Source organism: Motacilla alba, chromosome 2 (genome assembly GCF_015832195.1).
Source record: "Motacilla alba alba isolate MOTALB_02 chromosome 2, Motacilla_alba_V1.0_pri, whole genome shotgun sequence".
Taxonomy (NCBI): Eukaryota; Metazoa; Chordata; class Aves; order Passeriformes; family Motacillidae; genus Motacilla; species Motacilla alba.
In genome coordinates this window covers 132,330,147-132,474,325 of record NC_052017.1, presented here as the reverse complement: position 1 = coordinate 132,474,325, position 144,179 = coordinate 132,330,147, and the positions used below count along the sequence as shown (strand labels likewise).

At 39.0% G+C, this 144,179-nt stretch overlaps 2 protein-coding genes across 2 annotated transcripts; both read left to right on the top strand.

Moving 5' to 3' along the window:
• The first annotated feature begins 53,307 nt into the window (after window positions 1-53,307).
• On the top strand, window positions 53,308-103,350 carry LRP12 (LDL receptor related protein 12). The gene is made up of 7 exons (XM_038126877.1): window positions 53,308-53,730; window positions 82,448-82,504; window positions 89,392-89,527; window positions 90,875-91,077; window positions 95,694-96,795; window positions 97,626-97,758; window positions 100,127-103,350. The coding sequence occupies exons 1-7, from the start codon at window positions 53,652-53,654 to the stop codon at window positions 100,991-100,993; spliced, it is 2,577 nt and encodes an 858-aa protein (XP_037982805.1). The 5' UTR covers window positions 53,308-53,651; the 3' UTR covers window positions 100,994-103,350.
• A 7,712-nt stretch (window positions 103,351-111,062) lies between these two features.
• Window positions 111,063-139,939, top strand: DPYS (dihydropyrimidinase). The gene is made up of 9 exons (XM_038129121.1): window positions 111,063-111,457; window positions 114,672-114,830; window positions 116,965-117,144; window positions 118,006-118,195; window positions 124,908-125,064; window positions 126,047-126,188; window positions 128,532-128,674; window positions 138,123-138,330; window positions 139,834-139,939. Exons 1-9 carry the CDS (start codon window positions 111,188-111,190, stop codon window positions 139,906-139,908), a joined length of 1,524 nt encoding a protein of 507 aa, XP_037985049.1. The 5' UTR covers window positions 111,063-111,187; the 3' UTR covers window positions 139,909-139,939.
• The last annotated feature ends 4,240 nt before the right edge of the window (window positions 139,940-144,179 follow it).

The following is a 144,179-nucleotide window of genomic DNA, read 5'->3' as shown; positions in this document are numbered from 1 at the left end:
ATTAAAATTAGGAGGTTATTATTTGACATAAACTGCAAGAATCATATATATGGCAATTTTTACCTTTTTTCCTTTTACATATTAACAACAAATGAGTTATAAATTTGTCACATACACTTATTATTTGAAGTCAGTGGAAACTATGAATAATTTAATCCTTAAACTGTGTATCTCCAGGACTTATTAAGAATTTGGTATTCACAGTCTCCGATATTTATTTTTGTTTTGACTGAACACACAGATCAGTGATGGATTTCTGCTCATTAGTATGAATTTTATGTTGTTGCACATAAGATTTACTATCCCATAAATAATATCAGCAAACTCATTTGTTAGTATAGCCTGACAAAATGAACACAAAACGAGTATAAGCACAGCTGCATATAATGTAGCTAGAAACTGAATATTCACAGAATTTGACCTTTTCAAAGCCTCTTTGTACGCGTCCAGCGTTAGTATGCTGCAAAGCAGTCAAATATCTAATGGACTTGGGAGAAAACTGCATTTATGTTCCTTTACACCTTTATAAATGGTCTCAAAGGGAATTGAAAGTATATGCTGATGAGATGCTGAAAAGGTAACAGCTGGGGAAAGGTACAGACAAAGAGCTGGGCAGAAGGTGGACCTTGGGCATATGATGAGAAAATAATAAAATAAATTCAATCTGCAAATATGCTGAGAGCAGAGGGAGGCAGCACCTGCTCTGGGGCCACATGGTGAGCCAGCAGTCAAAACAGCCATGGCTGGTTAGAGAGACAATTGCGGAGGTTAGAGAGGTTAGGCATTGTCCTTTTTTCCCAGCCTCAGCCCCAAGCTCTGCCTATTTCTTGCCATGGCTCCTTTTCCTTGAGGGAATTTGTAGCAACCATGAGACCTTTCTGCTGTTGTTTCAGAGCTGGAGCATTTCTGGGGTACCCTTGCTGTCAAGCCTCACCCACAGTCTCAGGGTGATGGCCTGAACCTCCCCAAAGAGTCCATGGGGCATCATAGCTCTCTACAGGAGGCCTGTGAAAGTCTGCCAACAGGAGTATTTCACTTCTCCTGGGTCAATTTGCTTTGTCTGAAGCCTGTTATGTTTGCCCTTGAAATAACTTCTCCTGCAGTGGAAATCTCTATTTGCTCTCATTTGATACTGTTTTTCTCAGGCACTGGGTTTTTGGTACAGCATTACGCTGGTATTCAAAACAGCTATCTTGACAGCAGACAGTTTCTGTCCAAGTACTTTCAGAATTTGCTGGAATCCCACTAGCCTGAGCAGAGTAAATGTAAACAGTATAAATGTTCTGTTTTTTTCAGTATGCAACTACAAAGTGCCATGTTATTTTTTAGAATTATGGGTAAAAATCTTTCTATGTTTCTACAGAGGTTTTTCTCTTTGCTTGTGGGTTTTAGTTTGGGTTGTTTTTGGTTTTTTTTTTGTCTTTTGGCTGGTGAATGCTTTGACCTTAAGGGTTTAATCACAGAATTACAGAACAGTTTGCATTAGAAGGAATCTTTGCATGTTATCTAGTCCAAATCTCCTTGCACTGAGTAGGGACATCTTCAATGAGATCAGATTGCTTAGAGCCCCAGTCCAACCTGACCTTGAATGGGGCATCTGCTACCTCTCTGGGCAACCTGTGCCAGTGTTACACCACTCTCATAATAAAAAATGTATGCCAGATACCTAATCGAAATCGACCCTTCTTCAGTTTAAAACCATTACCTATGTAATGCTCTATTGCAACAGACCCTGCTAAAATGTCTGTCCCCATCTTTCTTAGAAACCCTTCAAGTACGGAGAGCCTGCTACAAGATCTACCTGGAGACTTCTCTTCTTCAGACTGAACAACCCCAACTATCTCAAGCTTGTCTTCATGGGAGAGGGGCTCCAGCCCTCTGATCAACTCCATATCCTTTTTCTGGACTGGTCCATGACCTTCCTCCCCAGAGCTGAACACAGTACTCCAGGGAGGCCTTACAGGAGTGGAGTAGAGGGGCAAAATCACCTCCTGGATCTGCCAGTCACGCTTCATTTGATGCAGCCCAGGATATGTTGGCTTTCTGGGCTGCAAGTGCACAATGCTGGGTCACGTCCATCTTGTCATCCACTTAGTATGTCTGCCTGCTCTCTAAAACAGAAGTGCCATAAAGCGCCATAAAGGCCAATGTAACAAATGTATTGTTACATGTAATATATGCTCAACTTATTTTAAGGGTTTCTGTTGTTCCTCCTTTTTTAATGCTTCAGACTGTTTCTTTTCCTAAATTATTTTTATTGAAAGATGAGAAGAATGCAAAGCCCCAGCTTACAATCTCAGCCGAGAAATGAGTCATACCACCACGAACACTTCCCAATAATGCTGCAAGATTTGTGTGCATGATTTGTAGTCATAGTTTGCAGGAGAAAGGAGAAACTAATTATAACTATGTGTCATGGCAATGTTTCTTAGTGGAAAAAAAAATAAATGCTGTCAGGAAAAAATGAAGCCTTAAAGGCCCTTTAGGAGGGAGGGCGTAGCTGACAAAAATAAAAATGGGGGAGGTAGGGATGCCCTGGAGAAGCTGCATCCTCTTGGACTGAGCTTGTATTTGGAATCCCTCCGAGAGGAGGCTGTTTGTGCAGCCTGCTGTCGATAAATAAAACATTCACAAACTAGGTCAAGATTAGAGCTATGAGACACTAACAAAACTGGATGATGAGAGGTTCTTTTATGTTGTTGAATAAATACACCAAGACCCATGAGCTGAAACTAATAAAAATTACTTGTTACTAACTTTAAAAGTCCCGGGGGAAAAATGATGCCCATATGAAAGAATTCTCTGGAAAAAATTCTTTGGGCAAAATAAGTATCCAGAGTATGACTGCACAACTTTGGTTGAAACTTTGCAGCTTCAGGAACTTGAACTCTGAAGAATTTTTTCAGAGACCTGTTCGGCATATCCAGCCTTCACAGTAGAAGCAAAATTGGAAATTAAATAGGAAATAAATCAAATGAACATGCTTTTTTAATTGCATTTGTTCACAGTCTTTATGATTCAGTCTATTCAGTGTACAAGATTGTCAGGAATGGCTTGGCAGAACTACTGGAAGCAAAAAAAAAACCAAAATTTGCTATCAGTCAACTTGTGACAGGCAAAGCAGATGCCAGCATACCGAAGGCATATTATTGAGTAAGACCTATGCCAGGCCACTCTTCTAGTTTCCATGAAGTTTCACTGCTATGTTTACAGAATCAGAGGATCAAAGGATCATTTAGGTTAGAAAAGACCTCTGAGATCATTGAGTACAACCTTTGACCAAGCAACATCATGTCAACTAGACCACAACACTAAATGCCACAAGTCATTTCTTGAACACGTTTAGGGATGGTGACTCCACCACTTCCCTGGGCAGCCCATTCCAATGTTTAACAACTCTTTCTGTGAAGAAATTCCTCCTCATATCCAACCTGAATCTCACCTGGTGCAACATTTAGCTGGCAGTTGACCAGCACCCCCAAGTCCTGTTCTCCTGGACAGCTCTCCAGCCCCCTGCCTCAGGTCTGTAGCACTGCCTGGGGTCATTGTGCCTGAAGTGTAGGAGTGGGAATCATGCTTTGTACACCCTCTGCCTCCGAGGCTGGCAACTGGGATGGTGCAAAAGAGGTAACAACAATCAGAGGATCTCTCAGAGATGGTGCAAAAGAGATAACAAATAGATGATCTCTCACAATACTTTAGTCTCACCAGCTGGGGCTGTCAGCTGGGGAAAAACTTTGGTTGTGGTCTAGTTCTAGATTGTGACAGTGCACGTCTGATGTAGGATTGCTATGGTAGTTCATTTAATCTGTGCACTTATTACTGTATCATTTCTACAGTCTGTGTGCCTCTGGTGTTATTATCACATGTTACTCACACTTTGATTTCAATTTCTCTACGTCTTAAGAACAAAATATCATTCTTATTGAAAGGTTATTCAATCTCCAGCGTCATGCAACCCTGCTCGCAGCTCAAATGCCACTGGATGCTACGCTAATATAGATTACCAAAGGAGTGTTTTTCTGAAATATACCTCAAGGGCTTGATCCAGAACTTGTCAGTCCATGGATTTTCATTCATATTGATGGTGTTGCTATGCTGCAGGATGTGCTTCGTCAGCTGAAGGACCCACTTCCAAGTTTACTCTAAAGGACCTTTCCTGCAGCTTGAGTTCTTCCAGAATGTGCAAATAATATTTACAGAATAGGCCAATAAATTGTAAATTAATAACTTAGAGTGTTAATTAAACACAGGGGATTCACAGATCTACGTATCAGCATTTGGTCCACACACTGAATTTGGTCAGATAAATACAAACTGAGTGAAAGAGAAAACATAGTTTTTCTCGATTTCTGGCAGAACACATACAACACGTTTTATTTATCTGTTCATTTACGTGGACATACCTGTTTGGCATCAGTGAAAGGACACTAATGTGAGCCACGAGATGAGCTGTTGGCAGATTAGCATCTGATTGATGACGCTACACTCCTCGGCAACTTTTCTTATTTTCACAGCTCTTATTTCTCTTGGTTTTACCTGTGTCAGTGAGCTCTCCCTAGCCGGACCTGCCTAAGGACCTGTACACGGCCAAGTTCTGGATGGGGAGAGCTGGGTTTTTACAGAAAATTGTTGCCTGGGACGAGAAGTTAGTAGCAGGATGGCATAAGTACCCTGAACAGGGATAGACCACTGAACAGGGCCAAAGTAGCGGCACCTTTACATCTGATGGAGACGAGTCTCTAAAGGAAGGGCCTGACGCGGGCCGCGGGCACCCGCGCCGCCGGCCTGGTTCCTTCGGCTTGGTTTCCAAGCTGCGCACCTGAGCTCGCAGCACCCGCCCAGCTGCGGATTTCACAGTCGGTGGTTCGGGCGCCAGTGGCCCACCAGGCGGCTGTAGTTCCCTGTGCCAGGAAACAAGCGCAGGAAACTGCGCCTCCAGCGCCTCCGGCCCCTGCCCCGGCCCGGCCCCTGCGCCTGTCGCAGCCCCGGTGAGGGGCGGGGCCGGCGGAGGCCGCTGTGCCGCCGGCAGAGGGCGCTGTGGCGCCGGCGCTGAGGCGCCGCCGGGCCTCGCTCGGCTGCAGGCGCAGCGCAGCGCGGCGGCCGCGGGCCGGGGCTTCGCCGGGACCTCCGGAAAACTCTGGCACTTTATGGAGCCAACCCCCGGCAGGATCAAAAATATATGGAGTACAGGTATAACCTATGGAATAGTTCTAACCAGAGGTGTTATTTAGGCAACACCATTTTTTATCAGGCCAGTGTAGGATTTATGACATCATGGTTTTAAACTGAGGGAGGGTCGATTTCCTTCGGATATAAGCGAGAAGTGTTTTGCGATGAGGGTGGTGAAACCCTGGAACAAGTTGCCCAGAGATTTCCCATGCCTGAAAACATTAAAGGCCATGTTTGATGGGGCTCTGAGCAAACTGGTATCCTTGCCCATGGCAATCCCTGCCCAAAACAATTCTGTGATTCTATTACCTATTATTATGTACAGGTCACAGGTCTTGCATACTGATACTTTTCTTCTGCGGTGACCCAAGAATCAGTGACTCCTGTTCTACAGGCCCAGTTCCGTATCCAGATATTTGCACATCTCTTGTGGACGCTTCTGTTGGGAGCACTTGCTGTAGGCTGATCGAGCAGACGTCTTCCCTCTGCAATAGAAGTCTGGCCTAGAAGTAGGCCCTGTGTGCTTGAATTCATGGTTGTGTTTTCCTTAGAGGGGTTGATTTGAGCTCTAATCTTCCAGTGAACCTTCCCAGCTCTATATTTATACTGTTGTGAAAATTGATTTTCAGACTAAAATTCTTTCAGCGCCAATTTTTCCAAGATTATTTACACATTTTGAGTGAACTCTGCACTAAAGCACCCATTAATGCTTCTGTGCATCAATGCTCCAAAATTACATTTTCTAATTTTAAAAAGCTGTATAACCCCCTTTTCTTTCTTTTTTTCATTAAAAGTTCATAAATTATTTTTGTGACACTGAATACACACACACACACACACACACACACATATATGTAAATCCATTAATTTTCAGAATTTTCATTTACAATGACATAAGTCTGTTCAGTAAATAATAATGGGGGTCATAATCTTAGCATAATGGCATCAGAATTGGTAGAAAAGGATAGTTGACTGTAACCTTCAGCCACTCTTCTATTGTTCAGCCTGTTGTTTCTTTCTGGGGTCAGGCTCTGACCATGACACTGTTTGCCCACTGAGATACCTCCTGCTGTGCTGCTGAGGGATATTCATTACTTCTAAAATTATCTCTGTTCACAACTCTGCTTTGAAAACTGCTTCTACTTTGCAATTGAAAGCTATTGTTGCTAACAGTATCTGGATGCTACGCAGCATCCTTAGTCCTTTGTAGGTGTTTAGATGTGTGTGTATCTTTTTCTGTTTTTATGTTAACACTAAGAATAACTAAATCACCCTGGGAAAACACTCTTCAAAACACTGCAAGCTGCTGTATTCTATGTCTGCTTCCAAGTTTGTTAAAAAGGAGGTCACAGGTCTGCATGTCAGCATTTGGTTTTGGAAGTCTGTAAGTTCCCTGATCCATGAAGCTTACCTAACTATGCCCCACTTGTCCTTTCCAGTATCTGTCATCATTTCTCTCACTGACCATTTTGGTTTCTAGGAGGGAGAGGTAAACAGAATCTTGTCTATGCATTGCTCTACATTCATTCAAACTGAATGAAGGGACCATGGCCTTCCTCTTCTATCTTTTCACATTGCAAATACTTCTGAGGGACTTTTGCATTTTATTCTTCATATAATCAGAGAATATCCTGGGTTGGAAGGGACCCAAGATCATCTAGTCCAGCTCCTGGCTCTGCACCCTACAACTCCAAATACCACAGCATGTGCCTGAGAGCATTGTCCAAACGTTTCTTGCCAAACCCTGGCAGGCATGGTACTGTGGCCAGTTCTCTAGGGAGCCTATTTTAATGCTTTCTCTTACAAATATGGCAACTTGAAGTAACTTTAACACTCCATACAAATCTAAAAGACTTTTAAAACTAAGTCAGAAAGCAGAAAAAAAAAAGAAATTAACTCTGGCATGGATTTGTGTGAGAGATAAAATAGTGTTATGCTTCAGCCACTGTTTCAGCCACAAGAATATGTAGTTATATCATGCAGGCAAAGATGTAGCTAGCAGGAGACCAGGCCTCCTGAATATGGAGGGGAGAAAAGGAGGAGTGAAGTGATGCTTGTTATTTCAGAGTCCTTAGTTCTGAGAGGGACAGAAAGGGGAGGGGAAAGGAGGTGTCAGTTTGAAGGTGGTAGGCAGTCCGAAAGAATGTGAATTCCTGAGTAGTCAGCCAGAGGGAAAAAGGGACAGGGACCCCACCAGCTGAGGAAGTGTCTAAAAGTTTGTGCATTATAGAGAGAGGTTTGCCTCCTCAGTGAGATGTACATGACTCAGTTTACTTGTTGCTATAAATAATAGTTTTGCTTTGATGTCTTTGTCCTCTTTCAGTTTTGTAGTCAAATGACTATTTCTCACAGCTGGAAGGATCATCATCACAGACAAAGTAAATTGAAGGGATCAGAAGCAGCAATCCACTCTTTCAAAGAAGCTGTCTTTACTCCTGAGAGTGCAGGAAAGAGAGAATCCTGTCCTGCAGGTGATTAATCCTGGTTTTCTCATTAGCCCAAGCTCAAAGGTTCATCTGCAAAACCACAGGGGAATGTTGTAGTGAGGGAGTATAAGAAGGGCGGTGATAAAAAAGAAATTTGTGTGTGTGAGAATACTAGATCTGAGCTGTCAGCTCTGGCTACTTTTGAGATAGGGAACACTTGGTGGGGATGAAATATTTTCTTCCAGATTTATTTCAGATTTCAGTTGAAGTTAATATTGATAAATGCTCTGATTTTTGTTGAATTCAGAATTGCTGTCTTGAAAATATTAAAAAAAAAGATATGAAATTCAAGAAAAAAGCCTCAAATTTTATTCCTCCAATACCAAGTTGAGTTGCAGTGTTAATCTGCTGAGGAAATGAAGGCTCTTCAGAGAGGTCAGGACAGATCAGTGGGCTAAGGACAACTGTATGAGGTTCAACAAGGCCAAGTGCTGGGTCCTGCACTCAGGTCACAACAACAGGCTGGGGACAGAGTGGCTGAAAAGCTTCCCAGTGGAAAAGGACCTGAGCGCACTGGTTGACAGCAGCTGAACATGAGCCAGCCTGTGTCCAGGTGGCCAAGAAGGCCAATGACATCCTGGTCTGCATCAGCCGTAGTGTGGCCAGCAGGACCAGGGCAGGGATTGTCCTCCTGTACTGGGCACTGGTGAGGCCTCACCTCGAATCCTCTGTCCAGTTCTGGGCCCCTCAGTTCAGGAAGGACATTGAGGCCCTGGCGTCAGTCCAGAGAAGGGCAGTGGAGCTGGTGAAGGGTCTGGAGCACAAGTCCCATGAGGAGCAGCTGAGGGAGCTTGGGGTGTTTAGCCTGGAGAAAAGGAGGCTTGGGGGTGACCTTATCATTCTCTGCAAGTACCTGAGAGATGGAAATCAGTCTCTTTTCCCAGATAAGAAGTGATAGTTTGAGAGGGACTGACCTCCTTGGTTTATATTGGGTTTTTAGAAACATTTCTTCACCAGAATGGTTGTTATGCTTTGGAACAGGCTGCCAGAGAATACCCTGGAGGCATTTAAAAGACATGTGGATGTGACACTTAAGGGCATGGTTTAGTGATAGACTTAGCAGTGCTGGGTTTATGTTTGAACTCAATCTTAGAGGTCTTTTCAAACCTAACTGGTTCTGTGACACTACAAATCTACCAGAAACAAACAAAATTGTTTTAATCAATCTCTTTATTTCTTTAAAGGAATAAGGAAATTTATCCAAATCAGTAAGTCCCTTACATATATGTATATTATATATATATATATAATTTATTAATTAGGAAGCTCGGACGGATAGCAAGTCTAGCATCTGAAAGGAGGGCAATGTTCAACTCTGCCGTAAGGCACAGAGCAAGTCAGGAATATGACACTAGTCTTAAAGAATTTGAATTGGAAAGAAAAAAATGTTGAACTGTTGATTATTCTTCAGAATGGCCAGCTTTCTGTAGCATCAGGTTCTCAACTACATTACATGGGAAATGGTCTCTTACCTGCTTTGTTTTTCAACAGGGCACTTTGATGAGAAATTATACTTACTCTTGCAATTTGGCAAATCTTAGCATAGAGTCACACCAGTGTTTAACTGAAGACTGGATCCTGTCAAACCCTGTTTTAAGTAGCTGTAATCACAAAATAACCTGTTCTGCCTATAAACAAGTCAATAGGGCCCCTTTTGATCATGAATGCTCAATGCTTCTTACTTCATCCTTGTCTCTTCTTTGCCTGATTTCCTGATTATCTGAATGTCTTCACTATGCATTATGTGAGCGCACTGAGACCTGTCACGTGTAAATCTTTCCATCTTTCTCTCATCTCTTACTCCAGGAAAAGAAAAAAATATCCAACTTGTTGATGCATGTAGTTATGAAAGGTAAGGAGCATTTGAAGCAGGGCATGCATGTTTTTGCCTTTTACCCATAAATTACTTTATGAACAGTAGGGTAGGGATTGAAAGATGAGGAATGCATTCCAAAATACAAAAATACAAAACACAATCTCCCTGATTTTTTAACATCCACAAAACCAGAATAGGGATTAAGCCATTGTAGTCATTCAATTGTTTTTCTGTTATATCAGCATATAACAGGAATCAAAGCATATTAAGCAGAACTGTATTTCTGTACTGACAAAAAATAGGACAGAAAAAAACTTTCAGAAGGGTAAAGATGTATACAGAGAAAGGACATATGCAGGAAGAGACTACAAAACTGTTTTAGGAACAATGCTAAAAAGAGTTACTCTGTATGTTGCCCCAAAGTTCTATCAAATCATCTACTCACTCTGCCCCAGCAGAATCATTAGGGAGCCCTGTGCTTCTTGACCAAGCCTCTGCTATGTTCTCTGCTTAGCACAGAGGAAAAGGATGCTGTCCTTAATGCTTAGACACTGATAGCAGTTTAAAAACACACAAATGGCAGGGAAGATCTAAGAGTGTTTTTTGAAGAAACTATGGGTTAAATGAGAGCAAATACCTTGGGATCCCATCTGACAAGGTGGATCTCAAGATGCCTATTAGCTGGCTGCTCTCCCTGCCTGGTGGGTGAGCACCTCCCTCCCAACAGAGCACTGCATTGGTCTACTTAAAATGTGTGGGTAGTGAAAGTTGGCACACCAGCACAGCACCAGGCTGCTGTGAGCCTCCTCCCACTTCGACCCAGCTGGGAATTTTCTGCTGAAGGTGAGAATATGCCTTAGGGGAATTTGAAGTTCAGCACTCTCTTGGCCTGAAACAAGCGTGCACCTTACATGATGTGGAAAAATGCTGCAACCACTGGGGTGAAATTAAGCTTTGGGAAACATATTTCTCCTCCTACTGCTGAAGAACTGCCTCTGTGGGTAATGCAAACAAAACCCACGTGGTGAAAAATGGGAATGGTGGTAATTGTTGGTGCATTTTATGCTAAACATTCATTACATTAAAAGAATAGAAGTAACCCAGGGAACAAATCCTCAGTTCCTTTCCTGTCGAGCTGACAAGTTTTTATCACTTCTGATGGTTATTTTGGAATTTGAGAAATAAATACCCCCTGTTCTTAGGCAAGGAAAAATTCAAGTGAGAAGTTGCAGGAAACTTTAATGGTCATAAAATATGCAGCTTCTCAAATCTGGCTGACAAAATCACTTCAGCTGACAGTTTCCATTGTTAGGGATGTAATGGGTTTAAAAATATATAGGAAGCAAATTATAGGCTCTCTACAAATCAAAGCCACCTAGCACATTTCTGTGGTATGCAGCAGTCATTTCTGTAAGTCTCTGCTAGGCAGACACCCGGGTGGAAGGCATGGTATACCTTCAAGAGGCTGATGTGCACTGTTGGTGAGGTGAATACAATGAATTCCAGAAATACTTTGCAGGGATGTAACATTAAACTTGTAAACTTTTATCCTTCACTCACAGTGTTTTAAATTTATTCTTTTGGACTGCATCACCTGGCACATATTTTTGAAGGACTGTTCCAGACCCTCCCAAGTTAGTCTTCTGTAGCTTTCCTAGGATCTAGCCTGAAAGACTCCCAGTTACCTTGCCTAGCTAGGACAGATTTTGTGTCACCTTATCCCTTCACCCCCTTAGAAAACCCCTTACTGGTAGAGCACACTTGTTGCTGGGGGCCAGTAGGAAGAGACCAGCGAGTAGCGAGAGGGGGTAACAGGGCAGAGTAGAAGCAGATACCAGAGGGGAGGCTCCACTGGTGCCCTCAGTGCCTGCCCCCCTCTCTCTAGATACACTGGGGATAACAGGATCTGGCCCTGCTCCCCTGCTCCCTTGGGGATAGCAAGGGGTGGAAGGTGTGTTGGCATCTGCTGCACAGATGTGAGAGTGTGAGTCCCCTCCTGACCTCTTTCCCCACTCAGTAGTGGCAAAAAGGTTGTGGCTGGCTTTGTGGCAATCATTTGCCATCACCACCTGATTTAAAGCTGCTATTATAAATGGCACACAGGACTCATTCCTTGTGCAGCTCTACTCAAAATGGCACTTAACTGTGCTGAGTGAATGCTGATGAATGGTCTTTAATTAAAGTGCTATAATAAAAAAACATAGAACATCTGTGCCAAGGTGCTAAGTAATCTGTCTAAACAGATGTCTAATTTTAAGTTCAGTCATATAATTCAAAAATTACATAAAATTTTCAAATGAGAAATAGGGGGCCGCTTTTCATATGTGCATTGTATTTCTTTTCACTCAATGCAAATCTCAGTCTGCATTTGGTTTTATTTGAAGTTCAGGAGCTTTTCTGCTCCTTCAGGCTTCCAGTTAAGCAGCAGACATGCTCTGTTGGAAGACTAAAAAAAATTTCCCTCTTTTTTAATTGTGGTTTGACATCCTAGTATTTATTGCATCTAAACTACTGGAAAGAAATAGATGTGCAGACATGAACTTCTATGATAAATTTGGTGTGCAGAAAACATTTGGGATTGCTTGTGTTTGAAACAATCCTTTTGATAAAGAGACCTTTACTTGAACAAGTTGACCTTGTTAATGAGCTCTGCAGTGCACCACAAGCCTCTGTTTTTAGTAGGGAGCCAACAGGCTCCAGCATAGCCTGACTGCTGACCTTGAACACACCAAACTGCACATAATCCTAAACTCCACATGAGAGAGTCAAGAGACACAGCTTGAGCCTTTTTAACAGGTATCTTCTACAAAACACAAGGTGGGATTTGATTCTATAAGAAGTTATCTAAAAAAACCCCAAAATTTATTTCCAGGAATGATCAAGCTGATATCCACATGCTTGCATCTTTTCACTCTGTTTATTTTATATCCTCTGTGTAGAAAGGAAGTTATAAATCAGTATAACTGCTGCTTCTCCTGTCACTAGCAGCCACTAAAAATGTAGGTGACACCTTTCACCTTCTCTTTACCTTTAAGGCTCTCTCTCCCCTTCTGCTTTAGCCTTGGTATCACAATTTGCTTTGGGATGAAGTGCCAGCACCAGTAGACTTTGGCTGAATGTCAGAGCTCTGGAAACAGTCAAAAACCACCTGGGCAGTGGGAGAGCATGGGGCACCGCAGGCAGCAAGGCACACTTGGTGCGGTTTCAGTAAAAGGTTTCTGGTATAAAGCCCCTTTCTAAAAGTAGCTTTAATTGAGGTTTGTCACATTCTGTTAAGGTTTTCCCAAAATTTGGAGAAATAAAGATGTATTTTCATCATCCTTCCTGATGGCTGAAGTTTACCCCAGCTAAAACTTGTCACTCACTATCCCACTGGGAGAAAAGCATGAAGAAGGTTATTTATTAAGGAAAAAAAAAATACAAGGAAAAATAGAAGGGGAAAGTCCTCTAAGCAGACGCATGTGAGCTTCACTTGCAAACCTAAACTATATTGAGAGGTAGAAGGGCCAAAAGACTTTTTGCCTGCCAATTTTTATGTGAAATGGGTAGCTTTTTCCAAAGGGAAGTGCAAATGGCCCTGATGCTTACCCCAAGCCAGTGGCCATTGGAGACATAAAAAAAGAAAAAGGAGAAGGAATAGAGCTTCTTACATTCTTGAGGGGAAGTGATTTTACTCCAGGGGGAGGTGGAAGATGGGGATATAAAAAGAAGTGCTGTCTGTGTACAGTGAAAAATTCAGAAAATGTTCAGTTGTCAGAAAGGGCAGAAAAGGTGTGTGTGGATGATCACAGGGAGATGATGTAGGAAATATGTGCAGAATCCTGCATACATCAGGAGGGCAAATACATGCAGGTGTGTGGAGACAAAAAAATTCAGGCACATGAACCCCAGGGTGAAGCTGGGTGCAGGGAGAGAGGCAGGAAAGAAATTAGTGGGACCAGGAAATGCAGACAAGTCTGGAAGCTGGAAGGATTTGCACTCTGCATTCCCAATAGGCTGAGTGACCCTTGGGTCCTCTGCATGGGTTAAAATGTGGAACTAGTTTTCTTCTAGACTACAGGTACATAGTTAGGTTATCTGAGAAGCATTCTTCTCCTGCCTGAAAACTGTTCTTAGGTATCCCATGTTTCCTGACATGCAGCAATCTGGCAAACTGTAATTCCAGCCTACATGCTGTGAGTTCCAAATCCTAAGCAACACCGCTCTGGAGTGAATGCCAGCACTTTTGGGAAGAAGCAACTGTGCTGTACATGAACTTTTCTGCATGAGCAGGAGGTGCGGGCTCTCCCAGCGCGTCTGTATTCACAGGGTGTGAACAGTGGGGGTCAGTATGAAGTTACTGCGGAGGCACCACACAGCCTGTGCCAGGCAGTCTTTACATATGAACCTTTAAAAAGGGCCAGTTCCCTTGTTTTACTAAGATTTACCAAGGATTTTTGCTGAGAGATGTAGAATTAACTCATGCTTCTGGCTGCCAGTCAAGTAGGTCCCTGTTACTTCCTAGGAAAGCATTGGTGAGGTACAACACAAGCAGTGTGGCCAACTTAATTCTTTTCTCCTTTGGATGCTGCTAAGACATTTTCCTGTCTTGACTGCCTGTGGGGATTGGTTATGCCCTATTTCCTGCCTTCTCTGTAGTCATGCTCTGTGACCTGCCACAAAATAACAACAGAGAAACCCCTCCAAGGAAATAACTGTTGCTCCAAGTAAGTAGCAGCTCAGAAGTTCTCTGCATTTGGTAGGAATAAAAGATGGGAGGCAGAGACTGGAGGAGCAGATGATCCAGCAGGATGGGAAGACAGATCCTGGCAGTTAGCTGGGTGGGATGTCCTGGGGGCCATCTGTTTTGCTGTCCTGATAGAGCCCTGGAGCATGAGATCTGAGTGTAATAGCTGCCTCTGATTTATGTTTTCAGTAGCAGAGGTGCTGGGCAGCAAAGAGTAAGTGTTTCTGCATGAATGGTTTCTAGAAGGAGAGGAGAGGAGAGGAGAGGAGAGGAGAGGAGAGGAGAGGAGAGGAGAGGAGAGGAGAGGAGAGGAGAGGAGAGGAGAGGAGAGGAGAGGAGAGGAGAGCCAGAAAAGCTGTGATTTGATTTAATTGTGCCACTGACCCTGTCAGGATGTGGGAGTGGGCAACCTGATGTATTGTGTTACAGTTCTACAGAAAGCAGCTTGAAATTTCCCTAATCAGTCCTGATGCTAATGGAAACCAGGTTTCTTGGGTATTGGAGTTGCAAGCTGTTCCACAAATGGGCAGCCATCCTCTCCTTCCATTACCATGTCCTAATGCTACATGCTTATGGGATCTGTAGGTTTGAATGGATCTTTGTAAATATTAATCTTCTGGTCTTTAAGCTATATCAGTCTTTATCATCTGAGGACTGATTTACAGTAATTGCATGCAATTCCTGCAAATATACTTCTGCATTTTCTGTGGTCTCCACAGACTTTCATACAGCCTTCAAAAATTTACCTCAGCTGTAGCTCCCTGATTACAGCTTGACTGCTAGTGAAGTGACTCTATTCCTTATTTATGAGAAGGACCGAAGCAAAGGAAAATACAGCAAATGCCATATTGATCTAGTCCATTAGTGTTGCAGCTTAGCATATCCAATTCTCAGAACAGCAAGCTTTCTAGAGCACGGATTTTTTTATCCTTGTTTCTGTTGCTTCTAACATAATGGAGTCCAAGTCCTTGATGTGTGCTGTATTAAAGAATAACACATTACCTTTTTTTTTTTTTTTTTGTGGTAAAGAGAATGAGGCAAACGAGAAGTAGATGAAGCTCTATTTCTAAGGGCAGTGCATGCAGAGGAAATGGCTCAGAGGAACATTCCGTGGTCCAGTGCACCTGAATTTGTAAGTAATATAAATGATCTCTTACAGATGTCTTTGTCTTCGTGCACACAAGTGCAGGACCAGCATCCAATAAAAAGAAATCATAGGCTTAGGTTAAAAAATGGTGGGCACAAAAAAAGAATAGTCTCCTGTCCCAGAAAAAATACCCTTCACACTGCTGCAAGGATTTGTGCTTGGATATCTGCCATTTCTAACCTAGGTGAAGGGACTCAGACAAATGTTCCAATGTGAACTGGTTAAAATATTAATACTAAAGTGCTTCAAAAGCAGGATAAGCTTTGTGTGTATTAGCTGTAGAGGAGGCGATATCTGGAACAAATGGATTTTCTGAAAATACTTTCTGGGAGTGTGATGTAATGGAGTTCCAGGAAGGAGGCAGATACCTTATTTAATTAGACACTCTTTGTCTCCTCTGTTATTTGTTTCCTTTCCTATTGGTTATTTTTCTCAGAAAGTAATGCAGGAATTAACTAGAACAATGCAGGGGAAAAGTGACACTCATAGAAATCAAATGCTGATTGTATTTACATAAATGCGTGGGCAGAAAGGTTTATGCACAAATGTATGTTAACCACTCTGCAATATCTCTGGTTTTCCTCTTGTTTTTTAAGAAGTTATAATTTAGGCAGTGAAAAAGCACAACTTCTTACATGCAGTTCTGCTGCCTTTTTTTTTTTCCAGTGGAGGCAGTTCACCATGTGGTTTGTGTTTTGTAGGAATGCGGTAAGTATTTATGTAGCTCAAAGACTTTCCTGGTAACTGAAAGTCATGTTTGTGCAACTGACAAGTCATAACATGCTCCTGTTTTTTTCTTACTGGGTCCTGAGGATATTTAATCAACAGTGTAGTCTGAACAAGTCCAGAAAATTAGTGTTGTTAATTAACAACTATTTCTGTTGCAAAGATTGAGATGTTTCCAGTCAAAATAAGTAGAAGACAATTATATAGTGTAAATGTTTTCCTATTTCAAAATATAAATATTTCATTTAAAATGTTAGAAATAAACATTTTCCTGCTGATGTGGTAAATAAATGCCATCAAGCCATTCATCATAAATTTTTTTTCAGTCTGCAGTTGTTTCTGTTTGCAAACTATTAATAAAACATATTTAGCTCTGAGAAATTTTGGACATGTCAGCCCAAGGCTTCTTTGCTCTGCTTTGGCTGTTTGTTCCTCACTCTTGTTAATAAGGTTTCATGAAGTCCTGACAAATCAGATTGCTTCTCATCTCTGGTCAGCTGAAACTTAAAAAGGGGAAGGGGATCTGAGTATCATTAATGATAGCTGAGTAAGCAGGACTAACTCATATTTTTTTAATTTAGCAGGTTAGCTGCCCAAATATCACAGTTAACAAACTTTGTCTAACTCCACTTCTGAAGCCCTTCGTGATTAGTTCTATAGGCCATTTGAAAACAGAGAACCAGGCATTCTCATGAAGTTATTTTAGAAAGCAAATATAGCTATGAGTGAGCAAATTCAAGGAAATTGAATTTGACAATAAATGTGGAAATTGAAAAGACCATAAAATTGGCTAAAATATATTTATTTTTCTAACTGTGAAATTCATACTGTGCTTGCTGCTAGCAATGGTTTCTTTTTTGTATAGCATATATGCCTGACGAGTTGATACTAAACCATGGCCTCGCTGTTACATAACTTCCTCATCCACCTTGTCTTGTCTTCATCTTGCCCCGATTTTTGTTGTCTCATCTAGTTTTTACACACTGCCTGTATGAGTGGTGCATTGTAGCCAGATGGGTGCTGCTTGTTGACTTGTGTAATGTGGCTCCCACTTGCTCCAGACATCTGTGTACACCACAAACAAAATAACTACAACTACTGTACTCTACTATGTGAATTGTTTGAAAAGGAAAATTATCACAGAGCTGTAAATTTCAAATTAATTTTGAATGTCTATACCATGTAGCAATTTGTAATAATTGAGTATCTGTCCTTATTACTTGAAACAAGTTTCTTCTTTGGCAAGCAACAAGGGATGATCCTTTGGAGGATGATTCTACATTGCATATTCATGATTCTGTTTCTTCACTATGCTCATGTATGATGATTCCAAAAATATTTACCCACTGAAAAGGAGATACCATGCTCTTAGGCACTGGAACTTGGCTGCCATGGGGACACCTTGATAATTAAGGATTATGAACCAGCTGTGAGCAGAAACAGAGATGGTGTTTGCTTTGGATGACCCTGCAGAAGGCTGTGCCCCTCCTGCTTACATTGCCTGTGGCAAAACTGGGAAGGTCACTATTGGAAGTAGAGCTACAATGTGAGGATGAGGATACACATGGGCAGCCCAGGCCCGTGGGAGTAGTCAGATCTTCTCTCTGGCAGCAGCAAACCAAACAAACTCTATACCTTCACAAGATTCCCGTGGTGATTCTGCCCCTTCCCATGGTCAAAGCTCTGAGTCTCCATCTTTGGAGAGGCAAAATTAAATTTTGCTAGTGCCCCAGGGAGCCTTAACCTGTCTCTCCATACTGCAATTCCATAATTCATAATTTAAATCTCTTTTTTATCCTACTCCTACACAAAACCTTTTCTGTAGAGGACTTCTGAAAATTTTCTGCATGGCTTCTTTGGCCTGAAAAGTAGCACTTAAGGGATTACTGTGCTGCATTGTATTCAGATATTATCCAGCATTGCAGATAATAAAAAATCCTGAAAATTACAATCTTTATAGCTGAAAACAAGTAGTGTTAAAAATAAAATATATATACATACAGTGTATTTTGATGAGTATGAACAGGTAGGTTATAAATTGTATAATCTAACAAGTAGAAAAGTTAACACAGTACTTGATCTGAAAATGAGATAGACCAATAGACCATTATAGCCATGCATTTTAGCTCATTTGATGTGTTTGTTCAAGTCACCCTTCTATAAATATGGTTAAACTGCATATATGTCAGAGTTGAGAGGGCCACAATACACAGGGTATCACCATGCAATTTCAGAAGGCTTTAAGCATCTGCCTATGCAGAATAACACCATATCACTTCAGAAGGCTTCAAGTGTTTACCCTCCTTGTTCTTTAGCCCAGCCTTTTATACGCCTGACTGTTCATGCATTGCACCTGTGTGCCCTCTGTTCTCTTTGGGGATTGGTCAGTGCACCTGGGCCCTCCTTGTCTCCTTGTTTTCAATGCTGTTCATCTGCTTTTCACAGCTGCAGCCTATTGGGGATGAGGCTCCACTGCAGCCCCACTCCCAATTACCATAAACTGTGTACCTACACATACACAATCACCTTTTCACTTACCTGTTAAGGCTAGTGGGGAAAGAATGTATTTAACTCCTAATTTGTAAATGACTGCAGGATTCTGACCTGTTATTAATAGAGGTAGACTTGATGTAAACTTCAAATTTGAGATATGGAGCCAGAGATAGACATACTCAAAGGTCCATACTTGCTTGGAGTCAGGGATTAATTTGCTTACTAATTATTTCTCCAAGATCAAGTGGGCTAAGTAAATATATTAATCTTCAACACCTTGTTCTCTAGAGGATATATGCAATCCTTCACTAATAATTTTAAATTTTCAAGTTCTCCTCTTAAAATAGATATATGGCTTGGCCCCAGAAGGGAGCTCATGTAACATCGTTTTATTGTGCGGCTTTGGAAAACATTTGCACAACTGAGTATTAAGAACCGTGTATAAAGTGAGTATTTAAGAATATGTTTCATATGTTCATGCTGAAATGTATGCAAAAAAAATTCCATAATTACTGGAATCCTTAAACATCTGCATGAGGATAATCCACTTTCTTGTAAGATTCAGGTAGATGTCAGAAATAGAAACCTGGCTGAGCTGTGCCTCCCTTTGATCCTTGTCGTAGAAAGGATTCCTTCCATAGAAAGGATTTTGGTGTCTCTCTTTGGAAGCCATTGACAAGTTCTTCCTGGTCTTAGGGGCAGCAAGGCTTCATTCAGCACCAGCAGTGGCTCCTGGCAGAGGTCTGTCACCGAGTCAGGGCAGGGAAGGGATAGCCCAGCACCTTGGATCATTGATGACTCTTTGGAGAGAGGACAAGTACTGAAATACCTTTGAGGGGTCTGGGAGTTTTATTGTCATTGTTTGTAACTGGGTGTCAGTCAGTTAAGCCAGTAATTAGTTAGCAAACTATACCAAGCTTTTAAGTCCCATCTGGAGCAAAATATGTAAATGGAAAAGAGGGAAGCACATTTAGCCTTAAAATTATCACCAGGTTTACTACCATCAGTGCTGCATCTCATCTTCTTTATGGCTTTGCAGTCTAGGAAAGAATAACTGCTTGACTCTGGCTAGATGTATTTTAAATGTAATTACCTTGGTTGTTCAGCCCGTCAGGCCTAAACCAGATTTAAGATGACAGAGCATGGCATAGAGTTGTTTTCCATGGCAACTGTAAATATGAGCTGTCTGTTGTAACTGTTCTCTAAATATACAGTTTTGAAGTGCTTATCCAAGCATATCTGGGATTTGCTACCTGGAAAGGGGTAGAATAAGAGGGTGCAGATGGCTATAAATAAGGCAGAACAAGCCCTGAGGGGTGTAATTGTTTAAAACTTTTCACCTCACAGCTTCTTCCTCCTGCTTTTATGTGTGCTGTAGTTCAGTGTATCCTACCTGTATGTACTACAAAGGGGGATGCAGTTCATCTTTAATGAAGTGCTATTATCAGTCCTGAGGGAAGCTGATGCAGAAGATACTCTTTCCCTGGGGAGGACGTTGGCTGCCGGGGCTCTTTCAGAGCAAAGCAGGAGAATAGCTTTAAGAAAATTTTGGAGAGTAGCTGCAGGTCCTGTGTGTGCAGTTGAAGAGAACTTGAAAGAGTTGGTCTCAGTTTTGATTGTAGAGTTGAAGAATGCAGACAGCAACTGGGAGAACCAAGTGTGCAAGGACACAGCTCAAATGCCATGCAGCTGTCTCAGAGCTATGTTCTTCCCACACTAAATGAGGGCCTAGAGAAGAGTTTGGAAACCATCCTTTAATACATTGTTGACTGAGAGATTTCTGTGGGCCATTCACTTTGGTTTGACAGGAAAAGCTAAGGGCTGACTTGTTTCCCAGCTATAGCCTGTGATGGAGAACTGATGAATGCAGATGAAGATGTGACTGGTACTCCGTAGTATGTGCTTGACAAAATCCAGTCTAGAAACTGAAACCCAGAGACTTACTTTTCTTGATTATTTCTTTGTTATTGTCTGAATGGTGAGGACAAACAATTAACCAATGAATGCTGCAGGTGCTCTACGACCTTTATTGTTTTTAATAAATCTGAACCACTTTGATAGACCTACATAGTTTTAAGTGGTTGCTTATTCAAGGATATTCTATAGCCTTGTCCATCAGAAAAAAAAAGATTATGGTCATGGTTCACTCTAGTATTTTAATGGGGAATATTTTGTTGCTACTTAAAATACAAAACCAAAACTAATATGTATCAAACAAACATTAAATTTCCCACAGTGCTTGCCCTCAGACTGATGGGAAGAAGAAGAGACAGGAAAAAAGATACACAAACAAATACTGTGTGAACTAAAAATAGGATGTGCATAATCATTTTCAACTGGTAGAGAAGGGGCTTGATGAATTCCCACAGAATTGGCAAATTACATACATCACCCATTCCTGCAAGGTCAGTAGTCATGGGATGTTTCATCCTAATTCCTCCCTCCTGAAATCCACCCAAGGAAACAAAGTATATTGGGGGAGGGCATGGGGGGGTGGGGAGGGAAAAAGTTTCTTGCTGCCTGGTGAGATTTGAAGTAATTTCCTGCTCTTGAACTTCCTCTACACAGCAAATCCTTTACTTTCTGTGTGACTAGAAGATGCACATTCAGTCCAAAATGAAAAACCAAACAGTCAGGATGACTAGCTTAAAAATGGTACCTGCTCACTGATTGCAGAACTTCCTTGTACCTCATCCTGTGACCTTAAATGTTGTCTCTTAAGGTTGTTTAGCTAGGTCATTTTCATTTTGCTATGGAGAACCCTTACCCCTTACCTGCTCTCAAATCTTAAAGTCTATATAAATATTTCTGTGGGGGTTTTAATATGTGCCTCTATGGTGCCCAGTCTCCATTGTACCAGGATGCTGTTGTGTTGGAACAATAAAGAAACACGTGGATAAACAGTTCCCTTTCCAATACATTAGCTGCTTAAGTAGAAAAGTACTTTCATTTCATCTGACAAATGCGAAGCTATGAAGAGAAACATTAATTGCATCAGTAAATACAAGAATTGACTCTAGGTATTCCAACTGTAAACCCAAGATTTTAATCACATGGCAATCCAACCAGTCTCTCTTCTAGTTGTGGGTTGTTCTTTCATTCTTTCTTTATTGTTTTCTTTTGAATTTTTAGGCAGGTATTTTGTACAGTGGTTGCTGCAGAGACTAACAGATTACACTTCCTTCGGTGTGATAAATTAGTTTAACCATAATTCTCCTGGTGTGACTGGGGAACAGGTTATTTACAAAGCTTGATAATGATAAGCATATGCAAAAGGACACTTATAAACCAAAATTTATTATAGTCTGATCTTTCTAAAATGTATACACATAAAAACTTTCTGAAATCAATGCTGTTGATCTAACGATGCATTAACACCAGGTTATCTCTATATATGAGATTAATTGATACTTTTAGTATGGAGAAGAGTGCTAATGTTCTTATTAGCAATTATATAAAAAGATCTCTTAGCACAGTTATAAACTATTGCTTTGTAGGATTTAAAAGCAGTTTGGAACTCTTAAGGACCATGCTATATATAGCTAATCTTTTCTGTATGAGTAGAGAATGTGTTTCTATTGAAATGTATGTAAATTTGACACATCAGGTCAGTTCTAAAAAGGTAAAGAAAAAAGATTAGCAGTAACTAAATTGAATGAATTATGTACTTACTGACAAAGAACACTGGTATTTTCTAATCCCTTCTAAGACTTTTTCTCTATGTGCAAGATTATGGGTAGTTTTCCTGAATATAATAATGTTTTCAAAGGTCCCTAAAGGCTGACACCTGAATCTTCTTACCTTTTACAAAGAAGAATTATTTCTTAAAATGATGGGGCATTATGAACACTTTCAAACTGGTTCAGAAAGAGATTAGAAAGTTATACCCTAACAGATGGCAGTCAACATTTCTGAGAAAAAAGTCTGTCTCCAAAGAAAACTGAGTTTTGTGAGGAATCAGTGTCTTTGTAAATCACCCCACAATGGTCTCAGTTGCCAATATTTTGACTGGTAATTATAGCTAAATTCCTGTAGAAATTTACATTACATTCACTCATATGCAAACAGTTTAAGCAGTGATGAATCATATGCCCTTATAAAAAGTCCCTCTCCAGCTCTCTTGTAGTTTCCTCTGGGCACTGGAACACTGCTCTAAGGGCAGCCATGCTCCTCCTCTGGCTGAACTACTCCAATTCCCTGAGCCTGTTTTCATGGGAGAGCTGCTGCAACCCTCTGATCATCTTCGTGGCTCTACCTCGGACTCACTCAAAGCTGTTTCCCACTCACAAATTTCTACTTGAAATCATGAAGCTATAATTATAAATTCTTTAATACAGTATTTTTAAATTATTGTTATTTTTATTTCAAGGAGAAGACTAGAGAAAGGACCTCCTCTTGAATACATTTGCTCCAAATTAAAATCTTTTGAACTGCACTAAAACTCTCTCTCTGAAATCAATTCAACCTTTATGTGTTATGGATGGTTTCATGGATTTGTGCAAATGTTTTTGTGGCCCTCTCTTACTCCATGGTCTGAGCTTCTGTTTGCCTATACATCTCTCTCATGATGCATTTTGGCATACTGTCACGGCAATCATGCACTGCAGAAAAGGCTGCCTAACTCTTAGGCAGGAGGGAGGACTCTAGAATGACAGGTCCCATGACTTCAACCACACAGACTGCTGGATCTTTATGTGACCTTCAGTCAACTTTTATTCAGTTAGTTCTAATGCAAGAAAATTAAATATGCTGATAAGAAAATGCTGAAATTATTCTTTTGGATTTGGAGGGAAAAAAAAATATTTTCTGGTTTTTTTCCAAGACATTTCAAACAATTTCTCAGAATGTTTTGGTATTCAGTCTGTTTCTGGAACAAAAGTAACATCAAAATATTTGAGCTTAGAAAACATTTGAGTGAATGTTCGTGGGTGTCTCAGTCAATCCCTAAAATGAAGAAAATATGCTGTCAAAGACAAATAAAAGGAAGAGGAGTTCCCAAAAGACGGTAGTGACACAATGAAATGTTGGATACATAAAGTAGATCAGGCTTTTATGTGAATGTCAGGGAACTGCTTGTCATGTATACAGTGGTGTTCAAAGAATCATAGAATAAGCTGAGTCAGAAGGGACCTACAAGGATCGTTGAAGTCCAACTCCTGGCCTTGCACAGCACCATCCCTAAGAATCACACCATGTGACTGAGTGAGCTTCCAAATTTGTCTTGTACTCTGTCAGGCTGGAGGCCATGATTTCTTCCCTGCAGAGCCTGTTCCAGTGCCCAACCATCCTGTAGGTGAAGAATAATTTCCCAATATCCAATCTCCCCTGACACAACTTCATGCCATTCCCTGGGACTGTATTTTTGGTCACCAAATAGAAGGAATCCCTCCACTTCACTTCGTGAGGAAGCTGTAGAGCCCTGTGAGGTCTCCCCTCAGTCTCCTCTTCTCCAGGCTCAACAGACCAAATGACTTCAGATGCTCCTGATACGGCTTCCCCACAGGGCCCTTCACCATCCTCATGGTGCTCCTTTGGGTGCTCTCTAAGAGCTTTATAACCTTTTTAAATTTTGGCACCCAAAACTGCACACAGGACTTCCAGTGAGGCTGCACTAGCACAGAGTAGAGCAGGATGGTAGTTGATGAGTCTGAATGACTCAAAATGCTCTTTTCTTAGCCTTTTGTCTAGGATGTGCTACTACTTGTTTCCTATTCCTCTGCATGGATGTACCTCCATAGATCCTAAGCTATTGTTTTATTTAGTTGAGTTTCTTGAGAATTTCTTTCTTCTTTTTTTTTTTTTTTTGTTACTAGCTTATTTTGTATTTTATTTGACCAGAGTGGTCAATTGAAAATAACTGGCTAATGTTTCTCATGAATTTTGACTATGGGAAAAATGGACCAATATCTAAAAAGCACTTTGGTTTATGGCTTAGTATGGAAATGAAATCATGCATCATGCTGCCTTTGTGCAAGCATACACAGATGTGGATACTCTTCTTAACCACTTTCAAGCTCATTGTCCTTGCAGAAATCAGCCCTCAGAGATAATTGCACTCTGTGAAAACCGATGATTGTTTAGAGAAAGAAGATATTATACATGCCCTCAGGAAAAGATGTTGGATGAGCTCATCCTTTTTCAAGCACTAGGTAATCAACAGCAGAGGGATGATACACAAATGAGCTGGCCTTAGAAGTTTCAGGGCAGCTTCCACCTTTCTAGAGAAGTACAACAGAAGTGACTTACAAGTTGTAGAGATAAGGCAAAGTTCATTTTAGTATTTGTTATATTTGAAGAGAAAATACCTGTGTACTACCATGATAGTCATTCATTCATCCTAAGTGGCAAGTTTCTGAAGCTGAATTAAGGATCAGACAGAGAAAAGTTTTTCAGTGACATGTTTGTGTTCCTACAGTTCTTCAAAGTGATTCCTGTCTACTAAGTGTCAAGGGAAGAAAAGAAACTAAAAATACAAGTTAAGTATAGCTAATGTATTTCTCTCTATTCTGTCATGTAGCTATCTCAGTATATGATCAAGGGATGCTCTGGTCTCTCTTTATGCCACAGTGCTATGTTTGGCACAGGGTTGCTACAGAAAGATGTTGGATAGGAAGAGGCTTATCAACTGTACTTTGTTCCCTTTTTGTTTTGACACCCTGCTATCAAGAAGGTCTTCTGAGGAAAAAGAGATGAGATTGTTAGGTAAGTCATCTAGGTCAGACTGGTATTAAATAGAAACAAGTAAAATTCTTGCATTTCATGAAGTATGGAGTCAATATTCTGTGACATTTTGATTTAAAACTTTTCTTTGTTTCAGAACTGGAAGTCATTTTAGTGTCTTTCTAATACAAAGACCAGGGAGGGGAAGTTCCAGAAGGACCAGAATCCCTTCTTTAGGAGCAATGCTATACTATAAAAACTATGCTAATTGAATTTGCATATTCTGCAAAGAGAACTGAAATGAATTACCAAGTGATGGATGTTACTTAGTCAAATGTCACTTTGACTTTAGTGTAAATGTTCAGCAGAAAGCTTTTTCATGAGATTTAGATCTCTTTCTAAAAGTCATGCTTCACCTGCCTTCTGTGGAGGGAGTAGAATTCAGCCTAAATATGTGAAATCGGTAGAGCTGACTTGTTTTTATCTCAGTCCAAAAGCCGCTAATACTGAAAGCTGGTCTCCCTCTATGCTTCTAACTGACCCTAAAACCCAGCCAAAGTAAATGCTGAATCTGTGAGGAGGTCCCAGGCAAAATTTGGATGCCACAGCTTATGTGTAATGTCTAAACTTTTCTTTCTATAGTGACAATGTCTTAGATTTATCTCTATTATACTGCTGTCAGCGCTCATCGATTTTGCACACTCCAGCTTGACGGACCATTTAATTAACATTAATCTGTTTTGAATATACAGCCTGCATAGGTAAGATGTGTATCCTATTCCTTGTTAAGTGCTGTCTTTATATAATAAACTGTTGATAGCCTATACCTCATTTACAGATAAGCTCCTTATGAATTTCTTGTAGTGCCACAATTTTTTTTTTGTTTTGTTTCTCATTTTGGGGTTTTTTTGTTGTTTTTAATGCAAGGTCATTGGCAAAGTTGTACGTGTAATTTCTTACTCTAAAGCCTGACTTCTAACACCATACTGGTAACTGGATTATACAGCTGGTTCTTGAAAATAGGCCTTTGAATCATTTGCCATCTGGTTACTTTGAAGTTTATGGAAAATGGATTCAGTGTCATTCCCCAGATGTCCAACCTCCTTTGCCATTTATGTTAATTGACCCAGTTTGTTGGCCAAGTTCAAAGAAGAAGCAAAAAGTTAATATATTGTAGAGATCAAATTTCTCTGTCTCTCATAGAAATGACTGAAAGGCTGGCAGGATGGGTCAGGAGAGCTGGCACTCCTAATTTACTTTCCAAGAGGAAAGGACTTCTTGCAATAGTGAGGGAATTTATAGAAAATCTGAATGAGACTTCTTGTCTTATTTAAAGAAAAGCTTTCATTCCCAGTGGGTATGGTGTTTATTAGAACAGTGAAAATATACATTCAAGATGAGCAACCAACATGAGCCAAGCTGAAAATTATTATAAGGGGTCACTTAGGAGTAGCTTATAATTTTTTGTCCTATAGTCAAGGTTAGGAGAGAAGAAATAAAGGTTTATTTGAAGTATTTCATGTGCATCTGAAATGAAATATTGTCTACCTTCTCAATGTAGGTATCAAACTACAGAACCGTACTATTTAATTTCAATAATTCTTTTGGAGGAGGGGAATATAATGACTGAGAATTGTAGAAGGTGAACTTACTGACTGTAAAGAACACTAATATTAGAAATATTGTAAGATTTGTGGTATGTCTTCCTCTTACAAAGGCTATTCTCTCAAGTCACTGAAGCAAAAAAATTACTCCAAGTTGTGATTTTTTGATTCTAAGATTAACCAGGATCCAAGAATTTTTCTAAGAGAACTTCAGACATGGGAACTCAAGTGTACCTGGGATGCTGCTTACACCATTGGCTATGCAGGCCATATCTTTACAGAGGTAGTCATGGAAATCAATAATGAGAGGAAAACTGAAAAATCATCACATCAAAGCTGGAACTTCAGGTAAGCAAGTACCAAATTTACCTTACTCCAAAGGTAAATCATTCGCTTTGCCTCAGAACCTGTTTTCCGCTTTTTAAAAGGATTTTCTAGGCAGACCTGTGATACACATCTTAATCACTGCTTTTTTGAAAGACTGATCATTACACGAAGACCTGTGATCCATATGGTAATCAGTTTCAAAATTCTGGATGCTGTTCAAGGCAAAGATGTAATGCCAGATCTAGATCTAAAATCTCTTGGTATTTCACTGTCATTTTTTGGTTTTTACAGGCAAAGACTCCACTAAGAGAAAGAAAACACATGATCAAGTGCTACATGCCTTAATTCTGTCCAGGGAATTGGTAACAGCCATGTCAGCAGAAAAACTATTTTGCTGATGTGAGACTGTGGACTCCCCTCCCTGTCCAAGCTGGCTGCACTGACTGGAGATATTATTGTACCTCAGCTGCTCATTGTACTCCTGTCCCCATCCACGGCTTTTCAAATGAAAATAATCATGCCACCACTTCTGGGCCATCTGGGTGAACTGAAACCAGAGACCTGCGTGGACTGAATCCACTGGCCATGCTGACAGGATGTGTAAAAGCAAAGTATACCCCTGATATTCCTACCTGCAAAACGGGGAGGGTAACAGCTCCCAGCAAAGAGTAGGCAACCAAGAACCGAGAATGCAATAGCACACTCAGCCTGTAAGGCTGTCAAAAAGCTTATTTTAGGATGGTGTGCTGCTATGGTTCTTAGAGAACAGGAAGGTTTTTATAGTGAAAACAGGTTTAAAGTATTCCATAGACAGTAGTGTGAAAGAATATGTTCAAAAAACCTGCATATAATGAATATGCAAAAGGTTGTGCTGACATATTTAACTTTGGCTGGTTTTGCAGTCTCTATGTATCCTGGGGATACCTTTTATATGGAATATATGTATGTATGTATAGATATATATTATATGTGTATATATATATATATATACACACACACACATATACAGTATTTAATATAATCAAATGCTTTTCCTATGTAAAATGCCATAAAAAATCTTGGCTTCTTGTGATGACAAATAGAAAAAAAAAACTCTCAGAGCTAATGCATTTAAATTGACTGATATAAAATGGAGGCTTTTTTTTTAAAGGCTCTGAACATTTTCAGCAGTGCAGACACGCTAATCCATTTTCTGTGCTTAACTAATGGCAGCTGTATTCTCCAAAATTGTACATTTGGTCCTGTCTTCCCACATGCTCTAACAGCTAACCAACAAAAGCTCTGAGGAGTTAAAAAAATCTTTCTGAGCTCAGAGAAAAAAAGGTTTTTACACTGATACTATGTTGCAGGCCTTTTATAAATCAATTTATCAAAGCAAAGAAGCAAATCTAAATTTTTAATTCTAACTATGCATGTGATAATTATTAATAAATGGATGGACAGCAGTTGAATGTTCATGATGTACTGAATATTAGTTCTGCAGATGTCTCATTTACATGCTTTCAACATTCAAATATCAATATAAGTCATTAAAACAATCATTTTTAATTAATGATAGATGATTTTATTGGAGCCTTAATTTTCTAGAGAACTGATACTTAATATTACTGATGCTAACAGGCAGACTAGTCAGAAGTTTTACTGACCACCGTTTTATTTACACAATTAAGTTTCAAGTGGCCAGGTTTGAAAATAGTGTGCCCAATTTAAGCAGAGTTTTGAGAGTCATGTCTAGGTAATCATCCTAAAGACAGATGTTTTCAAAAAAATCTTAACAATTGGCAGAAATGGCCATACCGAAGGGAGAGGAAGAAATCTCCCCTTTTTCCAGAGGCAACAATTAGTAGGAATTATATTTACTGCAGTACTTACTGTGCAAAGATGTGTATTGGCACATGGTGTTTTACTCTCATGGTACTAAAAAATTCCAAGAAACTAGCTTGTAATGTAAACAGAAAAATTATGTCAATAACTAAAAAACTAACCGAACAAAAAAACTCCCTCCCAAAGCAAAACAAATAAACCAATGCATTTGGCTGTCTGTATTTTATATTTAGAAGAGATTTCCCTCCACATTGATGAATAGTCTCCAGCTATGGAGCAACCCTTTGTGACTATGTGACCCTTTGTGCCTGAAAAAGACAGTCACTGTCTCATAGGCAGACTCTGTGTTAAGTGGGGCTGTCCCATCCTTCCTTCTTGGTGTTCACAGGAGTTCTGTGGCATGCAGAGCTTGTACAGTGGATTTAATACTTTTATCACTTGGACCATCCTTGAAAATGTTAGATCAGACTGACCAGTGTTTTACCACCACACTACATTTGGTTTTAGAGGAGTTTAAGGGTTGTCCCTGCACCAGGGCCATCAGTTGTGGCGCTGCATGATGCTGTTGGATAATCCAAAAACTAGACTGTGGTTATCCTTTGGGCACTGGAACACCCCTTCATTGTTTGCAGCTGGACTGTTACTGTTTTCCTCTTTGTTAACCACTTGTTCTTTTGGCCAAGGGGAACTTTTGATAGACAGTCTTTAGGGTCAGGATTAAGATCTGTGCTGCCAAATGCAGAGGATGTGATCTTTTTGTTGTGTAAGAGCATTAAGGGAAGCATCAGCCCAAAATCACTTTGGGGCAAAAAATTGCAATACAGACAATTTTGTCATCAAAGGGCTTTCATGTGTCAGTTGTTCACCCAGAAAGATTTTGGGGACTGGAAAAAAAGGTCAAGTCTGTGCAAACCCCAGACATTTGATAGCTTTGCTCACAGTCAAGGGTGTCCTGATTTACCCCCATTCTACTGCAGTGCTGCATCTTGACGTGTTATGGGAAGCAGTCAGTCGCTGTAGAAGAGACGTCTCTCGGTCTCATAAACGTCCTCCCCACTTTGAACTGCAGCTATCCTCCAGCACCTTGACCCTCTATGCTGGAGATGTAGCAGAGAGGAGAAACAACTCTTCTTGTGTAAGGGCAAGATGCAGAACTAACTGCAGAGTTTCAATTCCTTTTGAGCCTTATGGACTGGGAGACTGAAACTCAAACAGTCAGCCATTTGCAAAAGCAGCGGTGTGTTTTGATGAGGCCAGATTTGCATGCCCAGCAAAAGCCAGGGAGGAGAGGTTTTTGTGTGTGGTGGCAAAATCTCTGATCCACATAAGATAGAGGGGGTGAGCACTCATCACCAGGAGATGACCACAAAATCCACCTTTGTTTAGTAACAAGCTGGTGTTTGAGCCACATAAGGGAGAGGGCCAATAAGAAACAGGTTCTGCTCGGTGGGGTCATGCATTTCATCAAGCCAATTTCCTCCCTTACACAACTGTCTCAGTTGTAAAACTTCCCCCCTCCCAGGAAGTACCAAGACATTCTCATGTAGGCCTGAAGGTATTCATCCCTTCTGATGGGGCATAACTGGCTCAACTATGCTGGCTGGTGTGAGAGACAGCTGTCATGTCTTATAAGGTGTCATGTGCCATCAAAGGTCCCCCAAGTGCCCCCAGACACATTTCTGAGGCCTTCTACCTCAGAGAACTGTGCATAATCCACAGTGTTGCAAGAAATCTACAGGGTTACATCAGGCAGTGTAAAACTGCCCCCTCAGGGGAGGTACCTGGGCATTCCCACATAAACCTGAATTTATATTAACCCATTGAAGTCTGTGTTTTGTGTGCCTCCTCCACTCTGATGGATCAAGATGTCATGACTACTTCAACAAGTGAACATTGAAATTGAAATTGAAATTATCAAGTCTCATTTCTGGATCCACAGGTGGTGATATTTTCCTCTCCACAATCTACTCCAATACTTTCTTTTTCTTTCTTATGTATTTTCTTGAGTGATATCTTTATACTTCTATATTGTTATATTGCTATAGAGAATAATAACTGAAATGGCTACATACCTCCTTTCTGTTGTTCCAAAATAAACCCTACACACATATATATACTTAAACACTGATCATTCACTGTTGTTTCACTCTAATCCACCCCAAGGGAATCTATTAAAAAGAACTTCAGTTACCCTCACCTTCAGGGACAGGTCATAACTCCGAGTCTGTCATTTTAACAACTGTAACTATTGGGAGTCCAATTCTTTTTCCTCACCTGTGTCATTATTCGAGCATGACGCCAATGAAAGTCTTCTGGCTGCTGAAATTGGGAGTTGCATTTAAAAACAGCAGTCAGTGATGAATCTAACATATGTTTTTATCTGCAAGCATTTATTAGGACTGAGCTGGTAAAGAGGGACACGGGACTAAGCAAGGTAAGAGAAGAAATAGAAATTAATGGCAGGGAGCTAGGAAAAAGCAAAAGGTCAAAAAGAGCCTGGGAGGAGGAAAGATCATGGAAACAAAAGAATCATTGCTGAAACAGAAGGATGCTTCGAAAGTGAACTTACAGGCATGGCAGCACACTGGGGAAAGAAGATGTACAGAAAAGGAGGGAAATTAATAATGTATTGCTACATTGAACTTCAGTTCTGAAGTGGATGCTGGAGTTATTACTGCAATTTTGAAATTTTCCAACTGAATTGGAATAAAGCTCTCACTTCACCCTTCACATCCTATTAGGCAGTTCTTAGATCATAGCTTATAGGTGCTTGTAATCTCCCATCCTGACTATGGTGGCTTTGGTGCAGCTTGACCTCCTTGAGCCTTGTCTTCCCCCTGGCACAGATTAAATGCAGCCAGCTCTGCATCCATCTGCAGCTGGCCTTCCTTTTCATCCTATCACTCTGAGTTTTCCCTTATAGAAACTTTTTAACAATTTCTGTGTTTCCCTTCTTTTTGCATCATCCCATTCACGGCATCTACAACAAAGGCTTCCACGTACAATGCCTGTCACATTTTATACCATGCTGCCCTCATTAACTTGACTCTCAGTTAAGTCCAGAAAATTATATAATCAAAGAGTGTTTCATGAACCAGAAGCTACTACTCAACAGAAGTATATTTTCCTGCCAAGCTCATGTACCAAAATGTGGCCTATTGTAAACTGCCTTTCAATTACTCTTCATGAATTCACCTCCTTTCAATTACTGTTCATGAATTTTATGCTTTTTGTGACAGGTTTTTCATTTTCTCCACTGGTTGAAAATACATACTGTATGAGTGTTATGATCCAGTTCTTTAAATTATTAGAAATGTCTCTGCCCGAACTGAGGTGCAAACAAGACCATATGCCAAAGTCAATAGTATGGATTTTATTTTAAAGTAAATGAAAGAGAGAGAGAGAGAGAGAAGGAGAAAGAAAGATAGAGAAAAGAGGTGGGGGGACAGAAAAAGAATGAAAGAGATTAAATATCACCATATTAAATATTAATATTAAATTAATATCACCACTCCCTAGATTCCCTGCATCATTGATCCTCTCCACCCAATCTTGGTGGTGAGGGCCCCCTCCAAAAACATAGAGTCTGATGGACTAATATACATTTAAGCCAGATGGGAATGCCCAGGTACCACCCTGGAGGGGGGCAGGTAATTTTGACAGTGTCTTCTAACAGACTTTGGAACTGTTGAATCACTTTGCATCACATGCAGTGCTGTGGTGCAAGGCCTCAGGAATAAGTTTGGGGAGCACTTTGGGAGGTCTTTGATGGGTATGACCTTTCCTCAGCTGCTCCTCACATGTCCCATGGATATGGCCTTCCTGGGGTGGGGGGAGGGGGGGAAGTCTGTGCAAACCTGCCATCAACAGAGAGCCTGAGAGCTATGGCTTCTCCCACCCCAAGGAACCCAGATAGGGATGATTTTCAGGACAGCTGCTGGGTTTGGTTTTCTTGTGGATGCATTCTTCTCCCTAAGGTTTGTTTGCTTTTTGAGATGATTGAGCAATAGTGTCACCTCTATCTTATCTCATGTTGCCTTAGGTGGCTTAGTTCACAGTCCAAAGTTCCCCTTAGGAGGCATCTTCAGGGAGGGGAGGGCTTTGGTGATCACACCTTCTTTATACAGTTTTGTCATCATGTGGAAAAGGTCCTTCATAACAATGTTTCAGTCATGAACTGTAACATTTCAGTCTCTGACAATTGGGAAAAGAAAACCGTTTCAGAAAATGAAGACAGTCTTCATGAGTAAAGGTCATAATAAGCAAGCCTTGACTTGCAGCCTGGCTTGCTAAGGTTTTGCTTCAGGCTACTGGGTTTTCTGAAACTCTCCATGAAAAGTAAATTGAAAAGTAACACAAACATCATCTGATTTACAACTGAATGAGACTGAGAAGAGACTGCCGTCTCTTATCCACCTCTTGCCCACCTTTAGTCCTTCCACTGCCTTTACCCCTCCCTCCAGCACCAAGGGATTTAAATTGTTGTACTTCCAATTATTTCATAGCTTGAGGTAAAGGAAATGCTTTGCTGCCTTCCTCTACATGTACTGTATAATGCAGGCAATTAGCAAGAGGTGGTGACATTGACACCCTCTCTAACACTGGAAGGACTACCAGTGCTCCAATTCACCATTTATGTAATTAGAAGATTTCTGAATCTGACTATCTTTGGTGAACCAAAGCAGCTGTCACCAGAAACAATTTGCCCCACCATCCCTACATCTGTTCACAGAGCAAAGGGCAGGTCTTCACCAAGAGAGGAAGAGCTGTTCACACTCAGTGAGAAATTGAATTACAGGCACAGCAGAAGCCCTGCTTTAATTTCATTTGTGTCTTATTGTATTCTTAAGATTATTCTGTTGTTGGTAATAAGTTATTGTTTGGCTTCAGTTATCTAGCAGTCCAAGATATGTAAAGTAGGCATTTTAAATGTAATAATCAGATTAAAGTGTAACTTGTGAAATATGATCAATATATAATTTCAGCCCTCACTGGACTGCATGGCCATGCTGCCTAGTGCTCCCACAGCTGACAGCAAGTCCCAGGAGACCTGTGACTGGAAGGCCACATGACGCCTGCTCCCAACTCACCAATACATACCTTTTCCTCAATATCAAATGGAATAAATGCAGGCTATACCACCTGATAACCTGCTTATGCCTTCTCTACACAGTCAGCAGCTCTGGAAAGCCATCCCTTGGTGGAGCTCCACTGGGTAATGAGGCATTGCCAGCCACTGCTACAACCATGCAGTTGACTGCCCATACCTCTACATCAGGAACAACCATCATTATGCATTTGCTTTTTTTGTTTGTTTCCGAGTGCACAAACAGCAGAACAAAATGCATACCATTAGACTCATAAAGAATGTTTTCCCCTCTGCCAATAAATGTCAGCACCTGTATCTTTTTCTTTAGCTATTGCCACAACTTTATTGGCCACTTAGATCAATGAGTAGACAGGCACAAGAGTGATTTGATTTTGGAACAGTCCTAACGTATTTTATAGTTCTGAAAACTGTAAAAAAAATAGTTTAAGAAATATTTGGCCAAAATTTCCAATCAAGGATGGACTCATCTGTTGTTTGTAGTTTTAAAATAGGGAAACCAAAATGCACCAGTGAGATCACTTGCCCTGCCACATTTAACATAGCCCACAATGTGCACAAAACCTCAAGAGGAGGAAAGTATCCTCTCCTTCTGCCAGGAGCTGACTCCCATGCAAAACCAAAGAGCAGATATTTTCAATTCAGCAAAACAGTTGTGTTGCTCTATGGCAACTCTGCTATAGAGCAGCAAAAGAAAAAACTCCGTCTTTTACATCACAGAGAAGATGCATCTGTCCCTCCTCAGGGAATAGCCCTATCCACAGGAACCACTGCTTTTTACATTTCTTTTTGAGGTTCCTGTACCCCAAAGGCAAAAATCTCATTATCCTTCTCTGTCCATCTTGGCCTAGAAATATTTTTAAATATTCCCTTTGGAAATCAGGTCTCTATTTTCCAGAACATATGCTTAATGTGTCCTGTTGCTCTTTCAGATCTTAACAGGTCCAAATGCCAATTCCTTCCCATCCTATGGGTTTGCATGCTCTCTCTGACAGAGACTGCTGCATGACTGTGGCAGCTGGGTGCTGCAGAACCTGTGGACATGCTGTAACATATCTTCTCTCATTATGGGCAGTTTAACAGGAATGGGCAAAAATCAGGCACAGAAACTTATTGCTGATGTTCATATTTTTTGTGTCCTATTTTTCATTTTGAGCATGTACTTAAAGCCACAAATTCTCCCAGGAAAAAATCTTCACTCTCCTCTGCCTCCCAATATGCTGGAAAAGAGAAGAGGGCAGACTCTACATTAGAAGTTAGGCTCCTGCCAGGTCACTACTCACATTCCTTTGTCAAGGCTGGGCTCATTTCTCTGCAGGCCTTGATCCAGGGGAATTGCCTGGAAAAGATCTCTGGCCCTAGGTTGCAACACCTGGTTTCCTGGCAGACACAGCTGTCTCCCTGAAGGCACCATGCTAATGGTACTACCCTACTATCTGTCTGTCTGTCTGTCTGTCTTAATGCTTGATCTTCATCTAGAGATGTGGTTAGAGAGCCCATGGCTCCTTCATGAGTCCTTGGAAAGCAAAATGGGTATTTGTGATTAGTGAAGTGGTGGTGTATTCTGATTTTATTATTGTATTCTGGTGGTGTACCTCTGCTTAATGCCACATTCACCCACACTGGACAAAAATGTGATCTAGTCTGGAGTGTTATAACTACTACAGGTCGTTAACCACAGCCTGCAGCTAACAAGGCTTGAAATTTGCCTATTTACATGGCTGATAGATGAGGACTAGATTTGCAGTTCAGGTCTGAGGGGCTGCAAGTGTGACTAGTAGAGTGTAGAACCCCTTCACAGTGCTTGCTTTGCTGCTGGGTGGATGAAGGGAGAACAGCAAAAATGCATATGTGAAGGAGACTGGGAGAGGGGGTAGTCTTTGGAGAGTCTTCCTAATCCCAGGCACTTAGCTCTGGCCACTAGCTGTCAGTATACCCTCCATAAGCAAGTGTGTGCAGAGCCACATCTCTCTCTAAAGATGGCATTATCTGCCCTTCAGCCTTGCTCCCCTCACCAACAGCAAGCATACCAGTGTCAGCTCACTTGCAGAGTAATGCCATAAAGCTGGCTAGGTCAGGCAGCTTAGCTTTGACTTATGCTGAACTGAAGGAAAAGTGTCACTGCCATGGCTACAGACTGGGCTTGGGAACAAACTTCTTCTGTGTCTTGGAAACAAATGGATGGATGATCTGATTTGGTGATAGACACTTTGAAAAGGATGAGGACCAGCTTAGTAGCAAGGGTAAATCTAGTGAGCTACTCAAGACCAAAGACTTGTTTTGGGGGAACAAGGATGTTCCACTCTGGGGTTTTATTTCTAAGTGAAATGGTTTTCTGATCTGTGTGTACCAGGCCTGTGAAAGATTCGTGCAACCAAACCATTACTTATGGGAAAACAATGCTCATCCTCGCCACCTTTGCTGCTGTTACAGCAGAAGTGAGTAGATGAGAGCTGCTCACTACAGCACTGCATGTCACAGCATTGGGCACAGTTATGGTGCCTTGTGCTTGGTGGTGCAGAGCAAGGAGGGGGCAGAGTACATGGATAAACTGGAATTCCAACTGGAATCTTGTCAGCTGTGATCACTTGCAGTTGCTTTGAAACCATCTGCCTTCCTCCAAACTTCCTTGCACACAGATCAACACATAGGCAGTATGGATGATTGTGGACCAGAACCCCATGAGAAATTCAGTCCAACAGTATAAACACATTGTCTCATTACACATTGCTGCTGACAGTGTTAAAAGAACTAAAGTAATATTTTGTTTTTCAGAAGTCAGGCTATAGATATCTATGATTAGGAACTTAGCTAAAAAGCACTGGAACATTACTAACAAGATAATATGAAAAAGCTATGAAATTCTGTTGCATGGGTTTCATGCCCTAAAGAATGCAAGTTGTCTCCCTCTATTGGATGAAGTTTCGTGAGCTGAATCTTTGCTGAAAGAAATCCCAAATACTTTTCCATCAACGATGCATGGTGTCATTGTATATGTTCCTGTCTGAAACAGAAAAAATGGAAAGCAATGCAGTGTGATGAGGTTACTAGTAAATTAGTATTTTCCTATTGGAGTGTCTAGAGGGAGGTGAGAAGTATTGTTAATTCTCCACCAGAGAATGGAAGCTGCAGTCAGTTCACTACGCATTGAGTCTGCTGGTGTTTCTTCCTCAGAGAAGGACTCCTCACTTTCTCTGTGCCAGTATGGGGTCATCCCATGGCAGAGAGTCCACCATGAACTTCTCTGAAGTGGGTCTTTCCCACAGCCTCCAGTGTGGGTCCCTTCCATGGCATGCAGTTCTTCAGGAACACGCTGCTCCAGTGTGGGCTCCCCCTGAGGACACAAGTCCTGTCAGAGGTTGCTCCAGCATAAGTGTCTCACAGGGTCACAGACTCCTTCAGGCTCCATCCATAGCTGTAGAGGTTTTTCACCTTCTTAAATCCATTACCCCAGAGGTGCTACCACTGTCACTGATGGGCTTGGGCTTGGCCAGTTGCCAGGTCCATCTTGTAGCCGCTTGGCATTGGCTCCATTGGACATAGAGGAAGCTTCTTACAGCTTCTCACAGAGGCCAACCCTATAGCCTTCCCACTTCCAAAATCTTACCATGGAAACCCAATACAAAGACTTAAGAAAGCTATTCAGTTATCTTGCAACTTAACATTTTGCAATGCTGCTTAACATTCAGCTACAGTAAGTGAAAGCCAGCACTGGCTACTGTGCTGTACTTCTTATTAAAGTTAACAGAGCAGTACAGAGAAAGATTTATGGTTACTAGCAGGGAGGGAGGAAATGTTTCCAGGAAGAGGGAAAAGAAAATCATTCCCAAGGCAAATATTACTTTAATTTAGTTTCTGTTATTTATCTATGGCCCCAAACTCAAAATATTTGATTCTGAATAAGAGGAAGCCATATATTAATGAAACGTATTTTCATGTAGTCAAATGAACAACACTCATTACAAATTAAGTTCTATACAATTGTCTCAAGATTGATCCATAGATTTAAACACTAAAAGACATAAACTGCCTAAATTACACAGATTAATTTCACTACACTTGGTGAAGTTGCCAAGTGTTCACACCTGTATGTGGGAGATCTTTTGTTCTTTTTAAGTCCCTATGTGTGTTGTTGCACTCTTTTGACTGTTACATGATGGTCTGCTTAATTTTGGCATAAAGCACAAGGACACATAGGCTTATTTAATAATAATATTTCTTCAAGACTTTATCAAAAACGCATATGTACATTTATGTACCTAGCATCTTCCCCAGCCTAATTGTGAATTAGGGTGTTACAGAAATTCTTTTGCTTTTGCATAATGACATTAGGCATTAGGACAATTCTGGGATTTGTGAGCTGGAGGAAGCAAGCTGATAATGAGTCCAGCCACTGCTTAGCTGGAATCTCTCCTGATTCTTCGCCCTTCTGTGCCAACACAGGCTTCTGAATGCCTCTCCTTTAAAGTGAGGACTGGTATATGCCTTCTACACTGAAGCAACGGTAAATAAAGTTTAGTAAGAGATAAGCTTTCTTTTTATGCCTCCACCTATTTATTTGCATTCAGTTTCCCATTTGGTAGAGGTGATTTTCCCGCATCATCTGTATTTGGACTTTGCTTTGAAACTTGAAGAGGCATGAAAGAAATCTGCTGTAGAAAGGCAGAGTATTTCTAGTGTTTATGCTTTTCAATACTGGTAGTAAGAAAGAACCTCTGAGAACAGTGACAGAGAGCATTGGGGATAAGGCTGAAGAAGAAATAAGTTGTGTAATGTTCCAGAATAGACTTGAAAAGGTTATTTTAGTAACTTTTCTACTACGCACAAAGCTTTATCTTGTTGTTTTTTTGACTCAAGTGTTTAGCCAGTATTCAGAGCTGTGCTCAATTACTCTGCTGGTAAGGGGAATTGGTTTTTACAATAAGGTCTTTCTTTAGATAAATTCAGTTTATTTACAAAGGAATCTACACAGTGTCCTACTTCTATGGACTTACTAAGACCAAATATCCAGTTCACTTCCTCACATTTTCCAAGCTGTCTTTCCACTGACTTTCACCTTGGGAGCTCAGCATTCTCCTTCCCCACACAACTGCAGACATGGGTCCTTGGGGTGATGGCTCTGCCGTCCTGCCCTTCTTCCCTATGGATAAAAGATGCACATGTCTGCTGTCAGTCCATCTGCTGGTCCATGAGGCTTAGCTGTGCTCTGGCCCTGCCATCCTGCCATCTGGCCCTGTGGATATTTGTTTCATTTTGTGGATATTATGGCTAGCACCTGCAGAGACTATAAGAAAAGTATGATACTGCCTGTTCCAGTTGATGTGTTTATGGAATTTCTTCATATATGTTCATGCTCACATTACACAAGGCATCCCTTCAAAATGAATAGGGATACCCTTTTCACATGTGAATTGAGAAAGGAATATGAATACCATGTTTGGGAAGGAATGTGCATGTCCCAATGTTACAGATGAAGTTTTTGTACGGACCATTACTGCTAACAGTTCTGAGTTCCCCAGGATTCAAAATATACCAGTGGGGGCTATTTAATTTTATGCAAAAGTATTATAGATCCAAATTTTTTTAAAAACTCAATTGGATCACTTAAGAGAAAAAAAAAAAGTAAATATCTTGCTTGGTAATAGCATCAATGACCCATAGTTACAAAAATTTTCTTTTATTATTTTTAAGTGGCAGCATGTAACATTTTACTGTTTATGGAAGGAAGTTAAAGATTTTAAGTTAAAATCCTAACTGTGCTGTTACTTTGATACTGTTTTAATTCTGAGACTGTTGCCATTATGTGCATTTATAATAAACAGAAATTTTTGTAATTTGAAGAGCTATCCAAAGAAGCCCAGACCTTATTTCACAACTAAAATATCAATATTTAGCAGTAGTCAAAAGACTGAGTTATAGCTTTGATACTGAAGTTATGTATTATTCTAATATGGTAACTAAGATTTAACTGTAGCTGCCAGTTTTAAAAATGTTGACTTTTAAAATACAGTATATGACTAGAGGGGAGGAGACAACCTCAATAGCTCCTTTACACTGAAAATTTTCGTGGTGTGACTTTCCCTAGCTTTCCCCCAGGTAAGGACACTGCTGTTGTTTACATAATGAACTTGTTTTTTCCTGCAGGGAGTGCATGACACACGAGCTGAATGTTTTCATAAATGTAAGAACAAAATATGATGGTGTTTAATTTTCTTGCATTTGTAATGGGACTTTGTTGATTGTTCAGACTTGAATTCTTTTATGAAATGCTGCCTGCTACACTGGAAAAAAATCACATCTGTTTTCTTTGTTTTCAGATCAAGGAGGAACAGTATTTGAGGAAATGCTACATCAGATGTATAATTAGTACTCTTCAAATAAAATAGCAGATGACTGAACTATTATTTAGGTGTTCCCTAGAGTTAGCAATATAATCTCCAAGTACACTATTTAAACTCAATATTAATTAGAAAGACTATGTCTGAAATTAATTTCAGACATTGTCATTTGGATACCATTAGACTCAAATTAAGAAATGGGCATTTTGTTTTATTTTTTTATTTCCATAATTTTGTATCATCTGATTAGTGAAATTCCATCTTCTGTATTCCACCAGTGACCAGCTACAGAAGCATTTTGGGTTTGTTGTTTTGTTTCAGTTTTTTTTTCCTTTAAGAATTATGACAGTAGATCAAATGGTAAATGGATTATCTAACAGATGTTTTCCATTTTCCAATTTACCAGTCTTTGATGACATTTTGTTTCAAACAGTGTATTTCTGATTAAGACATTCTGTGTTATCCCTTTGTATCCCTGCAGCACTTGACTTTTTAATTTGCCAATAATTACTCTTAAAGGACTGTTTGCTGAGCAAGCTAAATAAATGTAGATGGTATTCCACCTCTGGTAAAACTCAGAGGTCCTGCACGATAATCACTCCAAGCTACTCTTCTGAATTAAAAATGTACAAAGAGGAAGATTCTTAGAAATTAAGCTACTTTGGACAGGATGAAATATAGGCCAGATAACTCAACAGATGAAAGACTGGCAGTATAATGTTGTGAAAGTGAAATGTCATTGTGAATTCCCTTACCCCTGCAGCTCCTCATTGCTAGCACTGCTCAGACCTTGGTATAAGAGCCATACAGCCAGGCTGGTGAGGAGATGTACAGACACGGGCTTAAACCTTCATCCTGGCAGCCTCTCTACATTGGCATCATTACAGAGCTCCTTTCAGTGGCCAAACCCATGTGGTAGCCAGCCACAGAGCATGTGTGTCTGATTCCAGATATACTTCACCTCCTGCATCCACATCCACTGCAGTTCTCTCATACTTGCACTGCAGTAACCTAGTGGGGTCTGTCCATCTCATCTCTGGAGAAAAGCACACCACCCTGCACACCATCACTTCTGCCCCAAGGGAGCAGCTGAGTGGCAGGAAGATGTCAGTCATTACCCTAATGCCCTGCAAAATACTCTGAGACCACAGCACTAAACGCAGTGTAAAAACTTTAGGTTGAATAAAATAGTACAAAATATTGTCTGCTTCCCACAGGAGTTCATGGGTCTTTTGTTGTTGTCTTCAAATTCTAATAGAATTCCACCCATGCTTTTTCAAGTTAACTGGAAAGTTTTCTTGAAAATGTCTGTCAAATTTAGAATAAAATATCCTCTCTTTTTATTCTCCTTTTTTTTTAATGGAGGCTTTCTCTGTATTTAACTAGGCTCAGCTTGTTAGAGTATGGTGCTAATAACAGCAAGGTTGTAGGTTCAATCCCCATATGAGCCATTTACTTAAGAGTTGGACTTAATCCTTGTAGGTCCCTTCCAACTCAGAATATTCTGTGAATCTGTGATCTCAAACTCATATTGCTGTTGACTAAGAAATTTCTCCTCTTTCCATAACTCCTCAAGTCCCATCAGGTTTTACAGTTGTATCTAATAATCTAATGAAATTCTGATCTAAAACATTAAGGTGCCATATGCCTTTGCATCTGCATCCTTTGAAATGTTATTAGTCCTCACTTATAGATGTTCTTATTTATGATCTTAATTAAATTTATGATAGTTCAAGGTATGTTTAGCAAATTGTAATTACAATTATTTCTTTATATATAACCAAAAAATTAATCAGTCTATCTTTTCATTTCCAATCCCTTAGATATAATTTTGGCTCTCCTTTAACTTAAAAAATATAATTACAAGTCATACAGTAATTTTATTAGTGAATACCCTGAAGACTACAGGATGCATATCTTCTAGACTGGCTCATCCTTATATATTCTGTTTCTTCATGTATTCCCTTACCTGCCAAATCACCAGATATAGTGGCATTATCTTCATTACTTAATTATAATTGTTAGTCAAGGGGTTTCTACCCTAGACATGCAGCTTTTGAGCAGTCTGTTGAACAGATTAGCAACAGGTTTAAAAAATAAACCATTTGATGATGGGAATATTATCTGCCAGCCACCTAAGAAGAACAGTAGAATAAATACTAATTTAATATATGAAGATTCCTATATAATGAGCAAGTACAAATACAGAATAAAGGCTGTTTGTGCATCCATTGCTAAAATTTATTCACTTTTGAATGCACTGCAGTTTAAAGTAATTTTTCATGCAACATATGAATTATGCATGTATATATAGACATATATCAAACATATTTGTATATTCCTTATGTGGGCTAGCCCATTTCTTGGAAGAATTAAAATAAGAGGGGAGGGCTGCTTGATATTCCCATGAAATCTAATTTCAAGCAATTTCCAACTATAAATTTCACTCAAGAGATTTGCAGGTGTTTGGTGCAAATCTACACATAGGAAGAATTTCCCAAGAAATTAACTTTAATGGCTGCAGTAAAATGTATCAGAGGCTTTACCTTTGCATCTGTACTCTCTGTGAATTTCTACTTCATGGATCTGTCTTTTGCTTTTGTACTGTCCTTGTTTTTTTAAAGGCAGATGAATAGGCTTTTTACTAATGAGTTATATTAGAGTCTGCTGGATTTCCAGACATACATGTCATGAATTATAGTCATATTTTACAAAGATAGTTTTTCAATTCAGTTTCCTAAACAAACTGCAGAATGCCTAAAACCAGAATCCTTGAACTATGGGCACTGTACATTTTTGCAGTAAGATATCCACCATCAAAACTCCCAGTTTAAAGAAAATGGTGGGTAAAAGAGTATTACCTCATTCCTTACCTTGGAAACTCAGAAGAATCTTGTTTTTTACAAGATCAGTGAGGATAGCTGGAGCAAAGACATTGTCTCTTGATTTAGTACCAGTTTGTGCCAGCTTCCACGGATGTCCTGTCAGCAGCACTCCGATCTTCTATTACTCTTGGATTTCTTTTTTCTTTTCTGGCAAAGCCTAAATGTCACAAGTTGTCACAGAGCTAAGTAGATCTTGCAGATAGGCTGGATTATCCTATGCAGAACTGTCTGTACTGAAAGAGATACTTTAGTCTAGGTTTGTTTAATGGGCAGTTGAAGGAGTCAGCAAACTGAAAGTTCCCCTTCTCTGCACTACTAGTTAGAAGAGCAAGAAATGAGTAACTAAGAGTCTACAGAAAATGTGCGGCAATATGTGAAGCTTTCAGTGACCCTTCCTTTGTCAAGAACCCTTCAATCCTTAGAGCAGCAAGTGCCATGTCTGTACTGGGCCTGGTAAGGAAAAGCCAGAATGTTGCCTGCAAACAGCCCAACAGCAGCTGAATGGGAGGTTGTCTTGATGGGTTTCTTGATGCCTCAGATTGCTGGAATGAAGTTTTATCGTTCTGTCCCTCTTTTAATCAGATTTTATCTTCTCCTACAGGAAGAAATTGCCAGGATTTGTTCTTGCACTTTATGTCCACATTCAGGCTAGGAAGTTGAAGTCTTCCAAGGAAGCAACCAAGGGAGTTTTATTTTCTCCTGGGCGTCTACAGAAGCTTCTCTAGAAAGCTGTATCTGTTCAGGGCATGTAGAGATTAACAGCATGGCCAGAGTGTATACTGTCTCTGGACACACAGATTAAGTGTGAGGAAATACTGGCTTCCCCTCAATTTTTATCCTTCAAACTCTAGATCTGTGATGAATAAGGAGGGAGAGGAGGGCACACAGGGGAGTAAAATGAGAGATGGGTGCAGCAGTGTCAGCTGGCTGGCTTTCTGTGACACAGGCCAGTCATCAGAGACAGTGACAGAGGGTTTAGTGCTGACAGAGCCTGTATCTTTACCCTTTGGACCTGGACAGTCATGAATAAACAAGTAACTGTGAAAAATAACAAAATGCCTTTTGGAATTTTAAGAGCCTCACATGCTAGTTCTCGTGAAAACTATCCCTACTGCCAGTATTTCCAGGAGTCCCAGATATCTCCTCCAATGCAATTATGCAGGCTCAGTAGTAAACTGTTCTGTACATTTGGAGCTAAAGGACAATGTAATAAATGATTGCAGTAAACTACATTGATATTGCATTAAATTGCATCTGAATCCACTACTACTGGGTTTTCTGGTGTTGGAAATCTGCCCTTCAGCCTCTCACTGTCCTCTTGTCTGCTTACATCCTCCTTGATACTGCAATACCAGTGTGAGTCCAAGGTACATTAGGAGCAGCTGTTCTGTAGCAAACAAACAAAAGCCTTTGTCTATTAGCCCCATCACTTTTTTTCTGGTGCGGAAAAAAAGCCAGATGTCTGTTTGCAGACAAGTGAAACTTCATCAAATGCTTGAATTTTTCACAAACAGAAAATCTGAAGCTTGATCCAAGAGTGATTTCAGGCAAATCTGATATTAGTGGAGTTTCATCCACTTTGAGGAACAATGCTAATTCCTGCAGTTCATGATACAGCCTCTAACTCAAAAGTCTCGGAATATTGCCATGAAAATACTTCAGTGTTATTGTAGAAGCCTAACAGGAATATATTTTAAAAAATCATGTCAATAAATGAGCAGTATAACATAGAAGGACTAAAGCTTAAAAGGGAAAAATGAAGTGCCAAATTGCCTGGCACAGTGAAGAACTAAAATGTAAAACAACTGAGTCTAGTCCTAAATGTATTTTTGGTATATTGAAATGCTCCTCAAAATGATCATTCTAATTGTAACCCACAGATATCTGTAGCTACAGGGAAACAGGGAATATTAGGACATCTCTTCTGCTGTGAATCTCCCACTGAATCTCTGTCACTCATGGGAGATGCATTGAAAGATGCAAATGGGATTTAGACACTTAGGCTTTAATTTACTCCTGTAGCTCTAATGACTAGATGTAAAATGTACTGTTGATATGTTCACTGAAGAACAGGTGACAGAATGTGACTGTCATAATCTTAGTCTTCCTTTCACATTTTCTTGTATTTTAGTTAAAGATGGGGAAATGCTAAAACAAAAATGTAATACATGTTTCTTCACTACAGGATATCACCCTACCACAAGGTCCAATTAGAATACTGAATTATTACATTTAGGGCATTTTATTTCAATTTATACTACTTATATACTAAGGCACATCTTCAGAGTCTTGAAATGCACTTGCTCTGTCTTATGAGTGGTTTAATAGGGGTTTGCTTTTAGAAATAAGGAAAAGTTTGCATATGAAATTGCAAATAAAGGTGGTTTTGTCAGAGTGGACTAGAACGGTCTATAAAATGCTTTTGTAAATGAAAACAAACTACAAAATTAAATTTGCCTTGAGTTCTAATTTACATGAATATTTTGTAAACACTTCAGAACTCAAAAGTTCATGTTCATCTTGGGGACATCCGGAGCTTTGTAAATCCCTGGCACTCTTAACATATTAGCACATGGTTTATGTTTTAGCTTTACTGCATCACCAAGTTTTATGAGTCAAGTCATAGGCAAAGTCTTATTAAGAGCCTTACAATTTTTAATAACCATGTAATTTGGGGCAAGGGAAGATGAGAACTAGAATGACTCCTAGGAAGTTTTGAAAGAGGTACTATTAAGATTAAAGTACCTAAGTAAGAATGGAAGGTGGAACCGTGTATTTTAATGTAATACACACGCACGCACACACACACACACACACACACACACACACAGAGAGGTGTGTATGTGTCTGCTATAAATTTGGGCTTTTGACAGGAAAACTGTCATGTTCATAAGTTTAGGCAGAAAAGTGTGGTACTCCTTGGAATGCTTTTCCTCAAGCCAGTAGCTGTTAGTTACTCCATCTGTATTTAACAGATGAGAGCCTCTCTTGAGAGAAGCTCTTAGAAGACCCTCTCATCTAACCCTGGGTATCCTGTTGCTTATCTTAAGGTCTTACTATAATTAGATAATCTGACTTATAGTTCTCATGAACGTAAGAGATACCATTGCTTTTGGATTTAAGACTGTAGTTCCTCTTGCCAAATCCAGTTCAGTGATGCCTTAAGACTCAAATTATGATTTTGAAGGATAGTTTCCACTGGTTGGAGCAATGGAAAGGATGAGTAAGACTGAAGTAATATAATCCCTGTAATCTCTGAATATCTGGCTCCTCTAGGGGTTCCTCCCTTTGAAGTTAGCAGTTATTCTACAAAGTGCTCATCACCACCTCTACAAGTTTAGACCCCGTGGTTTTCTCCAAATTGCAAATCACATCAATGAAAGGGCATTAGATATGGCTAAGCCAAACAAAATTTGATAAGAATTTTAAAACAGAATAATTTTAACTGCCATCATGTAAGAAAAACAAACCACTTCATTCTTGGTCCTGGAGAATTGCAGACATCAGTTCTGGCATCTACTAAGGAAGGAGACTGGATTAAGTCCCTGATCATCATAGAATTGGGTTGGGTTGGAAGGGACCTGAAAGATCATCAAGTTCCAAGGCTGCTGCCATGGGAAAGGACACCTTCCACCAGGTTGCTAAAAGCACCATCCATTCTGGCCTTGAACATTTCCAGAGATGGGAAAACTGTAACTTCTCTGGGCAAATGGTTCCACTGCCTCACCATCCTCACAGTAAAGAATTTCCTTCTGATACCTAATCTAAACTTGCCCTCCTTCAGTTCAGATAAATTCTTCCTTGTCCTATCAATACCCACCTATGTAAAAAGGCCTCCCTCTTTTTTATAAGCCCCCTTTAGCTACTGAAAGGTTGCTCTAAGGTCTCCTTGGACCCTTCTCTTTTCCAGGCTGAACGCCCTTACTTCTGTCTTCATAGGAGAGGTGCTCCAGTGCTCGGATCATCTTCATGGTCATCCTCTGGACTCACTCTAACAGCTTCACAGCTTTCTTTTGCTGAGGACTCCTGTGTCCGGGATCCTTCCCTCAGACTCAAAGTCTTCCACTTGTAGGTTATATGTGCACAGTAGAAACAGATGATCTGGAACCATGACTAAATACGAGCTGCACTCAAGAAGATTAAACAAATCTATTTGGGCAAAACATGAACATAATACACTTGTTGCCTTTTCCTCCAGATCTATCAACATGCAGAACAGTACTACCGCTAAAAAACTACAATTTATCGTGCTTCTTCAAACTTTAATAAGTTCAGTAACTTTAAACTGCTGTACTTTAGAAGTAGTTCACTACTTCAGACTTTGTGCTGTTTCTTCTTTAATGACCAGCGGAGACATAATGTGCATGTGCAGGCCAGATAAAGGAGGTTCTAATTTAACCTAATTAAAAATCAAGAATATTACCAGTGTCAGTATGGAGCTTGAAAAGATAATTGCTTCAAAAATTAGAAAGAAAAAATCAATTTAATTAGTAAGAAAAAATAAATTTAATTTAGAAAATGAAAAAATCCACAAAAAAACGACTTGTGGGCTTTTTAACAGTTCTTTCCACACTACCTAATTAGCCTCTTAGGTTTTGAAAACTGCTCATGAAATGTTTTCTTTGCAATCATGAAGTCTTTTGTCTTGGCTTTTTCTTTCTTTCTTTTTTTTTTCCTTTTTTTTTTTTTTTCATATTCAGGATTTTTTTGCCTTTTTCTTCCCTTTGGTCTTCGGGCTTGTTCAAAAATTAAAATAATAGTTTAGTTCTTAATTTTATCCATGAATCAGCTGAACAGTTGAGCTCCTTCTGTGATTGTTAAAAGATATTTGAAATCTTTATATAAATAGAAATATATTGGTTTTACTAGACTTTAAACTCAGGCCTTCATTATGGGTTTATTATGTTTTATTCAGTAATGTGTAAAAATCAAACAGAGATTTCAGTGATAGAAGTTTCTCCAGGTATCAACAAGCAGATCTTAATCCTGAGAAGATAAATTCAAAGGAATGAGAATGGCTGTGAAGAGCAGCCTTAGGTCTCCAAAAACTGGAGTGAAAGACTATATCTTCTTCTGGGATGCAATGTAACTATAGACTCATTATCTCCTTTCTTCTGATACTATTCAACCACTTGAGATAACCACTGCTGTTTATCTAATGCACTGGAAATTTTACAGTAAAACAATGCTAATATAAAGGTTCTTAAAGCACTTCTGGGGCTGTTATGAAGGAAGCAGGCACAAGAATGAAGATACCACCACACTTGTTGATCTTTGCCTATAATCTAGGTCCACATTGCCACAGTAAGAGTTAAGCTGCTTTACTTAACAGTAAGGAATGAACAAAAGCAAAAGCAGTTTTAATACCAGTGGTGTTACCACGTTGTACTTATCTAAGCAATAAGTTAAGTGGTGCAATTGCAGGCTGAATTAGATCACACTTTGTCACATGGCTTATTCCAAATTGATGTTACTTCTGTTTGATTGTCCTTTCAGGAGCAGGGATGTACTTCAATAAATGAATACACTTGGGCAACATTTCTAGAACTGTTTAAAACTACAAAATTAGGCAATTGCAATTCATGCAGCATATGACAGAAGTGCTATAACTGTCAGAGAAACTACAGAATTTATAACCACAACTCATGATTTATTCTGCAGAGTCAGATGAACATAAACCAGTTGTAAAAATATTTAAAGTATAATATCTGATACATGTAAGAGAGACAGTCCAGATTTGGATAATGAGCAAAAAAAAAAAAAAAAAAACCCAACTACTATCGTGTTAGGGACATGAAGTACTTTTAACTGAAGTAAGAAATTTTGTAGATAGTTCTTAAAATGGTCTAAATTTGTTTGTACAAAAATCCCTTTCTGCTGAGAGAGATACAGTTACTTTGTTTAGCTTCTAAGCAAAGAGCTTACAAACTGTCTACCAATAGGTCCTCAGTCCAGAAAGCATGGAAAAAAAGCAGTGACCTACTCCAAGTGCTCTGCAGTGGTTTGAAGAAACAAACATGAATAAGTGCTTAAACCAATGTGCCCTACAAAATTAGTTTGGGTGGGTGCAAGGTACAGGGATGCAGCTACACTGTCACTGTCTCCAGACACACTTCGTTTGCTGTTAGCCAAACTATATTTGGACTACTTTCACTGCTAAATGTACATCATGTCCTTTGTTCGTAGAGCCCTTAGCAAAATCAGACCCTGCTCTTGACTGACCTCTAGACTGCACAGTGATACTAATAATAAATACCAGGGAAATAAATGATGACTTAACACATTTGATATATTTCCTCCAGTATGAAAGAGCAATATGAATATGTACACCAGCACACTGTAAGCAGATTCTGATGTATGCTATATATTTTTAGCACAATGGCCTTGCTCCAGACATTTCTGACAGCATCTTCTACTGTCTTTCATCATTTTGCAGTGGAGTTATGTAGGGTACTCTAGATTCGAGGCAGCTGTGGTCTAGTGTTAAAGTTGTATAAAAATGTAGTTTAGTAGCACCCTTTAGACAACTGCTGTGCAAACAACCATTTGTTAGAAAAAATAAATGACTGAATAGATGGCACAAATAACTTTTGTCCCAGTGTTCATATGTTGTGCTGCAAAATAAACAAGTCTAGAAGAGAAATTCACTTCCTCTGCTGCCTATTTTCTATGCTTTATGGTTTATAAATAATTGGTTTTATAAAAACCAAAAAGAATATTTAGAATTCCATTGCTGTCCCTCTTATGTTAAACTTCTGCAAAAACCAAAAGTAAATTCAAGTAAATTCAGATGTGATAGAGGGCTCATCAAAAAAGTTAAATACTGGACTGATCATAGCAATATTTCTTTTGACTTCATGTAAAGGGAAGTTATGGGACAGAAAATAATGAGATTGCTAAAAGAAGAAGACTATTACTTTATTTAGCTGAGATCTAGTCAACATCTTAAATTGTCCTCATTCTCACTGTGTATTGAAATGGTGCTGAGAGGTTCCAACCAGGACTTGGCATTAGGGAGACACTCTAAGATCTTCTCCAATTTTACACACAGTCAGAGCACGAATAGAGAGAAAGGAATTAAATGTGGAGTAGTTTTACAATGGACCATAAAACTGCTGTTAAATCTGTGGGCAGCATTTGCTAACACTATAGTCTAAACTGGGAGAACTGATGAGGAAAAGGAAAAAAAGAAGAGCAAGGATGGCAAAAAGGAAGTGCATTTAGCAGGAAGTAAAATGAAACTGAAGTGACTATACCAAACTGATCAGTAAAAACATAATAATGTTGCAAAGAAAAGTACAGGAGGAAAAAAAATCCTATGCTGATATTGTCAGTGGGTGCCTGATAATTCCTGCTGAAGCTGCATCAGTAACTTCATGTGCCAACCTAAAGCATCAGACAGAAGAATAACTGCCTGTAACAGCAATCTTGATTTGGTTCAAGGTGAAGCATGTGTGCTTTGTTTTATCTTCACCTGCCTTCAAATACAAAAGAAAGATGCTGTCAACATCTGTGCCAGTTTAAAATTATTCCTAGTAATAAACTTCTATTAGTCATCTTCAGATAACAGTACAGAAAAAAATCCAAACGAAAAATGCAGCCATGATTAGAATTTCACGTACATAAAGTTCTGACTGTGATTTACAACATACTTTTCAGGCATAGGAGTAAATATATTCTCCCAAAACATCAAAGAGATTAAGAAAGCTCTCAGCAGAGACCAAAAGGAGTAGCAAAAAAACACCAAAAATGAATAAGACTTTTTATTTGGCTAGGAAAGAAGTTTATAGATCTGATGGGCCTGCTAAGGGCATTATGTGAGTAAATGTTGCTTGACATCCTGAGTATTTTATCTGGACTACTAACACATTTTCTTCCCTGGACTTAGAAGATACAGCTCATCTCATATGCAGGAAAACTGCTCCTGCAGTTTTTTTTTTTCTTTAGATCATCACTTTGGTATCTCACCATTAGTTTGCCAAGCTCATTTAGTACTGTACTGAGGCAAGGCTATTTTGCATATCAATCTGCACACTGCATCTTTAAGAAGGATGTTGGAATTAAGCCCCTGATGCTCTGCTCTCTGTCATGAATTATGAACCTGGGTACATGGTAAAAGGTAGCCACTTGTTTGTGGAGTAGGTTGAAAGAAGTTTTGCCAACAAAGATATTTGAGTTGTTCAGAATTGCATTTAATCTTAAAAGATAATTAGTGTTGTCTTCTTTTTTATGCAACTAAAATCTATGGAAAGAGAACCATATCACACCTCTCAGTTTCAGCTGTAATTACTGTGTGAGGGTTAGAAGTCCCTGTGTGTTGATAGGTTTTGTGTGGTGTCTGTTCATAAAAGCAGTAATGCCTCTTTCAGAAGCTACAGACCAGACCTCTTGAGCTATCCTTCAGTGCCCCGTTGTTAATAATTAAAAATAAAAAAGGAATGGGATAGACTGCATGAAAAAGAGACCACCTGAGGTTTCACCGAAGAAGTTAGTTAGATCTATGAGTAGAAAGAAACCTAAAAGATTCTTGGCCAAGCTGCTGTGAATGCTTTACATATTTGTATGAAACATGAAACTACAGGCTGTGTATTCTTCTTCCATGAAAATTGAATTTTGTGTGCAAACTCATGGCTTTGGAGAGTTGAACACTCATAGGTTCAAACTGTGACTAAAGGCCAATGTACTGAAGACCAGTCCATTAAGAACTGTTAAATGATGCCACCTCAGGGTGTTTCTGGAACACAACTTCCCAGACTTGGAAAGCATTCCTGCTCGGCTGGTTTCCCTTCCTTCTTTCGTGACAATTATTAATGCTGAATCTTCATGCTAATGCCCACCCTTAAACAAACATCTCCTTTCCAAATGAGACCTCCCCCCAATATATTCCTCTCCCTTCCCAAATAGATGGGGATTTGGAAACAAATGCAGGAGAAATCACAGAACAATAAATGAAAGGAAGTGGCATCAAGTTGTGACAGAAAATGTTATTGGATATTAGGAAACATTTCTTCACAGAAAGGATTGTCAAGCATTGTAACAGGCAAGTAATTGACTCACCATTCCTGGAGGTATTTAAAGGATTTGTAGACGTGGCATGTGGGGACATGGTTTAGTAGTGGACTTGGCAATGCTATATTTACAGTTGGACTCAATGATTTTAAGGGTGTTTTCCAACCAAAATGATTTCATGATTCTATAAAAAATCAGATGAATGAGAAGAAATAGTGTAGAGCACTCTCCATAGCAATAACCATCAGTGGAGCAAGAGCTTTGGTCTGACTCAACACGTCTGCTTTCAAGGTGTAGCTGTAAAACCTTACCAAAATAAGTTTTGCTTTTTTCAGGAATGGCAATACTTTGTAATTCCAAACAAATGGTTCTCGTGGAACAGGGTCAATAAACACTTCTCATGGTCTGCAACAGGCATGGCAAAATTCAAGCAAAAGATCAAAATTGTGCTGTGAATCCCACTTGCTTTTGACAACAGGTAACTATTGGAAAGGGAAACAGGAACTGTAATCGAACAGGAAGTGTCACAAGGAATTTCTATGGGGTCCATAATTTTGCATGCACAGCAGTTGCGCTTTTTGTGCTTCCACGGTATTTTTTCGGTCTCACTGTTGAGATGCAGATTTGGAGGTCAGAAGCACAGCAGCCGCCAGCTGCCAGAGTACCCCTGCGCTTTACAGTCTGCTTTTGGATTAAGGCAGTTTTACTCAGGGCGGAGAGCCAGGGCACTCAAACACCCACTGAGCTGTCCTGTGTGGGCCGGGGATCTGGGCCGCTCAGCCGCCGGCACATTCACCGTCCCTCCTCCGGATGCGGCCCCAGCCCCCACGGGTGGCGGCGGCTGCCTCGCCGGGACGGGGCGGGCCAAAACTCGGCGGCTGCGGCGCCGACGGAGTGGGAGGAGAGGGAGGAGGTGACGGAGGAGGAGCCGGAGGAGCCGGCAGGGCGGTGCTGCGCCGAGCGCGGCGGCTCGGGCCCGCCCCCGCCGTCTGGGGGCCGCCGCTCCGCCCCGCTCGCCCGCCCGGCCCGCGGCTGCCGGGAGCGGCTCCATGCGCTCGTGCCGGTAGTGCGCAGCCGCGGCGGAGCCCAGCCGGGAAGAGGAAGCGGCGCGCGGGGAGGGAGGCCGAGGCCGGCGGCGGTGGCGGCTCATGGCTCGGCGGGCGGGCGGGCGGCCGAGGCGTGCGGGCCGCTAGCGCTCCCCGAGGCGGCGGCTCCGGCGGGCGAGGGGGCGAGGCGCCGCCGGCCCCTCCTGCGGCGGCAGCTCCGGCTCCGTGTCGGGGGCGCGGCGGTGGCAGCTCCGGCTCCGCGCCGCCTCCCCGCGGGCGGGTGTTATGGCCCCTTGGGGGAGCGCAGAGGGCTCCCCGGCTTGGAGGTCAGCGCAACTCCTGCTTCTCGTCGTCTCCTGCTGCGGTAGGTACCGGGCAGTGACGCCGCCCGTCCGCCTCCAGCTCGCGGGCCGGGAGGCGGCCGCGGGGGAGGGGGAACAAAGCGGCCTTTCTCCCGGCCGGCCTCGGCGGGGTCCCTGGAGCCTCTCGGGACCGCCGCCACGGCCGACTGGTGTCCCCGTACTTCCCTTCTCTGCCCCCAGCCCCCTCTCCTCCTTCGAACTCGACTGCTCCAAAATTCGCTCTGGGGTTTTTTGTTTGGTTGGTTTGGGTGTTTTTGTGTGTTGTTAATTTATTTATTTATTTATTATTTGTGGGGGTGGACGGAAATCTCCTCTGGGAAGTCCTTAAAACTGCGGCCGGGATTCTGGGATTTGGCCCAGCTGCCCTGGGCTTGCTCTCCCGCAGATGTGCGTTGCCGGGAACTCCGGAGTTGGCGCGGGGCCGCACAAACAAGCCAGCCCCAAATCCTCTGAGTCACGAGTAATCGCTGCCTGTGGATAATAGGCATGGATGCTTGGGAGATGTTCCACGTCCGGCCAGGACGAGCGAGGCCTGGTGTCGGGGGCAGGGCGGCCCCTCCGGGCCGCGGAGTCGGGGGCTGGCGCTGGTGATGAGTTTGTGACACATCAGCGCACGCCTGGAAGACCTTCCAGGGACCTTTGCTTCTGCTCAGCCTGTCCGCGGTTCATACCCGAATAGGTACCAGGATTTCATTCCTGGGTATAAACCCATCTTTAAAACAGAACTGCTAATGAAAAATATTTGTGTAAAAGTACTGAGGTTGGTTTTTACAGTGTAAAGGTGGCCCAGTAACACATGACAGATCAAAACCACAGATGCCTGACAAAGAGAGTCGGCTCATGTTTTCTCAGGGAGTTGTGTTTGTTTTATGAAGTCGAGCATAGGTTGTGTCCATGGGCCTCAAGCAGGAGAAGCAGCCTTTGGCACAGAGCTGGGCATGTGCTTTGCCCTGAGGAGGACAGCGACAGGGGCCCTGCTTCAGCAGTCTCTGGAGTAGATGCCTTTGCTCTAAACACGCGATTGAACGTAAGAAATTGGAATCTCTTTCACTGTTAAAAAAGCAAGCTTGTATTTGGAACATCAAGATATTTCAGAATTTGCCTTTGCAAAGTGTTTTGTCCAGCACATGCCTGTGCTGTAACAGTCGGTCCAAAATCTAAAACTGGAGATGTACTGTATAAACTTGTAGGAGTGTTTCCTATTTTGTATTTACATGAGTAGAAGAGTAAGGAAAGCTTCTTCAGACAGAGATATAACTATGCCAGTACCCGTAACCAAATAGATACACCGATAAAGTTTAATTTTTGAGTGGGTATATTTGCATGAACAAAGTGGGGTACTGACCAGTCTTAAATGCATATTAAGTAAAGCAGAAAAATTTCATGTCAAAAGGTAAACTATAAACACGACTGAAAGGGAGTTAGCTAATGGTGGAGCAGGAAGTGGTAGCAAAAATCTCAAGGTTCGATATATTAAGCTGTTCTTCTGTTTGTGTACTTAATGTACTTTAAAAAATTTAATTTCTGTGAAAAGGTTTTTTAACAAACTCAGTGTGCTGGTTTTATTATACTCATCACAGAATTGAAATTAAAAGTCAAAATTGTAATTGTGATAGTCCTTATCAGCCTGACCTAAATAAACATTTTGAAATGTGATACTGTAACTTGGGTGTTACTGTCAGCATTTCCCTTACAAAAACTTAAATCACAAGCATAATCTTTGATTAGAGAAAAACCAACCAACCAAATTAAATTCTTTCTGGATAACGCTATTCATAGACCTTTAATCAAGACTTTTGAAAGTTCAGCCAGGAAGGCTTCATAAGTTTCTTCTGCCTTGCATCACCATCCATTAGTGCCACTGCCAGGAAGGAGAAGGCGCTTCTGATTTTGATCAGCACTCTGTGTCACTTCATCCTTATGAGGAATTGGTTTCTCTTAACAGTTTTTGTAAAAATGTCTGAAGTTCTGACCTGTTTCACTGCTCAAAGTAAAGGAGCTTTATCGTCCCCAGGCTATAGTATCCAAAACAAAAGCAAGCATTTACTGTGTAGCATAGCCCTTTCTCTGGCTTTCACTTTGATTTCTCCCATTTATGTATTTTGGGATAAAAAAGTGAGACTGGGACCTATGTCCTATTAAAGCATTTTAACTTCCTGTACAACTGCTTTTATCTCTTCCAAACTAAACTGATTTAGTATTGACATGAATTTGATCAGGACTGCTCTCAGCATGGCTGTGTACTGTAATGTTGTTGTTGAGCAGAGACTTGCAGATATCATTATGTTAAGGCTTTGAATGCAGTAGGCAGTACCCAAGGTAAATGCATGCTTGGAAAAGCAATGGTGCATCACTTCAGTTGCCTTCCATTATGCAGTTGCACAGCTAAAATGTCTGGAAATTTCTGCTAATTAAAATACTAAATTCACCAAGGTTGTTATGTGGGCATTGAGCTCTCCAGAGAATGTTTCTCTGTTTCCCTGTAGTTGGTGAATTTTTCAAACCTTTTTTCTGATGATGACTATAATTATAAAAATTTGAGAAGGAGGAATACTGATGAGTGAAATATTGGAGTAGCACCGACTAACAAGAATTACAGCTTGGTAGGGCACTGGGCAACAGTATTTTTTGGTTTATATTTTCAGCCTTCCTGTTGCCTGAGAGTTTTATATCCAAGAAGTAATTGATTTTATGTATCTCTGTATAATCCTGGCCTAGCTTTTACTGGGACAAGTATTAAGACATTTCTGCTTATCTCAAAGGCCATAACAGTTATCTGAGTTTAAAACAGAACCATATGTTGTGCAAGTAATTATTTTAGGGGAAAAAATGTTGTTTGAGAAATCAGTGCTGTTCTTGAGGGAAATATTTTTCAAACCAAAATTCTGTGATTGATCAGCTGTAAATTAAGTAAATCTTGGAATCATAGAATCATGTAGGTTAGAAAAGACCTTCAAGATCATAGTGTCCAACCACAAATCCAGCACTGCCAAGTCCATCATTAAACCATGTCCCTGAACAACACATCTACACAGGTTTAAAGTACCTCCAGGGATGCTGATCCTTTGTTTTTTGTTTTTTTTTTTTTTTGCTATAACATGAACTTCAATTAGAGAACTGAATTTCTAATATTACCATTTTGTTTGGTATTTATTTAATTCTGGACAGGATGGTGGTATATATCTGATTGGTACTATGATGGAACACTTTCAGGACCAGTTTGTGAGGAATTGCTGTTTAGAGCAGAGGCTGAGTTATGAAAAGTCTCTGAGGTGGTATAGTGCAGAAACTAGGACATGGAATGGAGTCCTTTAGAATGGAGTCTGGAAGCATGGGTATTTGGCTTCTTCAGATTTCTGGAAAGTCAAACTTTATATAGTCTTAACTATATTTGTCATCCAGATACATTAATTTGAATTTCCGTCTCACTGAGCAGAAGACTACAGGCAACTTCTATAAAGTTTTTTACAGTTGGTAGCAGTCAGTGCAGTGGTACAGTAGATGAATTTCCCTGCTTCTGATTTCCAGATCTAAATGTGTGTCAAAAAAATATTTACAGTAATGGGACAGGGACACTAAAAGAGTTCCAAGGTAGAAATGATGGCAGAGGAGGTCAGTCTTAATTATCTTTATCTCTAGGTTGGTTTTTGTTTTGGTGGGTACCCTTGGAAGCACTAATGACTGAGAAACATTAGTGGAGATCATAAAAGGATTATTCCCCAAAATTGTGATCGAAACAGTGTTTTATGTTTGACTACTGAGACTACAGGGCTACTGATATTTTGTCCTGTTGAAGAAAAACACAGGACACTTATATAAGCTTTAAAACATTTCATTTTAGATTAGAACCATTCCATGTTTCTGTGGTACAGATGTTGCTGGAAGTGATAACTATACTGTGTATATTACTCGTTCTTCATTTGGTTCTAAGGAAGGACAAGTAAAATTGTCATAAAAGTTCAGTTGTCAGGACCCGAACTTTACTTGTGTGTCAGTTTGTTAATGATGGTGTGAATCAGGAAGAATAAATTGTTTTTTGGGTTCATTCACCTTGTTTGAAATAATTGCCTGAATCATGTAAGCAATTAAAGTCTGCCAGCCAGTTTGTTCAATTTTCTAAAGAAGTTGAACTCTAAAGCCAGAACAGGCTGTCCTAAAGGAATTGCCTGACTTAATAAATATTATACCATAAACTCTTGAATGTCAGTCTTTAGTGATATTTTGTGATATACTGAACAGATATATTTTGCTAAGCTGTAAATTGTAGTTTTGGCAAAACCACTGCATTTAATTTATTAGAATAGTTTTGTAGTCTTTTAAGAGAACGTGTCCTAATTTTAACACTGTAGAAATTTGTGTTGTCTAATAAGTTAATCGTATGTCAACTTGTCCAAGTATGTACACATTCAACTGACTCTTCAGAGCCAATATTGCATCTATAGTCAAAATATCTGTGAGGTCATGTGAAAAATATTTAAAGCAACTTTCATTCAAGGGGAGAAGAAAAAATCCCATATCCTATACAACTCCATAGCAAAAAGTTTGAAAATTGAATATAAGGTAGTCGGTGTAATTGTTATCATGCACTAAATGAGAATACTGTCAGCCAGAGAAAGAGCAGAGGTGTACTTGTAACCAGAATCATGACAGAAGCCATCTGACTCCATTCCTGTCATCAGAGCAGAGCATGTAATGAGGATGGCTTTTTCATCTGTTCTGTCATTGCTAGGAGAGGAAGAGCTCTACTGCATTGGTGTTGGAAGGACCCTACAGGAGAATCTATTTGATTCTTTTGCTTCAGTCACTGCTGTTTTAATATCAAATAGATGTAAATTTTATCAGTATTATTTTCAACTAAGCACTAAATATTTATTGTTTTGTACTTGGTCTGGCTAAAACTTAAAATTATTTTCAGTCTTGTGGTTTGTTAGCAGATCTTAGATTTTTAAACTTTGTGCCTTTGGTGTATTAGGTACATATTATATACCTTTTACAAGATTCCTCAAGTTTCCCAAGGTGTAGATACTATTTCCGTACTTATTAAGTATAATTCACTAGTTTCCTTACAAGTTTTTTAAAAATTCACAAGTACTGTTTGTACTGTGTATATAGTGTGGTTTTGCTTTCTTAGATGTCTCTGCATTTTCTAGTTTTAGTGTTCCATTTATACTGTCCCAGATAGTTAATGATTATGTTAAAATACTGGAACAGCTGAGATATCTAGCTAGGCAGTAATTAAGAGAGTGTGATATGTTGACAGCCTGGGATGTTTTTAGCTTGTATGCATTTCAGAATTACTAGCTGTGGCATTTTTGCAGTACCAGTTATTACTTGAGGTGTCTGTTGGTTGGCAAAATTGCACCTCTGTAGTTTACATGGTTTTAAGAAAACATTGGGTGCCAGTGCATTGGATACTAAAAAGTTTGGTTGTAGATTTGAGTTCCTGTGTTTATCCCCTCAGTAGAAATAAATGTCAGAGTGGTTTATAGCAGGCTGTATGATACCATACTCTGAAGTATTGTGAAGTATTTATGTTGTTCTGACTATGTTATTTTTTTTGTTCCCTGCACTTGATTTTTTGCTGCAGTTGTTACTTCATTGATGATTCATTATGTAAAGCTTTACAATTGCTTTGAAATATACACTATTGATTCTTGTGAGTATCTAAGTTAAAACTACTGAGTTCAGCATAATTGGCAGATCAGTGCAAACACTTCAAAAATGCCCTAATCTAAGTTGTGGTTCGGACTTGTTTCTCTGAACAGCTGCTTTAAATTTGGATATACTGTTAACATTTGGTACCTTGTAATCATGGTGATGGTGTCTTCTTATCAAGACTAGCATATTTAATAGCTATGTACTAGATTTTTTTTCCCCTGCTATTCTATTTGACACTGAATTTTAGGTTATGAGGGAATTTCTGTATATCTTCCTCAGCTATTTTGTGAGAAGCAACTTTTTGTAACTAGTCAGGAAGTTAGCAAGCAAAAATGAGAGCCTCCCCTTAATTAAGAAAGCTTACAAGTAGAGCATGTTTTGAAGGGGGAAGGAAGTCACACAAAACTATTTGGTTTAGTACCTTGAGTTGAGGTCGTCTCTCACTTAAACATCTTGTGAGTTTTAGTACTTACAGGACTTTCCCAGATACATTTATTTGGTTGTGGAATTTTTTGTTGTGCAAGAAAGCTCAATGTGGTTACATTTAGTAAATCATAAATTCCGCAAAGCAATGAAAGTGAACTACTTGTGTTTCTCTGTGAGGGGAAAGTACATTTGAACTTGGGATAGGAACTGCATGTTTCACCCATGATTGTGTGTAATTCACACTTTGCTTAACTTTGCAGATGTTTCCTCTCCTAAGTGGAAGCCCCTGGGACTGGCTGTGGGTAACCAGAGCAGACATTCAAAGTCAGTTGTAGCCATATAACGGTACAGAGGTCCTCTAACAAGCAGTGTGAGCACACTTTGGCACGTGGTAGAAGTCTGTAATGAAGTTGCTTGCATTTAAAAGTTAAAAAATTAGTCTGCTAGAGGGTCCTTTATCTTGGTTTTATTACTCCAGCTTTGTGTGCATGTATTGGGAGATAGAGATAAGTTCCTCTGTAAGTACAGAAAGATTGTGAGAATAGTTATTTTGTGGAAAAAATAAGATTTTCTTCTAATTTATATTTACTAGAAATAATTTTGTTCTAGTCAATGATGTATCTTAAAATTTTATTGTTCCTACTTAAGGAGCTGCTCCTTTAGAAAGAACTTTTCAATAACTGAAGCCAAGCAGTTTCGAACAGAAAAATGAAATCTTGTTTGATGTGCCTTATAGTGGAAAGGCACACACATTCATATGCTCTGACTTCTAGATTTTAGCTGTATATGAATTTTCATAAGATTTTGCTTAATATCTTTCTTCCTATGCTTCACAAAGGGTATTATAATTCAATGAATTAGTATACCCTGGTAGGGTGTTTTCCTTCTATGAAATTGTATGGAGTAGCTCAAATAAAAGTTTCTATTAGGGATATTGTAGTAACTGGGACTGAGATAATGAATACATCACATGCAGTAAACAAATCCATATATATGTGCTTCTCTTATCACTTAGATTTAAGTGGAGACTTTAACCTTCCCTTTCTTTATTTCCTGCACATAAAGTTCAACAGAGTAATTTTCAAACAGAGGTTCATTTTAGAGTCCTAATTAAGATGCTTTTTTTTGTTTGTAATATTGTTGTATTTACTTCGGCCTGCTCTTCATATTACTAAAGAATTACATCTTTCCATTTGCTGTCTTCTAGAGAAGTGCTTAGGGGGAATAAACAGGGATTTAACTCAAAATGTGTGTTTAAACCACATTGAAATATTTGTAACTGGACTTGAGAGCATACATATTTTTTTCCAGTTTGTAATTTTTTAAAAGTATGGAGAAAGAACATATGTCCTTTCCATGATCTAAACATCAGTTAAAATTACCTGAGAGAGATGTCTACTCTTAAGTCAGGAAGGTGAATGACATCAGACACATGACTCTTGATCACAGCAACTTGCGGCTGGAAGCACTGATGGGGATGGATTTGGGTGATTATATAATTAGCAGAAATAACTTCCCTTGTCAGGGCACCTCCTATTTGTCATGTTTCCTATCTAAAGGTACTGGACAAGTAGTCAGTTCCATGGTTAAAGTTCAGCTGGTGTCTGTGGTTGGAGAGATTCATGAAGACAGGAGAGCTGGGATGGCAAGGGAGGGAAAGATTGGGATGTCTTGTTCACAGCTAAAGGTGGCAAAACTGTTCTTCAGAGTGGAGCAGGAGGCCAAGATGTCTACAAGAACAGCTGTTTTTTAAGAGGTTGGGCAAATAGAGGGGAGGAACAATCCTTTTATTTTGAGGGTATTATGGTGTCTGAGTGAGCATCTAATCTGTGTGAGAGGTTACTCTTATGGGCAAGGAAAAATAGGGTTTAAATGCAGAAAGAGCTTGGAAATTGCTTGAGGTCTTGATCTCTGGCTATCCAAGTATTCTCAGGCAGAGGGGTATTACAGGAACATTAGATTCCTGCATTTGACCTGTACTTTAGCAAATAAGTGAACAAACAATCTTTGAACATTTTGTAATTCAGCGAATGGCTTTCGTCAATATTTTTAAGCTTCCTTTTTTGTGATCCCTTTTCTGGCTGATACTGGCATTTGGCATTTCTGCACTCCAGCAGCTTTACTGCAGGATGTGCCTGGGAGCTGCATGTTTGTAGAGTCCAGTTACTAATAACCTACCTCCCTGTTGTTGCTGATCCAGCTAATGCTGTTTCCAGTGCCTGTTGCCTAGGTGTCATGTAGTTTTTCGCACTTCAATTCCAGATTTTAAATTATCTGTTGTGTCTGTCATCTGTGCACACTGTAACGAAGGCTCAGTGGTATCACAGTTCTCATGCAAATGACAATCCAATGTACCACAGCTGAGTGATAATGTTACTAACCTCTTTTTAGATACACAATACTAGCTTTCCAGTTTTCCTCATCCTTTGTGGAAATGTGGGATAGTACAGAGGCCTTTTGCCTTTACAATGTAGATGGGTAAGGCTTGAGGGAAAGAACTGTACCTTTGTTGTCTTGCCGTAGTGAGGAGCACAGTCCACTTTCCCCACCGTCAGTTGGAATTGCAAATCTTGTGCGTAGAACTGTAGTGAGCTGATCCTGACTGAATACCAGGCACCCACAAAAGCCACTCTTTAACTCCCTTCTGCAACTGAACAGGATAGAGGATGTATAACAAAGGGTTAGTGGGTTGAGATGAGGTCCTTGAGAGAGCTCACCAAATACTGTCATAAACCAAGCAGACTCAAGTTAGAGATATTAACTGAGTTTAACAAAATTGGTGCAGGAAAGTGAGAAGTAAAAACAGACCTTAAAACACCATCCCCCACCCTTCCCTCTTTCTCAGCTCTACCTCATCCCCACGGGTGGCACAGGGAGACAGGGAATAGGTCAATTCATTCCAGTTCATCCCTGCTGCTGCTCAGGGAGAGGAGTCCTACTTCAGTGTAGGGTTCCTTGCATGAGAGACAGTTCTCCATGAACTTCTCCAGTGTGAGTCCTTCCCACAGGCAATAGTGAGAACTGCTGCATCATGGGCCATTCTTCCTTGGAATGCCTTAAAGAACAGTCTGCTCCAGCCTGGATTCCGTACAGGGTCACAAGTCCTAGCAGGAGACCTTCTCCAGTGTGAGCTTCTCTGTCCATGGGGTTGCAGATCCCTGCCAGGAGCCTGCTCCAGCATGGGCCTCCCATGGTGTCACAGACTCCTCTCAGCATCCACCTGCTGCAGTGTGGGTCTCCTCCACGAGTGCAGGTGGATCTCTGCATCCCTGTGGTCCTCCGTGGGCTGCAGGGGCACAGCTGCCTCACCATGGGCTGGCTGCACCATGATCTGCTAAGGAATCTCGTGGCTCTCCTGGACACAGTGGAAGCTTCCAGCAGATTCTTGCGGAAAGCCAACTCCTGTAACCCCCTTGCTTCCAAAACCTGGCTGTGTAAACCCAATATAGGTGCTTTTAGGGTCCATGAGACATTTTCCTGGAAAAAGCAATGCCATTTTCTAACTGTGCAGATTAGTAGGAGCAGCAGTGCAACAGTTCTACACAGTGATGACATCCTTCAAGTCAGATCTGCCCAGATAGTAAAGTTAAGGTCATTGCTGGGGAGTTGAGAGACATCCCTCACTCCTACAGAATGGAAAGTTTTATTGGTTCTTGATAGTGACTTTTTTTGAATTAATATCTTGAAACATTCAGCTGTACATCAGTCTTAAAATGTTAAGTAAAAGCATGGAAGCCAGGAATATGTATGTGAGAATTAAGTGAATAGGTCTGTGTTTGACTTCCTTTCACCAGTTTTCTGAAACAGTCTGTAGTTTGCAACTTTACAAAGGAGGTCTAGCTGAGGTCTGAGACAGCAGTTTAAAGTGTTGGTCATGAAGGAATTCGGCTTAAAATATTAAAGCTTTCAGAAATGATTGATGATTAGAATAAAGCTGAATTGAAGTTTTTAATTTGAGGTCTTGCTTACTGACCATACTGCTCATTTGGGAGCCAATAAAGTGCTCAAAGTACCTAATTTGAAATAAGCATGAACAGTTTCTCAGGCATGTGTGTTGCTCAACTAAAATGATCACATCGAACTATTTTTCAGGGGAGGTGAGTTACTGTGATTGCAAGGAGGTCTGAACTAGCTTTAAATTTGTTTGAATGTGGTGTATAAATTACTGCTACGAACATAAGGATCGTGCTGTTAGACTCTTACTAAGCTGCTCCTTTAGGCCTGTATTGAAATACATTGTACTTTGATATATTTTTGAAGTGTCTTGATGATACTTAAATTTATTTAGGCAGGTAATCAGAGTTTGGTTTGCACTTTATGGAGTTCCATTGTTCTGGGAGTGCTTTTCTCCCAGATCTGGAAATCTGCTCTTAAACAGGAATGATATGTACTTAAATTAGCAATATACTTCATAATATAAAGGCAGATAAATGGGAATTTGAACATGTAGGCATTATGTCTGACATTGATCTTGTACTTGTCACCCTGCTGTGTCACATTTTTTGCTATTTTAAAATTCAGTGCCTCCCTTTAAAAAGGCCGTAGGAGCAAGTGCCGAATTTTGTTATCAGGTTGGCTTTTAATAGAGTGCAATGTATGTAAAATGAAAGTATTTTTTTACCCTTTATTTTACAGCTGAATTAATGCATTGAAACCTCCTCTTCCAGCTGCATTTCCTAAAAAGGAAAGCCATAGCTTTTGGAACCTTAGAGCCTTTTAGATGCAGAATAAAGTATCACCTGTTGTGTCATTTAAAAAAACTCAAAACACTCATTTGTGACACCTATACAGTGGTGAGGACAAAGGCCGACAGAAATGCCATCTGTGTGGCTGCCTTTAGCCACAGTAAGCCTAACCAGTTACCTTCTGGGCACTGAACCAGCTCAAATACTTACTTCTAGTGAATACACAAATGTCTTGAGAAATCACATTGTCTTGCTGCCTTAACTCTGATAATGGCAGATTCCATCTAAAAGTTGCCATGTAGTGTCAGTGCTGAGCCTCTGAGTACTTCTTCAGATGATCCAGAAAGAAAAGGAAGTACAGAGTGAAGTATAAACAGTGTAAGAATTTACAAGTATGCTGTTTTCACAACATCTGCTTTATCACAAATAAGCCCTACTCTTCAGTTTTGTAATCTCTATCAACTTGAAAATTCTCCCTAATTTTAGAAAGTTGTATATGTGTCTACCATCAATAACAGATGAGGAGTGGAAGACTCTGGTACAATGAAATATTCCAGGTTCCCTTTATACTTGTTTCCCAGAACTGAACCTCTTCTAGAAATACCCTTTTTGTTTCTCAAAGAGCCAACACACAGCAAAGCCAATGCCCTTAAACTGTGACTTACTATTATTATTCATTAGACAAAGTTAGCAGTAAGGGATGTAATCTGCTTTCATCAATGCAAAAGTGTAACAATGCTTTTCATGTGCCTTGAAAAGAATCTACATCCAAAAGAATACAACTGCCTGTCAAGTTTGGTAAATGGTATTAACATAAGAAAGTAATATATTTTTTCACTTAGCTCATTTTCCAAAGCATTCTTCATCCCTCTCTTCAAAAAAATGCCTTTTTTTTTTTGTCATACACAGGTTGAATCTGAGTGTCCCAACAAAAGGCTGTTTTTTCTTTCCTAGTTGGCTGTTAACTTCCCATGTGATCTCTCTTTATAAACGAGCATGTATGTGCCTAGTGGTGACTTTTTGGTGACTTTTTGGATTCTTAAAATAGGCTTACTCCAAAAGCATACTATAAACTTCACTTCCATCTGAATTTACTGTGCTCCAAGGTGTGACGTGGTTGGTAGCAAACCTTCAGTAAATATTTTTGTTTTAATATATTCTTTGCATAGTCTCCTAAAAGCTCTTTACTGACCAAATAAGGTTTAATAATTAAGATAGACTAATAGTGACAGTATTCCTGTAAAGTATGTTGAGCAAGGTAAAAGCTGAAGCACAGAAAATAAGTAGCAGAAAGCAAGTTTCATGGTTGTGTGTGCATAGAGTTTGTTACTCCAGATTTCTGATCCTGTACTGTCTGTGTGAGTGAACTGGGGAATCTTGGTTTGGTGTAATTTAAGGCAGAGTCAGTGTGGGAAAAGGCAGGTTTATTAAAGGAATGCAAGGCAACAGGAGCATGACTTAATGATCTGAACTCCTCTGCAGAGAAGTCTCAATTCTCAGTGTAGGCAGATTAGTCTGGCCCTTAGAGGGAAGATAGAGAATGAAGAGTTGTCCTAAATTATTTAAATGCCAGCAGCATCCTTCTGGGAAATACCCAGTTGCTTAGTTTTTGTTGTGGAAGTGGAAATAGGCTACTTTCAGAGCAGTGTCTGTTCTACTGTATTTAAAACTCTGGCTCTTACCCTTGTCTGGTTTTACAGATGTTACTAACAACTGATTTCCTCTCATCTGCTCGTTAGAAACACAGTCTGTTGTATAATTCAGCTGTGTTTACTTGAGTGGATGCAGAGTGCTTTAAGAGGTTTAGTGATGATCTGCTGCTGCTGCTTAAACAGCTCTTTCAGACCACATACATTTTCTTGGAAGCAGAGGTAGAACATTCTTTATCATGGATTTTACTGTATTCTTTGTGGAATCTGTTACACTTAGTAACAAATCTACAATGAAACCTCTATGTTGGAATACATATAGAAATGTAAGGGTTTTCTATTTAAATTTTTATTAACTGGATTTTTGGTACTGTTACTCTTTTGCTAAACATAGAAATAGCCCATAGTGTTTGGAAGTTGTGGGGAGCGTGCAGATGTGCACAGCTGAGTGATCCACAGGAAGTGAAGTTTGAATTGATAGTTACATTGTTGGGTAACAGTGAATATGCTCAAATTAAACAACTGAAGTGGCTTTTGGAGGATGAGGTGGTGAACCGAATGGACAAAGGAGCGGGCGGTTACTATGTAACTTGACATTCAGTCATCTGGTGTTAATCAGAATCATTCTTGTCGGGGTTTTCCGTGGAAAGAGTATTTTTTTTTCTATTATCCAGTATATTTTAATAAGTTCTTTTTAGGAAGCTGGATTGCAGAAAGAAATAGTTGTTTTAAAATTTCATTAGGAAGTTAATGACTTGTGTAAACAAGTAGTGAGAATGTGTTTTGATCAAGAAAAGCATAGATCAGAAGAGCTTGTGTCAAAGAGATGAGGTGTACTAGGTGTAGGGATACCATACTGGAAGGTAATTATAAATATGAATGTAAGGGTATGTGGTGATAAGGATTTTGGAAATACCTGTTAGATGGCATTCTCTTCTCCAAGGTGTTCATTCGTCTTAATATGTTTAAACCTCTCTTCCTGTTTGTGCTTTTGTCGTTGGAAGCCTGCCCTAGAGCAAATGCGTGCATGTGTTTGTGTGTGTCTGTGTGTGTGTTATTGGTGGCTGCCTGCTTTTCCCTCCCTGGGGAACTGATGGGGTTTGGTAAGTTTTTTCGGAGCACTGCATTGTGGTGCTCTTTGGTTTTCCCAGTGCTCATCCCCGGTAGGCAAGTTTCTTTGAACCTTCTTTCCTAGTTCTGCTGATGGGAGAGGCATGTGGGTGAGCCTGAAAACAGGAGTATTAGAAATGGGCAGCTTCATGCTGGCCGTGTTGAAGCTGAGGGAGATAGTTCCAAGTATGGCTGTGTTTCAGTGAAAGGAGGAATTTATTATTTCTTTGTCATTCATCTCCGTAGGCTTTTTCTTTCACTTGGTAACTGAATGAAAAAGGGGGAATGGGCCAATTCACACCTCTATAAACACACCTATTTCAGCTACCTAACTTCTGAAAACCTCTTTGCTCTTTTGAATTGCAGTGAAATTGCATCTAAAACGTGATGTTTCAGAGTGCAGTGTACCACCACATTTGAGTTAATTTGACCCTCAGATAAACATGTATCATGAATTTTATAGATGTTTCCAATTCCTTGCAAAGCACTTGAATAGAAATTATGGTTCTGCTGCCCAGGACTACCTGGATGTAGTTGACAGACAGATGGGAACATCTGTGCATATTTTAGGAGGAAATCTGGATGTAGTTCAAATTTCATGTTACAGAAAAGAATGAAAGATTCTTGAAGGCTTAGAGCTACTGTCATATAATAAAATTTGGTGTTTCGTGACCCATAAAATGTGCGACTTTCTCTTACCGACTACTGAGAGTAGGCACAGAAAGTGCCTTTGGGGTCATACAAACAAGCCTTCATTTGTAAACGATGGCATCTGTGAGTAATTGAGGTCCTTAAGTTTCTGTGACAAATACTTGCTATGTAAAAAGCCAAAACCAGGAGCTATATAGCAAATTACTTGTGGGTCTACTTTAACACAGTTACAGTTTTTCAGGGGTAATTTGTGAGTCTCAGGAATGTAGTTTGATAGTGGAAAATTACATACTTAAGTGTTTTGAAACAGACTTTGTTGTGTTCTCTTCAACCAATGTTAGGTATACTATGGCTGTCTTGAGGCTGTGCTGTACTCTGCTGAACTGCAGCTGCCTAAACTGTCTATCTAGTCAAATGCTTATCTAGCTCTACAGAAAGGATTTTATTTTTATTTATTTTGCAATTGTGGAGTCACAGTACTATCCAACACTCATGTTTGTAGTCCCTGATAATAGAAGATTATGTTTATCTTTTCTAACTACTGGGAACCCCCACGGCAAGAAGTTGTAGTACCCTACAGTCCTGTGCAATAAGAGAAACTATTCTGGCTGTCAGAAGTGCACTTGTTTCCAGTGCATATGAAGGTGGGAATGTTAACTGTCCTTATCTTACAATTACTGTATTAAAAGTGTTTTCACATAATCTCTGTTGTCTCTGTTACTACCTGCAGGACAATCACTGTAATTCAGGATTTCCAAATGTTTCATGAAAGGGACAAGCCTTTCCCTTTGGTGCTCAGAATTTTGTACTTTTTTCTCAGTGACTTGGGGGAGAGACGGAAGGTGAAGCACAATGAGATAGTTGTTAGCACAGGATAGCTGTATGTCAGTTCTGTTTCACTTGGTTTTACTCTCCTGTTGTTCTGTGTTTCTTTAGTACTGATATCATTTACAAACATTACTCAAGCCTAGTCATTCTTTCCTTTGTGCTTCCCACCATCTGGGTAGTTCTGGCCATGGGAAACACAAAGTCATCATATGTGCTTTCTTTAACCCCACCTATCTCTGCTGTGCTTCCTGTAAAGCACTGCCATTTGATTATATTTTGGAACATGGTGGGCTGAGATTTCCAGTTTTTACAAGGCAATGAGTTCTGTGGAGCCAGAGTTGTTTTTCTAGTTTGTACAGTTCCTGACACAATAAAGCTATAATAATGACAAAAACTTATTTGTATTGTTACAGGAAAAATAGCCACACAGTGATATGTTACTGTATCATGAGCCAAGTAAAGAAGACTCCAAATTTATCACAAATTCATTTTGAAAATTTATTTCTAAGTTACTCCATGGTGTTTAAAATAAAACAGGTGTACTCATGCTCATGTGTGAGGTACAGCACCAGCATTATTCTTGCAGGATAAGAATCACAAGATTTATAGCAAATGGTGTGGAAGGGAGGGAGGAAAAAAGGAAAAGATCTTTTCAAAGAGGGGGAGAGAATTTGGATCTTAGCAATATGCACCTATTTGTCTGTTGGTTTTAAAATTTTTTGAATACATATAGACAGCTTCTAGACTTTATAAAAATTATCCATGAGGCTCACGGGAGTTTCCTATTTGGAATGAATGACTTAAATCAATGCAGTACCTGTAGTGGAGTTTTCTCAGACAAGAATATAGATCTTGCGTAAAACACTGAAGACAAAATAATTTTTACTAAATTATAAATTTTATGGGCTATTTCCCTTATCATGTTTGCTTTGATGAATCAAGTCTATTTGAACAAAAGAATCTAAAAATACCAAGGCCACCATGTGCAGAATTCTTTCATGGGTGCTGAGTGTACCCATTCAAGTATGTGCACACATTAATATTAGGAGTATGCTTTAGCAATTTCAAGATCTGATTCTTATTTAAAGAAGCTACTAATCTGGGTAAAATCATGTCTTGCGGGCCATCTATCTTATAATAATGTCTTGTCTTTTTTTACTTGTTGCAATTCACAGTACATTTTGAGGAATGCAGTGTGTTATGACCAGCAAGTTATAGCAAATTCATATCTTGTTCTTCCTATGTCCTGAGGATATTTAATAAGCAGCGTTGTTTAGACAACTCTAGAAAGTTAGTGTAGCTAATTAATAGCCTTTCCTGTCACAGCAATTGAAATTTCCCAGCTGACTTCATTAGAGCAAGAACTTTGTCAATTCAGTGTCTTTTCAGTAGCGAGAACAGAAGCTCCTACAGGGTGTGGTTGCCTTTAAACTCGGTGACATCTCCACTTCTGTCTTGTGTAACTAGAGTAGATCAAACAGCTTGTAATAAATAATGAAATTAATTTTGCGTAAGGTTGTTTGCATGTGATTAACAAAAAGCATTGGTTCACAGATATTGAAGGGACAGGCAAAAAAGGTGCATTGCCTTAGAGGCTCTTTCCCCCTTTGGTTGTGCTTTTTTACACTGGGTGCACAATGGGTGCAGGGTTACACCGTGCAAGGTTACTTCTATGCTTTAATTAGTTCAGTGAAGCATTAACAAGGGACCAAGTGTATGTCTTGTGTTACTGGAAGGTAGCTGGGCAGACAGCGTGACATTTGGTTTAAGTTCAGTTTCAGTGTGAATAGGTGCGTGGGGTCTAAAAACTCCAGTTACCCGACTATGCATAAACAAGTCTGCACAAGTCTTTGCAAGGTCTGTAATTTCTGTGAACTTTTTTCATACATTAAAGGAAGCACGTTTTCTTGGGAACTTTACATTGCTTTTTAATTCTATCAGTAAGAAAACAAAGCACATTAAAATGTATAAAAAGTTGTCAAAATCAAAGTTCTATTTCTAGTAATAAGTAGCAAGAAGGAAAGAAAACAGTTTTATCTTTCGAATGAGGATATTTTTCATAGATGCAATAAGCATGCAGTGTTTTTATGATTTTTGCATGTGATATATGTGCAAAATGTGCTGTAAAAATACTGTTGCTTCATTGCCCTTCCCGGTAAACTGCTTGCTTTCAAGTCACTTATGTCACCTCAGTGAATTCAGCTGGGATGTGTTGCAGTTAATTCTAACTTATTGTTACTGTCATAAAGGTGGAGTTGAAGCTCAGCAGCACTGTACCACTGACTCCAGTATTCCCTGGTTTGCTCAGGGAATTGCCCTGGCCAATGTTCCAAAAAGAATATAGCAGATCTGGTAATTATGGTTTGATTTCTCCATCCCCTGTTTTTGCTTCAATCGCAACCGTGAAATTTTCTCCTTGATCTCTGTCTGGATTGTGACATCTTAGACCTTCTGCTGAATAAAGACTTGAAATAAATTGATGTTGTAACTTTATTTTATTAATCCAGTTAGCCTTCTGGATATTGCAACCATTATTCTCTAGATGTATCTTAGGCCTTTTTGGTTTTTTTGGCCACATGACATGTAGGCTCACTAATAAATGTGCAGCAGTAGAGCAGTGTTTTCCTTCTTTTCAAAAACCCTCATGATTCTCCCCCACCCTCCAATATCAAGTACTCCTACACTATTTCAGTCTTTTTTGGAAAAAAAATCAGTTTTAAATCTGAGTCATACTGTAATCTGGAACCAGAAGCTTGGCTGTTTTGTGGGTTCCTGGTATAGATTTATGCAGTAATAGCAGATTATATTTTCATTTCTTCAACCTTATAATAGGTTTTTGATGGTTGCAGTTATTATTTATGAATAATAATTTCATTTCTTCTGTTAGCATTTTTCAGGATGGCACAGGCCGAAATCATGAGAGGAAAAGAGGATAACCAGCAGTATTACATTTTAAGAATATATGACCTGATGAAGTCCTGCTGTTACCATCTAAATTGTGACAGAGTAGTGAAATCTTCTTTTTGTTTGTGTATGGTTATGGGGTTTTGATTTTAAATTTTTAAAATACAATACACCAGCTCTACGTAGATTGCTGTGTGCTAACATTTGTTCCTGTACTTACAAAGAATTAAGATGAGAAATAATTTAGCATGATGAGAAAACAAAACCAATTTTTTTTTACTGCAACTGTAACTTAAAAAAAACAGTAGGTAAAAGTGTGAAGCATGTGAAGAGTGTGAATTAAGTTTGCATTGCTCTTCCCTCTACTGTATAAGCTTTGTGCAGCCCACACATCAAAATTTTCCTCTCGTCTGGCACTTCTCAAATCTGACGTAGTTTAAATTCTGAAATGAGATTTTAGCAAAGGATAGTTATAGCCATTGTACATGTACAAATGGGCTAAGCAGTTCTTTCATAAAATAATTGTGTTTTAATACTTTGAATAGGTGTTTAAAATAGCTAGAAACTTGGGGTTTTTCTAGTTTTTTGAGTAATACAGCAGTGTAAGTTTCCAAATTGGAGGGCAAAGTGTTAGATTCAAATTAGTGATAGGGTCTAATCAGTTAAGAATAGGCTTCTGAGCCTCATAATGGACACAGCTCATTTAAGGATGGGTAGGCAGTATAGTCTCTCTTGCTTCCCCTGCTAGTTTGGATCTATACCCTTTTCCTCTGATTTCCTCAATCTTTTTTCTTGAGATTTAGTTGTAATTTGGATGACTGAATTCACTGTTTGAATTGTTTGATTTTGGTTTAGTAATCTGGTTTTTTTTCCTACTCTGTCTAATGCAAAGTGGTGTGTTAGATTACCACCTGATAACATGTACAGCCTTCAGGTAGTAGTCAGTCAGGTAACCTCCTTTATACCTGGCAGGGCAGAAGTAGGGTAGGGTGTGACATGAATAGAGCTACTTATGTACTTTAAATCAGGAATCTTGTTGAAGCTGAGCCAGTGTCTCTGCTAGATTTCCAATTTCCACTGCTTGCTGCCAAGTATATTAGAGCTGTCTATAAATAGTTTGTGGAATTTTTGTCTGAGAATAAAAAATAATGTCAGGTTCTTTTCTGTCCCTGCCTTTTAAAACAACAACTGAGAAGCTTTGACTCTTTTTTTTTTTTTTTGTTCTGAACCATTCACACAAAAATCCTTAAGTCAAATTAGTTTAGCTGCTACTTTAAAATTATGTATTTCAATGGTAGCAGACTCAAAATACAAAGAAGAGTGGAAAGTGACTGGGAAGCCACACTGAGGCACAAGAATGTGAATCATTTGTAGACTGCAGACTCTTCCAAACATTTGCTTGATGTTTCCTGATGGTGCTATGAGCTGTTTTAAGACTCAAATATCATCTGGCTGGCAGCACGTATGTGAAATTTGTATTATGCTAACATCTCACATGATAGGACATTTTATACAATTTCTTATGTGTGTTACAATGGCATTCACAACTGTTGTAATATTAGAGAATAATGTGTGCAGGGCCTAGTGAATCCAGAATGAGAACTTGTGTGATTTACACTGAATGGCTGCAGAGGCTGAGCTTATTCCTGAAATTGAGGTGAAGCCTCCCTGGCAGCACTGGGGCTGTGGGGAGTAGAGGACATGCTTGGGATGTTTGTTGGTACATCCCCACAGCCTGGCAAGGGGGAATTTGTGGAGCAAAACAAGTTATGCTGAAGACGTAAGTTTGTGCTATATATGTTTCTATAGGGTTTTCTTGGACTAGGTCTAGTGTGGCCCTGAAAACTCAGTATCTATTACAAGTAAGAGCATATCCTCTAAAAGAAATCCAGTTTGCTGGTTCCAAGGCCCCAGTGTAATGTGCACGAAAGCACAGGAAGTGGAGCAGATCAGGAGATTCAGAAACATGTCCCTTACCTGAAACAAAATACTAATGTAGACAAATCCCAAGTTCACTCCATAGAATGAAGGATGTATTATGTTTTGGTTGAGAAGCTAATAGATTCATAATTTATAAATTCAAAGCATTCACTGATATAGCAAACTTTGATTTTTAGAGTATGGATTGTAATAGTCAATTCTTGAAGAAAGAATGCAGACTTTTTTAGGTGTGGAGGTAATAACAATGCTAAGAAACATCAAAGTAGTAGGACATTTGTTTTTGGAGATTTTTAATTCAGTGTTGCAAATTACAGAATATCATCATAGAATGGCCTGTGCTACTAAAGGACCATCTATTTTGCCTGCTGTAGGCAGGGGACCTTCTACTAGACTATGTTGCTCTAAGCTCCATCCAACATGACCCTGAACACTTCCAGGGATGGGGCATTTTTATGGGGAAAAAACTTCTCTGTTCTTCACCAGCTTCACAGCAAAGAATTTCCTCCTGGTATTCAAACTAAGCCTGCTCTCTTTCGGTGTAGTCATTACCCCTTGTCCTGTCACTACAGGCCCTTTCCAGCTCTCCTATAGGCCCCCCTTAGGCACTGAAATAACTATAGCTGAATTACCAGAGCTCTCAGCCTTTCCTCATAGGAGAGGTGCTCCAGCCCTCTGATCGCCTTTGTGGCCCTACTTAATGGCAGTAAAGGTAGGTGTGATGTTCATTCATGTGCTGGTTGACTTTTGAGCTTAGGCTTTTTAGAGCAAATGTGGACTTGGAAGCTTCACGACTCTTTTATTCACCAAGAAATTAATAAAGACCTGTTTTTCAAAAGTGTCATGCAACTACGTGTTGTACACAAAGTTCCTCTGAGAGAAGGAAAGGACAGTGTGAGAGAGTGATTAATAGAGGACAATGTTAGACAAGTTTTGAGTATGCAGTGCAGACTTTCAGCAGCTCCATTCCCATTATTTTATTCTCAAGAATTATTGTCTAAGCACAAAATGATGGATACTGGTTGTTGTAAGAGGTAAAAAAAAAAAAAATCTAAAACCTACCTAAAGTTAATCCATTGCAGAATTGATTCTTTAGTTTTTGTCTTAGTTTACTAAATGAAGTTACATCACAGTTGGTCTAAAATGAAAACGGTGCCACATAAAATAACAGCATTGAGTACTGTAAGCAAATTCTGTGCTTTATCTACTTTTACAAAGAAATTTTATGTGGTTATTTCTGGATTGTGTATTGCTAAACATTTAAATAAGCCACTGTTTCAGTATAGTTTCATCTGTTAGTCATTTTTATTCTTAATTAAAGAAATTACCAATGCCACTGTAGTGTTTGCATATGCAACACTTTCTCATTTCATCTGAACATTGGCTTTCACTCTTTGAAATTTTAGATATATTAACTGTATCCTCTGTGTAGTAAGTGTTCTTCTGCTACTGGAACTTGCAATAAAGGTTGTCGCTGTTGTTCTGCATGCCTTCAGTAGAAAATCCTGACTGATGCCTATATGGCAGCGTTTCTGTGTATTGCATGTGTAATTTTATATTAAAATAAATGGTTGTTTAATCCATCCCTCACATAAAGGATACCTTGCATCTTGCTGCACATTTGAAATCTGATTTACAAATGATCACCTGAAATTCTGATGACTGCACTACTTAACCCTAAGGAAATAAGGAAAAAAAAGTAAACCTAACTAGATAATGCCAAACTGTTGATTTAAAAAATAAATAATATAAAATTTGTCAATAACTCTTCTGGAGATTCTTCAGCTACACTGGAGATTATTGATCAGTTAATTCCTAAAAGTCAGTATCATGCCTTCTCGTGATGCTTTTTAAATTGGCTTCTGTCATGAGTTGCATGTTGCCCTTTGTCAAGGAAGTAAGCAGCAGTTGGGTGTAGGACAAAAACTAGTGGTCAAAGTGCAATACACTCTGTAAAAAAAGTCAGCGAAGACAGGAAAATACATGATTACTGTGATTTGTGAATCTTATTCCAAGTAGTTGATCCAAATACAATTGGTGCGCAAACTAATTTTATGTCATGCATATCTCTAATAGAAGGGATGTAGTGATTGCAAACTAAACTGTCAGAAGGCAGAAAATAGTTAAATGGTGGTACCTGTAAAAGCTGGGATTGGTATTGTAGAAATTTGGGAATGATCCTGCTACTTTGCCTTTTTACTGGGTATGGAGATATTACAGATAGTTGCCTGACTTCAGTGGACTGTATGTTCTGAGCTGTGCTCCACCTTAGTTTGCAGCATTCCTGGTAGCAATAACTCCGTATTTCACAGACTGTTCTGGAGGGTAAATTTCAAATTATTAGACTGCTCTTATTTTTTTTTTCCTTTTGCTCCACTGTTTGCTTCACTTTCAGTTCCTTCACTCATGTAATTTGAAGCGCACAAGCAGCTCTTCCTGTCTTGTTAGAAGAGAAAATTTGAATTTCTGTAGTTTGATTTAGCAGTGGTTGGAGAAGACATGGTGCATAGATAGAGTCACTAAAATTAAGGTTCCTCCTGTAGTTTCTTTTCTGAGTCATAAATGAGGGGAAAACGCATCTAGTCCTTTTTGCATGCTCCTGTCCATCTGAGATTACAGAAAGTGTTTCTTTCATTTGATACTTTCAGTATACTGAATACTGATCCTTCTGCAGTACAGGAGAGCTTGGCAGCAGTATGGCCATACACCTATGCCTGTGTAGCTCTTGGCTGTGGATACAGCTTTAAATTCCTTCAGCTGATGCATTTTATTCTAAATGCACATTAGTTTAACAAATATAAGGAAAGTGTTCAAGAGATGAGGTTGTAAAGATGAATCAAAAGACCAAGAATGCTCCTAACTGATTTTTTTTGGCTCATTAAATGCAGGTGGCCCACAAGTAAGTAATTAAATAAAGTATTTTGGGTTACATACTGAACTAATGCTTTTATCGTACAATGGTTTGTGTGGGAAGGAACGTTTATAGATCATCTAGTTTATCTGAAGAAGAGTAGTAGTACTTGTTTTTCTGTTGCTCTCCCACATGCCCTGCTCTGAGCTGTGATATCGTAACCATGGATTAACCATAGGTTGGTAGGCAGGCAGTGGCCTTTGCCACTTTTATCCCACAGGCTTGGCAGAGGAGCCTGACTGTGGTTCAGCAGGACACACGGCATCTCAGTAGAAGCTTGTTTCTGCTTAGCTGGGCTTAGGTGTTTGCAGGAAGTGGGCCACTGGCTGGGACTGTCACAAAATGGGCTATCCAAAAGGGTAATTTCAAGAAGTCATCATGGATTTTCCAGCTCCTGTATCTGTAGATGAAGAAGGTTATTTTTATTTTTTTACTCAGTAGTCAAAGTACCATTGCTAAGTGGTTTTTTAGTGAGGTGATATGGAAGGCAGCCCCAGTTTGTTCTTGAAAGCATATAGTACTCTTATTTTGGTCAATCAGAAGCAAAACTTAGTGAAGAATAATACAAAGTAACTTCAGGACAAGAGGCAGCTTTGTAAGGTACAGGATGGGAAGGGATTTTGGGAGTAGGATGAAGAAAGGATGTTTGGTCATGAAATACATTGTCTAAAGTAAAGCAAGTTGAGCACATATCACGATAAAGGGTGTTTAGAAATGCATAATATACAGGAACTGTTGTTGATCTCTTGCCCTTGATAATTGTGGTTCAAGAAAAATACCCTGCCCAGTGTGCTTATGTCACATTCGTTATGCACCACAGTACCTTTTGACTCAAGGCAGTTGAGAAAAAGCTCTCTCTCCATAGCTGTTCAGTTACAGCACTTCTTCAATTTATACAGTTCTGTTTATAGGGGATTGTAATTTGGCTGTTGAGGATAATAGCACAGGCTTAATCTTGATACAGAAGAATTTAGCTTCAGTGGAGATAGGTGTATGTGATTTTTCTTTGTGGACAGTAACTACTTAGTGTAACAGCAGAACTAGAGGTGACTTAAAAAGCCTTTGCTACTATGATTTTTTTCTTTTCATTTTTTCATTTCAGCAATCCATTTTTCTCTAAAACACCCTCTGGATTTAACTCAGTCTCAAGATACAAGATGTTATTTCAAACTGAAGTTATAGAGTTTGATTTTACAATCACAGTGGTCAAAGTTGCATGTACCAGATCTTTGTGTGTGCTTTTGTACTGTTTATCATTTCAGTGTATTATATTAGTATTACAAATTTTAGTTAATTTGAAATCCAAAGTGCTTCATTTAAGAGTCATTATTTGCTGTCTCAAATATATCAGCATTTAGGTAAACTTGTTCTTTGTCCAAAGCCTTCAAGTTTATATATATATATATATATATATATATGTATGTATATATCTTGAGAGCAGAAGGTTGCCTTGTTTAATCTGAATATTTTGGCTAAGGAACAATTAATTATAGGAGGGTGGAGGTAACTTGGGGTCTGTTTGGTTATGCTTTTTGTAAATGCGTGAATTTGGGTACAAATCAAAGGAGTAGCTCATATCAGGACCGTTGGCTTAGTTTTATGCTCTGAAGTTACATGCACATAATCCTTTGAGTCTGATACTCATCCCATTTTGAGAGAGCTGTGCTGTATAGGCTATGGGGAAAGATGGATGTAGGGGTGTAACATCCTAAAATGAAGGCTGCTGCATTGTGGTTAGTGTCCAGAGTGAGGTTCAGCATCACTGCTACTTTCTGGGTTTCAAATAAATAGAACTTGGCAGGTGATTTTTCCAAACATGTCATGTTTTTCTAGTGTGAAAGCATTCTTTTCCTTTGCTGTTTAGTTGAAGTGTTTGCTACTGCCACATTTTCTTTGTTGCCAGCCCACTCTGCTGGCCTGTATTTAATCTCCTACCTATGATGAAACTCAGAGGTCGTTAGTGAGTCAAATACCTTCCAAAACTATGGGTAGTTTTATGACTTCTGTGTAGTTCTGTTCACCTCTCCAGATTACATTTAGGAGTCTTGGACCAGGATATGGGGAACTGATGTTTTGACAGGGTCAGGATTTTCTGGGTGGGGTATGACATGTTTGCCATAGTTTCATATGGATTTGTTCCCCAACTGCTGGAAAACCTGAAGGCAGACCTAGTGTAATCTTGCTTGCTTCTGTGTTCAGTCAACTGTGAGACATGAATCAAAAGAAATTAATTCAAGTGTCTGTGGAACTACTTGTCTGTCTCTGCCTACTCCTTAGATGAGGTGGCCTGGCAGCCCAGAGGATTTGAGTGGAACAGAAAAAAGTGGTGGAGGTCAAAATGTCTGGCTTTGTGCTGTGAAAGTAAAATAAAATTTTATGGGTACATCTATAAGAATGGGTGAACAACTTTGAACATAACCATTCTTCTTTTGAACATTTGAGAGATTTTTAAATTGGTTGAAGACAGAAAGGCACCTCAAATGTTGGAGGTTGTTCCATGCTGTAAAACATTCTATCAAGAGTCCAACTCAGTTAGTGACAAGTTTGATGTGGTTTTTTTGTATTGCAGTCAAGCAGTCTTTAGAGATATTACCATGACTGGTGGCAACAAACTCTGTGCACCTCAGTAGAAAGACGGTAAAAGCACTTTCCATGCTTTTGTTTAACCTATAGGTTACCAGTAGTTTAAAATTTCATATTCTATTTATGAATTTATTTTGTTTTGTTGAGAAAAAAATATATTAAATGATTAGTTTTATCTTGATTCTTGTCCATTTGATTTTTTTAACTTATGTGCAGTTGCTGACCATATCTTAAGCTGCCGGGCTAAAGCCGACATACATTTCTGTTTTGTATTTGTACTACGTGTTTATAAAAGGATGTGAAGAAGATGGGTATAGTTCTGGTTACACAAGTGATGGAAGATGTTGGTTTTAAAAAACCATCCTGGTTTATCACAGGCAGCGCAGAAGGCAGGATCTTCTTGGTCTGTAGCTTCCAGTGCTGTGCTGTCAAGACTCCTGTGACTGATAAGGACAAACCTAGTGCTGAGTTTTGTTAGGTGACACCTGTTTCAGTTTAAAACTTCAGATTGAAATGGGAATAAATAGCAAATATTTCTTTAGGACACTGGTGACCTAAGAAATTTTATTTTACATTTTCATATTCTGCTGTGTTAAATAGACTAGCAGGAATTTAAAAGATAATTATGTTCCCATATCCTAATGGAAGTTACTGATCTGTTACCTGATATATTGGTCTTCTAGAAGGCCAGCTTTAAAAGGAATCATGTGATTATTTGTTGAGCTAATATAAGGATCATTGCCTAAAAATTTCATAAAGTTGTCAGCAGTTAGTAACACTTAAATGGCATCTGAACACACTGTTTCAATGACAGTTTTCAATAAAAGAGGAAGTAATAATCTGAGACATTTCTCATCTGTAATGTGATGAAAGTTTAGTGGGAGTTTATTAAAAAAAAGACGTTATTTTGATACTGTAGTACTTGAATCTGAGTTTAGACTTCATCATCACACATTAGTGCCACTTCTGACTAATCACTGAAGTTAGTTTGACAATAAATATGACATCTCTTTATCTCATGAGATTAATTGTTAGATTGCAAAGCATATTTAGATGGAAAATATTCAGGTGTTCTCTCTTTAGGTATTGGCTTAGGTTTTCTTAACCCATTAATTCTGAGTCAATACATACAGGATTTGGATGCAAGTTCCCATTTTAGTATGCTTCTCATTATTACTGATTTATAGTTTTTGTCAGTCTTTGATATATATATACTTGGCTTTGTTTTCCATCACGTCAGTGTTATGTCAGTCTTTTCATGTTTCATTGTATTTTTATCAGAACTGATTTCATTAGTATTCTGTGGTTTTTGTTTTCCTGGTCTTTACATACAGGCAGCTTGTCAGGAATTCAGATTCTGGGAGCATCAATGGAATGCTCGGATACTGACTGTCTTCAGTGTAATAACTTCTGGGTTTTTCATATTTATAGATGTTTGTGAGTTCCTTCTTTTTTATCATGATGTTAGTTTTCAGTGTTCAATAACTGCTGATATAACTGTATGTGCTAATGCCCCTTTTTACAAGGAAAAAGGTGAGCAATCCCTGGTGCACTTGAAAGATGAAATGTAAGTTATTTTTAGGTTAGACAAGAGGTCCTGAAATGTGTTAATGTTTTCTTTATGCTGATGGAAATCATGGAAAACAAAACAATCAGAAATATGCTTCTGTGGAAATAGTTCCAAGTAAAATCATTTTCCAGCAAAGATGTTTATTTTGTAAATTGAGAGCTAAGTGTTACTGTACACACAAAATTAGAGTGGCAACATCCCTTGGCATGTCAGTGATATGCAAAGTAGAGAAACTATTTGGAAAACAGTTTTTTAAAACTTAGATGTATATTTTACTTTGAAAATAGTTTAATTGAAAAATAGTTGCTCACTAACACAGTATTTAAAATAGCATTTGTTTTAGAAATACTTCAGTGTTTTGAACATAGAGGAGAATTGTTGCAGTGTGGAATTTTTTTTAACAACTGAGACAAAGCAACTTGGTATGTAAATATATGCAGTGAAATTAGTACTTTGAAAATGGAGTGGGAAACATGCCACTTTGAAGAGCCAAGGAATTTAGTTTTAAAAAATAAAAAAAATTGAACCTACTATTTTTCTACAAATTCTGATCAGCAGGTTTCTAACTGTATTGTGTCTCTAAGAAGCTAAAAATTACGGCTCTCTGTATTTGGTGTCAACCCTGGGAGCAATTTTTTTAACATCTTGTGTATAATCACTGTGCCAGAGGATGACTGAGGTATACTCTGTTATTGGTCAACTTGTAACAGTCTTCAAATTGGTATAAAAGGAATTTGTGTTTTCTTCATATATTTAAGGTTCTTGTTCCCAGACATAGTACACTGACATTGCAGTGCTGGTAGAACAACTGATATCACTTATATGAAAATCTGTGTGACATGGCAAATCTTAAATACTACAAAACTTTGAAGGATTAAGAGTTGTGGGGGTTTTTTTGCTTGGTGAAGTATTTTATATTTTAGACTCACTCCCTGTGTTCAAAGGAGCTTATGTATCAAAGTAGCTCTTTCCTCCTGAAATTTCTGAAAGATTTTACTAGAAATTTGCTGTAAAGGTTAAAAGATAATGGATAAAGGAGGGGAAAAATGTACACAAATACAATTTGATGTGTCTCATCATGTACCAGGACTGCCACCTGCCAGCAAATATGTTGGCTTTACCCGACTTCTTTTACTTTGGAGAGTACAAAGTAGTATGGTGTTTGAGGGGATAACTTTTTTCCCTCTCTCACTCTTGATGACCACATGGGTCTTGTTCATCTTTGCAAGTCTGCTTTGTTTTAATGAGCACTGGGGGGGGGGAATTACTCTCGAAGGTACCTGGTTCCCTGCTGTATCTGAACTGTCTTTTTGGATAAAGGTTATAGGCTGCAATTTTTCTGAAATAGGTGGATATAGTCCCCTGGATGTCTATGTTTAAATATGTTTATTTGCATATCATTTACTTACAAATCTTGCTTCAGAAGGAGATGGGGCAAATGCATTGATAGAGACTTTTCTTGAAAATAAAATAGCGCTTGATGCAAAATACAAAGTCTACCATCTGACATGCATAGGGTTTCTCAAAACTGACAGTATCAGTCTCTGCTTGTTCCTTAACTTTCTAGTACATCTAATTGTTCCTAGTAAACTAAAAATTCTTGGGTGAGGGTATTTTTTTTATTGTGTGGTAACTTTTTCTCTAGTTTTTCCCTTTAATTTATGATAAAACTTATGTGGGACCTTTCATGTTTAATATTAATTAAAAGAACTTTGGGTTTGTTCATTCTGTTCTGTAAAAAGGTATCTGAAGAATTTTTACAAATTTTATCTTGGAAATTAGCTTATTCATTATGTTTAATTTTAGGAAATGGTGCTCTTGCAGAACATTCTGAAAATGTGCATATTTCAGGAGTGTCAACGGGTAAGTCATTTTTTGTAATGTTTAAATTTCATGCATGACTTAAATAGTAAATATTGAAAGCCACCTGGTATCTTATGAAGAGATATTTGGCTATAAAAATTATTACTGCCTTTTGCAGCATGTAATAAGGAATGAAGCAACTGGAACATGGAAAAATTCTCATAAGATAAAACTGATACCTGCATGCTCATGAACAGATTATGCCTTTCTAAGTGGACTGCTTAATTATTTTTCCATACAAACATTGAACTAAGAGAAAAGTTGGTTTAAGTTGAATTGATATTTTCTTTCCACAGTGAAGTTTTTGTGAAATGAAATTTACTGAAATGTAATTTTGGACACTGCTACTATCAAATAACGTAAATCCAAGAGTTATACATTTCACCTGATTAGATTTAACTGAAACAACTGTACACTTGACTGCGCAGTTTCCTTAATACAAGAAAAAGAAATTAGAGCTCATGAAACTGAGAAACTGATGAGATGCTGGGAGCATAGGGGGTATAAAAGCAGCACACACTGCTCAATGGTTTCTATGTTTCCTTCCAATAAGTCAGTTTTAGGCCTCTTCTGGGCAGCAGCCTCAGCCGGGTCTGTTGTGTGTTAGTGATGGGACTGTGTGGCCATTGAGGCACTGGTGTACAGTCTTTGTTCTTCAGATGCTGTGCAGTGTCAGCAGCTGCTGGGCATGGTTTATCATACAGATACCCAGAATATGTGCAAACAGGGAGATAAAGGCTCCTCAGCAGGTAGCAGAATACAAGCCTGGTTCTTTGCCTAGGAAAGCTGCTTCTAATCCCTAGAATTCAAACTGCTTTTCACGCCTCCTTCTCCTAAAATAAGGGTCCAAATGCAAAGTTGTTCTTTTAGAGAACAGCTTGTACATATTACTGTAGTCATCCTTGCAGTATTGCTTTAAACATTACATTGCTACTTATGCTTGTATTGGTTGAGTTTTTGGATAAATTTATGGTCAGTGGGTGGTCTCTGTTACACCTACTGCTTTCTATTTCCCTTTTATTGTTTGCCACTCAAGGACTGTTAAAAGTCTGTTTATAGAAGATCTTTCTTACCTATTCTTGTGCTGCATCATGAAGAATGCTGTTGCTTTTTAATAGTACTGGTGCACCAAGTATCATATGTACTACAATTATGGCACACTGTAAATAATAAATATCACATAGCTACTTGCCCTTCTTGGAACAATTACTGCTGGGATTGGAATAGATGAGAGACGCTAAGTCAACCTAAAATCTCTCTATGCAGCGTTCAGAGTATGTTTTAACAACCCCTCACACCTTTGTCGACTGCAATGGTTGTGTCACAAGTCACAATACAGGCAGAAAAGCATCTGCTGGGCAAGAGGTGAATGGAATTTTTGACTCTGCTTCCAGTACTTTGGCCAGCATGCTTGAAGGCAGTGCCAAGAAGCGCAGAACACAACGTACTTTGTACCTAAGATAACAGCAGCTGGTAGATAGAGCTTTAACTACTGAGAAGAAAGATCCATTAGAAATAAACAATAATTAAAAAAAAAAAAATACAACACACAAAAAAAATACCAGCACCCAAAACAAAAACCAAACCCAAACAGGTATCTCTGATGTTCTTGTGTTTTTAAATAGCTTTTCAGATGGGAAAAAATTGATTAAATACTGTACTCCTAAGTTTCTTTCTTAATACAAAGTGCAAGTTCTTCACCAGGGAATTTCAAGGTAATGAGGAGGGGATCTGTTAAGGGCAACCTGAAGAAAGCATATAGACTGACCCAGTAGCGTTTTCCTTACTGCTTTTTGTATGTACGTCTTAAATTTTAAGTGCAGAGCCCAAGTATAAAAGATGGTGATTAATAAAATTATTTTTTAGTTACTTTAAAAAAAATTGGGTCTCCCAAATGTATTTTCTAACTTGCAGGTTATCTGTTTCATCAAGCATACCTGGACAACTTTGTATTTAGCAGAACAATTTAAAGTAGAGTTTCTGTAAAGTAGAACAAAGGACATCTGGCCTTTAATCTTTCTAAATCCAACTTTCACTTGGTGTTGAAACCAAGCAAGCAATTGTCTTGGACAGTTGTACAGAGACGGGATTTAAAATGAAATTTTTCTCTTGATGGTAGATTTCCTGTCATGCTGCTGCTGTAAGACTACATGACCTACCTTACTAAATTACGTTTTAGTAGCACAGACTTCTGTGGCCTTTGGTATTTATGCTTCTGCTGTATACTATATTGCCAAGTTACAGGTACCCCTCTAATATATAAGCATGCTTTTTCTGCCAGCAGCAATTAGTGGAACGTTGTTTCTTGGCATATGAGCTATCACTACCGAAGAAGTGTAAGTTTAAAATCTGAAGAGTTCAGGAACATTTTCAGGTCTGTCTTTGAGCCATAATTGTCACAATTGCAAAACAAATTCCCCATCTCTCCAACCCCTCACTCTACATTTTAAAGAACTGCAGCGCTGTTTAATTTATATTTTTATATATATAAATGATTTCTTTTTACTACATATGTCTCTGTATTGCGGAGCAAAGGGCATTTCAAATCAAAGCCTTTTGGCTTGATGTGGAGGCAGAGATTCCCATGCCTTCTTCCCCTGTAGTTCTCCACATAAGACTTTCAGTGGCTCCTGAGAGTTACAATGCAATAATTATCCTCCCTGTTCACGGTTTAGACTTTATCACAACATTATTCTCTTTTTACTCTAAGCTGTTTTAAACACCTTCAGATCATTTATCCAGCTGCATTCATGTCCTTACCATGTCCAATATAATGCATACCTTATCATCCTGTGGTTCACATTGAAAGCTAATTCTTTTATCTTTTCAACTAATCTCCTGGCATTACTGTGAAGATAAATCCCTAATCTCCCTCTCCCTGCTTTTCTGAAGTGACTTTTTTCCTTGACATGTTGTTCACTCTTACTACAGGTACTTTACTTCTCAAGATCTTGCTACAGAATTTTTGCATAGGTTTCTTAATTATTTTCTTATTATAACTTGCTAGTTGAATCTGGTACAGTAAACTTTTAATTGGCTCTCTTCAGTCAACATCCTGTTGTTTACAATAATGTTCTGTAATCTGGGATGGTAAACAAATTTCTGGAAGAAGGAAATAAGATAAATTGTTGTGTCTGTTTTTAGAAAGTCTACAGGAAAATCCATATACACCAGAAAATTATGTGCAAGCTCTTTTGACTTTTATTTTACTCTGTAATATGTGAAACATCCTCAGTCCTAATTGCAGTATTGCAATTTACTGAACAGTTATATCAGAGTAACATACAGAATTGCAAATAGATTTTTAATAGAATAAAGGTTTTCAAAGGAAACTTCGAAACAGGTAGGAGATGGATGAGCAGAATTGTGCCAGAGAATAGTAGGGCATTGATGGGAATGTAAACAGACACAACACTCATGTAGAAATGGTTGTGCAATAGGAATTTGTTCCCCTCTCCAAATATTACAGCTGCCGGCATGAGATTTGAAAACATCTTGGGCATGCATCACTGGGTGTCTTTGCTTTTCTACAGTGCAACCTTCTCAATTTCTTTTGTGCTTCTGCCTTGATCACAGACTTACTTCCTTTTATCCTGACTCATGTAATTTTCATTCTGCTGTTCTCTTATGTATTTTTAATACTTTAAATTATTCTAAACCTAATAATTTTTCCTGTAATTTTAAGTTGTCCTAGGCACAACTGACCTGTATGACAAATGTTTGTAGGGCTGCTAGCAATTGAGATTAAAAGTCCAAATTTTCCTCAACTTAAAATAATGATGTTTGCCTCTATTCATGCATTCTTGTTTTACATGCTGCCAGTTGGATTTTTTTTTATCCCGTGTCCTTCATGATGTTGCTTACATTCTGCATGTTTACAAATACATGAATAAAATGTATGTTACATTATAATCTATTATGGTGTAGGAGAAACACCCTTTTTAGGCAGAGGGCCAGGAACTGACTTTAAAGGCTTGCTGTTGTCTTTACGAAGTATATTCCCTTTAAAGTTGTTATATTTCAAAAGGTTATCCTTGATTTTAAAAATTTATCTGAGAAATTATTCTCTCTCAAAAAGACTGCATTTCTGAAGTGCAGCTTCTGCACAGTTATCTTGACCTTTATACACTATTTAAGCAAACAGATTTCTGTTGTCCCCTGAGTACTAAGTAAGAGATTTTTAGTGCATGAATATGTATCAAGTGTGAAAATGTGTTTAGCTTGTCTGGCCAAAAGTTAAGAAAGCTGTAATTCACTTTTCAAGTCCATTCCCTTTTTTTGAACCCCCACTTTGTCATATGAATATTTTCTTCAGTGCTTTCTCCTCTTCAGCACTTGTACAGTTTTCTTCACACCTGGATTCTTGTGCCTGTGGTCATTCTTGCTTCCTCGTGCCCTCCATAGTCTGCTTCTCTCTCCAATGTTGAATGCTGTTGCAAATGATCATCTTTTGCTCTCAGCTCTGTAGTGTGAGCTTTACTGGAAACAGAGGAAAAGACATCTTAATAAAAGTATATAGAAATTACAGGGATAAGGTTGGTTCTGCAAAGGATAAAAGAAATTCTGAGTTTGAGTAAAACTGGAAGCTTTCATGTGCTCTGAAAGTACTACCCTGGTTATACAGGATTTTCATGTGGTATTTCTTCCATTCACACTTGTGTCCAAATACTTTACTATTTGTACTGCTGTAGGGTTTAGCATGTTAATGTTTTTGGAGGTGAACTCTGTAAAACTGAATGAGCCCATGTTGAATGGATTTTTTTAATGTGTTTTAGTGCCAAGTTTCCTTTATCAGGTAAACTTAATAGCTTCTTTAGAGGTTCTCAGTAACAAAATTTTGTCTGTCAGTTTGGAAATATCTGATAGCAGGTGCATGTTATAGTGTAAATTTTACCTCTAGGCAACTTTTTTGAAGTTGTGGACTATTTCAGTAGTAAGCAAGTAGTATGTGGAATTGATGCCAGCATTTGCAAGCTTGGTACAAAATGTCTTATACATTCTTCTACTTTTTTGCATGTTTTTGTTCTGTCTGCTTTTTTGGGTTTTGTTAAAACTGTTATTTTACTTCAACAACTGAATAACCAGCTTTTCTTTCAAGTCCTTACATTTATTGCCTGAACAAATGTTAAATATCAAAAGATCACTTACACAGGAGCTGTGTTCCAAATTATCATGGTGTTAGAGCACCACCTATAGGGTTTGCTCAAAAATTAAAAAGAAAGTGAATGATTGCATATTCAAATGAAATAATATCTTTCTGTATTTTGTGACTTTTATCCTGAGATATCAGGACAGCTCCTGTGTCCTGCAGTTAAAGTATGTTAATACTTAACTATGAAGCATGACTAAAGCTCTAAAAACATATGAAAACATGTGAAAAAACTATTCAAAGCATTGTTCTCTTACAGATATACAGGAAAACAGAAAATTTCCTGAGTTTTTTTTTGCTGTGGTATTTAAGTTAATACAGAAAATTCAGACATAAGTCAGCATTTGTGTCTTTTAGTCCTTCTAAAATATTTAAATTGTATTTTTTATTCCATATAGAAATACTTTAAAGTAATAATAATTTAAGATGATAACTTTTTATAATTTCAGGTCCCTATAGTATTACAGAATTACTTTAAAAGCTTGACTGTGTATACAAATAGAAAAAAGTAACCTGTCAACAAATTACATTATTGCAACTTTTCCACTGTTATAAATGCAGTTCATTCTTCATCATATTTGTTCATTCATCAGTTCTAAATGGCTATTTTAATCAAATAGGAATTCTAAAAGATTTTGATGATCAGACAATAATGGAAGTGCTTCTTTATTTGTAATAGTTCTTGTGTTCAAAGTACTGTGTGTAACTTACTGGGCTACCAGTAACTTTGACAGCTTGGCAGATTTTGGACTATCAGTGATAAAATTGAAAAATAAAAACAGCGGGCAGTTATTTTTGATGTGTTTTCTCACCACTGAGACTTCCTCATAATTTGAAGCTCTGCAGTGAGAGTATTCTAGCTTTTCTCTTTATGTGAAGGTTGTGTATGTGCTATATGACAGGTGTTGGATATGAGGCTGCTAAGATGGGGGGCAAAACAGGGAAAAAATCCACAAAGTTAAGTGTAGGTACATACTTCAAATAAAATCAGAAGAATTAAGAACACTCCAGCTGTGAAAGGAACAGCAGCTGAGTTAAGGCCAGTGCAGAAAGCTACACCTATAATAAAGTAAGAGTGCAAATGAATGAGTTATTTCAGTTGCATATAATTAGACCTATAAATATAAGCTTTCTAGTCCATTATCAGAAATGTAGTTATGCAGGTCTCTCTGCTGCAATAAGTGCTCTTTTCCTTTCAAGCATTTGGAATCATGTGTATGGAGATCATTTCCATGTCAAGAACTGGAAGGGGGAAGGTATTTAATTGATGGTCAAACACTGGGTCTGCCTAAGACAGGAAATTTCAGTTGCTTGATTATTTAGCTTTAATTTGTTTTTCACCTTCCAACACACTTGTCAGTATAAGGTGTTAATGCATGGTTAAATTAAACTGAATCTTTGTAAAGACTAAAAATAAATATAAAAATAAATTTAAAAATAAAAAATCTTTAACTTTATTAAGTTGCAAAAGTCCACATAGAATAATCTTTTTTAATCTGTAATAGTAATTGACATAAGTGCAAACTGCTGCACTGGCAGCGTTGGAAAACATCTTTTGGCTGACATGTTCCATTACAAACTCCTTTAGAAGTTGTGGGTTTCTTAATTCGTATGTCATCTAACTCACTTTGTTCTTCCTGATTAGGTGATGATTGGTTGGGTGGGATTTTTTTTGTCATACTGGCTTTTTAAGAAATTGAATTAATCAAGTTGCTTTCAATATATATGTCTTTTTTAGCTTGTGGAGATATTCCAGAACAAATTCGATCACCAAGCGGGACAATCACAAGTCCAGGGTGGCCCTCTGAGTATCCTGCCCGAATTAACTGTAGCTGGTACATCCATGCCAACCCAGGGGAGATCATTACTATAAGGTAACAGTGCTCCTGTAATATCCATTTGGGTGGAAGAAGTACTAACCAGACATTTTCAGATGCCAGCTGTACACATACCAGTTTTCTCTTCCTTCCCGTAAGTGAAGGATTTCAGTTCTGTCTGGTTTTTGCCTTTCCTTTTACCTGATTTGCTTGCACACAGCCATGTTGTGTTTGTATTTAGCTGGACAGCCAGTGACCAGAAAAAGTTTCGGTGTGCACATTTATTTGAATTTTTTCAGTGTGTCTGAAACATAGGAATTTTTCATTAAAGGCTGAGTTTTAATGCAAGGAGTTCCTCACAGTTTCACGTATCTTGTGATATTTCTAAAGTAGTAATGTAAAAAACTTGTGGATTCAAGGTCTCATCAGTTCATTTCTGACTACTGATTTCTTTTAGCATCAACATGCAAATTAGTACTGCTTCATAGACTTGATTATAAAACTGCATTCCTGCAGATTTTTTTTCGGTTTCCAGTTCAGACTTGCTGACCTAAGAAACTGCTCTTCATTATGAAGTATTTGCTTTGACAGACATCAGTTACTTGTTTAAGTTCTGCCTCTTAATTTAAACAGTCTCTCTACTAAATATTTGACTGGCATAAATGCAATGTAAAGTAGGTAAAACTGTTCAGCTACTAGAATGCTTTCTGAAATTTTCATACTGTTTATTTTTAATAAAACTATTTTTTTCTTTCATGTTGTTTTCTTCCCCTCATATATCCCACATTTCAGTTCTGATAGTGCTCTGCTGTCTGTACAGACCTGTTTTGCAGTCTCCCTTTCACACATCCTTACTATGGCAGCTTGTCTTGACCAAGTGCAGCCATGCCATGGCAGTCCATGCCATAATGCTGGGGTAGCTGAGTAGTGCAACTGGGAGAAAGCCTTATCTGAAAACATAACTTTGAACAATTTACCTGTATTTATAATGTCAAATCATGTTGCTGCCATAAGTGTAGTATTAGCTAAAATTCTGGTGAAATTTGAGTTAAAATCACTTAGTAGTGTATGAAAATCGTTAAATGAAACACATAAGGACAATTTCACTACCAGAATTTTAGATTAAGACAGTGTGTGTTTTTGTAGCAAAATTGCATTTCCTAAGTGGTGGATGCAATATTTTGTTCCACAGAATAGATCCTTGCTGTCCTCATAATATAAAACTACCAGCACAAGGTTAAACCCTATTTCTACAAGGGTAGAGAGAAGCTACTCTATTTCAGAAGAAGAAGTACTTATTTAAAAAAAACCAAACCTTCAGGCTAATTTTCATGTGTAGTAATTCAGCATCTTGTTTGTGTAATATTTAGTTCAGTAGCAATTTTGACGTTTTCTCTTTTTCAGCTTTCAAGATTTTGATGTTCAGGGATCTCGACGATGCAGCTCAGATTGGTTAACAATTGGAAGCTACAAGAACATTGAAGGCTATAGAGCATGTGGCTCTTCCATTCCCTCACCATACATCTCTTCACAGGATCATGTTTGGATAAGGTTTCATTCAGATGATAGCATCTCCAGAAAAGGCTTCAGATTAGCCTACTTTGCTGGTATGTTTCAAAGATACCTAGTATAATTTTATGGTTTCACTTTTTGTTTCCTGTTTCAAGAATTGCTTCCTTCTGACAGGGTGCAGTACTGACTACATGTCTTTTCCGTAGTCACCTCAAGGTCTATTGAAATCAGAGAAAATACAGATTAGGTAATGTATTTTGATCCCATGCACAATCTGAATATTCAAAGTGGGAGTAATAATAAGCAGATTGAATGATATTTGGGAAGTAAAGGTTAGCCAGTAGTAGTAGGCACCTGGAAGTTCTTTAAACATAGTAAGATTTGAAATGTTTTCATCAAACTAAAATTAATTTGTTGAAGTGGTTGGGTAAAGCTCTGAGTATTATAAATACAGTGAGAGAGGAAATAAATGGCAGGATTTTTTTTTTACATTTCTCACAGAATTTGCATCAATTTTCCCATCTCCAGAAGGCATACTATCTTTAAAAAAATAAATCTAAAAAAATCCCCCCAAATTGATAGATTATTCCAGCCAAGTACAGACATGGTTCTGTACATGCAGAATTTTTCTTGTGTATTTGCAGGATGTGTTAAGAACCAGTTATCAGTAGTAATAGTTTGAGACTGTTTTGTGAGCCATTCTTGTTTTATTCAAGGTTGCCAAGAGAGAGGAGGAAGCCAGTCGTGGGTCAAGACTAGTTCCGAACTTTTCCTGGCTTTAGGAGATATTACAGTTTTATGTAATAGCATGATTATGGTGTTCTACATCATGATCATCCCAAATACTGGATTAGATTTTTCTTGGTTTTCGCAATGATTTCATTCTACCTTACTCCCTCCGAGTGTACCTATATCCACTCACTGGCCTGCTCCAGATTTCTGTGCACACCGACTTTTGACTCCTCCATAAAACAATTCATACTTGTAAACATATCCAGTGCTACCCACCTTCAAAACTGTTCCAAGATGATTCACTTGATCTTCTCTAGTCTAAGCTCCTAGTTTTTACTCTGCTCTCTTCTTACCTTGTAGCTTCCTCCATTATGTCAGTCTCTCACAAACAAATTTCCAAGCAGGCATATCCCTCTCTGCCACCTGTTTTCAAGTCTACAAAAAAGCTCCTGCTGTGGTTCAGCTCCTTGCACTTTAGCAGGTCTTGGGGAAGTAATGCAGCCTTGCATTTGAAGCTGGCCCAGCTTTCAGGGCAGTATTCTACCTGGGTTTTGTGCACTGTCTCACCAAAAGCATGTCGGGGAGCAGGGAAGAAGCCACTGGCTAGTCAGTCATCCTGTGCTGCTGTTTCTGCCAGTGGCCCAGGGGAATACTGCTACCTGTGTCAGGCATCAGCTCCTGCCCTTTTCACCTCCTTCTTGAAGCAGGTGCAGAGGAAAGGCAGCATTCCTTCCTGAGGGGTTTTGAGAAGGAAAGATACCTGGATGAAAGTGTGGAATGGGTAGGGGAGGTAAGCCATGGGTTTTGTAGAATTTTTCCTCTTCCTCTTTCCAAATCCTTTCCTCTCTTTTTCCTCTGATCTTGAGACAATTTCATTATGTAACCCCTCTTGGAAGAAGCCCTGACATTTTCAGTAAAAAGCAATTTTTTCTGTTAATTGATTTCTTCTATTTTGTGTTGTAGATTAGAGTGCCTAAGACTTTAATCCTATGTTTATAAATGTGGGTTTTTTAAAGAAAAGTTTTATTTTGAAGAGATTTGTTTGGTTTTTTTGGGGTTTTTTTTGCTGAAACTTTGGCTTGAGTTTGCTCCCTGTGTTTGATACAATACTTAGGAAGTATTTCACAGTTGAGGTGTTAGTGTAGTGTTTCAGTGATCAGAGTGGTCTTTTGATATTTTAAACTAACTTGTATATAGGTGAACCATTGACAGTTGCTTTAATAATCATCTGGTCATTTCCGCTTTTGAGTGTCAAAAAAGGCTCCTGAAATGCTAATGCATTTGCTATGCATTCAACTGTGCCATTATGTTTGGTTTCTTCTCATGGGCATCATGCAATAGTGCTCAGATTAACACCTCAATAGATTATTTAATTCAGTGTTTTTAAGGCTACTCTCAAAATTGGCAAGCCATCATAGAAAAAGGGGGAAAAAAACAGTAATACATTAGTTACTTGGATGCAAGTTAGGCCTATCTGTGCTGGAATGATAGAAACACTACAGATTCCAAGTACAAAAGTGACCATTAGGGAGCCCCATGTTTAAAACCTGATGTGGAAGATAGGTCTTGTGAATTGTTTGAATTAATTCTTGTTTAAAGAAAATAAAAGGTAAATATTCATATTTAACTTGAAACAAACCAGTAATAGGAAGACAAAAAGCTTTACAGATAGGAAGGGTACTGGACTAGAAAGTAAATTTTGGGCCACTTTTATTTGTCATTCTTCCCTCTGTCTTCCTCCCACTACTTATTTATCAGCCTTTTAAGTTACAGGAGTTGAAATGGGACAGAGTTTACTAATGATCATGTAGAGTGGAAAATAAAGTTACTAAAAGCCAGGGGTCAATGGCCACTCTAAATGCAGGGAAGAATTGTCTTAGTCCTTTGGCTATGACTGTATATAGGTGCTGCTAAGGATCTTGTGCTATCCTCAAGTCTTTTGTGGCACAGCTCCCGAAGATAGTCTTATTTAGACATCTCTTATAATTTTAAGACTCTAATTTTTGATTCATAGGTAAATTTTCTTCATGTAAGGATTGCAGGATTGGTGATTTAAAATGCTAATTCAGGATTAAGTATCCCAGCTCTTTTCTGGGATGTTTAAAAGCTTGTTGGAGGAAGAGCTTGGGTTGAAGTTGTATCCTGTTTTGTTACTGCAATATTACCATCCCAATATTTATAACTCCATGTTACAGCTTTCTTCTCAACCTCTTCCAGGTTCTACAATGCATAAGGACTGAGCTAGATTATAATCAGTACTTGAACAGGTTCAATGATGCATATTCTCCTACCTCCTACCTACTATTCTATTATCTCCACCTATGGAGCTTAGTCATTCAATTTAGGTAGGACTAGTCTAGCAGTTCAGTTTTACAGGTTTGAAATTCGAGGCCAAGGTTACAACTTTGCCATACTGATATTGTCAACCAAATGTATGTCTGAGTGTACTATAAATACTTACATATCTGTAACAGAACAACAAGATGGTATAATTTATACTACATCTGTTCTTTGAATTTTTTTGTGTGAAATGAACATGTTCTGTAAATTAGTCACTGACAACACTTACATTTTGCTCTTCTTTCATTCTTCAGTCTCTGAAAGCAAATTTGTAGACTTCAACATTCTTCAGCCGTACATGTACCATTTATCACTCTTGATGATTTAATTTTTTCCTGCATTCACTTTTTAAAAGCCTTAGCATTTGTGAAATTTAAAAATTGTGTTGTAGTTTTCTAAAGAAAAAATATTTTTTTAAGTTAGTGTATTTATTTTCAGTGCTTTCTAAGTATTAAAGAAAGAAAAAAAGGAAACAAAATTACTTGTCCTATCACAGCAGATTAGTTCCAGCAAGAAAAATTCAAGCTAGCTGTGAAAACTTATATCAGGTTATGTAGTAAAGCACTGGACCTTTAAAAATACTTGATTGCAGAGGGCCCTGAAGAGCCTGATCAAAAACCAGTTGACCCTGTTTTGAGCGGATGATTTTATTAGATGGCCTCCATTCCAATCTGAATTGTTCTCTTGTAAAAAAAGATAATACATTCTTCTCCTGAGAGCGTTAGGATTTCAGTGAGTTCATCATGCTGTCTTTCCTGTTTCCTTATTAAAATTTAAGGTGTAGTGTTCCTTAGAATGAATGTACATTTGTCTAGTTTATTTTCTGAATTACTGTTGTGTAGGACCATCTGCCTTGCAGACTTGTTTTAAATATTTTGACCATGACAGTTAGTTTTATAGCGAATTTTACAGTCTGTACTGTGGTTTGTAGAAATAACTGATTGAAAATTACAAAGCAGTGTTTGACTCAGCTGAATTGTTGCAGAGCTGAAATAACTTGGATCCCAGGTATGCTTCTGTATTCAACATGGCTGGAACTTCAATAAGTAATGGGAAGCATGCATTTTTGCATTTGCTGCACTCCTGTCTTAGTTGCTGCAGGAGAGAGAGGAGCAAACAGTGGGAAAAGGAGAGGACAGAGGTTTCTTTTTGTGGTTGGTCCTAATATGGAATCTTCAGCTGTCAGCTTCTCTATTGCCTTAGATCCTTTGGTACAAAGTAGGAACCTCCAAAAGCAAGAGAGAGTCTGACTGCTTTTCTGTGAAAGAATTTGACGAGATAACCAGTACTGCAGCACAAAATGTTTCTGTATTTTGAGTGATAGTTGGGAGAGTGTTTTTCTAACTTATTTTTAGCATATTTGAAGTCAGATTTCTCAATAGCTATAAGTGAGCATTGTTTTGTTCCTTGGGTTAAAGTTATTTGACTGAAATCAGCTAAGGACAAGGTTCATGCTGAAGTGTTGATGGAATTTTGACTTGAAAAATCTGTTTTGTCTTTGAATTTGCTGAAAGTTGCCATGGTTTAAAGGCACTTCAGGCATTTGCTTTGCCCTTCTGAAGTACCTGGTGCAGCAAATAAACACAACACAAACCATAAAGTGCTAAACTCTTAAGAAATTTTTTTTTTTAACTTTCAGGGAAATCTGATGAACCAAGTTGTGATTGTGACCAGTTTCATTGTGCTAATGGGAAGTGTATTCCAGAAAGTTGGAAATGTAACAATATGGATGAATGTGGAGACAACTCGGACGAGGAAATCTGTGCCAAAGCTACTCCTCCGACAGCTTCTTCCTTTCAGCCTTGTGCACCTGATCAGTTCCAGTGTCTTTCCCGCTTCACCAAGCTTTATACTTGCCTTCCAGAATCTTTAAAATGTGATGGTAACATTGATTGTCTTGACCTGGGAGATGAAATAGACTGTGATGTGCCAACATGTGGACAGTGGTTAAAATACTTTTATGGTACTTTCAGTTCTCCAAACTATCCTGACTTCTACCCACCTGGCAGCAACTGCACGTGGCTGATAGACACTGGTGATCATCGCAAAGTAATCTTGCGATTCACCGATTTTAAACTTGATGGTACAGGTTATGGAGACTATGTCAAAATATATGATGGATTAGAGGAGAATCCACGGAGGCTGTTGCGTGTACTGACAGCATTTGACTCTCATGCTCCCCTCACTGTTGTTTCATCCTCAGGACAGATAAGAGTGCATTTTTGTGCTGACAAAGTGAATGCTGCAAGGGGGTTCAATGCAACATATCAAGTTGATGGCTTCTGTTTGCCCTGGGAAATCCCATGCGGTGGAAATTGGGGGTGCTACACAGAGCAGCAACGCTGCGATGGTTACTGGCACTGTCCAAATGGAAGGGATGAAACCAACTGCACCATGTGCCAAAGAGATGAGTTTCCCTGCTCTCGAAATGGTGTTTGCTACCCTCGTTCAGATCGCTGCAACTACCAGAATCACTGCCCTAACGGTTCGGATGAAAAGAATTGTTTCTTCTGTCAGCCAGGCAATTTTCACTGTAAAAATAACCGCTGTGTGTTTGAGAGCTGGGTTTGTGATTCTCAAGATGACTGTGGTGATGGCAGTGACGAAGAGAATTGCCCAGTCATTGTGCCCACTAGAGTGATAACTGCAGCTGTCATTGGGAGTCTTATTTGTGGATTGCTGCTTGTCATTGCACTGGGATGTACTTGTAAATTGTACTCACTCAGGATGTTTGAGCGAAGGTCAGTAGAACTCAACTTTATTAAATTTTTTGGTGTTTTCTTTTGTTTGTACTTGAAGTAGTTTTATTGCCATACAGATATTGTTGCACATGATTGGTAAAGACATTGCTCCTTTTTCTTTGATAGTAAAAAGAGGTTAGTTGATCGTAGACTATCAGATTGGAAGGGACCCATAAGGAATATCAAGTCTAACTCCCTACTTCTTGCAGGACATCTGAAGCTAAACCCTGCTAAGACCCATGGCTGAGCATTGTCCAGATGCTCTCTTGAACTCTGAAGGCTGGGTGCCATGGCCCAGTTTCCAGGGGAGCCTGTTCCAGGGACTGACTACTCTCCCAGTGAAGAAAAGGGGATAGAAGTATTCTGATCACTTCACTATAGAGGGTTAAAGCTTTCAGATGGTGTTACCAAAAAGGAAATGTGGGGAAACTGCAGTTAATTAATTTGCAATTTATGTCACAGTTCTGCATATAACAGCATGTTTCTTCTCATGTAGGCTAGTTCATACCAGGATTACATATCCTTCAATCTTTTACAATAATATAAGTGTTACTTGTGGTGCTTTTATATAGCTCATGGGTTTGGGCTGGTTTGTTTGTTCTTAGGAAATTTATTGTTGGGTTTGTTTTTTTTGCTCTCATTTCAGCTGGACAGACGCAGGAACGATTTTACATTCTTTGCCAATTAAATTTCAATTAAATTTGCAAAACGTCATCTTCTGAAATTTTTTATTTCAGATTATAATAGTCTGATGTACTTTCATTCATATATATATATATATATAAAAATCAGTGTCTTATGTATTCTGAAATGTCTTTTTTCTTTGAAAGGTCATTTGAAACTCATTTGTCAAGGGTTGAGGCTGAGCTGTTAAGAAGAGAAGCTCCTCCATCCTATGGACAATTAATTGCCCAGGGTTTAATTCCACCAGTTGAAGATTTCCCTGTTTGTTCCCCAAATCAGGTAAGATTTTAAACTAGCAGGCAGACCCCTTAAATTTTAAGGAGACTGAAATAAAGAATATTTTAACTTTCATCTGCTTCCTTTTCCTCTTTAGCCTTTCCTTTTTCTCCTTTCAAGTCAAGTGTTGATAGTATACAAATGATTAGCCCTTGAACAAAATCATGATATAGTAACACCACAGTTTCTTTTGCAGGCTTTCTTTCATTGGTAATGCCAGTAATGCAGACTATAAACCCCCTCTTGCATGAAAAGTAATAGATTGGTAGATCTAATTGTATGTTCTGTATTACTGTTGTGAAAGTAAAAATTGCAAGATGGCACTTTGAAATTTGGGAAAGAAGACCTAGACTTCTAATGCAGAATGGTGGTTCATGTGCACAGTGTGTAGGTATGTTCATGCCTGCTGAGCATAACAAGATGATGGGGAAAGACAGGGTGTCATATCATATAATATTATCATGAATGAGTAATAAAGCAAAAGCTAGTAAATGGCAGTCAGTAGTTTCTAGTCACCCAGATTCAGAGGTGGGTGATTAGTGCATTTCTTACTTGGTTGATAAATGAGTTTCTCTCAAAAAACATCAAGGAGTTAAAAAATGTCTTTCAGTTATAAAGCTCTTGTGAGAAATAGAAGTCTTAGTCTGGGAATCCTGGTGTGCTCTATTAGAGTTGGCATTAATTATATTGTGTTGCAGTTAATACAGCAAAGTTTATGGTAAGAAAAAATTGCATGATTATTGCATGTTCTTTCATGCTCACATGTTCACAAGCAGCTGGGATCTGCCACAAAAGATTACAGGAAAAGAGGAAAATGAACTGCAATTTGCATGAGAGGCTTTAAAGAAACATTGTAAATATTTTTTGCATAGCTAAATTAGCACTGAACTTCATTAATGAATCTAATAAATGTCTGTAGTGAACACTGTAGAATCCCTTGTTCTTTTTCAGTGTGTTACTGTGGTTATAATGAAGATCAGTATGTTTCTGTTTCAAACTAATTCTATACTTTTACAATTTGTCTTGCTGTCCTCTTTTCCAAAAAAAAATTAACCTTCACCAGTTTATGATGGATCTGTGTTCACAAGTCTCTTGAGGTAGGGTTAGCTTAAGAAAGTCTCTGGAGACAATGCAGTTGTCATGCCCAGATGTGTAAGTCCTCTAGTACAGGTAACTTGAAACAAACCAGTGCTTTCTGAAGAAGCACTCTCTGAAGGATGGTGGAAGAGAGATGAAGGTGACAGCTTAAGAACACTAAATTTCAGTTTTTATAAATTGTGGGAAATACATGCGTGTATGTTAAGAGTTTAATCAGGGAATGACTCTTCTGAAGAATATTCTATTTTTTTGCCATAATCTTAATGAAAAGTTGTTAATATGGACTTTATCCTCTAATTAAACACATTTGTGAATATTTTTAGAATGATGAGCACCTGGAAGATCTTCTACCCTATTTGAGAATGGAGCTACTTAGCTGAGGCAGTGTTTTCTCTAAGTTTGAATTAGGGATCTCCAAGACAAAGGAGTTTGTGTACTTATGTTTATGTTACCTTACAGTTGAAAAGTTATACAGGATTTTAAACAGGAAAATTCAGACATGCATTCTTCTGTAGCTGGATAACTAGAAAATGTATAGCGAATTTGGGAAATTTATAGTTTAGAACACATAAGATAATTTTATTTAAACAGAAGCATTAAAGCATTTTGAAATTGGAATTAACTGATTCTATCAGAAAGGGGGGCAAAAAAATCAAACCATGAGCCTCTGCTGGAGAAGATACTTAATTTAGTCCCTTTGAGGCAGCCCTGTGGTAGTGGATGAAGAAGGTGGCCACCTTTGTTAAATCTTTCTGGAAGACTTTGTTTACAAATCCTAAACTTTTTGAGACATGTTTCTATGTGCTATACTCTAAAATCTACCGTGACTACCTTTTTGGTAAGACTGTTTGTAGCAGATTTTGTGTGCCTGCTCTACTGGCTCTGTGGTTGTACTTTTCTTTAATCTGTGTTCCCTATCCAGATTATAGTGCCTTGCTTTCACATTGTCTTTATATAGAGATCCTTTATTAGGGCAGAAATATACCTTGTATTGAAGTCTTTGCTCTTTTATTGCCTTTGCATATGTATTTCCACTTAATTTGCCTGTTTATAATGTTTTTTCCTCTAGAGCACCTAGACTTTTGTCATGCCCACTTTTTTTTCTTTTTTAAATAGCCTTTTGCTGCATATACCAGATCCTTATTAAGAAAGATGCAACATTTTGTAATATTTAAGATTCTACATTTAACTTTGTTAAATGCTGTTTTGCACAATAGTTAATAGTTAACCCGCAGACTGTCAGTGCTTGATTGTTGCTTGTCTTCTTATTTAGGCTTCAGTTCTGGAAAACCTCAGGCTGGCAGTACGATCTCAGCTTGGATTTACCTCAATCAGACTTCCTATTGCTGGCAGATCAAGTAACATTTGGAATCGAATTTTTAATTTTGCAAGGTCACGTCATTCTGGATCGTTGGCATTGGTCTCGGCGGATGGAGATGATGTTGCCAGCCAAAGTACTAGTAGGGAAGGTGAAAGAAATAATACTCACAGAAGTTTGTTTTCAGTTGAATCTGATGATACAGACACAGAAAATGAAAGAAGAGACACAGCAGGAGCAGTTGGTGGTGTTGCTGCCACCTTGCCTCAAAAAGTCCCTCCTGCAACAGCAATAGAAGCAACAGTGGGAGCGTGTGGGAGTTCCTCTGCTCAGAGCAGCAGCAGCAGCAGCACCACGGATGGTGGAAGGGAAGTGACAAGTGTAGAGCCCCCAAGCACAAGTCCCGCACGCCACCAGCTCTCGAGCGCACTAAGCCGTATGACTCAAGGCTTACGCTGGGTACGCTTTACTTTAGGGAGATCAAGCTCAGTGAATCAGAACCAAAGTCCTTTGAGACAGCTTGATAATGGGGTAAGTGGAAGAGAAGAGGATGATGATGTTGAAATGTTAATTCCAGTCTCTGATGTAGCATCAGACTTTGACATGAATGACTGTTCAAGACCTCTACTTGATCTCAGCTCAGATCAAGGACCAGGGCTTAGACAGCCTTACAGTGCAACACATCACAGTGTAAGGTCATGCAGTCGAGATGGCCCCTGTGAGAGCTGTGGCATCGTACACACTGCCCAGATACCCGACACTTGCTTAGAGGCAACAGTGAAAAACGAAACTAGTGACGATGAGGCATTATTACTCTGCTAGGTACGGATTGTTTAGGAAAGATTGTGTACAAGTTGGAGCAATATCTGTCATTGTTTTGTACTTCACAGTTAAAATTAGTTTTTAGTTTTAAAAAATTCAGGACAACAATATGTTAAAGTTATTTTAGCCTGTGTGGTTGATTAAACTTTTCTTATACTGGATGACATTATGGAACTATAGGAGTGAACATTTTAATGGCTCTGAATACACAATGTGTGTATCCAGTATAATTGGATTACTCTTTAAACTGAAGTTTTCCCTATTAGTTTCAAATTTAGTTTATTCTGGTACTGTAGTTCAAACCTCAAACATGGCTGCTCAAGACTTAGTGGCTGCCTGTTTAACCCCATATTAACAGGTGAATTTGTACAGAATTATTTTCCTTTTGGAACTGACTCTGTTGTATTATTGCCAACATACTTGTAACTTAATATACTAAATATGGTAAGGATTGTTAATGTAAAATATGTACTTTTCTTTGAGTTTATTCAACATTTTGTCTAAATATTCTTGAATTTCATCATAATGTGAACTTACTTAAAGGGAGGAGAAACTTTCTCCAGGAGCATTCTTTTTCTTTCAGAAGTACAAAATGCAATGATATATGAAATTTAGGCATAATAGATAAACTGATGGCAGAAGCTTTTTTAGCACTGACTTTCCTAAACTGCAGTCTAATATGGTACAAGCCAAATAGTATGTAAAATCCCCAGTCATTAGTCTTTTTGATTTGAAGTAAAAAAGGGCCGAAGATATTACAATATGTGTTAGTTCTTTAAATATCCGATATGTACAAATACACTACAGAATAAGTTCCAACTGGTAATAGATCTTTCCCTAATACTGTAGGGTATAAAGCTTGTTTGGACTCAAGGGATTTGCACTAAAATCATATTAAGGTCTCTAATGAGCTTAGTGCACAAGCACTATCACTTTAAGTACTATTATTGTCTAATATTGCAATGGCTATATATTTCCATGGCTCTTTTCTTGGGGTGTTGCGTTTTTGTTGCAATTGAATTTGCTTTACTAATTCCCTATTTATTCATTGTATTTAAAAACTGGTTTACTCAGTTGCAGACTGGTTGTTTAAAAAAAACCAAAAGAAAACCCTTTTAGTGTATTTTTTATGATATTACATGTTGGAGCAAAACAGATCAGTGAGGAAAAAAGCTCATAACTTCCAATTTTGTGATAAGCAGGTTAATATGTGGCTACTAGTGTGACAACAAGAAACTACACCTTTTAAAAACAAAACTGTCAACTACTGTTTTATTTATTCTTTGCCAGTCTGTTTTTAGTAGGCTTAAAGATCCAGTATGAAATGTATTTGTGTGTGATTGTATGCTATTTATTAAATTTTAAATACTTTGTTGAATGTCATTTTAAAGCATGTTTAAAGTCTTGTGCATTTCTGTCGTGTTATGCTGTCAGGCAGAACTGACTAAAATTTTAATATGTATCAAAATTAAATTGAATTTTTGTTATGTTTTTGAGGTACTTTTAAAGATAAATCCAAGGTCTGTCTGGCTTTTTATTTCTTTTAAATCCTCATCTCTGAAGTACAAATCATATGCAGAAGGAACAAACAATTGAATGGTTTCCAAAGTGTATATATCTTCTCCCTCTTCTCTTCATTCACAGACACTGGGATGAAAAAAATAAGTGATTTTACCATCTGGTTGATTTTTTTCATGAGAGTTAGCAGGTAAATTCTGAGTTCAGGATGCAATGACGTAGATTTGTGCTTTTGAGGAACCTTATGTGCAATACAGTTGTAAAAGATTTTATTATAACGACCCATGCGGTTTCAGGATTCAGAACAGATCACATCACGCTGGTACCAGATCAGGTACAAGTTGGCCCATAATTACACATACTCAAGTAAAAGTCATCAATGGCCATTTTTATTCACATTGAATAATATCTAAATCTGTGGGTAATCTCTAGTCTGATTTCAGTAGCGTTGCTTACAGAGCAGGCAGCTTTGCAATAGGAACATGGTAACACACCCTGAAGTATATGTGAACAGTATGTCCTGGTATAAAATACTGGGTTTTTAAACCTTCCTAATTAATTGTCATTAGAAACTGGTTGTGGAAATGCTTGTCCCTGAGGCAGATAAATTTTAAAGAGTCTTCACAGAATACCTTCAGTGTTTAATACACATAGTGATCTAAATTTGTTCCATTAGATGCCCCAAATAGCATGTACCTATGGACTCCATATTGCAGATGTAAAAAGAACACAATGTTTAATTTGTTTTAAAGGACAAATGCTACACATTTAACTGAGAAGTTGGATTTGATTGATAATTTGGAAAATTGTAAATAAAATTCATATTTGTATGAGGTGAATTTGTTGCAGTGATTTTTTTTCTTAGTGATATTAAAAGGAGTGATTGATTTTTCTTTTGATTAATGTGTGAGTGATTGATTGCATTTGTTTTGTTTGGTTTTATTGAGGGTTCCGATAAGACATTATTACCCTGTTTCTTTTTATGCTTGAGAGCTTGAATTAGTATTTTGTTTAATTGATTCTTGATTTAGCTGTGCTACAATACTAGGGCAGTTTGAGAAAATGTCAGAAATATTTACTGTGGAATTATCTTGTTTTCTGTAATAAACTACTTTCATCTGCCAGCTTTGAAGAATCTAGGTTATTGTGAGGCAAGTTTTCTCCTCATGTAAAGTTATTTAAACATGGAAACAGTTTGTCACCGTCCTTATTCACATACCACACTTTTTTTTTTTGACATTTGAAACTTTGTGGGGGGCTGACTGAGCTTCGGATGGTGCAAGGGCTTGTTTTGTTTCCAAAGTTCATTTTCAGTACAAGTTCAGCAAGTGTTGCTGATAAACTCTTCTTTCAAAACAGGTTCCTGGAGCGGATGCTGGAATTAGTTACTGTATTATGTGTTCACTTTCTGTCTGAATGTCAAAGCATGAACTTGTGCCAAAGCTTGGATTCAATCCAGGGAAATCAAGTTCAGGTTGGGACACAGATACTGTTTCAGTGAAGTTTATATATTAAATACTCAATGCAGATCAAATCATGGCTTTTTCTGTTGGGATGGGGTTTTGCTTCCTTTCTGAAAAGTGAGTGTTTTATTCTCCTATGTACATCTCTAGATATTCAACTGTCATGGTATTCCTGAGGAAGTGCTGCACATTTCCCATAAATATTGGTTTAAGTCAAAAGTTTTAGTCTTCCTGCAGTTGTGATGAAGCTTTCTGTGAAGTGTTTTGTCAGTTTGTGGGGTTTTTTTGACTGTATCTCTTTTCTTCCTCCCTTGTGAGTTTCTGAAAATAAGCAGTTGGTAACTGAATTCCTCCAGGACATCAGCTACAAATCAATTGCCCAGAATGGGGTGTGTTCTGAAAGGACAAGGGAGAAGACTGTCTTGTCCCTTTGCCAAGTCACCAAAAGTATATAGAGGTAAGCAGATTGATAGTTAAAACTCTTTCCCTTCTATCCTCCACTGGGATTTCACTAATTAGCTTTTGCTTCATCCAAATAAATGAAAGTCCATAATTATTTGACTTGATACAGAGAAGTTTTATAGCACAACATTCATGTCAATAAGTCTAGTTGAGGTTTCTGTTCATATGCAGTACCCACTATCTGGTGAATAGTAACTTGGGGAAGAGAATGTAGGATTCACTAAACTGAAGTATTACCTAAGAATTCAGATGGACAAGACTCCCCACATCATCGATGGAGGGGAATAAGAGACATCACCCTGAGCAGTGTCAGTTAGTGATTCCTAATCACATTTTGAGAAAGGGAATTTACAGTAAACAAAATTTAGCTAATCTTTGTAAATATCTGAGCACAAATTGGTGTTTGTGATATTTTTATGTGCACACTGAAATTTAGCAGAAGAGTTTAGCTTCCTGCATTAATTTCTCCTAGTGACCAAGTTGCATCCTGTTGTCAAAGAACCAAAGAAAGGATTCAAATGCAAGTGAAGTTTTTGCAAAATTGAGGTTTTTTATGAGATCACAGTTATCCTTTATGCTGCTTGTGCAGGAAAAAAAATGGGTGGGAAACACAGGAAGCAAAAATAAAAAGATGAAAAGTTGAGTCACTGGATTTTGAATTTGAATTTTAGAAAGGTTGTAATAAAACAGACAAGACACTCTAAAGGAATATAATTACATTACATTGCACAAAGGTTTGGGGGTTTTTTTGGAGACAAACAGTTGCAGGAGACCTTCCCAAAAATAAGTCATAGTGAGTAGGACATGTCAAATCAGGGGATAAGAGAAAGAAGGAAGGAGTTATGGTTTAGTGTCAACTTCCTTACAAATAATAAGGGTTTCTTATGCAAAATGTAAAGGATAAAGAAATAAGCTTGCTTTAAGGAATAAGGACATGATCCCTGAAATAAGCATACATTGTACATATTATCTAAGAGGCAGGTGTCTGAATTCAGAGCAGAAATCTCAGATTTCATCACAGCATGATGACTTGTGGTGTTACAGGGGTTTAGAATTGCATTTGCACCTTTGCAATGAAATAATCATACATCTGAAGGTGTGCCAACAGAACTGAAGAAATAGATTTATCTGCTTCTCCAGGTTTATAAAATTGAGGAAAAACAACTGGTAAGATACATTGGTTTAATCTGTCGTCTTTCCTGTGGTTAGTTAAGAACCACATTGAACAGCCACAGCTAGAAGTAGTTCTGGTGCACCAGAGGAAAAAGAGGAGCAATACACAGGATAGTGAGGAATGTCATAAACTGACATTGTATTTCTGCAGTGGCACAGCAAGGAACAGAGATGTTCAGCTTTGCTTTCTCTCATCTACTCTGTTGGCCAGCAGTTTTACTTCTGACTTTGTGTTCCTTCAATAGATGTTGAGTTCGAGAGTTGGAGAAAATATGACTAATATTTTGCAATATTTTTTAGACAATGCATTAGTAAAGATAACAGTTTCCAAAGATAGCTAATCCCTGTGGTTTTGTGGTTTTGTTTCTTGGAGTTTGGAAAAATCCCACCTAAGTACTTAGTTTCTTTGACTGAGATTATGCTCTGGGAATGATGAGTATGATGAGTTTTTTTCCCACAGTACTGTGAGACTTAGAACTTCAATGCCCAAGTTGAACTGTCTCGCACATATTTAGAAAGTGGGCCCTTATTGAGCCAATGAATAGTGAAAAGAGCAAAGAGCACTTTGAGAGAGAGTATGAGGGTTTCTTAGTTGCTCCTCTGCTGGATTCCTGGTCATTCCTTTTTCTTTATTGGTTGTACTGTCTGTAGTTCACCTTTGTGATCAAAGAGGAGGAGGCACTTGGCCTTATGAAATGAGAGAACATTCACTGCTTACTGTTTCTCTAAAAAGTAGAATGGTCTTCAGCACACACACACCTTTGGCTGCCTGCCTTTGTGTCACAGGTGTGGGACCCAAGGCTGAGTGCTAATGGGCTTCATCCCTGCTAATGTGTTTGGGGAAAGACTGGCACTAGGATCTTGGATGTAGCCCAGTATTTAGGAAAGCGTGTTTATAGTTCAGGTGATGTGGAACTAGAGGATTGAACTCCTTTCTTAATGTTCTTTAGCCTTATTTTGTTATAGAAAACCATGGGGTATGCTTGCTAGTTTTGGAAAGCTTTTCCTTTTACAGCTGAAGAAGGCTTGAGAGCTTAGGTTTTGAAACCTCACCACTTGTTAGTGTCTGAAACTCCATCTCATGAAAGTAGCCAGCAGACTCTTCTGAAAACTTGTGAGGTTTTGACAAGGGCACCTGACTCATCTCACAATTATGAAGACTTTACAGGTGCAATTACATTTAGACCATCTGGTTTTATTGAACGAGTGTTAAATTCCCACTGCAAAGAAGAGGAGTGTGAAAGTAAATCCCAGGTGAACAGGCATTGTGGATTTTTAATAGGAGTTGCAAAGAAGTGCCTGCTGAGTGTTCAGTCCTGACTTTCTGAATGTGGCAAAAGATAACCATTCTTTCCTTTCTGCAAACCCAGAGTGCACCTCAAACTCACCAATTCTCCAAAACCTACGGCTTTATCCATCATTACTGAAAGCTGTTGGTACCGTTTTTGTTAATTTTCTTGCATTGCAAATGTGGTTCATGATCCAGTCTTTTTTCCTTGGCGGAAAGTTATGAAAAATAAGTAATATTATTAATCGCACATCTTCATTAGCTGAGCTTTCTTTCTGCTGCTCATTATCAACCTCTAGCTTCCTTCACAAAATGTCTCTGTTTGTTCAAAAGCCCCATTTGTCTGCTGCTCCTGCATTTTGAGATACATTTCAGCTTCACCAACTTTTAATTTGAAGGTTAATGCCAGTAAGAGTCCTGGAGTTAAGAAAAAGCTGAAGACTGTGTGATAGTAGAAGAGCTTTACAGCACTAGGGTATGTTAGAAAGAATGTGAAATCGGATGCAAATGGAAGATAAGAGTAAGGTGTGATAATTAAAAGAGAAGTTAAAAATAAATAGTATTTTATGCAGGCAAGTAGCAGTTAAAGGTTCCAGGATGAAGTGGATGAGAGTATGTGTGTCTCAAAAGACTTTAAACTGATGGTTTATAACTGCATTATAATGGCTTTTAGACATCCTCAAGGTTTGCTGAATGTTCCAAACTTCAGTCCTCTGTTTCTTGCAAACTTATTCCTAAAGCTGCTAAATTATTTTCATTTGGTAAATCATGGATGTGGATTGTGTTTCCTTCAGGGTTGTTCAAATGGAATCAGTTGATCATGAGGCTACTGAGAAACCTCTTTTGATTGTATTTCTGTGATAGTTTCACTAAACAAGACAATCCATATTTAGATTCCTAGGATTATTTGCTTTGCTAGACACAACAAAAGCATGTGATTAGCATGTGATTCAACTTCAGATTTGTGAGTTTGGGAAGACTTTCTGCAATGGCTCTCAAATTGTTGAGCTTCTATGTAACATTTTAGGATCAGTAAATGTTTCCTAACAGGAAACTTCTCTGCAGGGTTGTGGTTTAAGCCCAGCTGGTATTTGATCACTACACAGCCACTCACTCAATCGACTTGGAGGGTGATGGTGTGAAAACTTGTGGGCTTGAGATAATGACAGTTTAATAGGTAAAGCAAAAGCTGCACTTGTGAGCGAAGCAAAACTAATTCATCCCTCACTTCCCAGGGACAGGCAGATGTTCTGCCATCTCCAGAAAAGCAGATCCCCACCATCCACTAACGGTGACTCGGGAAGACAAATGCTGTATTCGCTGAATGTCCCTCCCCTTCCTTCTTGTCCCAGCTTTATATACTGAGCATGACACCATGTGGCTGGGGGTATTCTTGTGGTCAGGCTTTGTCCCCTTCCAGCTTCTTGTGTCCCCTCAGCCTCCTCACTGGTGGGGCAGTATGAGATGCAGAAAAGCCCTTGACGTAGTGCAAGTCTGCTCAGCAAAAATGAGAACTTTCCTTTGTCACCAACAGTTGCGTGTGTTCAGCATAGAGCAATGCCAGGTGATATGACAGAGTTTAACTCTCTTCCAGCCCAGACCACTACAACAGAGCAGAGTCAAACATTGATTATGGGGCAAAGATTTGTTTGAATCTCTGCAAAGAGAAGGATAAAAAGGTAAAATGTTTTGTGTGTAAGTAAATACTACGAAGTCAATTAGGAGCCAGAAGCCCTGTTGGAGCAGCAGTAGATATTCAGTGATCACTAAGAATGTAGGGCCAGTTGCCTTCTCTGAGTATTTTAAGTATTATTTCTGTTCCACCAGTGGTATTTCAGGATATTTTTCCTAGGGACATCTGAGCTGTGGAATATTAAATATTTATCAAATATACATAAATGCAACTGATGTGAAATTATCTTTTTTGGTCCAAATGGTTTAAATAAAGGGGCTGCTTAGACAGAATCTTGTTATATACCAGTATGTTATTTAATGTGTTCAAAACCACCTGTGGGATAAATTCAGTTTTCCTAGGCACAGCATTGTAAGATGTCATATTGCTGGTTTGAGGGTAGCTCTGTAATTCTGAACTGGGCATGAAGTTACAGATAGGAAGGTTTAGGCATTTAAGAGTAGGATCCACAAAGTCTAAATTATTCAAGAGGAAATCAGAGGAGGGGAAACAGAGTTCAAGCCTGTTCTTGTGCAGAAACAGATGTAAATACTCTTGAGCTGTGCTACTCTTTATGCATTTATGTATGAAAGTTATATCAGCTTTTTCCTGTGCAACACACACGAAAAGGGAGCTGAATATCCCAGTGCACACTACAGTCTGCTATGATGTGGCTGATCTGCCTTCAGATCTCCCTCTGCCCACTTTGGCAGAAGGATTTGAGCAGAAACAGTTTATGACTGCCACTAGCCCAAGAGCATACTCAGAGATGACTGTCTAGGTCTGTCATGTCAAAACTCCTTTCATGGAAAATACGAAGTGACCATTGGCCAGGGAGAAATTACAAGAAAGTGACTATTTTAGGTTGGTAGTTTAGTTACTGAAGTGGTGCTGAAATTTCAGGGTGAAGTCTCTTTGCCAATAAATAGTGTAAATTCTGTTGATGCTATTCTACATCAAATCATTAAATATCCATTGGGTGGGCATAGGTACTTAACTGCTATACACCACATGATCAGAAGAACCTCTGACTTTGCTGCCCCCTCTCTTCACTTAACAAATATCACTTAATTTATGCAAAGTGAAGCTGCTTTTCCAAATGAGTTTTGACCTGTTTTGTTGCTGTGTCAGGTTATGAATCCCAGTAGGTCTCTGTTCCGTTGTACAAAGGTGAGGTGTAAGACAGGATACTTTGGGATGAGCAGATAGAAAAGTAAATGTATGGTAAAGCTCTCTTACCCATCATAAGGGAAGGAACAAACACGACATGCTGATGGGAAGGCGAGATTTTCCCAAATGTTATGTCCTTTGTCTAAATGGCATTTTGGTACCCTGTGTGGTACCCTATTTGGTACCCTCTCACAGCCCTCAGAGACAATGTTCTATCTTGCTAAATCATCACCACTGAACTGGAAGAGGTGAGGGGATGAAGATGCGAGTGCTCAGCAGATTTAGGGACACGCTTGAGCAGTGTCATGTCACTGATGAGTTTTAGTGGAAAAAGTGGGAAAATGCCATAGAAACTAGTGCCTCTGAGATGGTACAGAGCAGGTCTTTCCTCTTCTGTGCCAGTCTTTAGCTCATTTTTCACTTTCCCACCTCTATTTACAGGTGTATATTCTGAAACATACAAGCCACATCCTGCCAAGGTCACACCAGCCTGGTGTGAAACCCATCGCAGAGGATCCTGACTTTCCCCTGGCCCTCGGGAAGGGCTCCTGTGGGGCAGGGAGGTTTGAGAGGCCAGTGCAGCTGGGGTGGCAGTGATTGTGTGGGCAGCAGTGTTGGGGGTGTGGCGAGCACAGGCCAGTCTGTGGGGTTGGAGCCATGGGGCAGATGGAGCATCAGCTACTGAAATGGGATTTTCACATGGATATTGGCACACACACCCCAGCTTCCCCCTCAGGCCAGAGTGCTGTCCATGGAGTGTCATTGCAGTGGCAGGGGGAAGCTGTGTTTGGATCCTGAGGGTGGTGTGTCCCAAATCCTTTGAGAAACAGCTTGGGAGCAATGTGGACCCTACCATCTCCATTGAGAAGGACGCAACACTTGGGTCACCAGGGCACTGCACTCTGCCTTTCCCTCTGCACGGGCTGGACCCACGGGCTCTGCAGACATGGCAGCAGGAAGCTCAGGTCACCCTTGGGCTCTCTGGCTGCTTCTGTGGAGAGCCCAGGTGACCCTTGCTTTCCTCAAATGTGGCTGCAAAGAGCTTAGTTTGCTTTTGGGCATCGCAAGATGATAAAATAGCCACATTTTCAAAGCAGCTCAGCAAGTTGCAAACCCCCAGGTGCACAGGGCAGGCTGGAGCGCGTGCTGTGAGAACACCCTGGAGCCCCTGAAAGCCTGGCTCGCTTTGTCCAGGCAGAGTCCAGAGCAGAAAGGGCCCAAGGGCAGTGCCCTGCTCCCATCCGTGTCACTGGGCTGGACGGGAGGTGGGAGGTGGAGCTGCCGGGGGCAGAGGGGGCAGTTCCTCCTCCGGTGTCTGTTTAAAGAGCATGGTGTGGTGTGCGTCTGGGGCCATTTGGAGAGAGCTGCTGTTCTGGGAGGAGAGGGCAGTGAAGTACTCTGAGGAAAGAGCAACTTTCTGAGCTGAGGCCTCACTGTCACCTGCTGGCATGCCACCCCAAATGCAGGCTCGGCAGAGACTTTTGATCAGAGGGGGAAAAGTTGTGAATGATGACCTCTCTGTGGTGGCTGATGTGTATGTGGAAGATGGAGTGGTGCAGCAGGTGGGACCAAACCTAAACCCAGCACCCTCGACTGGACTTCTTGTGCTGGATGCAACCAACAAGCTGGTGATCCCTGGGGGCATTGATACTCACACACACATGGAGTTCCCTTTCATGGGTAGCAGGTCAAAAGATGACTTCTACACTGGAACCAAGGTGGGTGCACATGTGCACATGTGTGTGTGCATCTGGGCTTTCTCAGAGAGGGGTGCCTGCTGGTCGTCCAGTATTATTTCTAAAAGAGAGAATAGAATGTGAATCAAGCATGGCCGTTGTTCCTGTCCCTTTGACTGGGACATTGTCATAAAGCAGTTGGGGTACTCAGAGGTCCACCCTCAACCAGTATGTTATTTGTGCTCCTCCAGAAGCTGTTGTGATTGCGGGGGTCAAGTGGGGCAGGCATTTACCCTGACTGTCAGCATGCAGACTACAACCTGCTTTGGTACATGCATCAAGCTTCATACTTCTCTGAGCAAAGGTTAACTAAAGAAACACTTTAATTCCCCTGTGCTGTTTAGGCACTTCTGTGGTAATCTGATCTTTCTCCTCTATCAGCATGAGGCAATGCAGGCTTTTCTTCTGTCATTCACTTTGGTGCTTACTGTGTTTCTCAATGAAAGTCCACTTCAAATACACTTTATGAAAGTATCTAATTTCTCCCAGTTTTACACTTGCAGTGGGGCTTTTTCCAGCATTTTAGCTGATCTTATTATATTCCCTGCATATGAATAGTGTATCAATTACTCTATTAACAGTATTATGCATCATCTCCATACAGATTCCATAACCAAAATTTTCAAGGCACTTTTCTAAGAGCTTTGTTGTGCAGACTGAAATCCTTTGTTCACAGAAAGGATCACATTGCCCTACTTGGCTTATCTGCTAGCCACCACCTTCACAGAGATTGTTCTACACAGTTCCTCTCACAGGAGACCTGGGATTTACTAAAAAGCAGAAAATAAGGTTTTCTGAGTACCTCTGAGGTACTTATTTGACAGGGAAGCTGCAGGACAGAGGCTGCATACACAAAACAGGATGTTCAGATAGCCACTTCAGTGCCTACAAGAAAATTCTAGATCCAGCTGAGCAATCAGATGACAAAAAGTTAGATATTGTGGCTATCCTTAACCCAGGTCAAAGTGTGGAAAGTGTTCAGACCTATTCACTGAAGGTCATCCTCTGACAAATATTTTGGCAAGAAATTCAGTGAGATAGAGTTGTACTCCAGCTATTGCAAAATATGCTACAATGATTAGCTAAGATTTACCCATTCAGTTGAATAAGTAAAGGATCTGTCTTTACAGATGGAGGGGGAAAGAGACGTAGGGAATAAAAAGAGACTTTGAGTGGAGTTGTGGAACCCATGACTTTTTTTTCATGAAGTCTATAAATTTTCTTTAAATCCTGTTTAACAAATAAGTCAATCAGTCTTGATGGAAAATATTTGACAGTTTGAACAACTTTTCCTGGAGAAAATGTTTTGCTCAATTCATTAGAGATTACAAATACTTGTGTCACTCTCCAAATTTCTCTTTTTTGCAAAATATACTGACATATTTACAATTATTCTTCTGAATTCTAAATGAACAGAAGGAAGAAAGAGACTAGTTGTCATAGAAAAAGGAAGAGTAATACAGCATGAGGGACCTGGACAGGCTGGATAGATGGGCCAGGTCCAACAATACAAGGTTTAACAAGTCCAAGTGCAGCGTCCTGCACTTGGCCACAACAGCCCCCTGCAGCATTCCAGGCTGGGGCCAGAGTGGCTGGACAGTGCCCAGGAGACTGGAGTTGACAACAGACTGAACATGAACCAGTGTGTGCCCGGTGGCCAAGAAGGCCAATGGCATCCTGGCCTGTACCAGCAACAGTGCGGTCAGCAGGAGCAGGGAGGTCACCCTTCCCCTGTACTGGGCACTGGTGAGGCCACACCTTGAGTTCTGTGTCCAGTCCTGGGCCCCTCAGTTTAGGAAGGGCATTGAGGTGCTCAAATGCATCCAGAGAAGGAAAACAAGGCTGGTGAAGGGTCTGGAATGCAAGCGCTGTGAGGAGCAGCTGAGGAAGCTGGAGAGGCCCAGGGGAGACCTCAGGTCTCTCTGCAACTCCCTGAAAGGAGCGTGCAGCCAGGTGGGGCTTGGTCTCCCAGGCAATCAGCGACTGGACAAGAGGACATCTTAATCTGCACCAGGAGAAGTTTAGGCTGGACATGAGGAAAAAATTCTTCACAGAAGGAAAGATTGGGCATTGGAATGGGCTGCCCAGGGAGGTGGTGGAGTCACTGTCCCCAGAGGTGTTTAAAGAAAGACTGGATGTGTCGCTGAGTGCCATGGTTTAGTTGATAAAGTGGTATTAGGTCATAGGTTGGACTTGATCTCAAAGGTCTTTTCGAACCTAGCTAATTCTGTGATTCTCCAATCCTGTGAATTTGAGCTGTGCATATTTTGATCTGAATTGGTTGTTACTGTTTTGCAAAGGGACACTGTTCAGAGCAATAGAGAGGATTTCTTTTGCTAATCTGGAAGAAAGCAACAATTTCAACAAAGGAACTTCTGTACTGGATCAATTTCTTTTAGTCAAGGATCTGGCATCTGAGTAACTTTTTTTCCCCTCCAAAGGCAAGAAAAGTAAAAATTCAGTTGTCCATAAAGAAAAGTGAAAATTATTAGTAAAAAGCAATTTTTGATCACCATTCATCTGTTAAGTTGTGGTTTATTTTATTACTTGACAACATTTATGTAGAGGATGTAAATTCCTCATTCTACTTAATACCCTCTATATAGTTCTACTAAATTATATTCTGTTTCTAATAAAAATACACTTTTAAACACTTTTAAAATATTTTAGTATTAGTCAAGAATTTGGGGATTTTCATATTGTATTTTCAAACTCAGTGGGGCTTTTTGTTGTCATTGTGTATTTGCCCCTTAATACTTCTCTGTCACACAGGCAAGTTTTTTCCACTTCTTGTTTCCACTACACAGACTCTGAGGAAGCACGTTTTAAGTTGACTGGGCTCTTCTAGTGCTCTTCTTCCTCAATGATTCCACACACTTGAGGAAACTCACTGATGCATAGACACTACAGACACATCTCCAATTCTTTCATAAGTTTTTGTACATGAAGAGAAGCTTCTCCTTCAGTGTGAGAATTTCACTTGGATTCTCCTGAACATGCTTTTGAGAACATTTTTCTCAAAGCAAATGAAATTATCTCCATAATCATTTTTGGAGTCTGGACTTTACTCAGGGGAACTCCTCAGTGGCTTTTGGCTTCTCAGTGTATCCAGATTAATTGATGTAAGGGAGTTGGAGAGAGTGGGAGGAAATTTGCCTTCTTTCTGATTGCTAAATATTAACTTTCTTCTTTTCAGGCAGCTATAGCAGGAGGAACCACAATGATCATTGACTTTGCCATCCCTCAGAAAGGTTGTTCTCTTACTGAAGCTTTTGATACATGGAAAAGATGGGCAGACCCTAAAGTCTGCTGTGATTATTCATTGCATGTGGCAGTTACGTGGTGGAGCAACAAGGTAGACACAAGAGTTGATTTTAAATTCCATAAATTTGTACCACACCTGCTTGGAATCAGTCTTCATGTGCTAAATATTGCTTGCTGGTTAGTGGTTTTTTGATTAAAAACATTTGAAATAGCCCATACCCTTCTGAGAGTATATGTATTTGAAAGAAGTCTGCAGATAGCCTGTATCTCTGGATAATACTGCACAAAGTTAAAGGTAGGGATTGTGCAAGACAAAGACCAGGCAAGTCAGAGGGGGAAGGAGGTGTTTACAATAATTTTGTCTTTTACTGCTTGAACACTTGATATTTTATGCTTCTGATGAGTTTTAGAGGTTTTGGTTGGTTTTCTTTTTTTTTTTTTTTTTTTTTTCCCCCTATGTGTATACATAAAAGATATGGTACTTGACTTCATTTGTAGAGGAAGACTTCATTTCCTGGGTGGCTGCAGTAAAACCCCTTTAAAGTAAAGCAGGACTGTAGCCAATAGTAGATTGAATGTGAAATAATCTAAAAAAACCTTTTTTGAATTTACATATGGGAGAATCACCTTTTCTGAGTGAAGGTTTGCTGACAGCCTGAAAGCTCTACTGATAAATTAATTTTTCAGGTGCTTGATACCTATCGGAATGAGACCCATGATTACAAGATGACTTTGGATTCTCAGAGAACTATGCATAAGTACACAGATATATTAAGTAAATTCCTATATTATATAAGTACTTATTCTGATTTTTAAATTCTAAAATATATGCACCAAAGCCTTCACTCTGCAAAAAAACCATATTTGGTATTCTGTGTGCTAAATGCTAAAATAGGCTGACCACAACTTCTAACTTAAGGCAAAGCCATGAAATAAATTCTCCAATGAAATCTGAGTAATGTGCATTTGAAACAGCCTCAGCAGACAATAGTGGAATTGTACTGACAAATCCAATAGAAATAGGGAGATGTAAATCAATGAAATGTTGTAGTTTATATTAAGAATGTAACTGTTTTTAAAGGCAAGATTAAAAGAAGTAGGTTGGGCATTTTTTAGCTGCAAAAGGCCTGGGCGAAAAAGACTGATATGTCATACCCATCTGATCAGCTCTCATCTCATCAGGATTTGAACTACTAATTAAAAGCATACATTCTTTACAATGCCTTTTGTTGTAGTAAACAGTGAAGAGGATAAATGACATGCCTCTCTATTTGTTCCATTTTGTCAGATACTTATTTGATAACTCCCACTCAAAATGTGCTCCCATCCCTCCTCTGGATAACTAAAAAATTTCCTTGAGTTTTTTATATGTCTTACCCTTCTTGGGCAGACTCAACCAGATTATTAGAGAGAAGATGAAAAATAATGTTTTTCTTTTTGAAAGGAGTTAATCCCATGGAAATTTTAATAGCATGACAGATGCATATCAATTACCGTAACCGTCATTTTACTGGGAAGAGAGAACTAAAGTTATGTAATATATGTTTCTAGCTAACCAGTTATGCAAGAAGCCGTGAGACTAAAATATGTGGCTTTCTTTCTTTGTGATGAAATGTTTTGCTGGGCTTCATAGGCTCTAGCAGAAGCAGGGAATCCTAAAAAGTAGTGATTTAAAAAAAAAGAAGAAAAAAAAGGCAGGCTTACATGTAGCATTTTGGAGCTGTTTTGTTTGACAACAAAATGTTTCAAAAGGCTGTGTATGTGTGTTTAGAGCCAGGACAAAGCTCTAAAAGATGAAACCATTTCTGTCACTGTGTTGTTTGCTAGAAGCTGCAGCCCATTGCAATCCAGTTTTGAAAATCGGACATTTATTTGCATAAATGTCCATGTTGTGTGAGTTGGACATATTGACTAATATTGGAATGGGTGTTTTCAACATCAGGAGGTTTATTTGAAATAAAAGTCTGCCTCGTTACCTTTTGTAAAAAGCATTCCCTCCTGCAATTAGCTTGTGTTTCCAATATTTTCACTGCAGTGCTACCCTTTTATATACTTTGAGAATCAATTTGATACAAGAAGAATAGTCTAAACCAGTCTTTAAATATGTGACTTGGGTATTTGTACTGAACATGTGTTTGATGGGTGAGTAAAGGTTCACCCTTCATACTTACAATTTCTTTATACAAAATTATTGAAATGTAAAATATAATTGTTGTATTTTTCAGGTGAAGCAAGAAATGAAGAGTCTTGTTCAAAACAAAGGTGTCAACTCCTTCAAGATGTTTATGGCCTATAAAGATATATACATGGTCAATGATGAGGAGCTATATGAAGCCTTTTCCTGCTGTAAGGAACTTGGGGCAGTTGCTCAAGTCCATGCGGAGAATGGGGAGCTAATTGCACAGGTGCACATTTGACATTTTGTCAATCAAAGTCAGGAATACAGATGGTCCTAGCCCTAGGCCTCTCCAGACGTAGTCAGCTGATGTAACAGAAGCAGATCCAGAAGTATGGAGAAAGCTCCACAGACTGGGCACAGAAGCCTCAACATCCCTCTATGCATAAATAGCTTCACTTCATACTTGCTGCTGCCACCGTAGTGCTGTGTGGTGGCTCTGAGAGTTCTGGGGCCCTGAGGGTATAACTACACTGCTAATACTCAACATCACCGGTAACTTCAGTGGCTCTAGTAGAATAGCTTCTTCAACTATTCCAGCCAACAGTGCTTTGACTCTGCCCCACGTCCCATAACAGAAATTAATTCATTGCTAAATAATCTCAAATCAGCAAATCTTAAATTCCTGGAACAGCGTTGGGACAAAATCTTTTTGCCTCTTAAAACCTCTTTGCCTCTTGGAGTTTTCAGAGGCTCTGGATAAGCATCTTTGTGCTTAGTAAGAATTTTTCCTTTTTTTCTCTCCAATGAGGGTTAGTAGCATCATTGGACATCATTCGCCATGATATTTAAGTGTACATATTGAGAGAGGGGTAGGGTTTCCAAGAGCAGTGATTTAATCCTGCAAGCCAGTGAAGTGTGTTCTCTGAATTTACTTAAGTATTCTGAGACCTGAATTTACTGAGAGATATATTAGATTTCAGATAAAACTACAGTAACTTATTTTGGAAAAAAATCACAACTGCCTAGTCATTTTTTTTTCTTTGAAGTGGCTGCAATGGCTGCTTCAGAATCCATTTGACTGGCAGCATGCTCATGACACCATAGACAGATTTTAACTGACTCTTACATGCTTTTTTGTGATCTTCAGGGTGCAAAGAAGATGCTGGCAATGGGAATAACTGGCCCTGAGGGTCACGAACTGTGTCGTCCTGAAGAAGTGGAAGCTGAAGCTACACAAAGAGCGATTACCATAGCAAATGCTGTGAATTGCCCCCTTTATATAGTCCATGTCATGAGTAAATCTTCAGCAAAGGTGATAAGTAATGCACGAAGAGAAGGTAAAAGCTGTAATTCTTTTGTTCTTGGACAATGGCATTGGGGGAAGGGTCATGGAAAACCAAACACAGCATTAGTGTCTTACTTTTCATGGGTGTTATAAGTCTCAGATCATGGGTGAATTTCTTGGAGAGGGATGTCTAAATTGTGTGTTTGTCTGCCTGTCTGTCTCTCTGTCTCTCTGTCTGTCTGTGTGTTGTTGGGCCCAAGGGGAGCAGAGTGTAAGAACCAGAAGCAACCAGAATTGAGACTTTCCCTTGTCCCCAGAGCAGACTTTTTTCTCTTTGTGCTTTACTTCCAAGGTCAAAGAGATGGCCAGAACAGCATTATTGTATTAAAAGTGATGTGACCAGCTCAAGACAATACTCTACTCTTCTTGTCTCTCAAGTTTGTCTCCAAGACTTTACCTTGATGAGAAGTTCTATAACAGAGACCACATTTTTTATAACAGAGACCATATTTTTACAGACAGTGCCATGATGACTCCTATTCACTGGGCATTTAAAAGTCATGGTGAGGACGACAGTGTCTGAACGCCTTGATTCCCACCAGTGCAGAGTTTCTTAGGTTTGCACTGCAGTGTTCACAAATAACTGGTCAGCCGAGGGGGCCTGACTTTCCTGACCATTTGTTAGATAGACTAGAAGCAGCCTGAAGGCTGTAGGCATTCAGAATGTTTTATCTCCTCATCTGTAAATTCATCCAGAGCAGCATGTGGAACAACAGCACTGTGAGGAGACATTATCAAGGTGTAAGGAACAGAACAGGAGCCCAAGATTTGGAGGACTTAAAATTATGTGTCCTTGTTATCTTTTTGAATCTTTTTTACTATGTTTTTACATCTTTTGCATTTATAGCTTGTTTTCACCTGACTTGATATGAATTTCATATAGACCTCAGTTTTGCTATTTCTTGTCTTTAGATAATGCCTACACAGGTGGTGTAGATTAATCGTATTAAAATGCAGAGTATGAGATCATGATAAATCAAAGCAGTGTGATGTCATTGTACTAATATAGATGGATATGTTGGTGCACAATATGTATGACCATGACTTCTAGTAATATTTAGCAGTAATTCAAGTTTGTAAAAGAATTTACCACAATATGTTTTACTGGCACATTTTCTACTGTGCTATATTGGATTCCTCCACTAGATGCCAGTGCTGCCAGAAATGTGGATTAAATCCATCGGTTGGTGGTACATTCACAGGCGGGGTGTCAACATTAACTACAAGAAGTTATGACAACAGTTGAAATAGCCAGGTTAAAGATGAAAAACTGGCTGTGAACAGAGAAGAGCTAAGACAGTGTTTTATAATACACTGTTCAAGAGAAGAATTTTATGCTGACAGTAAATACTGTAAAACACTGATGAGGCATGTGTTGTAAGAATAGTCTGCAGTGCCAGTTTGATTACTGAGGATAGATGTATGCATTTCCAAGATGTACTAAGAAAAAATTGGGACAATTGATGCACATTGGGGTGCCAGTTGTATTTTATAGCTTCCTGGGCTGCTGCAGTCAGATTCATGAGTGCTTTCCTTTATGCACAGCAACATATAACATATCTTCATAATTCATATTGATCTGCATAGAAGTACACTGTTTGGAAAAAAGAAATCTAAGATTGATTAAGAAATTTCAAAAGACAACTACACAAAAGTTGTGTAGCACCAAAAGCACCACAAAGATAGTTACACGAATTGTAGTTTTTAATGAGATTTGATCTGTATGAATTTTGGTAATTAAAAATTCACTATTGTTGGTTTCAGTAGAAGTTATTTTTCATTTTTCAGTAAACAGTGGTAATAAAAAGCAAGGAGTTCCAGACAAAAAAAATATTTTCAAAGTATTGTATGAATGACAAAAATGAAACTCAAGTATTTTGATGAAAGACATTCAATTTGGACAGGTTAAAAACCACTCTAAATGTGAAAGTTGTGTAAACTCTTAAATACTGGGAGCCTCTCAAGCATTTGAAATATTCACTCTAAAACAGTTTATGCACCTTTTCAAGATCATTTCTCCATGTCTTGATGCTAGCTTCCTGCTATTCACAATTGTGAAATTTTTCATGTTCCTTGTCAAGCACTTAGCATGAAATACAACGTGTATGCGCATATTCATCCCTGCCCATGTCAGAGGAAGATTGATATCCCTTCCAATTCCATCACTGACCTCAGAAGGGGAAACACAGATCCTCAGTGAGTGAAATCTCTTTTCTGGTTGACAGTGTGATACCAGAATTGAATTGCTTCTCAAATTCTATGGGACAGTGATTTTCCTAGTCAAAAATGTAAGTCAGAACCCAACTCTTCCTTGTCACTCATTTAGCTATACAAGGTGAGAGCTAATATTAGAGGCTGAAGGCCTGATGGATCTTGCTCTAAACACTAGGCATAATTCCGTTGTCTTCAGTGAGCAATAGCTCAGACCTTGAAGGTTAAAATCAGTCATACACTCTGTAAAGGAGCAACAGTTCTTATTCTAGATTAAGCAAATTTAAGAGAATGAGGTGAGTGAAAGTCTTCCCTTCTCTCTTCCATGCCAGAGTTCACCATCTATGTCTGCTTTGATCTCTAGCACCACCACTGAAGGAAGGAAACCTCCAGATTATAGCAGCATGATTTTCATGTACGTCTGTAATAGCTGCTGAATATTCAACAGGAAATCCAAAATTCCACATTGTGACCATGTTGGAGAGGGACAGGCTAACTCATGCCCTCATGCTGTTATTTTTGAGGGGTCCTACCAGCCTGTTTGCCAAAAGCAATGGCTCATCAGTTCTCCACTGAGAGGATCAAAGACAGTACCTCTGTGAGAGCAGCAGTGTGTGACAGGTGTGACAGCACCTCTGTCCTTGCTTGTCTCAGTGGGCTGTTTCTTCACCCCTGTGCAAAATATGGCTTTGAATCTGGACGGAGGAGGTAGAGGAACTGTATTCTTCTGCAGAAGGGCAGTTTGATATATTTGTGTGCATGACACTCTTATTCCCTGAAGTTGGAAAACAAAAGGGGTTCTCTTCCTGCTATCATGTAAAATCTTCCCTCCAGTGAGAATAAAAGCCTGTAGAGCTCTTGTGTCGGGCAGTGAAGCTCCTTCTCTTTATTAGGACTACCTGATGTGAACTTTACTGGGAAAAAGTGATGTGGCCTTGTCACCCTCTCCTGCCACCAGAAATGCTTGTGGAGAGAACAAGGCTAATAAAATGTGATGTAGGGGTACATGATTTATACTGTCTCCCCCTAAAAAATGCTTTCAATCTAAGCTAAATCTCAGCTAAAGCTGCAGACCATAGAATCATAGAGTGGTTTGGGTTGGAAGGGACCTTAAGGATCATCCAGTGTGATGATTAAAGATCATATCCCTTTTCTCATTTAATGTGATGCTACAGCCAGGAATGGGACCTTCTAATGGAAACCTGGAGAGCACAGTCTTACTGAAAATGTAATTTTTTATAAAAGTTTCTCCTTTTTAAAAAAGTGCATAAAAAATATGTCCTTGGCCAGATTCTAAGAAGCTTACTTAGGCTTACAAGATTGCTTCCTACCAACAGCCACGGGTTATGTCTCTTCTTGGTGAGGGGAAAGGCATGTCCATTGCTGAGGGAATACAAACTCTCAAGCTGATTCTGAACACAGGAATGCAACTAAAAATGTCAACCTTTTAGCTGTCTCATGCAGTACAGCTCAGGTCCATGCTGTACAGAACCTAATGGATGCAATGCTATCCCTGATTCAGTAAACCCTGCCTTGCAGCTCTGCTCCTTTCAGAGCATAGCTTGTGAGTACCTTTGCCACATGTGACCTTATCTTAAGTGCTTCTGAAACTTCTACTAGAATAAGAACATATGGGCCAGTTTTTCAAATCTGTAAATGTTAGTTGGTGTTTATCAGTATTTCAACTCTTTTTGAGTTCTGATAGGTGGTACAAAAGTAGCAATTGAATGTTCTTCTTTTCAATAAAGTAATCTATTTAAAATAGCTCTGGCTATCTGATAAAAAGTCACCAAATACACAGATGTTTACCAGTTGCTCAGAGGTGTCAGGAAGACCAAACAGCAGAACACTTAGTGGTTCCTTTTTTTTTAATTGAATGCTGGAAAATATAACATTTAAAAGGCATGATTTATTACTGCATGACTTCACTTTTATGCCTATAGGCAGAAGTCAATCAAGCTAGAAGAACCTTAATGCAGAATTTCCTTGTTGCCAGTTCAGCTGAAAGAGCCTTAGTGCAGAATTTCCTTTTTACCAGGTTTAAAGCAGAATCTTGATATTATTGTATCCTTCAGGCTGGCTTGTCATGGCCCAAGTGAAATGCAAGAAGTTGCACATTCAGCAGAACTGTCCAGAGGTAGTCCGTTGAAACTGCAGTGTTCAGACTCAAAATCACTTGAGGGAATAATTTCTGCTCTTCCCCACTCATGGGAACAAAGGGAGCTGGTCAGCTCAAACTCTGACTGCAGAAATACTGTCATCAGCTATGGTACATGAGCTACAATCAGTTCAGCATATCCAACTGAGAGCTTGGAAACTTCTTTTCATTTTCATGTTGTGAAACTATGATAAGAAAATTATTTTCCTATTATTCTCTGAAGTATTTATTAAGCAAAATTTTTTTTCTTTTTCTGCAATTTTAATAATTTGTAGCTATGTCCTAATAATTCATAGCTCAGGTTTACTTTGGATGAAAGCTTCTTTAGCTTGTTTAAATGTAGAAGAAGAGACACAAACCACGCTTCACCTCCCTCCCCTTTCTGATGGCTTTGAAAATTAAAAATCTGCCAAAAGACTAATAGGTAAATGTGGCAGATTGGTTACATATACCAGACCTTCTCTATGTACATCTAGATTGGTGGCAGCCTACCCTCAAATACAGTGTTTGGAGCTGGCCAGGGAAGGCCAAGGGTTCCTGCAAGAGTCAGGGAAGACCTTGAACTAAGGCGAATCAGATTTCATCCTAATTTCAGCCGTTCTTCTGGTTTTATCCATGTCTCTTCTTAGGTTTCCTCATTCAGCTCTGAATTAAGAAAACACTAATCTGCTCAAATCTCCTTATCAGTGAGTGGTCATATCACTTCCATGCATGGCCTCATAGTCAGTGCTTTTGAGTTCTGAAAATAAGATGTAAAAAAACAATAAATAACTGCCTAAGTCATGTTTTCAAGTCTAAAAATGGTGATCTCCCTCTGAGTACAAGTATTAATCTAGAACGTATGTTGATAAGTGGGATTGACAACTTAGAATGCTCCAAGCCAAAGCATCAATATGAGACAAGCACATTGAGCATGTCAGAGTATGCTGAGGTGGTTGGAACACATCAGTAATGCTAACAGGGAGTCTTTAGGCTGTGGACAAAGTTGTACTTGGTAGTACTTGGAATAAATGTACAATACAGTAACACCAAAGCAGACCTTGACACCATGTAGAGATAAAGTTGTACGAGGCCTTTTAGCAATTCTAGCACCAAAGATTTCAGGAATGGCCCTAGTGCAATGAGAAATGCATTTTGAAAATAATTGAGCTCCTCAGTAGCTACCTATGCCAGTGCAGGAGTTACAACCCAGTAGCTCACAGACATAGCAGTCTGATGTACAGAGAGAGATCTGCAAACTTTGCTTTCTGTTTTCCACTGTACCATGACTCAGAAAGTCAGAGAAAGGTCACAGTGTTGTATCACCAAGCAATCACCAGCTGTGGTCTTGCTGGGGCAATGCAGTGGTGGTTCCAATAAAAACTGTGCCTGGAGTGAAATCTTGCAACCAATGCAAAATATCCACTGTCTGTAGGGATCAGGGGAGGGAGAAGGCTCTTGCTGGGACCCAGCAGAGGCTGCATTTAACCAGCACCAAGTGGCCTCTGAGTGGGTGTGCGAGGTCCCAGCTCATTCTGGTTCTTTAGTGACCATTGCAGTTGGAGGCATTTCCACCTGTCAGCTGCAGATCTGCAAAGTGTCTGGACCACTCACTCAGGGAGTGAAACATCTTGTTCTGATGAGTTTCAAATCCATGTTTCCCAGGAGAAAAAAGTAGTTAAAATACGCTAGCTCTGTCCAAAGGCTAACAGCCAGTCTGGGTTGGTATCCCCTTCTGAGGAAAATAGGATACTGTGCAGCAAAGCATAAAAGATTAAATTTGGGAGATAACTTTTAAAATTAACTTATTTATAGTTTTTGATTTGGGAAATCCTTCTATACTTTCTGCTTTATGTCTCCTGCCATGTTGTTCTTCCTGGCATAATTATGGCCTGACAATCAAAAGCGCCACCTTGCAAAATCTGTATGCTGTATATATTAACTGACACTGTTATGTAGTCAGTAATTTCAGAGCACTAAACTGGTACTACCAAGCATATGAATCTTAAACATAATTAATGCAACTGAGGACTGGTTTCTTTTTGAAATCTCAATCACATTCCTAGTAAACAATGTGTAAAACCCATTATAGTATATCTATCAACAATTTAATTAAAAAACTTGCCCAAGCAATGTTTTTAGAAGAAAATATATTGGGAAATCACTAGCAGAAAATTCAGAACAAAGATGCTGTGTTATAGCTTACTTTATTATGTCCTTCCATATGTAGGTGTTTAATTTGAAACTCTCATTCAAATTTAAATTCATTGCCACCAAAAAGATCTTTAGCAGAGAAAATACAAGTTAGGCATTTTTATGTTGTTTGATGATGATACCTTTGCTTTACATTTTCCAGGAAAGGTGGTTTATGGGGAGCCTATTGCTGCAAGTCTAGGCACTGATGGCACCAACTACTGGAATAAAGACTGGGCTCATGCTGCAGCCTATGTGATGGGACCCCCACTGAGACCAGATCCATCTACTCCTGGTTTCCTCATGAACTTACTGGCCAAGTAAGCAGATGAAGAAGCAGTGACCACTGATACCCAATGCACAGCAAATTTTGTCAAGAGTACATAATAGCAGGCTGATGCTCTGGAGATTTTCTAAGCACAGAATTTTACATTATCAGAAAGGAGAAATGGAGGGTGAAATCACAGATGAAAATAATTTCTCTTTTCATATTTTATTTCTCTGAACTCTTATGCCCTTCTGTCCACATATGATTTTATTCAATAAGCCTTGCCTTGCTCATACCACAGCAAAAATTGTAACATGACCGGGAAGACAGGCTGTAAGTCAGTGGGAAATGTGTAAAAGGTGAGGTCACAGCTAGATTTTCTGGGGTTTGTTGTCAGCTGCCTTTTTCATTTGAAATTCAAATGCTGCATAAAACCAAACCTGCTAACTTCTGAAGGTACATATAAGATATTCACTTCATGACATCTACTTCAGAAGGATGTAGAAAAAGAAGTATCTTTAGGATATCTGCACTTAACAAGATGTGTGGTTAGCTGGTATTTCATTACCAGTAAAAGTTAACTCCACAAAAGGGTTGAATTTGACAGAAGAGCCTGTAAATGCCTGAACACAGGCTGACTGTTGTGCAGATCCATAGTAATTTCAGAGGTCATATGGAGTGACACAGACTGGGGAATTTCATTTCAATGTGGGGATGAAACCAAGCTGCTTGCTCTGAGCAAAGTGGACAGTTCCTCCATTTGTGGGATGTCTTTGACATATCCAGAGTAAAAAAGTCAGTGTTGGTACTTGTTTTCTTCTGAGGGGTTTCTGAAGAGGAAACTGCTTCATAGGGCAACTGGCTGTTACTGTGGAGCCGGTCTTGGAGGATGAGATTGAGGGCAGGCTGGCAGGGCATATCAGTTTTTCTCTTGAAGGATGGATGTCTTGATCTACCCAGCCTTACAACAGGTTTTCCTCTGTGGTACTGTCTGGTACATGCACTGATTCATAATGAACTTTGTTTCTCTGCAGTGGTGACCTATCTGTGACAGGGACTGACAATTGCACCTTTGACATATGCCAGAAAGCTCTGGGCAAAGATGACTTCACAAAAATCCCTAATGGAGTGAATGGTGTGGAGGATAGGATGTCAGTCATATGGGAAAAAGGCGTTGTAAGTATATCAAAATGTCCAAACATAGAGGTAATTGATTTCTCCCACAAAACATAATCTCTCAACAGGTATTACCTCTTCAGTTTTATCAAGTGTGTTTATCCTAAGATAACTCATTCAAATGAAAACTGTAACAGTCCTTATTAGCTCTCACTTTATGCTCATGGAAGATGGAAGAAGATTCTTCCTGTCTAAAGTATTTCACTAAAGAATCATTTCTATTGTTTAGCAGTAAGGGATTGCTTTTTTTTTCAGTGGTACTGCCAGTATATTTCTTTGAAGCACTTTTTTCAGCTTGTGAAATAAAAATAAAAGAGGTACCCACAGTTTCAACTCTATCAACTGTGTATTTTTTTTTCCTTTTTTGATCTCTCTCCAACTTAGCCATTGGAGGAGTTTGCACAGTGGTGTGCCTGTCAACTTCTAATTTACGTTTTAAGAAATGCTTCTCTAATGTGATGAGATGAAATGAGCAGCTTCAAGTCCCACTGACTTCAGATTCTTGTTCCAACACAAGAATGGTCAGTGCTTCTCAGACAATGTCTGATGAGGGGGGAGGTAAGGAAATCTCTTGAGGAATCTGCTGCATTCTAGGTGTTACTGTCAGAGTTCAGGAACACATCATCACGGAATGATCATATGCAGGTGCTTTCATTGAAGAGCTCTGGGTTTCAGGGGTACAGACCCAAATCTGACTCCGATGCAGGTTCGGGATGAACATGTTTTATATTCTATCATTATAGAACTTACATATTAATTATTAGACTTACATTGTTCTATAGTATATGTTGATTTCGTCCAAGCATGGGTTTCTCGTGATCCCCCTCATAGTTTCTCATTATTCTACTTATGACAAAACAATAATTACATCTAATTACTAAATAATCATCACATCTAACAATCATATCATTTATCATATACTGGTTACACAGGTGTATTTTCACATGGTCCAGCAAATACAAGGCCTAACTTTCCCAGGGCCTATCTTTAACATTTTCCCAGGGCCTAACATTCTTTCTAGCCCTCCAAATTTTCTATGATTTTAAACCTTTTACTATCATTATGATTTCTCTGGCTACTGCAAAACTGTTACGTTCTGAAAGCTCTAGTTCTATTGAAGTTCTCTTGCAGTAGTGAAGTCACATTGATAATGCACTCTGAAGCGTACTCATTTGTCGCAGTATAATTACCTACCTCACACACTTGGTAAGAACGTGGTTCATGATCTCTCTTGCCTATCTGTATTTGGGATTCAGCTCCAGTTTGTACAAAAACAAACACACACTTTCACCTATACTCACCTGTGGCACAGCTCTAGTGAGATTTCTTATGGTGTAAACAGAAATCTAGCTTGTGGCTCATATGAAACTGAGACCAAATGAATGACATGAATGTGAGACATGAATGTGCTCATCAGTGCTGATTTTGAACAGTGCATCCTGTTGGGCAAGATCATTTTTTAAAAGTTCTTCAAGTGGTAATATCCTTCCTTTTTTCATTTGTAAAATATTACACAGCTGTGTGAGATTGTTTGAACAGCTTCCCTCTCTTCCCACACACCATTACTTAGAAGAGCAGTGTTCACCATTTTCATTATACTTTTCTTCTCAGATGACTGCTCACAAACCACCATAAATATGTTTTTATGACAGTCTGATTCCCAGACTGACCTGTGCACAATATTACTGCCAGTGTAGGTGGCTTACAAACAAACAACAGTCATGGAAGCTGGATTAAATTAGTTACACAGCAGTGGACAGTCTCAAGACACATGTATATCCATTGTTATTTGCTATTTTGCTGAAATGTCACATCAGTCATCTGGTTTTTATACTACTTGATTGCAGCATTTGCTGATCACTGCTATACTCTGTTTCATTGCTGAAGAAATTTGCAAATCAGTTTTCCTATATTACTCATTGTACCTTGCCTTGCCTTATCAACTTCTAGGCTCCCCTTGATACTGTGTCACCATTTTCAAACCAAGATACTTGAGAGATGTTACGTTTCCTGAGGAAACTGCTGGGCAGGACTACAGATTTAAAGCCAGCTAAAACATTTGATTTCAGATGACTTGAGGCTGGATCCACAGAGTGTTTGGTTTAAAGTTGTTTTTTTTTTTCTTTGCTGTGGGATAAAGTAAGATAAAATTACTATATTTCATGAAAATACATTGAATTATGGGCATCTGAGACAAATAGTTACTTTTACTTCTAAATTTTTCAGTACGGCCTTTTAAAAAAATGATGGACATCACTCATCCTAGTTTTTCAACAAGAAGAACATTTTTTTCATTCTGTGTTTAAAAAAGTAATGAGTTTGCTTTTGTGTACTGTTTTGCAGCACAGTGGAAAAATGGATGAAAACAGATTTGTAGCTGTTACCAGCACAAATGCAGCAAAAATCTTTAACCTTTACCCAAAGAAGGGCAGAATTGCTGTAGGCTCTGATGCTGACATTGTTATTTGGGATCCTAAAGCTACAAGGTATGCATGGGAAGTTGTTCTCTCCCCTACCTTCCCCATCCCACCCCTTCCAGCCTTTCTGCAGGAAAAAAGCAACACAAAGCCTTTGTACAACAGTAAGCCTTTAGTTGAGGTTATGGTAGTTTTAAATAGCACCTCGTGAATTAATTAAAGGGTTTTGTCTCCCACAATAGTGTTTGCAAGGAGAGATCTTTGATCTCTAGATGGATTAAAAAGCATTCTCTCTGACTGCTGACCAAGTGCAAAAAATTAAAAAGTCTGTACATTATGCAACCAGGGCTTGGTATCCTAAGAGTAAAAATAACTCCTTTGGGATTTTAGAGCAAGTCTTTTTAGTGCTGGAGCATGTTTGGATTCCTCCACTGCAAAGGGCAGGGAGAAGAGCCTGCTGCAGCATGACCCATTACAAACTTGTGTTTTGAACTTAGAGCCACTTAAAGCATGTTTAAAGGTAGATTGAACTTACTTCTGAAGCTCAATCTTTTCATTCTTATGCTTTTATTTAAGGAGTCTTCTGATTGTGTGCACAGTAATTCTGCTAGAATAGAGCTTGTTGCACTGACAGATGCACAAACAGCATCCTGGTGTCTCACCCTGCATGACTTGATCCCATGGAAGGGGCATGAAGTGAACTCACACAGCATACTGTGCATTACAGCTGATTCCTGTCCTCAGGTGTATTCACACCATCAGCCAACTCCATAGTCAGGACTCTAGAAATATTTCAGGAATTATGTCTTCAGTCTTGCTCTGGCTCTTGTGTCCATCCTGGTCTTGTTTAAGCTGCCTGGAAATGGTCTGAGGGCTGTCTGTCAAAGCCAGATCACCTGGGGAGTTGTGTCTCAGCTGAGCTGCCTACAAGCTCTGTGAGTGCATCTCCACTGTTCCAGGGCTGTGCAGGGTAACTCAAGTCTGCAGGAACTCTAACAGCCAAGCCCTACCTCTGACCACCCGTGCACACAGCAGCAGCAGGTCAGGAAGTGTTCTGGGGTGGTGGTTCTTCATGGGCTCAGCTCTAGTGAGCAGTGTGACCATACCACTGTGCTTTCAACCTTTGATTTTTGGAAAGAAAAAAGTTGAATACTCTGCTCAAGGTGTAGGAAAGTTCTGAAACACAACTGGACATGTCTGATTTTGGTAGCCCAATAGATAACATGCTCCACACCCTCTGCCCAATCCTAGATTTACCTTACACAAACAAAAGTCTTTTGATCAATCTTCTGGGTTTTTGATTTTTGATATGTTTATGATAAGGACAGGTCACTCTGTAATTCTCACTCATTTCATTATATTAATGAATACCAAAAACATGTGAAAGTGTGAAATCTTCTGTATTTTAAGCTACAACATTTGAGGATATGGAGGTTGCTATTCAGAAGTCCCACAAAAAACCTGACAGCACCAGCAAAAGAAGTTTCAGGATAGCCAACAACCCAAATAAATATAGAGGCTTGCCCAGTGCTGGGTCAGGGAGATTTTCGTGTGCATCATGCCTTCTGGCATGTTGAGCAGGCGTATTTTTGAGATACCAGCACTGAGCTATTTCAGGACCGTGCAGCTATGAACTCTAATTTAAAAAAACCCTGAAGGATTGTTTTCTGAACTCTCTTCTGCTCTACCTGGGGACAAATGAATCAAGAGGGATAGCAGAGTTCTGACAATGTTCTCAAGGTGCTTTGTCAGCTTCTGTAATTATTTAATTTTTTTGGGTCTCAAACATTTCTTCTGCTTCCCTTCACTGTCTCCTGAGTGCCCTAATTGCCTTTTCACCCTCTTTGGCTGTGAAGGTGCAGGTTTTCTTTAAGCATTTTTTAAAACATTTGAACTGTATTTTCTTATTGAGCAAGCTTATTTTAAGTTCAGCCAAAATTTTTCTTCTGGATCTGGTACTGTTCCTGTTGTTTATCCATTTGGGTTTGCTGGAAACAGTCTCTCTGCAGGTACAATTTTGTGAACTATATGAGAAAGTATAAATAAACCTCACTGGAACTTGTCTATTAATTTCACTACAAATCCTGAAGAGGGCATAAACAGCCCAGCAGAAAAAAGTGATCTAGCGAATGGATTTCAGCCATTTAAGATGTTACACAAGGCGCAGCCTCCTGGGCTTTGTTGATTCTGGGGGTTGATTTTCAGTTTCACAATAGCCTTGTTCCTCTTTCTTGCTAAGTTCTTCCTCTTTTGTGCATGACTTTTTTTTTCTTGTTTGCAACCATAAGTCTTGCAAGAGGGAAACACAATTTTCCAGTTCTGGTTTGAGGTTGTTTTGCTCTAGTTTTAAAATTCTGATTGATACCAGACTAATGAGTTAGTCAGTTGCTGAAATATTGCTGTGAGGAATTGTTCTTATCACTATCTGTCAGAGGAAGTCTATACAGAATATTCTAGAGTCATTTAGAAAGGTAGTGCAGCTCTTTCATACAAAACCTTGTATCCCCACAAAATCAGTGGCATCTCCCCGCCCACATCATTGCTCAATAACGTGGGTGCTATCTGAGCACTCAGGAATTTCTCTTTCTAGATTACAAAACCCTAGAGAATCTAACGTGTTGGCTCTGCAAACTGGCAGCAGTTGCAATTTAACGTTCTGCTTTCAGCACTCTGCTGCTCTAGCTGAGGCTTTCAAGTGTCAGCTTCATTGAGTGGCCTATTTCTATAGCATTTTCCTGTAATTTCTGCAGAAAATACTATATCAACAATTACAGCATTTGTTTCTGTGTTTAAAAGCATCTGAATATTGGTTTTAGCAGGTCTTCATGACAGCAAGCATTATTGGGAAGAAACATTCAATGTACAAATTGGTTAGAAACTGTGTTACAAAAGATGGGTTGTGAGTCCTGCCGAAGTAGGTGTTTTCCTTAGCTTCCTTACACTTATTCCATTCATTAAAGGCCACAAAAATACAAAAGGGACCTGTTGGTTTATTGCAAGCCATGTGCTACCAAATATCATATTGCAGACCTCAACACCCTCAGCATCCCAAGTACAGTCTGTGCATACAGGATTGTTCTGTGAGAGCTCCTCGGGAAAAATGCATGTAGGCAGCAAATGTGTACTCATTGTACCATCTTATTTTAATCTGTGCTTTGATCAAGACTGCTCATTGACTTCTTTTGTGGCTGCACACAAATAATATAAAAGCCCCAAGTCTGTGAGACAAAAGCAACTGTAAAGACTTTCAGGAGGAGAAAGCAGAGTAAGTAGGGAAAGGGAATTTCACCTGTCAGCAAGTCAGTGTCCTCTATAGCTGATGCCTTTAGCTATTTGAAAGCAAGCAAGAGTATAAAATCTCTAGGGCTTGTTTTAGAAAGGCTCAGCAAGGAATCTAAATACTGCAGTGCCCAATTCAGGCAGTGAAAAGAGCTGAGCATCCCTTGTAAAGTAGGGGCAGAAGGTCCTAAAGACCTTGTAAAGAGACATCCAGCTCCCAGCAGATATTAGGGCTCAATTAATTCACTGTAGCCTGTCAGAGCCTTGCAAGTGAACTCTGGATCAGGTCCCAAAGGCAACATCAAACACCCATAAGGATAAAAAACCTGTCTCAAATAGAGTTTAACTTTCTAAGTCCAGCCACTTCATTACAACAACATGCAAATTGGGAAGCCACACTCCCCAGGGTTTTTCCCTCATTAAATATAGCTGAGAAGTTAGATACTTCTGATTGCAAAGGCAGAGCTGGCTGTGCAGGTAGCACCATCCTCTTAGGGCTTTGCTGGAGTGGCCCACTTTGGCAGGCCCAGCGTGTGCCCCACACATGCTGCTGGAGCTGGGCTCAAGCCCTGAGCAGGGCAGTGGTGGCTGCAGCCCCAGTACAGCTGCCAGCGTGGGAGATGACCAGAAGGAGATGTGGGAAGCCTTTAGTGGGGATGGGAGGGAGGAAAAGGACAGGTCACTCTGTAATCTACCTGCCTGGCATGACAGAGGAAGATGTCATTTTCTAGTTTGTTTCCAGTATTTTTGCAATTCAAGGGAAACAGTTACTGGATGTGAATCAGCAAAATGTCAGAGCTCCCCTGTCTCCTGGCATATGTTCCCTCCATGCCTTTGCTTCCATGCAAATCTTTTGCATTTGTTAGAACCAAAATCTGTAGCCTATGTCTGTCTCATTTGTAGTCAAGTCTTCAGCCTCAGAGGCTTAAGTGGGGACTTTACAATGTTTAAGCACTCTGCCAAGTAACTGCCTGTAATTTTTAGTAACATAAGAGAGGAAGAAACCAAGATGTTAGCAGAAGATTAGAATAAATAATGCTGTAACAGTCTTACTCTTTTGATGAATGAGCATAATTTTGAATACAGAATATATGGATGACTGCATCTAATCACAATGAGGCAAAATGAAATAATGTGGTGTACAAATATCTATGCATAGGACAAGTATGTTCTGGCATTTTCAATAGCCCCATGTTCTTCTGCACAAGTGAAAGCAGTGTGCATGCATGAATGTACACTAATTCACCAGAATTCTGCCAAAGACATCTTATCTCAAATTAAGAAAATGGGGACAAGGAAACAATAGGCACAAATTAAAATATAGGGAACTCCATTTCAACATGATAAATAATATTGTTTTTCTGTGATGATGATCAAACACTGGCACAGGTTGCCCATAAAGATTGTGGATGTCTCTCTTTGGAGGCACTTAAAACCCAATTTAACATGGCCCTGAGACGCCTACTTTGACTGACCCTGATCAGAACAGAGGGCTTGAAATAGATGATCTCCAGAAATGCTTTCCAACCTCAGTGACATTGGTTCTGTGACCTGTAAAAAGATAAGCCTCTCTGAGAGTGCTTGATGTTTGTTTCCCTAGTAACTTGCTTTCTCCAAAATGTCACTTGGTCTCTTCAGAGAAGCGAATCTCAGAAATGTTACCCAAAAAATTAAATAATTCTTTATTTTCTCTTTACATAATTTTGATCTTTTTCCCCTTGTAAACGCTTCAAGATCTTCTCTAGTCGTTGAATAGACTAATTTGTGTCCTTCTTTTTTTGCATGTTTTTCTGCAAGCTATTTTTTCATCACTGCTTCTCTTCTGCCCACAGCTTTTCATGAATGTTCACTTTCATTCTGTATCAGCTTGGAACAATTGGTAGGACCAGACTGGATAATATTGTTGACAAATGAGCTACTTACCATAATAAAAAACTTATTTTGTTGTCATTGTATACTCCCTTAAAATGATGAATTTTAGAAGATATGATTGCATGAAATAAATACCCCATTTCTTCAGATAAGTCACTTTGATCACCAAAGTCACCAAACATTAACTTCCTGCCTCTTCTTGCATCTCTTTTTATCTACAAATCTTCTCTATTCATATGACTACTCAAAGGTAATATTTATTGAAGATATTTTTTAAGAGGCTAGGAACTTTATGAATAGTTGCCTGCATATTTTTGCATATGCAGTTACAGCAATTCCTCAATATAAAGTAGGCCATGAGGTTTTTAATCCACATTATAGGCTTATAGCTAGCATTTTTACACACAGATTTGAAGACTTTCTTCTATTTCTTCTATTTTCTTTATCCTGTTCTTTGCTTTTCTATTTAATAAAACTCTTAATTTTGTTATAAATGAGTGGTGACTCAGAAAACACAGAAAGGTGAAAGATGTATTTTTTTTTAGATTTTAGAAAAGCGGGTTAACAATATGTAGAGATCAAAGGTATCTGAAGGTGATGAGAAGAGGCAGCTTACAAAGGCTGTCCTCAGCAAAGTGGCATTTCTCACTACCCCCAGCTCTGAAAAGCTCAGAGATGCTGGGCTATAAGCATTGAGAGAAGTTACTTACAGCTCAGATACTCACTCCTACATAAACTGGTTTTCTTTGGCTGCTGTCAACAAAGCAGCTGTTTTCAGTTACAGACTTTATTACTATGTTTTAAATTAGGTAATTAATTGATTATAAAATAGGTGTCCTCCCTTTACTGAAACATTTTAACAGCTATTCTTCCCTGAGGGCTGTCATCTACAGCATTCCTTCATATTTTGGTCTCTGAAATTTTTAAAGAAATCTGGGTGAGGTATGTAGCTATTTCCATTGAATGTAATTAAATCCTTCATTTGCTTGCTTATGTTACCTTGAAAATTAAAAGGACAATACTCATGATAGTCCAAGTTTTGGTTCTAGAGCTGATGCAGCTTTATGTCCAATGCATTATGAAAGGTATAAGATCACTCTAATATCTAATGGTTTCCCTTCATCCATACCCCCCTCCTGCCCGACTGTATCTCACTGTTTGCTGTTTCAATCTCTGACTGAAGCATAGAAATATTTGTTGAGATGAAAACTGGTCCCTCGAACTCCTTAACAAAGTTTTAAGTCATAACTTGAATTGACTACTTGTATAGTCTTGAATTTTACCCTATGGGATGCAGCATTAGTCTAAGCTGCTAACTCTTTTTTAAGAGTTACTTTAAAAAGTAACTTTTTTTCAAGTTTCAAGCCACAGTCTGCATTTTATTTAGTTGCAATACTCTAGGAGTGGCTGTGAAGTCCTTTCTTACGTAGAGCATAAATAAATACAGTACTGCTTGTCACTGAATCTTCACACAGAGCAAATCTGTTAGCTGTTCTTAGACTAAATTACTCTACATTAGTTGGACAGATGTATAGTGGGGAAAAAAGACAATTTCAGATGCATGTCTTCCTCTTTGGTACTAGAGGAATGGTAATGTATATATTAATAGCTTCAAATTGCTTTGCAATCCAGCTGTATCAAAAGCAGCTGAAGTGAACTGCATGGAAACACTGATGTGAGTAAGAACAATATAGGACCTGATGTCTTTAGAGTATCCTCTTTGTAAAGGAGAATGTTCTTTTAAGTGTTGAAGTAATTGTTCTGATCTCTGCTACCGTTTGGGAAAAGGTTGTTTGAAACAAGAGCCACTGCAATTTATAAGCATAATTAGATAATTTTACAAGTCTTGTTTTAAAAATACAATACAAATTTTTGAAACCTGGAGTCAGAATCTGTTCTCATGCTGAGTAACCCCTTATGTCAGGCATCACTTGGGATGCTGGAGACAGCTGTTAGGCTGTACACCACCATGATGGCAGTCTTGGTTTCCTGGATTATTAGTGGATCACAACTGTTTTTGCCGTTAGCTGAGAATAAACATCAGAACTTTGCTAAGCTGCCTGCTACTGAAATTGGTGCTGCAGCTGTAAACAACCTGTTGCATAAGGTTGCTGAATTATGAGCTTCAGACCCAAACATACCATCTAGTTCTATTTGGTTGCTTGCTTGCTACCTGAAACTTTTACTGATATTGATAATGTCAAAGGGTTAAATCACAGGCAAATTTTGGTGATTTCCATCAGGGAAAATGCACTTCACCTTCAGGAAGGGCAGTGTGATCAACAGCTTGTTTCAACAGAAGAGCTGTAAATGAATTCCATTGAGGTTTGTTGCTGAGGCAAGCTCTGGAAATGTGTTTTGTCCTATTGCAAGGTTTAGCTGTACAAATGGATATTACTTCAAAATGTGCCAACTTCCATTCAATTTGTATTTTTAAATGAAGGACGTACTTAACTCTGAGGCGTGGTTACCTCTAGTGATCTTGTTCTACCACATTTTAACAGCTCACATGTTGATGAAGGATCTTGCTTATTTTTCTGTATTTCCTCAAATTACCCTCTCAATTTTTCTTATCATGTCCCGGTGCTGTTGTGCAAGTAGGTAGGATATATACACAGAGAATGTTGAAGATCATTATATTACAGTTGTTCTTACTTTCTGTTCTAGCAATTGGACCCATATGGGTAATGCAATAAGCTAGAGGAATATGTTCAGAAACTCCTAATAGGGCTATTATAACAACCATGTATAAATTTGTTTGACAGCATGCAATAGGACCCGTGAAAACAAGAGAGGTTTGATTTTTCCCAAAGTGAACCTACAAGGTGATGCTGATATTGGTGAGCAGGCATGCATAAGTTTTCTATTCAAGGTGTGTTGTGTAAGGCAAAGTTTTTACCCCTATGGGTAGAGTGATCATAGATGATATTTACATATAAATATAGCCTTTGAAATGTTGGTTACCACCAAGATTTAAATGTAGCCCTTAGTAGAACCAATTACTCTTAGTTCACCAGAATGATATGAAAGGAAACTAAGTATCCCTCCATGAATTCTTTTTTCCTCTTCATATGTAATAATTTTGAATATTTAGTATGATTGTTTTTGAAAATGGCTATGCTTCAAGTAAGATATAGATTTTTGTGTTTCTCATTTTGATAAGGATATTGAATAAAGTTTTAAAAAAAATCTTCTCCAAATGGATCAATATTTTAATCTATTAATATTTTATATTTCTTTAGACCTTGATAATTCCTTTGCAGAAAGATGTAGTCTCTGGAATAATATTAATGCACATATATGCATTATAATATATGCATGATAGATTTTTTTGTGGTGTGAGCACCCATCCTGGAAAAAGCCTGATTAGTAGCCAAAAGCATGAAGCTTCTTTCTTTTCAGAAACTGTAATGTTAACTATAATGTTGTTAATGACAATAAAAATATAAACTCTCTAAATAATATATATAATCTGTAGCTTGCATAGAGGAAGTTAATAAAATAGTTAACTGAAACTCAAAGTCTGTAATTGCAGTATATAGTAAGTAGCTTAGTAGGGAAAATGGACAACAAAGGAAGTATACACAGCCTGGACTTCCAGACAGTAATGCCAGCTCTAGCATTGGCTCTGCCTTTAAAGTAGCCATTTGGGGTTGGAAAAATTGTCTAGAAAATATAAAAATCATATAGAATGAGGTCTATATATACATATACAATCATTCAAATGAGTACTGTTGAAGTCTGAAGTTCTAATTTACTTAATACCCTTGGAGGAATAGTATGTAGAAGTGTGATGTCATTATTATTTAGCAGCCTTAAGATATTTGGGCTGTCAGTCATTGAATCAATCAAGCTCACACTAAGCATTACCAAAAAATCATTACCATCTACTGACTTTTCAATGAAATGGTCTTTGTGTTATTTGTGAGACTCAATCTTTGAAACATTTCAGCCATGCTTTTCAAACTTGAAATTGCAAGTCATTCCAGCTAAAAGGTCAGAGCTTTTTCTGATCGAATTGTGCATAGATATTTGCTTGACAAGGCAAAATAAAATAATGTTATCCAAAGAAAATATTACAACCTGGGTTTTTTTCCACTAATCTCCTTTGTAGTGGAAAATTTTGCATTTAAAGGCTGCTGAGTTCTGTCCTTTTGACTCCCTCTTCATTCTTTTGAAATGCAATTACTGTTCAATGAAATGTTATTGCTCTATCCTATTTTTACAGCTGCTCTCTGATGTACTGTACAGGGCTGTAGTTAAATAATGTTGCTAAATTTTCTTCCTATATCAATTTAGCAACATTTTATAATGAAGTCAAATGCACGAATCGTAGTAATTTTTGCGTGTTGTTTTGCAAACACAGGACAATATCTGCAAAGACACATCACCAGGCAAATAACTTCAATATATTTGAAGGAATGGTCTGCCATGGAGTTCCAGTTGTGACAGTTTCAAGAGGCAAAGTGGTTTATGAAGGCGGAGTTTTCAATGTCACAGCAGGAGAAGGCAAATATGTCTCCCGTCCACCATTCCCTCCATATGTCTACAAACGAGTCAGACAGCGGGAACAGGTTAATTAAACTAATAAATCTCTGTAATGCCTTGTACAACATGAGGATAACTAGTTCTTGGGAAAAGAAGTTTGGGGATTCAATGGTAATTTTCCTTACTAATCAAAATATGCCAAGGTGGGAGGAAAGGAAACAAAGCACTCAAATTTTATTGCTCTTTTTCTTACAGAAAAATATCATAGACTAGTTCCTGCTCTTACAGTAGTCTGTCCAGCTCATGAACTAAGCCTCAGTACTTTTGAAAATAAACATGTCCTACTTGCAATAAAAGTGGACAAAGCTTTGATTCTGGGTAATCTAACTGCTACATTTCATCACTGATTTCACTGAAAATCAGAGAGCCCAAATTTCATATGCAGGAAGAAATATTGCATCAAGGAAGAAATAAAAAATTTTCTAATTCTTTCATGGATCAGATATTTTGAGCTAAACCCTGCAGAGCGCTGAACATTTTGCTGTGTTCCTGCAAGAATGTGGTAAAACAGAACATCTGCAAACGGCACTGCTGGGCCAAGAAAGATAACCCTGTTTAAGCTTTTGTTGTCTTCTATTTTTTAAAGAGAAATATTTCAAATTTGTAAAGATTGGCTTTTCAGTGCCTATTTACTGTACAAGCATCCATTATGCTTTTGCATCCTTAGCATACTGTGAACAGTAAAGCATACCGAGCAAGTACATTTTTAAATGACCTCCTGAATCTGTGGGATTAATTGCAGGATCTAAAAGCTGAATCCATGTGAAATAAGGTCCAGTGAAATGCCCCCAAAATAATTCTGTATATTTCTTTCTTCTGTTGTCTTGATGGACTGAGAAGGGCATGTGAAAGTGGCTGAATGACACCTTCCTCCAAAGAACACAATTTCACAGGATGTAGTGAGCTGCCTGCATGTTCATACACACAGTACAGTATCAAACCTAAACTAAGCTGATAGTTATAAGAAATTTGATAAAGTCACAATTCTGAAAGACTTCCATGAACGTAGTGGTTTCCATTTCCCATCAAAGCTTGAGAGCATTTTCCCTTAACCCAAATATCAATTGCAGCATGTCTTCAGAAGTGATTTTTCAACCAGCTCAGCCTCCTGCAGCCAGCAACTGGAATAGTGAGTGATAGATATCTACGCAAGGCAGAATTTGCTTTGTTTCACTGATACTTATTTACCTCTCTTACCTGATATATTAAAAACATCACTGGAAAATGTGAATACTCTAACAAACAGAAGAATCCATAAAATGAGGTGGAACATGTTGTTTTTTCTTAAAAAATGGATTTAGAATTGGATTGTTACAGTGTTGAGCAGATTTACCCACCACTGATAAAAGCTGAGAACTGAACAGCTTAATCAGAGTGCAAGAGATCTTTTCCAGAGAAAAGTTAGATGAAAGTATTGGGATGCATTTCATAGAAAGACAGATCATCATAGGACTTCTATTTCAATTTTGTCCAATTAGCAATTGCAAGAGAAGACAAAATAGTGAAATATTTAAAACATTTTATTGCAGGTATGTCAGCCTGTTCCTGTCAAGAGAGCACCATATACAGGCACGGTCTCAGGAACATCTGTCACGCAAAAATAACAGGCTCATTCCCCAGTTTTGGCTGTTGCAGGTAACCACCTCTTTTGCTTAGTAAAGACTACTTAATGCTTCTCTGAAACTTCAAGAAAACAACGGGTTAGCTGGCTGTCTATCTGGTGACAGGCTTGTCTGAAATAAGCCCTCTCAGAACCTGAGTTGTCTTGGTATCTGTAAATACGACAAAAAGGCCTGGCATCCCAGGCATGGAGATCCTCGTTTTGACTGGGACCTAATTTAAAAAGTTCAGTTGAAAGAAACTGATGAAGTTTGGCTGTTAGACTGAGACATGGGTATGAAGGCCCATACAAAACCTGAGTTCAGTTAGCAACAAGAGCACAAAATGAAGCATGACTGTTTGACTTGCAAACTTGCAAACAGCTTGATGTGAAAAATTAAATTTTTATTGTCCCTGTGTTACAGACAATAACCCCCCAAAAATGTTCTGTTTGGGTTAAGCTGGCAGTTTTGTTTTGCAAAAACAAAAGCTGTCTTCACAAAATAGAAGCTCCAGGGAGACCTTAGAGCAGCGTTTCAGTACCTAAAGGAAGCCTATAAGAGAGCCGGAGTGGGATTATTTTTCACAAGGGCATGGAGTAGTTGGAGACGGTAGAATGGCATTCCACTGAAAGAGAGAGTAGGTTTATATTAGATATTAGGAAGAAATTCTTTACTGTGAAGTTGGTAAGGAACTGTTTATCCAGAGAATTTGTGGATGCCCCACCACTGGAAGTGTTCAAGGCCAAGCTGAATGGGTATCTGAGCAGCCTGGTTTAATGGAAGGCATCCCTTCCCATGGCAGAGGGGCTGGAACTAGATGACCTTTAAGCTTCCTTCCAACCCACACCATTCTCTGATTCCACAAATAAAGGTGCTGCAGGCAGTGCCAGCAGTGTTCGAATTAGTGTGAGCTCATCACTGCTAACAGGAGTAACACACAGCATCTCCCTGCTCTCCTGTGTTCACAGTGGGTAACTTGGTTATTGACAACCTTTGTAAATGCCCTGGTGCTTGGCAGATCTTTCTGTGGGCAGAAATCAATTAGCTTTGTTTTCTGGGTTAGTTTTCTGTTGCCTTGGTGAGTTGAAGTGTCTCTTAGAAGAACCAAGCAAAGATCAATGCAGTGCATCATATGAGTGGGGTGAGGCAGCTGGGAACAAGGACTAGTGACAGCACCTCCCTCTCCAACTGTTTAACAAGCAGAGGAAATGCTTCAGGTAAAGGTAAAAACCAGGCAAGTCCTTCAGCAAGCACGGCTGAGCCATGCTGCTGTTGTGTGCCAACTGCAGCTGAAATGTTGTCTGCTGCAGCAGGGAAGTTGATTAATATGGGCTGGGAGAACAGTGAGTGACTGGAAGCATGCCAAAATCCAAGCTGAAGTTTTGGGTGCATATATGTCTCAACAATGAGATTGGCTAGTTTGAGAAATGATTTCCCAACAGGTGAACAGAAAGCCCCAGTTTGTACCTCAGATAAAATGAGTCTGTTCTTAGTGCTAATTAATATGGGACAGGAACAAACCTGCTATGGTAGGAGGGTGAAATTAACTTTTCCACATTTCATGGTATCATTCTTTAAAGCTACCTTACAATGAACCTCATCCAGGGCATCAGTAGAAGCAACAGAGTGCAGTATCCTATTTGTTTTTCTCTGTCCTAAGGGAAAAGCTTTTCTAATAGAGAGGACTAAAGGCTAAAGCTTCAGAAGAGTGAGGGAGCAATAATAATTCTTTCTAGCTCCTAGCACTCCTCCATTATTACCTCTGAGTGACAAATTGCAAAGAAGAGATTTTCTTTTGAAAGATGATATTGTATTGTCTTTTTCTTCTCTGTAGATAAAAGCAAATGAAAATGACCTTTCTGCCCCGACCAGCAGTTCCTTCTGGGTCCAGCAATCAATCCACAATCAACTTCTCAAGAGCCAACATGAAACAACAGTAACCAATAAGCACTATACTTGGTTTCCTACAAAAAATTGTCATTGGAATTTATCTTTGAAAACACTTTTGCTGTAAGAATTGGAAAATTACTTTTAGAAAATGGAGTAATAATAAAAAAACCCTATAATTATAATGTGGCAACAGTTCTGTGCATTCTTAAAATAATGTAAGTTTTGGGATGGTATTTCTTAATGTTTATCTTTAGAAGGTATCAGCTACCCAATAAAATAAAATCAATGAACAATGGTGTTTAAGAACACTTTTAAAACTCCTGCTCCGTTGGGTCCCACTAATTTTATATGTCAAGAAGATCTCTGTTGTGCTTGGCAATGCAGAGAATTCTGAGAGAAGGTGCTGATTTTTTTTTTTTTTTAATTTTCTCTATCTGGAAGGGGTCAGTACAGAAATATGCTGATTTAGAACACTCACTATTTTGAAGCTGCTTCCCCATCTCCATGTCACTATCTTTAAAGAACTTTATATGTTTTGTCCCTGCCAACTGCACCCCAAGCTTTTTTTTGGTGGGTTAAGCTATTTCCCTTGTTGAGAAACAAGGGAAAATGGCAAACCTATGCCAACCATACTTGTGAACTCACCTACAGTAATAGTTTGTGTTCTGGCTTTATGGAGAGACGCCCACTCATCACCTGAAGGCTTATGAAGTGAGATCACCAGAGTCAAAACATAATGCATTAATATCAAAAAACCCTTTTAATTGAAAATTAGGTTTTTCCCAATGTAACTAATACTTTGTTTTTTTGTAGGATAGGATTCCTAATTTAAAAAGAAATCTCTTTTGCTCAATTTATCTAATTTCCATTTTCAGAGGTTGTTGTACTTTCAGAAGCACGATTCTGCTACCATGTCTAGATAAATTTTGATTTGGAGAACTGGAATGTTGTTTAAAATTGCACTTTCATATGTAATAGCTCTTCTTTTTAAGCAGCTACCACTGGGAAAAATTTAAGAGAGTGTCATGGTTTAATCCCAGCTGGCAGCTAAGTCCTACGCAGACATTTGCTTGATTTTCCCCTCCCCAGTTAGGTGGGGAAGAGAATCAGGAGGGTAAAAGTTTGAAAACTCTTAGGTTTGGATAAAGACAGTTTAAATGGTAAAGCAAAAGCCATGCCCACAAGCAAAGCAAAACAAGAAATTCACTCCCCATTGTCAGGCAAGTGTTCAGGCATCCCCAGGAAAGCACTCTGAATGTTCCCCCTGCTTCTTCCCCCAGTTTTACATGCTGAGCATGAGCATGTGGTCTAGGGCATTCCTGGGGTCAGTTGAGGTCACCTGTCCTGGCTGTGTCCCATCCCATCACCTTGTGCATGCCCAGCTCTCTTGCTGATGGGATGGGTGAGAAACAGAAAAGGCCTTGATGCTGTGTGAGCGTTGCCCATTGATAATGAAAATATCCTTGAATTACCAATTCTGTTTCCAGCACAAATCCAAAACATAACCCCACACTAGCCACTCTGAAGAAAATTAACTCTACCCCAGCCAAAAACACCACGGAGAGAAACAAAGCCAACACAAAATCACCTGTACAGTCAGTTGGCTGTCGTGTGTGTAGAACCAATGAAACCTGTACTGTGCAACCCACAGGCCAAACAGGCACAGAAAGTGCTGTGTATTTTAAGACACACAAAACACATTAAGTACACATTAAGCATATGATAATTACTATTATTTTTGACAGTGGAAAGCAGACTTGCAGTTCGTGCTATATTCATAGGCATACTGTGATATATGAACTTTTATGAAAAATAAACTCCTAATAGGTCAGTAGGTCTTGTGTCTCTAAAGAGAAAAAGAGGATTTTCCTTTTAAGATGATGGAAGATAGTCATGGGTATGGTTGAGAAGCTCCTATTTCTCAGGTTTATCTTTGGGGTGGCAGACCAGCAGAACCATCAATCCAACACTATTACAAGGAACAGAGTTCACTGCTCAGTACAGACTTCTGTACTGTCATGCTCTGCATCTCAGTTTGTTTTCCAGTCTCCCTTTACAATCAACAGAGGAAGAGACGCTTCTTCAACTTTTTTTTGTCTCTGCATCAAGATTTAACACAGGTTAGATGAATCTGTCTGGAGCTGTTCTTTGGGATGAGGGGGGCAGTTTCCTTGCAATGCTGGTTTGTCTCCATTGATTATCTGCAAAGGTTATACAGGCTGTGTAACTGTGGTGCAGACTTCTACTCTGCAGCTGCCTTCCACTCAGCCCATCTTCGCCTCTCAGAACTGGAACTTTCTTGTATGAAGGATGCCTGCCCTTTCTTGTGTTTTGTCTCATCAACAGTGCAGGTCAACCACGAATCCTTTCTTCCTCATTACTAT

What these genes read in the sequence shown, in the direction of transcription:
- DPYS (XM_038129121.1), top strand. Translation starts at nt 111,188, where the DNA reads ATGCCACCCCAAATGCAGGCTCGGCAGAGACTTTTGATCAGAGGGGGA. An exon ending in AAGTAATGCACGAAGAGAAG is followed by an intron (nt 118,196 to 124,907) that starts GTAAAAGCTGTA and finishes TACATTTTCCAG; the next exon opens with GAAAGGTGGTTTATGGGGAG. An exon ending in TCATATGGGAAAAAGGCGTT is followed by an intron (nt 126,189 to 128,531) that starts GTAAGTATATCA and finishes ACTGTTTTGCAG; the next exon opens with CACAGTGGAAAAATGGATGA.
- LRP12 (XM_038126877.1), top strand. Translation starts at nt 53,652, where the DNA reads ATGGCCCCTTGGGGGAGCGCAGAGGGCTCCCCGGCTTGGAGGTCAGCG. An exon ending in TCTCGTCGTCTCCTGCTGCG is followed by an intron (nt 53,731 to 82,447) that starts GTAGGTACCGGG and finishes GTTTAATTTTAG; the next exon opens with GAAATGGTGCTCTTGCAGAA. An exon ending in CTGTTTGTTCCCCAAATCAG is followed by an intron (nt 97,759 to 100,126) that starts GTAAGATTTTAA and finishes CTTCTTATTTAG; the next exon opens with GCTTCAGTTCTGGAAAACCT.